The sequence below is a fragment of the Grampus griseus genome (assembly GCF_964374135.1).
Source record: "Grampus griseus genome assembly, chromosome: 5".
Taxonomy (NCBI): domain Eukaryota; kingdom Metazoa; phylum Chordata; class Mammalia; order Artiodactyla; family Delphinidae; genus Grampus; species Grampus griseus.
The window spans coordinates 60,509,214-60,632,384 of record NC_138998.1 but is presented as its reverse complement, the minus strand read 5'-3'; the positions used below and the strand labels follow the sequence as shown (position 1 = coordinate 60,632,384).

The 123,171-nt window shown below is 40.4% G+C and overlaps 2 protein-coding genes and 1 pseudogene across 5 annotated transcripts; 1 reads left to right on the top strand and 2 right to left on the bottom strand.

Annotated features, from left to right (window-relative positions):
- Positions 1 to 3,133: 3,133 nt before the first annotated feature.
- Positions 3,134 to 9,685, top strand: MAP6D1 (MAP6 domain containing 1; the record flags this gene model as incomplete). The annotated part of the gene is made up of 3 exons (XM_082654559.1): positions 3,134 to 3,513; positions 8,498 to 8,615; positions 9,195 to 9,685. The coding sequence occupies 3 exons, from the start codon at positions 3,134 to 3,136 to the stop codon at positions 9,273 to 9,275; spliced, it is 579 nt and encodes a 192-aa protein (XP_082510685.1). The 3' UTR covers positions 9,276 to 9,685.
- A 3,140-nt stretch (positions 9,686 to 12,825) lies between these two features.
- Positions 12,826 to 122,511, bottom strand: YEATS2 (YEATS domain containing 2). Of its 3 annotated transcripts, none has more exons than XM_082654228.1 (32): positions 122,358 to 122,511; positions 103,204 to 103,277; positions 95,705 to 95,822; positions 91,640 to 91,737; positions 91,029 to 91,121; positions 87,074 to 87,319; positions 85,391 to 85,506; positions 72,698 to 72,859; positions 63,744 to 63,855; positions 60,039 to 60,083; positions 57,610 to 57,790; positions 56,388 to 56,630; positions 54,708 to 54,866; positions 53,074 to 53,177; positions 51,622 to 51,729; positions 50,969 to 51,151; positions 43,140 to 43,398; positions 40,830 to 40,991; positions 38,737 to 38,882; positions 37,804 to 37,962; positions 34,801 to 34,977; positions 33,548 to 33,734; positions 28,211 to 28,339; positions 27,621 to 27,719; positions 23,100 to 23,202; positions 21,868 to 21,941; positions 20,724 to 20,803; positions 19,581 to 19,782; positions 17,712 to 17,938; positions 16,753 to 16,827; positions 15,989 to 16,062; positions 12,826 to 14,608 (listed from the first exon to the last, which is right to left on the bottom strand). In XM_082654228.1, the coding sequence occupies exons 3-32, from the start codon at positions 95,802 to 95,804 to the stop codon at positions 14,500 to 14,502; spliced, it is 4,212 nt and encodes a 1,403-aa protein (XP_082510354.1). In that variant the 5' UTR covers positions 95,805 to 95,822; positions 103,204 to 103,277; positions 122,358 to 122,511; the 3' UTR covers positions 12,826 to 14,499. The 3 variants fall into 3 exon arrangements, 2 of the variants coding, with proteins under 2 accessions (XP_082510354.1, XP_082510355.1); XM_082654229.1 differs by having other exon boundaries at positions 56,388 to 56,627; XR_014296737.1 differs by lacking the exons at positions 12,826 to 14,608; positions 15,989 to 16,062; positions 16,753 to 16,827; positions 20,724 to 20,803 and having other exon boundaries at positions 17,805 to 17,938.
- LOC309822827 (large ribosomal subunit protein eL29-like) lies at positions 100,222 to 100,693 on the bottom strand (annotated as a pseudogene). Its single transcript has one exon. The product of its transcript is annotated as a large ribosomal subunit protein eL29-like (transcript).
- Positions 122,512 to 123,171: the final 660 nt, after the last annotated feature.

Genomic DNA, 123,171 nt, shown 5'->3' with positions numbered 1-123,171 from the left:
AGAATTAGAAGGAAGTATCTTGGATAAATTCGGACTTGAATCTGAGCCTAATAGCATCTTATGTTGGAAAATGTACATTCTTTGAAGTGGAGCATCATACTGACATAGCAGACAGTGGTCGTCGTCATAGCTTCACTGTAGTGGAACTCGTCCTCGTGATTGAGAATTATTTCTAGGAAATGCGATTTGAGAATTTAAAAGTTTTTCTTGAAAGGATTTATAGGAGAGTTTTTGAGTCTTTTGGTTGATCTCAAAGAGTTACACCAAATTTTGCACCTTGTGCTGGAGAGGGCCGGGCTTGCGTGGTGGCGGGCACAGAGCGCCTGGCTTCATGACAAGGAAGGGAGTCGTGCTCACCTCACATGGTGTTGAGAGCTGAATGGCAGCATGTGCCCAGCAGATAGGAATTATCCAGTTATGGTGGTTCTTCATCTTTTTCCCACCAAGCTGGACTCTTCTCTGCTGCAAAGTACCGGTCATTCTTGCCCGGCAGGGGACTCTGTTCTAGTTTAGAATAGTCTAAACTAATGTCACTTTAAGGAGAGAGAATTTTTTTTAACCCAGCCCTCATTTTGCCAGTAAGGAACCAGGGCGGTCGTGTGTGGGAACTGCCCAAGGTCACACTGCTGTGCTTTGACATTTCTGAATATGTAGTTATGCTAAGAACCCTGTGACTTACAGATGAGACAAGAAGTGTTTTTCAGAGATGGGATGGGAGGCTGAGATCACATGGACATTCCATATGGAGTCCAAAATGAAATTCATGTTGTCCGTGGGCAGATCTGGAAAACAGGCAACAAAGACACGTCTGCTCTCTCTGCTTTGTGATGTTTAGAGAAGGAACGTTTGGAAGGTCAAGTTACCTACCTGTGAGAGGCCTTGGGAGGTCAGCACCCAGCTCCAGAAGCATAAGCCTAACTGTCCATAGCTTTGGCAACTTTCCCTACTCTCCTGTTTGCCCACTGGGGTATCTTGCTTTCTCATCTTGGCTTCTCTGCTGGCATGTGAGCACCCCAAGGCTGTGCTCTGCCTGGCTAGCGTGCCTCTCAGCCTGTGCCACCTCCACTGTCCTCTGAAGTGTGGGGTCCCAGGAGTGCACTCTTAGCTGTCTCGTCTCTCTCCATTTCTGTGGCTTCAGTTATCTCTGTGAGGCTGTCTTCTGAGCTCTGGACCCACTGAATATCTCTAAGCTGTCACTCAGTACATATGTCTACTTTGTAGACAGTATGGAACTATGTCCCAGGCATAGTTACAGATCCTCAGACCCCACTACAGAGGCACATCAAATATGACTCCTGGCTTAAGCCAGAAACCTGGGGCCATTCTAGATTTCCCTCTCTCACCTCTCATTTCTAGAATCCAGCCCCTTCTCTCCACTCCCAGTGCCTTAAGTTCAGTCCCTTGTCTCTAACCTGGACTGTTGTTAAGATTGTTCTCTAGCTGCTCTCTAAAATGTCCTGTACTTCTCCACAAGGCCACAGAGTGCTAAAAACACTTTAGTCATTTCCTGTTGTCGCCTATGAAAACTCCCTAGTGTGGCTACCAAGGCATTCCGTGGCCCAGCCTCTGCTGCCTGTGGCTGAACCCTTGGCCCCTGGACCCTGCATTCCCACCCGACCCCACTACCCTCCCTCACTATGGGCAGCGAGTCCAGGTCCCTGGCCCTCTCTCCGCTGTTGGAAAGCTCTATTACACTGCTTTCCACATCTGTCACCCACTGCACTGTAAACGTCCTGAAGGCACCCAGCATTATTCCAGGCACATTGTAAGTCCTCTTTGACTGTTGTTTAGTGAATGAAGAAATCAAAACAAGAAGGGCTGCTCTTTTTTTTCTGCAGAACGGAGTGTTTTAGTCACCAGTCTCCCAGGTGGCTGACCCAGGGCCTGGCATACATAAGTCACACAAAGCCAGCGTACCCTGAGCAGGTGTGTAACCTCCCAGTGTCTTCACGGTACACAGGCTCCTCTGCTGCTGCCTCTTGGGCCATGGCCTGGCCAAGGCAGCTGAACTGCTGCCACTTGGGGCAGTCGTTGTGTCACTTTACTGTGCCTTCAAGCTAAGATAGGCAGTGGTTTGGGAGAGGAATCTGTATTCTGATGGCCAGGGCTGTACTGCAGTCCTCCCTCTGAGGTACAGGCTGGATGCTGTCCAAGTATATGCTTGAGATGGAGCACTGGGTAATCAGTGCTGTTTCAACAGTGTTACTAGTAATTGGTCTGCAGTGCATACTGAGGGCTAGTGTCAAATATTCAGGAAGCCGTTGCGTGTGGCCAGGGAGCTGTTTGATACCCTGTCCTGCATTAAACAGACTGATCTATGACCTGGAGGATTACCTTTATTTAGCTCTGCACAGGAGGGAGAGAAACTTTTATAGCATAGTGGCCAAAGATTTGTGGCAGCTTTATAAGCAAGCCTTTATGGCCATGCTTTAAAATTAGGGATTTTAGGCCTCAGGAAGTATCAGTTGAGGGCTAATGCCAATTCTCAGTGGAAGCTGAATTGGATGTCCCAAATTTGGCATCATAACGGCTGATTCAAACCCGCGTTCTATGGGAAGCGCGGCCCCAAGTCTTCCCTGTGATCCCCTCATCGCGCGTCTCCCCCTGCGTGCCCACGAGCCCCGCGCTGCAGCCTCGCGCAAATCTGGCAGCCACGGCTTGTCCCCTGTCGGCGGGGTCCAACAGACCCTCCGGGAGGCGAGCTGCAGCCTGGGGGCTGGCGGAGGGCGATCGGCTAGGAATTGTCGCCATTCGGCCCTCGGCCTCTGCGAAGCCAGGTCTAAATTATAAGATAGCATTTAGGGAACTCTGGATTAAATTATGAGACATTCTTCAAGTTGGACACTTGTGCCTCCGGGCGGTTTCAGTTCCTCCAACCCCAGCCCCGTTTCTGCACCCCGCCAGCCTTACCCTCTTCCTTCACCGGCGTCCAGCTCCAGCCCTGCACAGGCGGCCCTGGCCTCGCGGGGCTGTCGCCCAGCCCTCCCTCCGCTCCCTGGGTGGCCACCCCGAGGCCGGGGGGCGGGGCTGCGGCAGCGCCGGCAGGGCCGCGAGGGCGGGGCCGCGGGCGGGGGCGGTGCTGCCCGGAGCGCAGGGAGTCGAGCGAGCGCGAGCGCCAGGCGCCGGGGCCAGCATGGCGTGGCCCTGCATCAGCCGCCTCTGTTGCCTGGCGCGGCGCTGGAACCAGCTGGACCGCTCCGACGTGGCTGTGCCACTGACCCTGCACAGCTACTCCGAACTCGAGAGCGAGGAGCCGGGCCTGGGCGGTGCCACCTCACGCAGGGGCTCGTCCCCCGCAGGCTCGCGGGACCCCGGCCGGGACGTGCCGCTTACTCAGTACCAGCGGGACTTCGGCGTGTGGACGGCGCCCGCGAGGCCCAGAGATGCAACACTGGGGCGCGGGTCGGGAGCGGGCGGCCGCAGGATCAAGCCCCCCGCGCCCTACAGCCGGGGGGTCTACGTGCTCCCCGTCGGCGACGCAGATGCGGCTGCAGCGGCGACCACATCGTACAGGTATGAGGCTGGGGGCAGGGGAGCGCATTGTACGCAAACCACGTGGTCCCAGGAGACTGAGCTGGGGAGCCTGGAGGATCAGGGTGGGCGGGAGGGAGGAGGCGCCTGGAGCCCCCATCCCACACGACTTAGAGAGCCGTGGGTGGCCTCCGAGGTCATCCCCTTTGGTTCCTGGCACTGCCAGTGTCTCCTTCGATGCTCCCCGACCAGACTCGGAGTGAGTGAGCGAGCGAGCACCTCCGTGGCGGCGAGCTCACTACCTCACTCGCTGCCCTCTCGGGCAGTCCTGGCAGAAAGCCTGCCTTCGACCGAGTTAAAATCCTCTTCCCCTTAACTTCCACCAGGTGGGCCTAGCCATAGGAGGGGTGCTCGCAGGCCAACTGCCTGAGGATCGCCTTCTGTGGGGGCGTTGGTGGTGAGGACCAAATGCAGAGCTCCCAAGTGGGTGGTCCCCTAGAGATGCCACTGAGTGACTGAGGGCAGCTGACTTGGCTTTCACTGAGGACAGGCCTGTGTTCTGCCCCTGGACAGCTGAGGGCTTTCTGTCTTCTTATAACAAGTGATCAGAAAAATTGGAAATTACGGAAATTACAACATAGAAAATGAGTATGCTCTTAATCCTACCCCAAACTCGTAGTTCTTTCTAATCCTTAACATGCATTTGAGTGCGTATCTGTTTATAATTCTTGCATAGATTTGTAACTGTACACGTTTTTTTTTTCTTTCACGTATCGTGGATGTCATTCCGTGTTACTAGATGCTCTCCTACAACATGAATTTTAATGGATGTGCAGTATTTTATCTTATGGATATACATTATCCATATATTGATATATATGTCCACATATTAACCTACTCTCATGTCGTTAAATATTTAGGGTGTTTCTAATTTGGGGCTATTAAAAACACTGTTCCTTTGATCTAGTTACTTCACTTGTAGAAATTTTCCCTACAGGTAACCTTGAACATGGGGTGGGAGCTAAGGAGTATAAGGTACGTGTCAACAACAGTACAGCAGAAAATGGAAACAGTTCCATTGTCTTACTGATGTAGGGGACTGGTTAATTATAGCTCTGCCATAGGATGGGCTACTGGGAAGCCCAGAATGTACTGATAATAGAAGATGTCAAAAAAGATGCAGAACGATACATCTGCTACTATTTGTGTTTTTAAAGGGGTTATTGATACATACATATCTGCTGAAATAAGCGTAGGATGTCTCTGCATGGATGTGTGAGAAAATGGTAACCTTTAGGGAGAGGAAGAAGGGGAAGGAATTGTGGATGCTGCCAGGGGTGGAAGGAGACTGAGGGACTTTTCACTCTGCCCTTTTGAATCACTGCTTTGTTTTTTTCTTTTGGCTGTGCCACATGGTTTGCAGGATCTTAGTTCCCCGACTAGGGATGGAACCCATGCCCCCTGCAATAGAAGCACGGAATCCTAACCACTGGACCACCAGGGAATTCCCTGAACCACTGCTCTTAAAAAAAAAAAAAGTACATGTATTACCTTTAACAAAAAATTTTAGAGAAAAAAATATCTCTTTTGATCAGCATTCTTGTAGCTAAATCTTTGCTTATACAATAATTTCTTTAGTATGAATTCCTACCTGTGGAATTAAGGGCCAAAAGGTATGAACTTTCTCCTTCAATTTTATTACTTTTAAAATCAACTGTATTGAGGTATAATTTCCATATAGTAAAATTCATCCATTATAAGTGTACAGCTGGATGACTTTTGTATACACCTGGGCATCACCACCATAATTCAGACACGTGGAACATTTTGTCTCCCCAGAGGTTCCTTCACGGGCATGCAGGTTTTAAGGAACTCGATGGGGAGTGGCTGTTTCAGGATGGGTCTTGTGTTCAGGGACGTGTGCTCAAGCTGAGCTGCAGAAATGCAGCCAGGGGTGTCAGGGCAGGGCAGACACTGAGCCGCAGCACTGGGGCCCCAGCCACGCAGTGGACGGTGCCGACTGCTGCACGACGGGGCCCTGAACCAGCTGGAGGGGCCTTGAATGACAGGTCTGGAAGGCCAGAGGTCCTGGGTGTGCAGCACCTTCAAATGGCTGATGTTCCAGGCACAGATGCGGGCGGAACTTGCAGGGAGATAGCTTCAGCTCAGGGAAGGAAGCACTTTCTAATAATTAGAACTGACTGGGATGGGTAAGGTCACGTGGTGCTGATCTCCTATTCACTGGAAGTGTCCAAGCAAAGGCTGGACTTTTAGAAGCCATCCCTCACCGTTGCTGAGCAGATGGCAGGTTTGAATGTCCTGCTGGGTCCTTCCAGCTCCAGTGATACTAAAGGTACTAGTTATTACTCTCTGCTTGGCACGTACCAGGCACCAGGCTTAGGACTTCCCACAGATTATCTCCCCAAGACTTCACAATAACGCCCTGGAATAAGTTCAGTTCTTGCTGTTCCCATTCTATAGATGAGGAACTTGAGTGGCTGGCACGAGGTCACGCAGAGCAGAGCAGAACCCAAGTGTGTCTTGCCTCAGAGACCAAATCTGTGCCCCTAATAGGTTATCATCTCCTAAGATGCTGCCTCCTCTGAATCAGGTAGTTGCTTGACCTGTGTCCGGCAGTGGTGGAAAAGTACCGAGTTGGGCAAGAGTTGGGACTCACTAGAGCTCTCCTTCCTGGTATATAAACTCCGTGGGTCACTTGGCCCCTCTGACCCTTTCCTCATCTGTGAAGCAGAAATAGCAAGAGCTTAGTTGCCTGGGTCACCTGGCAGAGACATAGGACCACTGCTGAACTTGGCTCCCCAGCACCGTGCGAGCCGACCTCGGGGACCCTCCATCTCCCAGCTCTACTACTGGAATGAGCAATTCCATCCCACCTGCCTTCTTGAAAGATGCACGTTACCTAAGCGAACTAGTTAAAGAAATTTACAAAGCAAAGGAAATGAACAGATCCAGAGAGCCCAGGGATACGAGTACTCGTGGCTACTCCTCTCCACCCCAGCAGGTCCTGCCTCACCTGGCCCTTGGTCTCCAGGTGAGAACTGACCTGCCTCTCACTCGGCCAGAAGGGCAGCGGGTCCTGCCCACTGCCAGCCTGGGTCCTTCCTCCTGACCAGCTCCTCCCAGAGCCTTCCCTCCAGAGTTCGGTGTGTCAGCACCCCTGGCCCAGTCGTCTCCCTCTTTCCTTCCTGGGTGAGTCAGTTAAAGGGCCAACAGTCAAAGTGCCAGACTTGACTCCCACTTTTCCAAGTGCCCATCGGGAAGGCTTAGGGAAGTTCAGGGATTTGTTTGAAGCCATGTTGGCCTGAGAACCCAGGCCTCAGGACCCTCAGTCTGGCGCTCTGCAATGCCCTGGGTGGCTCCCTGCCCCTCAGCAGGAGGGACTGCGGCCCTCAAGGTCCAGCTGAGGCTCACATGAGGTGGACAGTGGTGGAAACTTCTTGGTGAGGGGAGGCACAGTTGACTCAGCTAGTCCTGTATTATCTCCTTGGCAGGCCATTAGCCTGCCCTCCTCATCTCCTGGGCAGTCACCAGGCCCTGCCGAGTCTGTCTTCAACGTCCCTTCTCCATCCCCACTGCAGGCCTCCTTCTCACCTGGGCTCCAGCACCAGGCCTGTCCCACAAGGAACCACAGGCACTGCTCTAGCCCCTGGCTCTGGTCACCTCCTGCTCTGGGACCCCTGCAGCCACCCTGGGGCAGCAGGCTTGGGCTGCCAGACCCAAGGCTCAGTTCAGTGTGGGAACAGAAGGGCACACCAAGGGGAGGACCTGCTTCCCCAGGAGAAACAGAGTAGCAGATGGCTCGGGCAGCTGGTCTTTGAAACCTTGCAGCTTTGGAAGCAAAAGTTATCCAGTAGGGCCTTGGCCCAATTCGCCTCCTGGTACCCAAGTGCTGGCCACAGACAGACACAGCTGCTCCCTGCACACGTGTCATGCCCAGTGGTGCCCAGCTGTGCTGCTAAGGAGAAAAGGCTGCTTTGTTGATCTCAGGGCCTGAAACCTGGCCAGGGCTGTGGATGGGGTGAGATAGGCTGGGCTGGACCCAGCCCAAATATGGATGCTGCCTCTGGCCATCTGGACCCTTTTCCTCAGAACATCACCTTGGCCAGCGGCTCCTGTGGGCACAGGAGGTCTCTGCCATTTAGTAGGGGAGTTGATAGAATTAAAATAGGTGTTTTTTTTTGTTTTTTTTTTTTAAGAGGAACTGAGGAATTGAGTCTTTGTCAAAAGAATGCTACTCTGAGCACTTGGAGCTAGGCCGTGCCAGCCTTGTCACTTCCCTCCAGGTAGCCAACACCTACCCCCTGTGCAGACCACCGTCCCTCCCTGCTCCTGCACATCAGTGCCCGCGGGCACAGCGCCATACAAAAGCCACAGCGCCAGGCTGTCTTTAGTTTCTTGAGATGGTCACTACGACTTATACTCTTTTGTAGGAGTTAATAAGACAAGTTATTAAAAACTAAACACAACACTGAGCCTCATTTTCTTCCTCAGTTGTAACCAGGTATGGAGGACCGTGCAGTATGCTGTCCAGTCCGTCACCTCCTCTGGACATAAGGGCCACCAGCGACGTGGGCTGCAGGCGAGCGCCTTTCGCTGGTTCTGGGCCTCTAGGGCCCCTTGAAGTGGCCCGGAGGCAAGATAGGGAGCCCTGGAGGGCAGGGCTGGAACGTGCTGTCTCTGAGGGCCAGCACACGCTGGGAGCTTGCAGTTCGGGATGAGTAGGATCCAGTTGTTGACTGAGCTCTCTGCTTACTCCCCGTGCAGCCTGTGCCACTGCTCCCCAGCAGCGTGAGAGAAAATTCCCGCTGGAGCTGTCTGGGGTACACTTCGTCTGCTAGTTCTGCCTTTGTAAGGGGAGAAAGGAACATCTGCAGCCAAAGCAGCATCTCAGCAGTGGACATTGGTCAGGAATATTCCAGAAGCACAGGGCAAGGGCCGAGGCCTCTGAGGGGTCAGGGGAAGGGACGGAAGACCCTGTGCAAGGTTGTGATGTGTTCTGTTCCAGACAGGAATTCCAGGCTTGGACTGGAGTGAAGCCATCGAGATCCACAAAGGTGAAACCCGCCACAGTCATCACAACCCACAGCTCTGGATGGGACAGCAGCCCCGGGGCTGGCTTCCAGGTCAGTCAGAAGCTGGTGCTGCAGGGCGAGGGGCTGGGTGCCTGGCTGCAGGGGGTGTGAGGACAGAGGCTTTTCTTCCAGGTTAGGGACTAGGAGTCAGGTTTGGGTGGTGTAGGATGGCATTATGCCAGGGACAGTGGTGTCTCAACACCCAGTTGTCACTCGCGAACAGAAAGCCAAGGTGCTGCTTTGTCGTTAGCCACATGTGTGTCCCCCTAGTGCTGACTTCTCTGGGGAGAAGGGTGTCCCCTCCCTTCTAAATCCCAATCTTACCCTTGGCCACTGAGCCCTAGTGACAAGCTGTCTAGGCCCCGGTGTTCATGTAAGGAGGAGCTGGAAGGGAGGTGGGGCCGTTGAGCTTCCTGACTCAACCCAAAAGAGGCTTCAGGGAGAAACGAAGGTCCACGTGCTCCATCTGGCCAATGTCCACTAACGCAGGAACCCTGCGTTAACTGCAGACCCTTCAGGTTAGCAGTCCCAACTCTCAAGGACAAAGAGGGGATTTTTTTCCTGGAGCTGTGGGGAGGGGGAAAGTCGAGGGAAAGGCCCGCTGATCTGTGGCCACATTTCATTTTCCAGGTCCCTGAGGTGAGGAAGAAGTTCGCCCCTAACCCCTCAGCCATCTTTCAGGCCTCAGCTCCCCGGATCCTCAACGTGTGATTGCCCACGGAGAGGAGCGAGCAGCCACAGAGGATCAGAACCCACTGCCCAGGGACTGGGTGAGGTCTCAGGACCAGATGGCCCCTGCTGTCAGAGGGGGAGGGTCCTCCGTTCTCACCGTGGGGCACTACTTCCTCTCCAAGCTGCACGAGGCTGCGGGCAGAACAGAGGCACAGAGGGACACAGCACCACCCAGCTCAGCTCTGGGCCTCAGAGATGTGTGCGGAAGGCTTCAGATCTTTTTTAATTGCCTCTTTTGGCCACCCTTCATTTTTTAAATCTGAAGAACTTGATCAGTTCTACTGTGAACTGAATTGGTCGTTGGGGGCTGAGGAATATGGACATAACAGGTCCTTGAAAGATCCAGTAATGTCCACGTTGTTGTTTTCGCAGGCTGCATGACAATTTTATAACCGATGGTAACCCAACGTGGTGTCCTTGGATAGTCCCACCAACGGCCCCACATGTTCAGGCTGTAGAAGAAATCTTAGGTTATCACCTGCATGTGACTCATGATGATGCTAAGTAACCAGGAAGAAGTTTCCCAAAGAAGCAGAATATCAATCATAGGGTTTCAGTTTTAAAGACAATTTCTTTATGGCCAAGACGACCCTGGTTTTAACAAAACATTTCTTGGGATGAGTGAAGTACTGAGTGAATGACATTTACCTTAGTATTACTGACTCCAGTTTTGTTCCCTTAATGTATTGATGACTAGATGGGAACTACTATACTAAGAACTGGGAGCTTCTTTGGGAGAAGGGTGGCATTAGCTTCATTCCCTGAAAGACCTGAAAACGTCATCTCATTACAGGGAGCTCACTAGCTGTTGAGGCAGCTCATTCTGTTTTTGGAAGGCCCTCTCCTTTCTTGACAAATTCCAGCCAGTGCAGCCACCTGGAACTAGCCTGGTCCCCTCTTTGCACAGCAGCCCTCGAAACATTTGAAAGAGTTTGTGTTCCTTTTAGAGATCAGAGGCACAAGCTAAGGACAGTTTCGGTAAGGAAGCTCAAGGATTTCCCTTTGGATCTTTACCTCTTTCCAGCCCTCAGGTGGCTTAGCCAGGTGAGCACTTACTTTCACCACAGGAGGTGGCATTCAGGTTTTAGAAGCAGCTCAGAGCGGAGGCGGAGCCCTGTTTCCAGCTCAGGCTGCGAGGGGCCATCAGTCCCCTCAGAGGTGCTAGCTCCCAGCTCTGGCACATTTCCAGCAAAGGAAATGTTGAGAGAATCATTTTAAAGGGAAAAGCAAAACCATATGCTTACACAAAGGGTCCTATTATTTCAGACTTCATTGGTTTGCATGTTAGATGCTTCTAAGGGAAAAGAGACTGCGTGCTGGGCATTCTGTGAGAAGCAAACAGATTAATGGTACAATCCCAGATTTTACTAAAACGCAAACATATTGTTTCAATTTAACATTTCTTTAAATTAATTATAAACACGAACGCCTTCTCATGTCTTCCTTTATCTCCTCTTAGTAAGAGGACTTCAATGTGCCATGGCTACTGCTGCTCTCCCTTGGAGGCTTGTAGATTCTGAGAACGCTGACCCTGGGCTGCAGTCGCACTGCTGTCGTATGTAGTAATATTTAACAGAACCCACGAACTTCCTCTTTTACACTTACCCATTTCCCCCCAACCCCGCTAGGAGCCTAGGGTAAAAGGACTGTCTTTGAAGCTAGTCTTGGGCTCAAATCTTGGCTTTTCCATTCACTAGCTGGGAGCAGTTTAAGCTTCTGTTTCCTTATCTGCAAAGTATGGGTAATGCCACTCCCCTCCCCACCCCCCCTAGAGAATGTGTTTATGTGCAGCGTGCTTAGTACAGTAAATGGCCAACAAAGCACAGCTGCTGTACTTATTCTCTCCTGCCCAAGCACCCCTTCCCGGGAGCCTGCTTTACTCCCATCTGCAGCTTTGGTCCATCTGATGCCACTGACAGGCCCTCTCAGTAGCCCCTGCCTGTGTCACACCACATAGCCAGCCATGCCCATCCCTCCCCCAGAGCCTGTCCCAAGAGCCCATTCACTGAGCTGGGGGTAAAGCAGGCTGCCCCATGCTGGCAGTGTTGGCACTGCAGCAGCGGTGGGCACACCACTGCCTGAGAGAGGCCTGACCTCTGGAAGGCATCCTGCACACCCAGGAACAAACAGCTTTTCAAAAACACCCCAACGCAACAGCCTTCCTTACTAGACTTCATTAATTATTAGATCTGGATTCTGAAACAGCAGCTTCCTCCCACTAGGTCTTCATAAGGCCTTAACACTGAGATAATAGCAGCCTCAGCCACGTGGTCCCAACTCATCTAGGTCATATGTATGATACAAACAGACGAAGACCGAAAGGAACGCACTGGAACACTGATGGTGGCTATCTTTGAGAAGGGGAACTATGGATAATTAAAAATTTTTTACACCTTACAGTATTTGCTAAAAGTTTCTATATAATTAGCATTTTTATATTAAATTAAAAAGCAGTTTAATCTGCTTGTTAGGTAATTTTAGCCAAAGGAAAGAGTTCAAATTAATTATTCCATGACCAAAGTTAGTTAGCGCTGCAGTAGCAGCCTTGACCAGCCGTGAGGAGGCCCAACCACAGGGAGGCCCCTGGGTCCTGTCACCCACAGTCATTTAGACCAAGACTGACGGCTCCGTAGTGAGTCGAATTCAGAAAAACCCATTACAAACACTGATACTTTCATCCTTGTAATAACTCCAGGATTTTCGGCCAAACTCCAAAAAGCAGCTTTTGAGAGAACCTTGGCCATGCAGCCCACCCTGGGCCAACGGGGGACCCTTTGAGCAGGATCAGCTCCGCTGGCCTCACTCACACAGGCGCCTTCAGTCAGTTAAGAGGGAGTCCCCGATTAAGGTACGGCAAAACCGTGGCTGACAAAAATAACATTCAAGAAGGGGGTCTAGTCAATGCCCCTATTCTCCTTCCTCCAGACCATCAACTTCGTAAAGGGTGACACTAAGTGAAGCCTGGTCCCAGGAAAGCTACATACTTGGATTGTATTACGGGGCCTCCTCCCCAAAGAACTTCTTACCTTTGAAGAACCAAAGCTTTCAAAGCTTTTAGTTCTTATTAAGGGTGGATATAAATAATAGTCATTTCTGAAATATTTCTGTACTTGCTGTAATTTTTTAGCCACTGTGATAGCAGATGGTCCCAGCAGGACTGGGTCACAGGAGTAACTTCTTTCTGGCTTCAGCACAGACCCATTCTTGCCAGACGAACCAGTGTGCTTCTTGATTGGACAACAGGAGCTGTTTTAATCTTTGCTTTGGCTTTGAGGTAGTTTTCCTTTGCTCCAAGCTGTCAGAAACCACTATGGCCAGGACCAACATGCATTTTTCCAAAACTTTTTCAGATTTTTATATAACTGTAATCCTTATTTTAAGTAGCTGCAAATTCTTTTTGGAAAGAAGTGGAAGAATTAATTCAAGTACACAAACACCTATACCTTTGCCTCATCCCAGCTCTTTTTGACCTAATGTAAGAAAAACCCTACCAAAGTGTAGTGCTCCAAACTCAAAAAAACCCATCACAAATACTGAAAGATTTATTGTAGATATTTTTGTTACACAATTATGTTACATATTATGATACAAATACATTTCATTGCAACATTAACATATATGGGGACTGTTAAATCGCTTACTATTTCTTTTGCAAAAAGATAATTTCTTGAGGCTTTCACACCTGTAATAACTGACTCTGTTCTCATTTGGAGCAAATCTTCATTCTTTAGATCTGAGTCACAGTCCACTGCTGAATGAGTCTACACTTGCCCATTAACCTTGCTTGGAGTATTTTATGTATGGAATATCTGAGCCTTTACTACTGAACTGTTTTATTACTAAGCCAGGACGTGCCCTATGCCTTACTGAGTAATTTCCCTCTGCAGCTGCTGTCCTCAGATGCTGAATAAAGGGCAGATTTCTTGTAGTTGCCTCCCTGCCTTCTCCTGACTCGAACATCTAGAGGATTCATGAAAACGTGAATTATGTTGCTTGGATAAGTTTCTTTGGCTCTGACTCACAGCTTTCACTTTTTCTTGGAGCAGATTCCTAACTGCTGAGAATAAATTCTTTACTTCTACAGACTGTCAGGAGGATTGGGGTAAAGTGTCTATAATGAAACTGGACATCATGCAGGGCGCGGCTAACTTTCCTTTTTCCGACCACTTCTGCCTCCCACTGAGATGGCCTCTGCCTATGACACAATCTGTTCTCACTGCTTCTGAGCACTGACATCCCTGTGTCTTGCCTTTGACAGTCCTTTCTCTACCTTTAAGGCACTCACAAGTGTTTAAAACACTTTTCTTCTTGGGAAAAACTCCTTGACAGAGAAGAACAAGACACCAAATCCACTGGATAGGTTGAACTGTCCAAGGGGCTGCTTCCCACTGGCCACTCAACGTGGATTCAGCAGCAGAAGCTCCAGCAGACCACGCCAATGGTGAGGAACCAGCTCTCTGCCCGGCACACACTCAAAGCTGGCCTGAGTCTGCCAAGTGCCCGGGCTTTGTGGGTACTGTCTATGGCTAAGAGCTTCTCAGTTGTAGTCAAACCTTTTCCTGACCTATGCTGGGATCTGTCCATCCCTTGACAATGCTCTGAGACTGGTTGTAGTAATGCTCCTGTGTCCCATGAAAGAAGCATTCTCAGTCTGCAGCCTCCCAGGCTTGTGTGTCTTCCACACAGCATCACTGCTTCCTGAGCCGATGCTTGGGGTCTGAGTGCCGAAGCCCAGCCCTCCTCCAGATGTTATCAGGGTAACTAGAGGGTGGTGGTGGTGGTGCCTGTAACCCCAGCCCACAGAATGGGTGAAATCTCTAGCTTGCCAGACTCATTTTCTGCCTCCTGGAGGGAGACTCAGGCCCAAGGTGCCCACTGGAAAACACGCAGAGGACAGAAGGGCCTGATACATGGGGCCTGACCCTGCTCTGATGGAGACCCTGATGGAGCCTGCACGGAGAGGGAACAGATTCAAGCTGACAGAGCATGCATCCACTCATGGCTTCACTCTAGAATCGGGAAACAAACTTCTCTCCTAAAAGGATTTGACCTGGGACTGAACACTGGTGTTACTAAGTGGAGGCAATGGTTTAGTAGCCATCATACTCCGAGGCACACAGAAAACGACCTTCTGTCCCAAATAGAAGAATCATCACAGTTCAAGACTTCGAATCCTGCTTTCCTAGGGGCATCTTCATTCTGTTCACTGATCTTCATTCAATATCCCCATGTGTTTGTTTGTGAGGAAGTCCAGAAAAGGAGTGTTGCAAATGGCCTGGTGAATATTACTCACTGTAATTTCTTTGGGAATCCTGGTCCAAAAAACAAAGATGTTAGTGATTCTCTCAAATATCTAAATAATTTAACCAATTAAGTTACTGAAAGGACCATCCCATGCACAGGCTCCAGTAGGTGGGGATGATGAGTGATAGGCACGGTTTAGGGCCACTCTGGGGATGGGGAGTGGGCAGGTGCCTTCTCTCTCCCCCTCTTCTTTCCCACTAATTCCTTTGACTCTGGTGGAGATGTGGCCTACCCTCTTCCCGGTCAGCCCTATTTAGTGCTCAAATATGACTTCCTACCAGAGGCATGAGATGGATTTCAATAAGGTGGTTGAATGATTAAGAAGAAGAAAAAAAAAGACTGGGGATTGAGAAAAGAAAAAGGAAGTAAAGCAGAACAGAACGTTATTGCTGTAATTCAGTCTCAGCTGAATGAAAGCTGAGTCAATGCACCACAGAGCCCATCTCTTGGAAAGATGGGAGATGGAGTCATGGCAGGCCAAGTGTGACGTTCAATGTTCTTATCAAAAGCACTCAGGTCACTCTATGTCTTCACATTTGGGACCAGAGAGGTGAGCAGGGGCTGCAGAGGCACTCCGCCCACTCCTGGATCTCCAGCAGGACAAGAAGCAGCATTACTAGAACTCCTTTGTTCCTCACTTTTTGTAAAGACCTCTCTACACTGCCTGATGTGTTACATTCCTGTTAAGTCTGACCTAATCATATTCCTCTGATTTAGGTCTCTTCATGTCCTCAGGTATTCTGTTAAAGTTATATAAATTTATGACAACCTTTAAGCACAACAGAATAAAATAAATGTTTCCTTTGAAAGGAATGCCTGTCTATCATTCTTTCAGGGCCCAGGAAAAGAGCAAAATTCAGCGTCGCAATCAATGACAATTAGAGAGGCTGCAAAGAGCACTGGTGAGCCTGTGGGTATAGAGCCAGTGAGATCTAAGTTTAAATCTAGGTTCTATCATGTATTTGCTGGGAAAGCCAGGCAAGATTACCTTTCAGAGCCCAGTTTCCTGATTTCTAAAAAGGGAGCATGAGTTCTGAAATGAACAACAAATTAGGTAATATATGCAGTGCCTGGCCCTAAACCTGACACGAAAGAAACACTGCTTTTATCTTCAATGGCAACGAATTGGTATTTGTTCAACCCTGTAACATATGAGAGTCCTACTGAACAGGGTCTATGCAATAGAGATGGGGAAGATACAGACCTCTCACAACCACGAGACTGTCTCAAAACAACCAAGTAGACCCCAAGTCTGTCTGGCTCTGAGAATGTCCCAAGCACTGACACCTCCTACTGAACTGACTTAGGTCTAAAACATCATGATGGGCAACTAAACTGTGAGGAAATATCTGTCAGCCTGATACCACCAACCAAAGAGATAACGGTACCTGTTGTGAGATGCTGCCTGGTATCCAACCGCCAAAGCCTGTCTCAGGATGTCACTGACCAGCTGCTCTGTAGCCTACAACAGAAGATGCTGTTACTCTCAAAAGGGCCACCTGCTTGCTGGCAAGAAGGGATGCAGCTGACCCCATCCCATACCCTAAACTTGGAAACAGCTATATCTAAGGATCAAAAGTCCTTAAGGAAAAATTCAAGGTTCGAATAATAGACCACAAATAATAGTCCACAATTACAGAGGCTGTGATTCTGAGAAATTATGAAGGGGGTAATTTTCATTAGTCAGACATTATTTTTAAGGAGAACAGGTGAGGGCTATTTGTGAGGTATCCCTGCTCCTGGAGGAGATCTACCAGGAAAGGAACTGCTGAGCTAGGATCTGGCTGGGTAAGGAACCTGGTTTTGTCATCCTCTCACCGAGGGATGGGACAGTTGTGGCTACTGTTGTGACATGTGAGTCACCTCTTTAAGCACTGAGACCTATGACTCTCACCTCAGGCTTCTTAAAAAGCACTTGAAATGGCACTGAAAGATATCATTAGAGTGACATCAGCACAGAAACTCTTGTAGCACTACAATTTAATTCATTTAAAAATCAGAAGGAAAAAAAAGAGAAAACTTTAAGCCCGAATAAGCTGAGAAATCGTAAAGCCTGTCATCTCTGTACCATTTCTGTCCTGCCTGGCTGGCCCCTCAGCGCTTCAGCCCCTGACGGCAGCTCACGGCCCCTCTGCTGCCCACAGGCACCCACCTTCAAAATCATATCTTCCACCACCGACGCATACACATTCCTATGCAGCGCCACAGGCTGCAGGGTGATCCCAATCTGGAAGAGCAGAAGAAAGCCATTTGTTCGTATGTCTTCATGAAAAACAAGCACGCTTCTGATACCCAAGATGATGTCCGGGTGGAAGAATAACTCCACAAACGTTCTGGACAAAACTCATTAAGAAGTAACACAGAATATAACCACCCGAAAATCTGTTATCCTACCACTCCATGTTTCTAAGGGATTGTTAAAAATGCTACTATAATCCTGCTCTTACCCCCAAATCTCCTTCATGAGAGAACGTAGGATTTGCCATGAATTCTGACAGTGGGAGCAACATATTGGAAAGCCTGGAATCAGACTCTCAGGCCCTATTTGCAATAGGTGATAAAGATATACTTGGAAACGGCCCCACTTGTCATCTCCTTCTGTAGGTGAAAAAAAACTAGTCTTTCATCACTTGGGTCCCAGGCAGCCGTGCAGCGGGCAGATGCTGAAGTGAGGCTGCGTTCCACTGGAGGTAGGTAGATAATTCTCTCCTGTACCATAAGGGCACTGAGTGCCACGTCCACACCCTGGCAGGGCACTTGGGAGCTATTAGTGTCAGGGAGAGCTCATTATGACATGCCTCATGAGGGAAGGGTGCTTCTACTGAGGCAAATGAGAAAAGAGCAGATGAAAAGTAAAAAACTGCCTACGTCTAGCTGCCTTTCCTTCAATTTCATGTTCAACGAGCAGCCTCTCTACATATGTAATTCATTTTCCTGCCCAAAGGCCCCGATGTAGGAAGGCAGGTGCCCAGAGAGCAGAGCCCAGGTTTACCAGGCAGAAGGAAATCATACACCTGCTTCACCAGAAAGTCTGGTGTCAGTTTCTAAGGCTGAACACCTTGCACCTTGCACCTGGTTAGGGATCCAGCAGCACAGGCCTTAGTCCCCTACCTTCTGTGTGATGTCACCAATAAATTCAGAGCCTGGTGTTGGTGGCAGGTAGAATTTCATTTCTTCCTGTTTCTCGTCCTGTTCTTTTTTGATGTTTATCTTTAACGGCTCTGAGAGGTTGAGGATGTCCACCTCCTCCTCATTCTCCGGCTCTCTTTTCTGAAACTGCTGCAGGTCCTCCAGTTTCCGGCAGAGGTTGTCAGCAGAGGAGAATGATGACGGGCACTCTAAATGAGAGGTAATCAGTCTTATGACAGCTGTGGTGACAAAAGAAAGGGACTGTCCATCTCCAAGGGACCAATAGCCTGAGACCCAGAGAAGAAGGGTAAGTATCAAGGGAGCTGACCTTCTTTCTGGTTCTAAAATTCTATGAATCTATAATTATGAGAACTAGTAATTCATAAGGGAGACAAGCACCAAGACAGGCATCTTGCGTTAAAACATATGTGCTGTTAAGGACAATCTAAGTCAAAACAGCACATAATTCATACTTATGCCACCAAAAACGAGGCCATCCTCCCACTCCACTAATTTGTTTTCAGATTTTAAATCTGGAGAATTTAGAAATGCACAATAAAGAAATTAAAACTCATCCATGCTCTGCTTAGAGATAAGTACTACTAACATTTTAGTGTATATCGTGCATCCAGTCTTTAATAAGTTGATTTATACAAAACCCAACAAAGAGTATTAGAAGTTTAAAGCCAGCAGGGGCTCTGGGAATCTTCTAGTGCATCCCTTTCACTTTATAGATAAATAAGTGAGGTCCAGACTGGGACAAGATGGAGTTAAGGGCAGCCAGCAGGATGGAGGTAGAGCATCCAGCTCCTGGCTTTCTCTGTTTTATTGGCAGGATGCTCACAGATCAGTCAGTCATATTAACAGAAAGCCTAGTACAGGTAAAGTATTGTGCTTTACATACACTACCGGTGAAGCACAGAAGTAATCGACATGGTCTCTGCTCTCCAAAGACCTTAGATATAAATCTGACAAACCCTCAAGGTTCTGATATTAAATACCACTGGAGATCAGAGAAAGGACCTGTGTTAGGGCTCTGGGGAAAGCTTCATGGAGAAAGTGGGACTTGTGCTAAGTCTTAAAGGAACCCCCCCAGACCCTCCCTGTGCTCCAGGTTCCCTCAGACTGGGAGGTGGAGCATCTGTTTTTCTACAGAAATGGGGCTGAGAGGAGAAAACACTCCTTATTCATTAAGGTGAAACTCAAAATATTTTCCCCATATGTCTTTTATACCCAGCTCCCCTGCACCCCTGCCCACATATAGCTCAGTTATTTGTGTCTTTATCATAAAACAATTCGTTTTATCTGCAACATTATTAGTTGTTTAAACCTGTGCCTCCAGCACTGGGCAGTGCACTTCCAGGCTAGGTTTTGGAGATAAAGTAACAGATAAGACATCGTCCCCATCTTCAGGGAGAAGACTCGTCTGTGTGAGGGTGGCTATAAGGTCACAAAGGAAGAAGTCACTTCTACCACAAGGAAAGGAGTTAGATCAAGAAGGTCTTCAAAGGAGAAATGATGCTGAGGAAGGGGGCTCCTGAATGAACAGTGTGTTCCTGTTGCGTGTCACGGGCCAGAACATTCCTGGCTGGGGCACAACACTTGGGACACTTGGGCACAAATAGTTCTGTAGGGACCATCCTAGGGGGTGGGCGGGACACCCAGGGTGGGCTCCTGTTCTTTAAGGCAGCTCTTGGAGTCCTCAGGTCCCTTCACCTCAGCTGAAGGAAAGAGCATGGAAAACTGCTGGGGCTGACGTGGCCCGAAAACCATGGAGGCTGACAGGTGACCACGTGCTCCAAGGAAACACCTCTCGGCTGCTGATGGTGCCAGAGTCCCACCAGTGCTTACCTGGCTCGCTGTCAATCTGGGTCAGCACATCCTCGATCGAGTCCCCGTCACTCCTCAGGCTTTCGGGGTCAGGTGGGGTGTAGCCATGGCAGCGACACCAGTGAGCAATGTGCTTGGTTTTAAGCGGGGTCAGGTGATGAAATCTTGCATTCTTTTCCAGTATTTCTTGTAAGACTTTTCGCATTGTCATCGCTCTTTGCCACTTAAAAAAATTGAGGGGGGAGGGAGAGAATTCTTCAACTTAGCGTGTTCAAATAAATCACCCAACTCTAAACTACCATGCTAACTTGTTAGAATCATTTTTTTCTAAGGAAAAAAAATCTGATGGTGTTACTCCTCAGTTTTTAAAAAAAGTAAAAACTCTTACTTAATGCTTATAAAATAAAACTGAAATTCCTAGGTTTGGCCTACAAGGTGTTTCACCTGGTCTTAACCTGTGATCTCCCACTTCCCCAGCCTTCCCAGCCTTCCCCAAACTCATCACACAGCCTTTCTCAAAGCTTCCTAAGCATGCCTCTGTACCTGCTACTTCCCTCTTATAACCTTACTGTCTGGCACAGTTGCTACCACACTGAGTAATAAATACTTGACTTAATTTTAATATAATTCTTTAAAATTTTTTAGAAACTTTTACCAATGCAGGAAAAAGTAGATCTTTCAAAGGCTAGCTACATGTCTTTGGAGAATGAGATTTTTAACTAAGGAAAAAGTTCTACCATCAAATATTTAACGAGGGACTTCCCTGGTGGTCCAGTGGTAAAGCAATCTGCCTTCCAATGCAGGTTTGATCCCTGGTAGGGGAGCTAAGATCCCACATGCCACAGGGCAACTAAGCCCTCACGCCGCAACTACTGAGCTCGAGCACCACAAACTACAGAGCCTGCGCGCCACAACTAGAGAGAGAAAACCCACATGCCACAACTAGAGAGAAGCCTGGCGCTGCAACGAAGAGCCAGTGTGCGGCAATGAAGACCCGGCACGGACAAAAAATAAAGTTAAAAAAAAAAAATTTAACGAAACATGCTGCAAAATATATCATTGCTCCATGTGACGAGGTTTATGGAAGCAGCCAGAATGCATATGTGTTTTGGTTATTTTCTCTAATAGGCTCTCAGTGGTGGCCTGCAGCAAACATGGGATTACCTCAGCAGCTCTCCTTTTCCCAATGTTCCAGCCATAATACTGCTCCACAGATTTTGCAGAAAAACAGCTGGCATCTTCACCTAGAATGCACATATCCAGCAAACTCTGAATAAAGTTATGATTTAAATAAAATCTTATTTGCTGGAAGCATGTCCAAAAGTTTCTTTAGACCTCTTTATTGGCTATGTTCCTTAACAGGCAAGTTCAGATGCAACATAACACACTCATTCGTGTGTTCTCAAAACAACAGCCCTTCCTGGGAAATCAGCTTCTCTGGTAGAGAAAGTATCATGGCAGTAGACTACCTATTAAAATAAGTGGAAATGGCACTCCACTGGGAACAGGAGACCTGAGATATAGCCTTGGCCTTGCCATTCACTAAGCTGCCTTGGGCAACCTATATCATCTCTCTGGGCTTCAGTTTTCTTAACTGTAAAATGAGACCACTGGGAAAGACAGTTCCAGAACTGCCTTTCAGCTCTAATATTCTGTATTTGTATCTGAATTTTTTAAAAAATATTTTTCTTGCTGGGCTAGAAAAATCACTGAGTTTACTTTGAGCTACCTCGAAATGACCCCTTTGAGGGGAAAAAAAATAGTTTCTTTGCTATTACAGCTGGAAAAAATAAACAAGGTAGTCTGTACTTGGCCTATTGTTTCCATATTCCCATGAATGTGAAATGATAATCTGCTTCATCCCTTCCCTCTAAATGTTCGCGGGTGATCTTGCCCGAGAGCCGAAGCTTAAGTATCCACAGGCTGTCGGTCATGCCCTTGGTGAGGGCTGTTGATTCTGTCAGAGCAATTGGGGCTGAGAAGCAAACTGTTCAGTCTTGCTGACAATGGGCAGGGATAGAGGAGACATCACTGCAGGAGGTCTTGACAGTTGTTTATTTCTACAGAGTGAGTGTTAGATGAAAGATAAAAAAATTCCTTCTGCAGATCAAACCGTGCAAATAGTAAGACTAACTGACCAAGATATTAATTCTAAAACCCTGCAAATGAGCTACAGCTGTAGCTAAAACCTCTGTGATAACTACCATGTCAGTATTAATTACAACACCAGGTGATTCAAGTTGACTTAATATCCCAAGTACTTCACAGCTTTAAAAAAAATGCATCCATATATTCAGTATTGTCTTACTTTTTGCAGTGATTAAAGGGATCTTCTTTACTACTGCTGTTAAGAGTTGCTGGATAGTCTCTAAATGGTCTATCCTGAGAAGGACAAAGAAAAGAAAATTAAGGTAGGGAATACACAGAGCAGTTTCTAACTGTGTGTGTGTGTGTGCGCACATAACACATATGAATTTATGTATATATTTCTCCTTTCCAAGGGAATTATAATTTAAACCAACTATATTGGTATGTCCTTCCTTCTATGCATAGCCTTCTTTATAAATGAAGAGCATTCAATGCTTAAAAAGTCAACACTAAGATGAAACCCCAAGAATGACAAATTATGCAAACCTGACATTTCATTTTATCTATATTTTAAAATTAAATAGCCACGTAATCTTTTTGCAATGTGATTATCACTAGAGTAGGGGATTCTATCATACAATGCCTATCTTAGGGTTATTACAGTTCATGCTGTCACCTGTTATATGAAAGTGGCTAAGCTTCTACCATTCCCAGCAGTTTGAAATACTTCAAAATATGCAGTCAGAGGTGGGTTCCCAATTCGGAAATTAGAAAATCTCTAGGAGTATTTTTAGAAGAAGCACTGATGGGCTTCCCTGGTGGTGCAGTGGTTGCGAGTCCGCCTGCCGATGCAGGGGACACGGGTTCGTGCCCCGGTCCGGGAAGATCCCACATGCCGCGGAGCGGCTAGGCCCGTGAGCCACGGCCGCTGAGCCTGCGTGTCCGGAGCCTGTGCTCCGCAACGGGAGAGGCCACAGCAGTGAGAGGCCCGCGTACCGCAAAAAAAAACCAAAAACGAAGCACTGAGTCTGTATGGGCCATGAAAAGGCAGCTGTTTAAGATTAGGCAGGTGTGTGGATACTCCGACACAAAATGTATACACACCTGAGTAATTACATCATGAAAAATTTCATACCCAAAGAAAGATTCAGCAAAGAAACTTCGTGTTGGTAAGCTCAAATGGAGGGAGATCTGTAATTGCAGCGGAGGCTTTTGAGGCAACAAATCAAGTGCTGCTCAGAGGTCACGTCAAGGGGTTAAATGAAGACTCCTGAGCTGTGCAGCAAACGGTAATACTTGTTCACCACACACAGACAGAAGGTTTCCACCCATCAAAGGGCTTAACTCATACACACAACTCTACACATATGCAGCTGTCTCGGGGATGGTTTTTTAAAAGTACCATAAACACACCGAAAGCACAACTCCCTTAGAGAGGACTGAAATAATTACTTAATGACATAGTTTCCCAGCTCAGAACTTTCTTCTGTTTTCACTGCTGTGTGACCATCCTGAGAGGGGCAGCTTGGCACAGGTGTTTCTGGTTCAGTCTTCACTACAAGGGAAGAGCAACAATGAGAGAACTGTTAGGGTTCAATGATGGAAGGACACGTGTGGGCAGAAACAAAAGCTCTTCCATGGAAACTCAGTGAGGACACTGCCACAGCAGCTGCTGCAGAGACATGGCCAGGGCGCTGAGACGGCGCCTATCATCACAGGATCAGCAGACAAGGGGAGAACTGTTAGCCTGGGTCTCATGACAAGGTGGGGCAATAAAGTGGCTTTTTAGATATTTCTTAGAGGGCCAACCACAGTGCTATGTGAGATCTCTCTCTCTCTCACACACACACACACTTGAACAATGCCACATTAAAATACAATGCTGGCCTGTTCTAAGTTCTAATATCCTTTTGCTTATCATCTCTCCAGCTAAGTTTATCAACTTTTAGCATTATCTTAGTGTTCTAAGACACAGGGCAAAAAGCAAAAATCAGATATGTTGTGCTTGGAAAAATCCAAGCTAATCACATGCAGCCTTTTAATATCACCAGATCTACTGATGGAAGAGAGCAATGTCTCAGGAGCATTGTCTTCCTTTACTTTCACAGCCTTCTTTGATCAAAATACTGTGAATACACACTCGCTGCTTCTGTATCAGCATCCCTGCCTTCAGTCTCTTCCCTAACAACCCATTTTGTACATGAGCACCAGAAAAATTTCCTAAAGGACCGTGTTAGTGTCATTTTCCTACTCAACATCCTTCAATAGTTTCATAAAAGCAAGGGTCTACAAATGAGATCTACTAGTGCATCTTTCCTTTTTTTTGATGTATAACATAACTTGCATAAAATGCACAAATACTAAGGGTACAGTTTGATAAATTTTACCTACGTATTCATCCATGTACCCATCACTCCAATCAAAATAGAGTATTTCCAGTCCTCAACCTGGCTCCCTTACGCTTTTGGCATTCTTTCCTGCCAAAGATAACCACCTTTTGTCCACTTTAAATTTCATATAACTGGAATCATACTGTGCTACCCTTTTGTGTCAGCATCTTTTTAGCTATTAAAAATAACAATGTAATGGACCTTTGGGTGGACATACACATGCGTTTCCTAGCAGTGTATCTGCTGATAGGGCAGATATATGTTTAACTTTATTAGAAACTGCCAAACTGATTTCCAAAGTAATTATATCCATTTGTAGTCCCATGAGCAGTGTATGTGAGTTCCAGTTGCTTCACATCTTTGCCAACACTTAGTAATGTCAGTTCTTTTCATTTTGGTGATAGAATAGTATCTCACTACGGTTTTAACTTGCATTCCCTTGATGACTGATGAGGTTGAACAACTTTTCATTTCCTTAAGAGATATTTCAATATCCTCTTCTGTGAAGTACCTGTTTACATTTCTTGCTCTTTAAAAAAAATCGGTGTCAGTCTTTTTCATATTGATTTTTAGGTCTGTGTATATTCTGAACAGAACTCCTTTGTCAAATATATCAATTGCAAATTATCTTCCAGGATGTGGCTTGACTTTCACGCTTAATTTTGTCCCTCTAATAAAATGAGGTTCCTAGTGTTAATAAAGTCTAATTTATCAATCTTCTTTTATGGCTAGCTTTCTTGTGTGCTCTTTGCCCAAGGTCATGAAGATATTCTCATATTCTTTTAGAAGCTTTATTGTTTTACCTTCACATTTAGTCTATGATCCAATTCAAATTAATTTCTGTTTATGGTGTAAGGCAGGGGCCAAGTTTTGTTTCCCCAAATGGATATATCCAATTAACTCAGCTCTATTTATTGAAAAGAACATCCTTTCCCTACTGAGTCTGCTGACTATATATGCGTGAGTCTATTTCTGGGCTCTTTTTTCTGTTCAATTATTCTTTTTGTTTCTTTTAAAAAATTTTTTATTTTTAAACAATTTTAAAGGTTATTTTCCATTTGCAGTTATTACAAAATATTGGCTATATTCCCTGTGTTGTACAATACATCCTTTGAGCTTATCTTACAACCAATAGTTTGTACCTCCCACTACCCCACCCCTATATTCTGTCTATTCTTGAACCAATACTACACTATCTCAATTACTGTAGCTTTACAGTATGTATATATCTGGTGGCCCAAGTCCCCTGGCTTTTTGTTCTTCAAGACTGTCTTAGCTACTCTAGGCCTTGCATTCCCATATACATTTTAGATTTAGCTTGTCAATTTCTGCACAAGCACAAAAACAACAATGTAGGGATTCTGACTGGGACTGTATTGAATCTGTGTCATTTGGGGGGAGGATTAATAACATATCAGGTCTTTCAGTAATATAATTAAATAATATATTTATAATTTATTATATTTATAATGGTATATCCTTCCATTTATTTAGATCTTCTAAATTTCAGAAATGTTTAGTGGGTTGTTAGCAGTTAATTTCTATATAGAAATCAAAATGGCTTTTGTATGTATACAGACTTGTATTGAGTGACCTCGCTAATTTCACTGTTAGCAATACATCTTCCCCCAACCCCTAGTGATTCCAAGACTTCAAAAAACAAAAGGAAGGCCTCAGAAAAAGTTCAGATACTCCAGTTCTATAGGTGCAAGTATAGTCACTGTATTTACTTATTGTTTGGCCACACTGCATGGCTTGCAGGTTCCTAGTTTCCCAACCAGGGATTAAACCCAGGCCATGGCAGTGAAAGCGCCTAGCCCTAACCACTGGACCTCCAGGGAATTCCCACAAGTATACTCACTTTAATCTGGCACGCAAACAATTACAAAATTATATAATCAGCATATTCAGGCTGGGATAGCTATTCTACTGGAGAAATGAAAACATATGCTGAGACTTACATATAATAGCCCCAAACTGAAAATAACCCTAATCTCCACTAACAGGAGAAAGGATAAACAAATTATGGTATATCCATCCATCCCTACAATGTGGAATACTACTCACCAACAACATGGTTGAATCTCAAAAACACTGCAGTGAGTGAATGAAATTGGACACGAAAGAACGTATGTTCTTCCATTCACATAAAGTTTAAAAATAGACACAAGTAATCTATCATAATAGAAATCAGAACAGTGGTTGCCTATACGGGATGGGAATTGACTGGAAGGGGGCACAAGGTGATGGAAATTTCTATAGCTTGAATGCAATATTGGTTACTTGGGTTTATGCATTTGTCAAAACTCATCAAATGGTATGCTTAGTATCTTTGCACTTTACACAAAATTTTCCTCAATTAAAATCAAAACAGAGATGCTCTGGCCCCAGTCCAAAATTAATTGAATCAGAATCTGTATGAGGAAGGCCTATGATATATACCTACTGCTGAGAAGAAACGCTGGTCTAGATTAGTATCAATTCTTCCATCAGGACTAGCTAACTTTTCCTATAAGGAACTAATCAGTAAATATTTTAGGTTTTGTGGGTCATATGATCTCAGCTAGAACTACTCAACTCTTGAGGTTGCAGTGCACCTATGGACAATATGTAAATGAATGGGCATGGCCATGTGCTCATTAAAAAACGAGCAGCAGACTGCAGTCAGCCAATCCTTGCTTTGGATGGTCATGCTCTAAGTTCCAAATCCATCTCTTCATAAGACTATTATGAGACATCCTGGCATGCCTGGAAAGTATTTCAAATTCTGACTGTACTGCTTTCTAGTTTTCTAGACTTGGGAAGTATGGACTTAGTATCTCCAAACTTCAGTTTCCTCATTTGCAAAATGGGCGTAATAGCTGTCCTAAAGTACTGTGATAATTAATGATATATATATAAAGCAGCTAGCACAGTGCCTAGTACACTTTAGGCTCTTACACATGGTAGCTATCATTATTGTAGATGTTACAAATGTCAAAATGTGTTAACCCACTGCACTATCTCCATCTACTCAACAGTCAGAAATGTCCCCACTGCCAGCTGCCAAGGTCTGGCCCTACCTACAGCTCCTTTATCGCAACTACATACCCCAGATGAGTCCCTTTAATTGGTCTACTCCCCCAAACAAACCCTCTGAGTCTTTGTCTCTACTGTTCCCTTAATCTGGCATGCCCCTTGACCCCTCCACAGCTAAAAATGCTTCACTCTAAAGTCCAGGTTATAATCCATGTCCCATACAAAGTGCTACACAAAAGTGCTACCCACCTGAACACCCCCAGCTTCCCTGACCAGACATCCTAGATTGAAATACTTCAGCATTCATTTTCCAGATCACTTACCCTGCATGTATCAATCACTGCTTGCTGTCTACTGCAACTCTCTTCAACCTGATTATAAGTTCTTGGAGGGCAGAAATGATGCTTTATACATCTCTGTATTTCCCTTAATGTCAAGTCTATATATAAACACTCTACATATTTTTGAAGTGACCGATTCATGGATGCTGAAATTCAAGGGAGTCATATTACAGTAATGTCTTGCACAAAACTTCTGGGCAAATATACTGTGGGAAACTACATACCTTTTGTAACAGGTGCTGGAGCAGAGCTGGGGACAACTGGAGTTGGGGCAGCTACAGGCAGAATGGCAGGTGATTTGTTGGTAGGAAATGACTGAACCACTAACAGGCAAAAAAGGAGGGGAGGATATAAGAAATATAGAAATTATTTTAATGAAAATGATCTAACTCCCAGGTGGTAGCCCCTCCTTAGGCTACTAGCACAAAAACAATTTCAGTACAACAGATATGGTCCTTTTTTAATACAGTGATTGACAAGGTGGCTGTTTCCTATTAGTACCAGGGTAAATGAGCTGGTATCTTCAACTGTGGAAATGGGAGCTTGTCACTAAACTCAGAAAATAAAAATCCAATTAACCTGCACTCATAAATGCTTAAAATGTAACCCCCCTACTCAACTTAAGAAATGGGCAGTTATTTAGAAGTCAGTGGATCATTTGGGTTTTACTTTCAGTCCTAGAGGTGGTGCCAGGGAGTATGGTGACAGCTCAAGGGCAGGCTAAAAAAGGGAGGAGCGGCCACCACGTGACGGAATACAGACTCTCCCACCAGACAGACCCAGAGACAACCACACCCACAGGTGAAGAACTCACCTTTATTCACAGGCATCAGTATAGTCTGCACACCTCCAGATGTGTTTACACTGAGTGGTTTGAGCTGGCTGGGGATTGTCAGAACAGCCTGCTGGGGATTGGACTGACTGGAATGAATCTTTAACAATCCTAAAATAAGTTGGAAGATAAAGCCAAGCTGAAGATCAGATGCTTCCTTGAAGTTCATGCCCTCTTCAGCATTCATATTTTCTCACAGGAGGACATTCTTAGGACATTTACCCTTTCAATAAAGAAAGAGCTGGAAGCATACGCCAACGGATGCAGCTGATTTCTCAATGAAGCAATGAGGCAACAATAATGATTTATTTTTACCCTGCTATCATAAAGTAATACAAAAACTTTTGGAAAAGTGGGAATAATAGAAAAGAGAAAAGTCACCCAGAGTCCTACTGCAGAGACAACCAGTATCATCATTTTGAGATAGTTCTTTTCCATGTTTGTTTTATATGACAATTTATTTGTTTTGTATATAGCTGTGATACGTACAAACTGGATGTAAAATTTTGTATTTTGATTTGGGTAACTGTCATTTTCCTACTTAAAAACCTTCTCTGGCTCTGGACTGCCTAGAGAATGTTTCCAAAATTAGTCAAAGCATTCAGAGTCCTTTTTTTTTTTTTTTTTGTGGTACGTGGGCCTCTCACTGTTGTGGCCTCTCCCGTTGCGGAGCACAGGCTCCAGACGCGCAGGCTCAGCGGCCATGGCTCACGGACCCAGCTGCTCCGCAGCATGTGGGATCTTCCCGGACCGGGGCATGAACCCGTGTCCCCTGCATCGGCAGGTGGACTCTCAACCACTGCGCCACCAGGGAAGCCCCCAGAGTCCATTTTAATCTGGTCCTAATTTATCTGCCTCTTCTTTACAACAACCTTTACATATCTAATACTTCAGTCTGTCTATTCACCATATCTTATAATTTCCTATCTCTGTGCAGCCTTTATTTTTCAAACCAGATATTCTCCACTTATTTTAGAAGGGGTCATCCTCTCCCACTTTGCTTTAAAAGAATTTCCATACTCCCATTTCCATTATAAAACTATTCTAGACATTCAGAGGGCCAGTAAAAAAAGTGACAAAAAGGAGTACACAAGATACAACACAAACACATATTATAACAACTACTTAAAAACAGTGACAGACAGGACTTCCCTGGTGCCGCAGTGGCTGAGATTCCAAGCTCCCAATGCAGGGGGTCCGGGTTCGATCCCTGGTTGGGGAGCTAGATTCCACATGTATGCTGCAGCTAGGATTTCGCATTATGCAACCAAGGAGCCTGCCTGCTGCAACTAAGACCTGATGCAGCCAAATAAATAAATTAATTAATTAATTAAATATTTTTTTTAAAAAACAGCGACAGAGGCTAAAGATACTTTAAGGCACTGGAATGCAGTTAGCTTGAGTTAAGAAAAGGAATAGTCTTGGGCTTCCCTGGTGGCGCAGTGGTTGAGAGTCCGCCTGCCGATGCAGGGGACACGGGGGCAGGGAAGATCCCACATGCCGCGGAGCGGCTGGGCCCGTGAGCCATGGCCGCTGAGCCTGCGCATCCAGAGCCTGTGCTCTGCAACGGGAGAGGCCACAGCAGAGAGAGGCCCGCATACCGCAAAAAAAAAAAAAAGAACAGGAATAGTCTTAAATACTTTCAAGAACAAAGCCTTAAATAAACAAGAAAATCGTTCTTTGGAATAGATGAGTGTTAGATCAGTCAAGTAGTAATTACTTAACTGAGATGTGCCCTCCAAGAGTACAACAATGACCTGGTTTCTTCGTATTTTTAAAATTCTTATTTCTATCAAAACATTACATGCTCATCAGTTGAAAAGTTAAAAAGTGCTAAAAGGCATATAACTAAAAATAGCCATCCTTTGCTCCAACTCCCTGTCTTCATCTGGTTCCCCAGTAGTATACACTTTTAACCTTTTGGTGTTTTAATATTTATCTCAGCATTTTTTAAAAGAATGTGTATATTGTAGGCCTTGATTCATTTTGATGTTACACACTGACTTACTATTAAGGTAGATAAGCACTGTAAGGCATTTTTACCCGCTCTTCCCTCTCCTCCAATATTGGTCTCTATCGATCCAAAGAATATCATGATGCTATGACTCGATCTCATTTTCTGGAGTTAATAATTTCCTTCTTTTTCATTTGCTTATTTAGTTCTCCTTCAACATCTTACTAAAGTCTTCCCATGTCCTTCAAAAATGCTATAAATCACCCTTTATACAGCTCTCCACATGGTCAAACCTCCTAAATAATTTACAGTTCCATTTTTAAAATAAGAGCTATCCTTCCTGGGACTCTCTGATATGCTCTAATTTGGACTGTTGCTTTCTAGGCCTGCTGCAAAGCCTTCATTCGGGGAGCGCCCTTTCACAGTTACCCTGGGAATTCCCTTTGCCTTCCTCTCTATTTTTGTCCTCTTTCTTGGTCTACACCTCTTCACTCTGGTGAAACATGTATTTTAGTTATGTTTTGAGACAAGGTCATAGAAAATACATTTGAAACGTTGTCTGTCAGAAAATATTTCTACCCTCATACTCAGTAAAGATCTGGCCAATTACAGAATTCTAGACTACAAGAATTCCCCCCTAGAACTTTGAAAAGCAATATTCTAGCTTCCAGCACTGCTACTGAGAAGCCCAATGATAATGTAATTTCTGAACTTTTCTGTTTATTTTTCTGACAGCTTTTCAGATCTTCTCCTTGTCACTGGTGTTCTGATTTCATGAACAAACTGTCCCTTCTTGTGAGCCACCTTTCACTCATTGTGCTGGACACTGTGCCTCTTGAACCTGGAAGTTCATGCCCTTCAATTTGGGGATAAACTGTTTCATTTCTTAGATCATTTCTTTCCCATTATTTTCTGTTTTCTTTCTGGAATTCCGTTTAGTTTCATGTTGCCAGGGCTCCCTAATACATCATCGAAGTTTCTTTCTTAGTGTCTACTTCTTGGTCTATTCCCTGTTTCCACCTTGTGCCCCATAGTTTAGTCTAAATGCTGTAGCCAGTGACCTGTTAAAAGGAAAAGGCAGCTCGTGTTACTCCTGAGCTGAAGACCCCGCAATGGGTTCTCTTGAAGTAAAAATCAATGTTCTTACAGTGACCTACAAAGGCCCTATGTGATTTGGCCCCCACCACTCTGACTTTATCTCCTGGTTCTCTTTCCCTTGCTTACTCTGCTCTAGTCACAATGGCAATCTTGTTCAAAACAGTTTGTAATGCACACAAAAAATTTAATTGAAAAATTAAAGGTTATACCTCAATTAAAAAAAAAAAGGATACACACACACACACACACACAAAATGGTCAGTAGAAAACAGTTTGATTCTCTTATGAAAATAATATAAACTTTCATCAGCAGTATCTCAGGAAACTAGAACTTAAAGCAAGAGACTTCATTTAAAAATCAGAAAAAAGTAGGGCATTCATTTCTTAAACTAGTAATTCCTTCTATTTCTACAATTTCTACTCCAGTGCTAACCCAGTACCTCTAAACATTCAGTTAGCAGAGAACAAGCACTCCCCACATAAAAACTTGGTCGATTTTAACTGGGAGGTAGAAATCATGGGAAAAATAAACCAGCCTTAATCTTTTGGTCTCTACCCAAAAAGCAAACAAAACATAGGGGCTTGATTTAGACTCATGTATGGAATCTAGTGATAATAAGAAGAACAACAAGAATATCCACAATCTTTTTTTTTTAATACCCAAGAGTCGTTAAGATGATTTATTTATAGACCAAAAAGCTCACAAGCCTATGCTTTTATTTTAGCAAACTACATGCAGTAACAGTGAAGAATACCCACAATCTTTATGCAGAGATAGTAAGGTATGTATGTGTATGTATTTATGTTTGTGTGTGTATATACATGTGTGTATGAATATATATCATATATATATTAGCAATACTAAGTTATTTTTCTGTATACCAGTGCCAGTTAGTAAACTATTATTAATCTGCAACAAGGCAATACAGATACTGAGTGTTCAAAAGTTTTGTAACAGTTTGACTTTGTTGTGATATTTTTATTGTATTTTACAGAAGTATCTGTCTGTACTAGATTACAGTAAAACAAAGTTGACCTTTCAAGTTTGAGAAGTAATGCTGTATATTATATCAGCCCCTGGCATCTGGGACAGTACAATGTAATCAAACACATTAATATTTGTGGCAAAAGATGAATATTCATATTAAGTAGTATAAATAGCCTGTCAATGGAGGTCAGATTTTGCCCTAAAATTCATTATGGGGAAAAACAACAATAAACAAACCTTTGGTTTTCACAGCTTTTTGGATTTCAGAATTGCAGATAAGGGAATGTGGACTAACAACAATGATGACACTAAAAATGATAACAGCAGCAATTATTTATATAATGGCAACTACATGTCAGACGGTATCCTAAGCATTTTTATATTAACTCATTTAATCGTCTCAACTTTATGAGGTAGGTATTAGGCAATCTGGCTCTAGGATTTGTGCTCTATGTTACCCAAAGAAGTAAAAGGCACACTCTTCCGGGGCCATTCAGGGTGGGCACAGAGAAACGATACATCTTACCAAAGCTCAAGCATGTCATTCTAACACTACCCAATATAATAACTACTGTTAAAAATCATATCTTGGGGCTTCCCTGGTGGCACAGTGGTTGAGAATCCGCCAATGCAGGGGACACGGGTTCGAGCCCTGGTCCAGGAATATCCCACATGCCACGCAGCAACTAAGCCCGTGCACCACAACTACTGAGCCTGCGTGCCACAACTACTGAAGCACTCGCATCTAGAGCTCGTGCTCCGCAACAAGAGAAGCCACCGCAATGAGAAGCCTGAACACCACAACGAAGAGTAGCCCCCACTCGCCGCAACTAGAGAAAGCCCGTGCACAGCAACGAAGACCCAACACAGCCAAAAATAAATAAATAAAATTAATTTATTAAAAAAAAATCATGTCTTGGAGTCAACAATGCTAATTTAATTTTATATACTTTGTTTATGAAAGCAAAAAGAGATGTATGATGTTTTACCATGAGTTCCATGCAAAACTGCTGATAAATACCCAGAAGAGTTCCAGATGGCTAATGTTTTATTATATCAGTTAAGAATTGTTATTCAATCCATAAAAACATTTCAGACTTGAAAATTTATACCTAGATTTTAAATAAGAATAATTCATCTGAAAGGCAGCTATATGGAAAATGATGCCGAATTAATGATTTTTAACAATTTATTATTAAAAACTGTTATTATGTAAGACCTTCCACAAATACTCTAGCCCAAAGAAGGGAGCGAGAAATAATATTATGGTACAACTGACCTGATACTGTGGCCTTTCCAGAGATGGGGTTTGGTGTGGACACCAGGGACGTAGCACTGATGACAGAGGAGGTAGCAGCCTTGCAGGGTCCCATGGTGGCTGGGCTCACACACACTTGTTGCTGCCCAGAAGTTTTCATTACAGAAGTCATAGTAGATGATGAACTGGGAGCTGTTCCTTCCGACTGCTAACCCACAGGACCAGAAATAATAGATATTAAGAAGAAAGTACTATAACTTAGAACAGTGACTGCCATGTAGCATACCCAATAAATATTAGCTATTAGTGGGCTTCCCTGGTGGCGCAGTGGTTGAGAGTCCTCCTGCCGATGCAGGGGACGCGGGTTCGCGCCCCGGTCTAGGAAGATCCTACATGCCGCGGAGCGGCTGGGCCCGTGAGCCATGGCCGCTGAGCCTGCGCGTCCGGAGCCTGTGCTCCGCAACGGGAGAGGCCACAACAGTGAGAGGGCCGCGTACCGCAAAAAAAAAAAAAAAAAAAAAATTAGCTACCTGTTCAATGTCATGCCATTTAAAAAGACTGCTTCTCTAGTTTGGTGGTTCCTACACTTTCAGATTTCACGGACCAGGAAATTTTTTAAATTTTAAAGCAAGGAGGTATCATAGGATTACCACATTAAAAAAATTCACCACTTATTATATCACTTTATAAAAGAATATTTCAACACCCCCCCCATAAGAGGACATAATCTCAGAATGTAAAAGTGGAACAATATGAGCTTTATTAAAAACTCACTACAGGGCTTCCCTGGTGGCGCAGTGGTTAAGAATCCGCCTGCCAATACAGGGGACATGGGTTCAAGCCCTGGTTCGGGAAGATCCCACATGCCGTGGAGCAACTAAGCCCGTGCGCCACAACTACTGAGCCTGTGCTCTAGAGCCCATGGAGCCACAACTACTGGCCCGCATGCTGCAATTACTGAAGCCCAGTTGCCTAGAGCCCGTGCTCTGCAACAAGAGAAGCCACTGCAATGAGAAGCCCGTGCACCGCAACGAAGAGTAGCCCCCGCTCGCCGCAACTAGAGAAAGCCCAAGAGCAGCAACAAAGACACAATGCAGCCAAAAATAAATAAATAAAATAAATAAATTAAAATAAAATGGTGAATTTTATGGTATGTGAATTATATTTGAATTTTTAAAAAAGTAATATGGCCCAATAGTGTGCCTGATGAATATCTTACATTTTTACTGCTTTTATGCTTCATTATGGTTTTCCACTATCATGCTACTCCTCACCTGTTGCGCAGGACCATTTGCTGAGAGGGCTACAGCTGGGGAACTGGCAGTTGTAATAACTCCTCCTGCTACCCTCAGCATTGTGGTTCCAGGCTTTGAGAGTTGTGAGGTGGCTGGCACAGACTTCAATGTGCTATCAGATATTTTCATTAGAGATGCCTGTGCCCCCGGGGCCGCCTGCAGAAATAAAATGGATTGGAGTAATAAGTTACCCTGATTAATAGGCACAATTTAATCCTTACCTACATACACCCCCCCAAATACTGCATCCCCAAGAAAGTCTTGCTAATTAAAACTATATGAAGGGGACTTCCCCAGTGGAACAGTGGTTAAGAATCTGCCTGCTAATGCAGGGGACACGGGTTTGAGCCCTGGTCCGGGAAGATCCCACATGCGGCGGAGCAACTAAGCCCGTGCACCACAACTACCAAGCCTACATGCCACAACTACTGAAACCCGCACACCTAGAGCCTGTGCTCTGCAACGAGAAGCCACTGCAATGAGAAGCCCGTGCACCGGAAAAAAGAGTAGCCCCCGCCTGCTGCAACTAGAGAAAGCCCGCACACAGCAACAAAGACCCAACACAGCCAAAAATAAAGAAAAATAACAAAAATCAAGAATAATCAATACACACATGGGTAAATCTCAGAAACATTCTGTTCAACAATAGAAGCTAACATAAAAGACTATATACTATATAATTTTGTTGATATGAAGTTCAAGAACAGGCAAAAGCTAATCTATGGGGCTTCCCTGGTGGCGCAGTGGTTGAGAATCCGCCTGCCAATGCAGGGGACACGGGTTCGATCCCTGGTCTGGAAAGATCCCACATACTGCGGAGCAACTAAGCCCGTGCGCCACAACTACTGAGGCTGTGTGCCACAACTACTGAAGCCTGTGCACCTAGAGCCCGTGCTCCACAACAAGAGAAGCCACCGCAATAAGAAGCCTGTGCACCACGACGAAGAGTAGCCCCTGCTCACCACAACTAGAGAAAGCCCGCGTGCAGCCACGAAGACCCAACTCAGCCAAAAATAAATAAATAAAATAAATAGTTTTTTAAAACATCTAATCTATGATGACAGAAAAATGGTGATAGAAAAAAACTGGAAAGAGAAATGAGGGTATGTTTTAGAGTAATGGAAATGCTCTATATCATGACTGGGATAGTGCTTGCAAGAGCATACCCATTTGTCCAAATTCCCTGAGCAGTATATTTGTGATCTGTGCATTATTCTATGTAAATTATACCTTAATAAAAGGCAACAGCAAACATCTTAGCTGTGGCAGAACAAAAAGAAAGTCACTGCACTGGCTGCAACATGGGCGGATTAGAAGAAATTAGCTAAGATTTTAAAGAATTCTGGGGCCTCATACCTGTTTAAAACAGCAAAGAGCATCTGACCAAAGGGAATTTAGTACTCAAGGAAACCAAATGCTGGTAATTTGAAAAGATCAACAAAACTGATAAACCTTCTAGCTAGACTGATCAAGAAAAAAAGAGAAGATACATAATTATCAAAGTCAAGAATGAAAAAGGGGACATTACCAAAGATTCTACAGACATTAAAGGATATGGGAAAATTATGAACAAGTTTGTTCCAAGAAATTCCACTACTTAGATGTAATAAAAAAAAATTCCTTTAAAGATATAAACTACCAAACCTCCTTAAGACAAAATAATGTGAATAGTCAGTCTTATCAATATATCTATTAAATAAATTGAAATTGTAGTTAAAAACCTTCCCAATTAGGAAAACTGCAAGCCATTATGGCTTCATTGGTGTATTCTGAACGGTTAAGGAAGAAATAATACCAAGTTGACATAAACTCTTCCCCAAAAAGTGAAGAGGAGGGAGAAGTTTCCAACTCATTTTATGAGGCCACATTACTCTGATACCAAATCCAGAGGGCTTCCCTGGTGGTGCAGTGGTTGAGAGTCCGCCTGCCGATGCAGGGGAAACGGGTTCGTGTCCCGGTCTGGGAAGATCCCACATGCCGCGGAGCGGCTGGGCCCATGAGCCATGGCCGCTGAGCCTGCGCTCCGCAATGGGAGAGGCCACAACAGTGAGAAGCTCACGTACCACACACACACAAAAAAACCCAAACCAGACAGAAATTACAATGAAAACTACTGACCAATATCCCTTGCAAAAATTCAAATTCAATTCAACAATACATTAAAAGAGGATAACATATCACAACCAAGTAGGGTTTATTCTAGGAACGCAGGGTTGGTTTAACATTTGAACAATCAATGTAACTCACCTTATTAACAAACTAAAAAAGAAAAACCATAGGATCCTCTCAATAGACACAGTAAAAGCATTTGACAAAAATCCAATATCATTTCATGCTTTGAGAACTGCTGATCTACATTCAGTCATAAAAAGTGCATTATTTGTTGATATCCACACTGTCTATATCCTTCTACACTTTGTTTCATTTGGTAAGTTTTTGAGATTTAGCTATAGATGATTATGATATCCCTCGCCCAGTTAAAATTCCCTGTCATTATTCTTCCACCTATGCTAAAGACGCTGTAGAAACATACACCAAACTCCCTATAGCATTTACTTACGATATAGATATCGTGGCTGAAATCACCTATAACGCTATTCAGAATCTCCTATATGAAGTCCCTCCAGAGAAATTTTAGAATGAAGTGTCTAGAAAATCTTTGTTTCTTCTAAGAAAATATTGTGTGGTTATTTTTTTTCCTCTCACAAATAGTGTGAATTTTATAACTTATCATTGTTCTCATTTTGCTTCGGCAAATTTTATTAAATATACAGGACATTACTGTTTGCATATCTAAACAACTCTCTGGTCTTATCTTCTCATTCTACTTATATTTTCCCAAATCTTATGATTTTATTCTTATTTTTCTATACTATTTTATTGCTTATTTTCTTAGGTAATGATAATTTCTTTGTGGAAAGAGACAAGCTGTAAATATTTGTGTGTGTGTGTGTGTGTGTGTGTGTGTGTGTGTGTATTTACCTGGGTAAACAAAGTGGTTTTTTGTCCAGAGATGACTTTTAACGTTTGCTGTCCTTGTGCAGAGGATGTGCTGACTCCCAGTGTTCCTTGCACCACTGACCCCGTAGTCAGCTGTTTTCCAGATGTCTGGGGTGATGGCTGGCCAACTAAAAACGTGCCCTAAATTACAAACAAATAAAGACCTGATCAGTAATTTGTTAAGTTCAAATGACTTGCTCTGATTCTTTAAATCACAAGGTCCCATATTATAAGCGACAATACTACCCTTCAATTCTACAACTCATCAAAATGATTAAAAAGAATAGCTCTGCTCTCAGTGTCACTACTAACAGTTACCCCACTTCTCAAACTTTGCACTGGAGTTACAGAGCAGGCTGTTGGAAGCTCAAGTTTTACAATCTAGTCCCCTCATAGCTGGATTTAATCCTTCAGACTGATAACTATCTACTCTCACTAAGAACATCTAGAACCAAAATTCCATTCCCTTCCTTAGAGAGGAGCCAAGACCAGCGACAAGGGGAAAGAAAGGAGGCAGAAGCCTGTTCCTAATCTTGAATCCAATGGAACTCCAAACCATAACTTGATACTATCTCTCTGGTTACGTCTAGGAGAAAATTTTCAACTGCACATTAATACTATTCCAAATCCACGAGAGGCAACAGCATAGCAAAAATCTTTCAGAAAGATCTGGGTTTAAATCCAAACCCTACCACTAGGCTTAGCGGAGAGATCTTGGATAAGTTACGTAGGTCCTTCTGAATCTCCACTCGCTTTTCTCTCAAAACAAAGCAAACCCAAAATAATACAGATTTATAACATGACTAAAATGTTAGTATTGACGCCTGATTCCAGAGCCGTAAAGGTAAATCCACTACAATTAAAGGCAGTCATTAAATAACTGATTTAAAAGATACCAGTCACAAATGAGCAGACCTGAGGGGTTTGCTTGAGGATGTAAGATGTGTAAGTCAGGTGCTGGGATATCCCTCCAGGGCCGGCAGGGCTCTGGGCTCCTCCAGTTCCTCCTCCACTGCCACTGCCACCACCACCGCTACTGGCAGCTGAGCCAGACTGGAGGTCTGAAAACACAACCAATGACAAAGTATTAAGAGAAGGCTTAAGAGAAAAAACAGATGAGCCCAGAGAGATGTTTCCCTTAGGGCTCCACTCCTTCCCTTTCCTCCTTTCCTCCTTTTTTTTTGTAATATACAAGTTTGTGACAAGAGTGAGAACTTTCTAACGCTGAAGACTGAAATATATTTACGTTTGACTAAATGATGGTCGACTAGTTCAGCTCTGAGTACTGTACTACAATGAAGAACTTATCTTTGCAAGTGTTTTAGCTTAGTTGTGAGAGATCGAGAGTCAGATACATTTTCTAACCAAGTGTTTTTAACCAACACTTAAATGTGCTCAGAGAAGTGCTCCCAAACTTTCTGGCATCTGATTCAATTTCAGTGAAACTGCTGGAATTTAGTGTAATTTTGCAATACTCTCTCTTTTCCATCTCCCCCCCTGCTCTGGAAAAAACCAAGACTTTCTTCATATTTATAACGACGCCAGGTCTTTTTTGCTTTTCAAATTCCACTTTAAAGCCTTTGTACCCTTTTTACTTCCCTTTTGGTGACATTACATATGTAAACTACACTCTAAGTAGCTCTCTGGATGAATTTTGGAAGACTTACATTGTCTTTCTCTTACATATCTAAATTTTTGATACACCACTACTTAGGTATGAGGAAAAAACACCAGGGTAAGAGTGGAAATCGCCCATTACAGTCAGTAAACAAAATGGCTGACTAGCTTTTGAAACTGAGTCCCCCTAAAACCAAATTCCCCTGCTGAGTTTATGATTAATCTCTCTATCCAAAACTTTATTCCCTTTCTTGTCCCCTCTGACCTCAATTCTGTGCTAACTGAACATTAATCAACCAGAGTCAGATGACTAAACCTGCCGTTGTTAACAACATCATTAATGTACTAAAAGTGCTGTTGTAGATAACGTCGCTAAGGTAAAAACTCAGATTGTTTCCCTAGGGCAAGATGAGCTAATAGACCCCCAAGCCATGGACCACCTGGCCAGAGAAATGTAAACCAGAGACATCCTGACACCCAAAACTACGATTAAGAAACATCACAAGATGATGATTAACCCCCGCTTCTTTGTTCCTCCCCTTTAAATACCCTGAACTCAAAGACCAAGTTGGAGTGGATCTGAGACTTGTTTCCCACTCCCTTGCTTGGTGCCCTGCAATTAACACTAACTTTGCTGCAAACTCCCACTGTCAGAAATGGTTTTCTGTACCACGGGCACACGAGCTCTTGCTTGATTACAATTACAACACTGCACTTTGGCAAGTGACTAATTTCAAATGAACCTAACTGCTGTACCAACTATACTTCTGACTCAGATGGAAATAATTCCTCTTACCCTTTCCTTTTCAACACTACCCAAATTGTTTTTCTCTATATGTCAAAGCAAAAGTTTATATAAGCCTAGATAAACCACCTAATTTCCTTGGGGCTTTACATCTTACACACTAAGGCTGAGCCTGTATTTCTCTTGCCATCTCCAAACCTAGCAAACTTAAGTCGCACATCTAAATAATGGCAAGCAGAGACACTTGATTCCAATCCTATTCCCATCCCCTTCAAAATAAAAACAGGCGTCCAGCAATCTTCTCAGGTGTCACCAGTTTTCAGATACCACTGACAGGAAGAAGTCTTCTTTATTTCCAGCTCACATATACAGCTTTCTCCCAACACAGGCTCAGTAGCCATACCTCTTCACTGTAATTTGTTCCCAAACCCAGACTCTGAGCAGATAAATCCAAGACAACAGTGTCACCTCCTAAGACTATGATTATTTAAACTCACTTCTAGTTAAAATGTGTGCATGTTTTAAATCCATTTGAGCAAACAGAGCTATGAAAATGCTTCCTGAAACAGGTAAGAACTGCCCCTCAGGTGGATGAGATGAACGTACCCAGAGACCCAAGAACCAAATGATTTAATGATGGACTAACTAGAATTGTTGGTAGCCCGCAGGATGGCTCCTTGAGGGATCAGCAGCAGTTTTCCTTTTCCTGAAGGGTTCTTGCTGTTCGTTGTAAGGTAGAGCTTAGTGCCAGGAGGCAAATTTGCCAAGTTGGCCAAATTAGTGGCTGGCAGCTGCAATGTCGCCATTACTAAAATGGTGAAGGGAATAGAGGGAAAAAAAGAAAGAGGAAAAACATTAAGATAAATTGGAACTGAGGGCAATGCTATCTCTAAAATTAAAACATACACAGAGTAATAAAATACTTATTCAAAAACACTAACAAACAATAAACTCTACAGTTTGCTTCCTAGATGCACAGTGCTTTAAAGGCTGACATTTTTCATTATGTTGCTAATTAAAATATTTACATACTAGAAGAGCTTTCTACAAACTATAAAGAAATTTATATCTGTATATAGAGTGACCATATGTCATGGTTTGCCCAAAGCCGTTACAATTTATACCTACGTCCCACTATAATTAATAGTGACTCTTAACTCTCAAAAGTACTGTTGTTTAGACAGTCAATAAAATAATCACCCTCTCTATGGATGAATACACATTTGCTTCTCATTTGTTTAAAGCCCCTTTATAGTCAATTTCTAGTAACGATGAATCTACTGATTTGAAACAAGACTTCTAGTCTCCCTCACTTTCTAAGAACTAAAAAATGCTACAGTCAACAACTGGCACATATACTATGAAACTATAATTCATCTTTTAAAAGTCTCACCTATGTCAAACAGCTTTCACTAACCCCTTAGAATTTACTTCTCGATGCACATTGCTGTGATACCTCTAAACATGAAAACTTTCTGCAGTTACTTTGTATTTGAATCTCCAGGAACTGAAGCCTACAGGACCATGTGAGTCCCACAGGGAAAGGACTCTCAGCCTCCTGCCACCTGCTAGAGTAGTCCCTCTCAGGACCACTTCACTGTGCAAAGCTTTGGGAGGCAGGAACCCTGGAAGCTGCACCCAATATCAGGGACTGATATTAAACTGAGGGCCATCCCTCTTCATTATGACCAGAACTAATCTCATCTTACACCACTGTGCATCGCAGCCACGCCAGGACTGCAGACCTCTCTGCCACCCGCACCCGGAGTCCCATCTCCACACGGCTCACGGTCCCTGATCTGAACCATCTCCTCATGCTTTCTTCCTTCCCTGACTCTTTCACCAGGCACCCCACTCCAGGAATTCCTGCTGTGATCACTACACCCTCTAGAACATCAACCTCCTTGAACATTATCTCTTTTTGTGGTAATTAAACTCATCAGTCCTCTGAAGATAAGACTTCCCCAGAAATCCGCTAGCTACGGGCTGTTTTCTGTCTTACCTCAATATCAGAGGGCTAGGACCAGGAAAGGAACATTTTTGCTCTCCAGTTAGACTTTCAGACCATTATCACGGCTCATGCCAGAGGGGGAGAAAAAAAAGCCCTGCCTCTTGTGAGGCTCCTACTTAGCTATTCCATCTCCCTCTCTTTTCTGCTCTAATTTACTGAACTCCCAAGTCACTTCCCCTCATTAGCTGAAGGCGGACTCCAGACTCAAAGTACTGTGCTCTGCGCTAAAGGCTCATTCTCAGTGACAACACTATAGATGACTTATTTAATTCTCTGCCTTCTCAGTGCTATATCTTCCAAACTCCAAAGGTCACTTCTTCTGGCCCATCTCAAACACTCATTTTTAATGCCACAAAAGAACTTTGTCATCAGCAGCAATTCTTCACCTCTGAAATCTTTATTTTGGACCTCCACTACCCTCCCAACTCACTGCTACCATTCTTTAGCCTCATCAAGACCTTTAAAAATTAGTAAATATCAAATACCTGAGATATATTTCTTCATGCACTCACAGAAACAAACACTAAGGACTAAAACACATTCAAAGTATTTAAACTTTTGTTTAGTAGAGAATGCCTTAGTCAAGTATCTCAAAATGCTGCTGGCAAATGACCATACCAAGACTGTACGTCTGAAATAGAACGCAACGTGGAAATAAGGACAAATGAGAATTATTCTTCAGACTTGAGAGCAGTATCAAGAAACACCCTCTATTTTTACCATTCTTGCTCATACCCACACATGCGCACACACAACTTAGAGCAAAAGCCTTACAGGCCTCTATGTAAAATGTTACATGAAAAAGATTAACATGTTTTTATATACTCCTTAAAACATCAACAACCTAGGTTTTTCTAGAGAGAACCAAATAGCAAATAAAATCACTAGCACAGAGCGTTTTGGAAGGGGCTGCTGCTGAAAGGGCCCCCGATTAGTATCAGTTACCTGAACCCTGGGATCCACTCTTCTGAGGGCCAGCAGCAGTGACCTGAGCCTTGGTTAAGGCTTGCATCGGCTGAGCGACAATGGTTCCTCCACCTCCACTCACAATTGCCTTGGCAACTCCTTGGGTCACAACTTGCTTTGGACCAACTGCTTTGGCGACAGACGAGCTGGCCTTGGCTACGAGGATCTGGCCACCACTGATTGCCACTGCCTGCTTCACTGCCGAAGGTAGGGTAGACCCAACTGGAACCCCAACAACCTGTTCAAAACAGAGGAGAACCCAGCAGTGCTTCTTCTCATAGTCCCATGAGGGGTCTTAAAGCAGCACAGTCACTTCCAGCAAAGAACAAAAGCAAACCCCTAGATAACAACACATGGAGTCTAATTCAATCATCTAGGAATTCTACCTATGATGTGAACAGCAGTATTTCTCAGTCTGGATTTTATTACAATAAAATGTTACAGCTTTTGTCTTAACCCCAGCTACTATCTATAACTTATTTTAATTATAAAAAGTAATGTGTGTTTTTTTTTTTTTAAAAAACACAGGAAATACAGAGATATAAAGAAAAAAACTCTACTCATCAGAAATAATCTCTTAATTTTTTTTTTGCGGTACGCAGGCCTCTCACTGTTGTGGCCTGTCCCGTTGCAGAGCACAGGCTCCAGACGCGCAGGCGAAGCGGCCATGGCTCACGGGCCCAGCCGCTCTGCGGCATGTGGGATCTTCCCGGACCGGGGCACGAACCCGTGTCCCCTGCATCGACAGGCAGACTCTCAACCACTGCGCCACCAGGGAAGCCCTCTTAATATTTTTAATGTAGTATTTACTTCTGATTCTTTTAAATGTACATTTTGAAACGAAGATTAGGATACATATAGTTTTATAATTTTTAAATTTAACATCATGTTACAACCATTTCCACTGTTATTTTCCAAAAACGTTTGAGATGACCAAAAAATAATGTATTAGAATAGATATACCATAATCTAAGTATTTCACTACTGTGTGACTATTTAGATAATTTTAAATTTCGCATTATGAAAAAACTGCAATAAACATTCTCATATATGAACTATAAACTCCACTACATACTTTTAAATATCACCTTTTCAGTAACCCCTTCTGTGTTATCCCCATCTGAAGCAATATTTCTCCATCACTAGAACATCTAACAATTCATGTCATTTATTATATGGTATAACATGTGACACCTCTTCCAACTTATTTTTTTAAAAAAGTTATCTTTTTCGGGCTTCCCTGGTGGCGCACTGGTTGAGAGTCCGCCTGCCGATGCAGGGGACACGGGTTCGTGCCCCGGTCTGGGAAGATCCCACATGCCGTGGAGCAGCTGGGCCCGTGAGCCATGGCCACTGGACCTGCGCATCCAGAGCCTGTGCTCCGCAACGGGAGAGGCCACAACAGTGAGAGGCCCATGTACTGCCAAAAAAAAAAAAAAAAAAGTTATCTTTTTCTATACTTTCTAATCTTTCCTTTTCTTAAAGGTAGACATTTCATTAAAAAAGAAAAAGTATAAGCTAGAAAAACATTTAATTCAATTAAAAAAAAAAATCCCAGCACCCAAAGAATGAAAGTTAGAAGTACCTAGTTCTAAAAATACCGTAAATTTTTTCAAGCAAAAGAATACTTCAGAGCTCTTTTAAAACAAGGTCAATAGTACAATGTTCAATTAGAAGAAACAACTTAATTAATGGAAAATTGGGGCAGTGTTTCACACTCCCTAATTCTTTATTTCATAAAAAGAACTTCTCACCAGAAACTAGATAAAAAGACTTTTACATTCTTTTTTAAGAATGGAAAAGATCTGTCTTCTAAAGGCAAAAAAGATAAAGAAGAAAGTACTTTTCAACCATCAGATTGGAGGGGAAAATTTTAAAGCCTGATAATACCAAGAATTGGCTAGAGGATATGGGGAAACAGGAACTTTTGTTCACTGCTGGTAGAAAGGTAAATTTGTACAGCCACTCCAGAGAAGTACTAGGATATCTACTAAAATTGAAAATTCACCCTCTACTGGTAGGGATATATCCCAGAGAAATCTTAGACATGTGCTCAAGGGAACATACACAGAAAGTCCAAGGTAGCATTATTTGTAATTACAAAAAATTGTAAGTAATCTTAACGTCTACAAAATGAAATATGCTTCATGTCTATAGATAGAGGAATGGATAAAATGTGGTATAAGACAGACTGACGGAATAGCATTCGTTAGTTACAATGAATGAACTGGAACTATATATATATCAACATCAACAGACTTTGCAAGTACAAATATTGAGTGAAAGGGGAGTTGCAGAAAAATATGAGTATAAATATCTTTTATGTAAATCTTCAAAATTCACAACACTACATGTTACTTACGGCTATTATGTATGTAATAAAAAGTATGGACTGTCAAGCTACACATCCAAATTCATGACTGTTGTTTTGGGGAAGAACGAAGTGGACTGCAACTTTATCAGTCATATTTTATTTGGAGAAAAAAATGTTGAATTAAATATGAACATGTTAATTCACAGTGGAGGATATGTGGATATTGATTATATTATTCTCTGTATTTACTGAAATTTTAGAATCTTCCCAAATTAAAAAATAATAGCATTACCTAAGGTAGAACAAAATGTCAAACCATATAACAACTGATGAATGGGATTTTTAAGTTAAATAATCACTAAATCATACATGGTTCCTTTTCAAAGAATGTGAATATAGTAAAATACACTTGTCATGTGCTTGGACAATATGGCTGATGTAAAGAAAATGGTCCCCTAATCAATTGTTATAAACCAGTGTATCACAGAGGAAAGAGTATAGGTTTTTATAAGCAGTCAGACCTGCTTTCCCAGTTTTGTTCCATCAGTTAGTAGCTGCACAGTTATTTAACCTCTTTGAGTTTTAGCTTTAGATATCTCATCTATAAAATACCTCATAAGATCATGAGGCATAAATGAAAATAAGTTTATAAAGTGCCTAGCCAGCATGATGTACACAGTAAACGACAGCTGCAGCCAGCACAACACTTGTTACTATGAACTGAAGACTGGTAATCTATGAGACTACGTAGAGACTCAGGACAGAAAGCCAAAGGATAAACACCTGTCACTATCTTCAGCATTTGGCCAGGGCAGAGGACCTTGATCTTAAGGTTCAGTTAATCAAACAGAAATCAAAATATATAGATAACAGCTCGTATCTGCTTTAATATTCTAGGAGAAGATCAGCAAAATGCTGGTAACTGCTGAAATGGAATAATGGACATGTAGGATTCATTAAAATAGCCTCTGCACTTTTATGTACGTTTAAGGAAGGAGGGAAAGAAAGGAAGAAACAAAACAATCAAAGAGGGCTTCCCTGGTGGCGCAGTGGTTGGGAGTCCGCCTGCCGATGCAGGGGACGCGGGTTCGTGCCCCGGTCTGGGAGGATCCCACATGCCACGGAGCGGCTGGGCCCATGAGCCATGGCTGCTGAGCCTGCGCGTCCGGAGCCTGTGCTCCGCAATGGGAGAGGCCACGGCAGTGAGAGGCCCGCGTACCGCAAAAAAAAAAAAAAAAAAAATCAAAGAACCAATGGGTTGGGGGGAGAAATAAGTTCATCTAGAATGGAGAAGAGAAAACTCCCAGCTATTCTGGCTTGGTTAAAACAATCCCTGATGATTATCCAAATCTCTTCATTCTGACTGTATGAGCCTCATTATATAGGCAACATGGAGTGTTACTGTAGCTACAGAGCTGGGCACACTCATTCCCCCTAGAGATGTGGAGATATACAAACTCTTCTTACTAATCAAGAACTTTTCTCTGCATTGATAAAAAAAAAAAAGCTTCTTAATCCAGAAAATTATTTTTAAGGTATGGCAGAAACTGCCAGCTGAACCCCAATATGTATTCTTTGCTTCTCTCTCATAGTAACAGAACCCCCGATTTTCAGCTAGGGACATGGCCACACAGAATACCTACTATATTTCCCAACTCCTTCACACCTAGGTCTGACATCTCATTTCTGGCTAAAGGGACGTGAACAGAAGTGATGAGTGCAAATTTTTGGTTCGCTCTCCCCAAACCCTCTTCCCTTCCCTTTTCCTGCTGGCCAGAAATGTGAACACGGTGGCATGAGAGGAAGTGGCTATCATAGCCCACAAGCTGAAAACCAAATTTTGAAAATGACAGAGCAATGAGATGGAGTCTAGATTCTTGATGATTGTGGATCCAACACAGCAGGGCCGCTTACCAGACTTTCATGTGTGAGAGAAGTAAACTCATTTAAGCTCCTGGTTTGGGAATTTGTTATAGTAGTTGAACTTTTTTCTAAGACGTCTGTCTTTACATTTCCTAAATATATCATACTTAATAATCCCTTGTATAAGCTAAATTACACATAATCTATTTTCATGTTCCTAAATTAACAAAGAAAGCAAAGATCTTAAAGGAAAATAATATATACATGTGATATCACTTATATGTGGAATCTAAAAAAAATACAACAAACTAGTGAATATAACAGAAAAGAAGCAGACTCACAGATATAGAGAACAAACTAGTGGTTACCAGTGGGGAACAGAAAAGGGAGGAGGGGCAATATAGGGGTAGGGGATTAAGAGGTACAAACTATTAGGTATAAAATAAGCTACAAGGGTATACTGTACAACACAGGGAATACAGTCAATATTTTATAAGTAGAAATGGAATTTAACCTTTAAAAATTGTGAATCACTATACAGTACACTGGTAACATATAATATTATATACAAACTATACTTCAATTTAAAAAAAGGAAAATAATACATACATGTACCTATTTTAATTTCTTTCCTCCAATCCCATGCATCTGACTTGCTTTTCCCTCCTTGTGCCAACCTCTATCCTCACACTCAACTGCTTCAAAATGTCCAGAATATGACACACCTAATCCCTCCGAGAGCCAAATAAAACATAACCATGCTGGCCACAGGAGGGCAGTTTTTACTAGCAGAGCTTGTCCACCAACAGCAAACTGCTCACAAGATAAACAACCCCCCTTTATTCTAAAACACTGAGGAGAATGAGGAAGTCTGGCATTCTACTGGGGAAAACCCTATGCACAGCTGTCTATGACACCACAAGCAAGTCTCTTGAGTAGGACACTGTAACCCCAAATTAGTTTTTTTTTTTTTAATACAACATTTTGGCCTAGAACCTGAAATCACCTACCAACTGTTTTCCTCTTCCCCTCCCACAGCACTGCTCTCCGAATTTCCTTAGTTTCACCTTTGTTCTGTACAGTTTTAAATACTTAATTTTGATTCATGCTTTGATTTGGTGTTTCTATTCCTGCCCTCCCTGTGCCCTGTACGGACCTTTGCAAGTCAGAATCTACTTTAGCAACCTGAAGGTGAGGATTCTCTATATGTGATTTTTCCCTGGATGCTGAAAAATACAGCCACTTACGATTTAGTTCTCAATGACAGTAACTATTACATGGTACTCACACATATATACATAGGACTCATCCTCACATAACTTTAGCTGCTATCACTTATTTAGCACCTGCTCTGTGCTAGGTCCTCTATATACAATGATCTCTAATTCTCCTACAGCACTGAAAGGCAAAGGGTATTATTTCCTTTTACTAGATGAAAAAACAAGGCTGAGAGAGATAAATTTGCCCAGCTCACACAAGTAATGAGTGGCTGAGATCTGAGATGTGTAACAAGCTCATGCTCTTTTAATTACACCACACTGCTTCCTTCCCATATGAACCACCAATTCCTCAACTGTCTCTTTTCATGTCAAAAGCAGCACCGCTTTCTACTTTTATGAAAATGATAAACTGTGTTTCTATTGTGCCAAAGTTGTGTGGAAAGTGAAACAGTACCATTCTGTTCATCCTCCTGTTTTCTGGCATATTTTCTGACTACACCTCAGCAATAACCAGGGACACCCTGTACTTGCAGACAGCTCTTTATCTCAAGTCTAAAGCATGTACTAAATTTCTGGGATAGATGTCTTGTTTCATGTTCTGCTTCTCTGTAGTTTTTTCACACTCTTCTGTGGCTTTTCTTATCAGGTACCTTTACACTTAAGGCATTCTAGCACAAACCCAGCCATTTTCTCTTGGTCCTACCTTGCCATTAGGTAGGTGGGAATGTGACAAAAAAGCCAATACAGTTGTTCAGTATTACTGGGTGAGCAGATTTGCAAAATGCAAAAGTGGCAAAAAGCAGAAACTTTTCAGAGCTTCTGAGCATAAATAGCAATGCTATCATGATTCAAAAGCCTAAATCAGTAATACCATGTATTTCTAGGTGAAGCAAAATAGATTTTAAACAACACACAGGATGTGTCTGAGTACGAAGACTAGATGACAATAACCGATTCACGAAAGGACTTGAACAAAATGCTTATCCCTGAAGCCAAAACAACAGAGGGAGCATCAGGAAGTGGTTGGGGGTTGCCTGTTTTAGTGATTCTGGCTATGGAATCCCCAAAGTCAAATTTTTTTTTTTTTGCAGTACACGGGCCTCTCACTGTTGTGGCCTCTCCCGTTGCGGAGCACAGGCTCTGGACGCGCAGGCTCAGCGGCCATGGCTCATGGGCCCAGCCGCTCCGCGGCATGTGGGATCTTCCTGGACCGGGGCACGAACCCGTGTCCCCTGCATCGGCAGGCGGACTCTCAACCATCTGGGCCACCAGGGAAGCCCCCCCAAAGTCAAATTTGATGCTGTAATTCCATGGTTTCTAAATTTACCTAATCATATGAGTCAGTAGGAGAGTTTGTTAAAAATCCAGATTCCCGGGGTCACCAAGAAGTTCTGATATTTTTAATCATCAGTTGAGTCTTATGAGCAGAAAAGTTTGGGAAAGTGGTTAATGAACTCTTACAGATTTTAGAACCACCTATAAGACTATGAATTTTTAACTCAATCTATATGCAGCCATCTAGACTAACCAAAATATCTAAAACCTATTTTAAAGTTGAAAAGCAAGCGCTTCACATAGTACTCTTAATAGCTTTAGGATATATCTGCCCTAAAAGTAAGATTATTTAACTCTGGATGTTCTAAAAGCATGCTTAGGTTACACACAATGGCTCACAAATTTTAACAGTTCTGGAATGGGGAATTTTGGAGTCAACTAGACCTGGGTTCAAATTCTCTGTCACTTATTAGCTGTATGCTCTCAAGGATGTTGCTTAACCTCTCAGAGCCACAATTTCCTCATCTGTAAAATAGCAGTGAAAATATCCATCTTGCAAGGTTGTATGAGGTTTACAGATAATATGCAAATAAGAGCATGATATACTTTGGCACTCCTAAGTACAACGGATGCAGGGAAACATGTTTCTCTGTTTTAGAGTTCTCCCAATATGTAAATTCCCCAAACCTCCAAATTATAAAGAAAATGAACTCTCTAAAGAGCCAAGAATCATTTAACAGATCACACAGTCAAGACATCAGAGGTGCAAACTATAGCAGTCTCCTATCAGAAATAAACAGGTAAAACAGTGGACCTCGATCCTGTCAGTTAGACTTGAATCAAGTGTAAAGTTGTGTCCATGACGTCAATCATCTTCACTGTCGGAGAGATAACACGGCATCCCTTCACCTCTTGAACTGTCCCTGGGCCCTCTATAAACCATGTCCCTGCTCTTGTTAATAACTATGAAAAGAACAGGTGGGTTAAACACCAACTTATCTGCTTTTCCTACAGGGCTTTCATCCACAGGTTTTCCCGGGACCATCAACACCGTCACCCTTTTCAGCACTTGTCCATTACTTAGGCAAACAACGTTCACTGACATGTTGACTTCCCCATCCTTACCCAATACAAACCTTAGAGGGCTGAATCTTTGGTGACTGGGCAGTCCCTTCTCCAGCAGTTAGGACTTGTTTTTGAGGGGACACAGCTATCATGTGACCCCCTTTCACAGTCACATACTGAGGGAGTGGTGACTGGCTGGCAGCTCCTGTTGTTGGTACGTGAGAGGCTTCTCCAGGTTCCTGTTTGATGATTACCTTGCAACAAACATGATAATGACAATGAATAAGCAGCCCATTAAAAATGCTACTAATATTTGAATTTATTCTGTATGCAGGAATTAATGAAGCCCTATATGTAAACAATGACTCCACTAGAAGGGTAAAAATACTGCTTAAGTATAGCCCATAATAGCTATTAAAGGGACCAAAAGTAGGATGTGGACTAGATCCAGTGTATCTGCAAACCAATCTCGTCATTTATTTTAGACATTGGTGGCAAAACGGCACCAGGAAGTTCCCATCTTGCTAGACTCCAAGGGCTGCCCTGTGAACACCACTAAACAAATGGAAGCATGTCTCAGAAGTAGGATCCAGTCTTAGAAATGAGACATACTAAAAAGTTCCATGATGTGGGGTAGTAGCATCAATCAACTCCAACAAGCCACAAAAAGATTCTGTAACAAGAGCTTATCCACCTGTGGGATAATCCTCTCATGAATACTTACTTTTGTGAAAGCTCCAAGTCCTCCAGTTATAGGTTTGGGGCTTTGAACCTTAGGGTGACTCCCAATTGGGCAAAGAGGTGGCATAGATGCGAACAAAGAATCCTCCTGCTGTGTTTGTAAAAATACGTATTGTACAATTAGGATAAAGTGAGTGAATTCACTCTAGTCACATACTTACTACAAACCTGTGACATTCCCTAGCAACAAAAACAAACAAAAAGCCCAAAACTCTTTGGGGGCTTCTGAGTCCCTACACCTGCATTTTAATATTGCTTGAAAAGACAATTCAAAGTAAGGCTATAAATTGGCAAGAACCTACTCATCTGTGCCCACTGTAAACTGGAAAGACTCCTATCATACTACCTGTAATATTTGGCTGACTCATTGGTTTCATGTCCAGTCCCCTGCCAGATGCTACTAAAGGATAGGTACTGTATTCTATTTCTTTTCTATCCCTAAGGTCTACGCACTAAATAAACGAATGTAACAGGCAGTGACAGTGTTTCAGTATACCACACTGTTGTAACAGTACTTGCAACTTGATCTGTTACTCTGGAATAAATACCCAGGACGCAGGGGGAAATTTTTCACTAAAAATTTTAAAAACAATACAACAAAAAGAACTTGAATAATTAGCAAATACAAAGACAGCAAAGGTCAAAATTCAAAATTACTGTCATTTGTCTCTAATTCTCAAATACAAAAGGCAAGTCTCAGAGGCAATTTTCCATAAATAAATGTTGGGGGCAAGAAACAAAGTTAAGAACACTGTTTAACTATGTAATGCAAATATCATCAACAAACATGCAAAAATACACTGGTAGAAAATTAAGACCTTCAAGGAATTCTTACAATTCGGGCATTCATAGAACACAGTGCTCAAAGATTACACTGCATTAGAGAAAAACCTCGCCTTGGATCAGGAAACTATTCAATATCATCACAATTAAGTGCCTAGATATAAGAAATGCTGTGTTAGCACCAGTCATGTAAGAGATGATCTTGAATTCTCAGGAATTCTCAAACAGGAGTTTATACCTCAGAGGCTCTAGCCTTAAGGTAGCCAAGACAATAACAAATAAGCTGAATAACTAAGTCAACAGCAGTGACTGTCTCTGCGGAACAGTGAGCAGATATCTAGCACTATGATCTGAACAAGTCAGATCATATTTGGAATTCTAAATTTCAAAGGACTTCTTATCCTGAAGAAGGTGGGGGAAGGGGAAAATACACTGTGGAAAGATACGAATTATTACTTTGTAAAGAAAAATGTATAACAAAGCTGTCAAAAAAAAATCATAGGTAAGGTAGGGGAGTCTGAAGTACTTGATCTTTATGATACTTCTTAGCTTGAAGATTCTACTTTATGAAATCTGCATTATCACTTGCAAATTCTGGCTCAACTTGAATGTACCACGTTTAGAAACTAGCAAAGTGCAATAAGAGTGTTACCTTGACAGCAGATGTTACAAAACTACTCCCATGAATTTTAGGAATCGGGGAACCTGTTCCTTGGGAGGCCTGAGAGGCAGTAGAGAGCTTGCTGGTAGGACTTCCTGATAAGCAAGGTAGATTTAAAAATAAAGTATAAACAAAGTAAAATTTACAAAATGGAATTTTAAAGCCATTTTCCACCACCCTCGTCTTCTCCCCACTATGTATTGTTCATTTTGAAGGGCTGAAAACTCACAACCATGATACTATTATAGAAAAAAAACACTTAAGGATTCATCCTGTGAAGCTGACCGCTTCATCAACCTAAAAAGGGACAAGAAGCTAGTAAGGAAGTGTAGAAGAATAAGTAAAGTAAGTAGACATTATATATTCTGCACTCACGTAGAAAGAGATACTGTAACGTAATGGTGTTGGCTATTTCACAATGTGCCAAAATGTATGCATTCAACTGAATGCTAGTTCCTTCAAAGTAGTTTCACTAGAAGGTTATACCTACTCCAAAATGCTGACATTAAACACTTTATACTCCATCAGTACAACTGGCTTTAGGGACTGATCAAAATAAGTCATATTATCTACAGTCAACAGTAAGTCAAGACTAAAAATGGTACTTGGCCACCTCCTCCATTTACCAAACTTGCCTGCAGAGACTTTGGCTGATTCCTAAAACTAAACATCCTCAAAAGACACCTACTTGGCATCCTTAGGTGTACTCAAAAGGGAATCTCTGAAAGTAGCATTTTGTAAAGGAGTCCCACAATTATAATCATTGTTAAAGAACATAACTTTCTAAAAAAATAGTTGGAAAGGCCCAACACACATTAATCTGTGTTAAAATCAAACATGTTAGAAAAAAATCAGTCTCATTATTTTATAGCTATTGCTCTTATTTCTCTTTTCGATATTTCTATGAGAAGTGAAAGCTACAGGAAAGTTTACACAGAGGTGCACGTGTTTAAACAGTTTAATTGAAGGGAATAAATAAAATGTTAGTGAAAGTACCTCAAAGAAACCTGAAAAGCTCTCTGTATTTATATGAGGTTATGATGATAAACACGGGGAATCCAAAGACTTCTTATGCTTCCTATTAGAGTTGTTTTTTGTTTTAAATAACTACAGGGTTCAGCTTCCCTCCCACATGCAAGTTTTATCTTATTCACTGAAAAGTAAAGATCACTTTTTTATTTCACTGGGGAAAAATATGTATGGCTCACAAAGCTATTCTTGCTCTAAAGCTTAATTTTGAAAAGTTAATCACACATTGCCTAAAAAGAATGTCTTCTAAATGAGAATAAAATCCACTCTTTTTTTTTCCTTTTTTAGAAAATTAATTATGGTTCACTATGAATCTTAAGAAATTAAAAAATAAAACTTAAGTAAATTCCTAAAAATATAACTTTTACAAGAAGTAAATCTTCCCTCAAATAGCACTGGAAAACAAAAAAGAATATATATATATAAATATAGATATATATATATATATATATACACTCTTATGTATTCCCTCCTCTTGTTCATGGTTGAAGATTTCATTCTCCTATTATATGGCTACTAAGTCACATTAGGATTCCACCTCTAAAAAAGATCAAATCTTGGGGATTGCATGAATATTGTTCCATTCAAACACACACCTGCAGTAGGAGTGGTGGCTCCAATAACCTGCCCTGGCTTGTCCACGATAACATAAGGATTATTAATAACAGAACTGGCAGTGCCTTGCTTCACATGGACTGGAGTGGAAGTTGGGGTTCGAGGCAATGGCGATGGACTTGGGGTTGATATAGGGGAACCTTTATTAATAAAAAGAGAAACAAAATAAACTAAACAAAATAGATATATTCAGCCCATCTAAGAGGATGCTAAAGAAAACGGAAGAGGGGCAGGGCCACCAGTACAAAGGCGACAAGTTGGGAAAAGAGAATGGGACTGTAAGTTTCAGGTACTGAGAGCAGCCGCAGCAGCTGAGGCCAGGGGTTAGTGCATTTTACTCTCTACATCCTTATCCATGTAGCAGCAGCAGCAGTCAGCCTGTTAGAAACAGATACTGAGGTCCTACCCCAGATCTACCAAATATATCAATAAACATTTAAACATAAAATAACATAAAATAAAAATAAGTATTTTAACAAGAGACTCCAGCAGGCATATTAAAGTTCAAAACACAGTGCTTTTACACAAGTGTGGAACTGCTGCATCCCCAGGTAACAACAACTTGGGCAGGTTGTTATAATACTGGTTATACTTGAAGAAACTGAAGTTAGGGAGGCAAGTGAACAGCTAGACTTAGGAACCAAGTCTTGATTTGCAATGAATTTCCAATAGGAAAATATGAAATTCATCCACCAAAACAAAAGTCTCTCTCAATACCATATCACAGCCACAAGCCAGAGATTCGTGTTCCCATAGCTCTCAGAAGTTACCGACAGATACATCATTAAACATCCTCAACAGTTATTGATCAAATCTGTTATCCATGAATTTCTCTAAACTTCAAAACAATTTATATGTTCAGCCTATTCCACCTCTGAAGCAGCAAGCTCCAAAACGCTTCTAACTGGTGGGTAAAATTATACATTCTTTACCTTTTATCAATTTCAAGGACTTGGATCATATTTCTGCTTAGCTATTTTTAGCACTGAACACTCCCCCCACCCCCTTCATTTAAGAATTATATAGAAGTCTCCCACTGCCTACGTATTTCTATTGACTCACTTTCATGTCTTTTCTGAGGTGGCACAGTCGAAACTATAAAGCATATTTCTACTAGAAGTTTACCTAACATAAACTGTTGTGCGGCAATGGACAACTCAACCTCAGTGAAAATGAAACCTCAGAACGACCTATCACAGGAATGAGTAAATTTCTAGTGTGGTTATAGAGTATAAAAGATATCTCAATCCCAAACCAACCCTTGAAGCTTAACTACAAACCAAAAGGCATCTAATTTTTTTCTATTACTAGTCACTCTGGTTTCCATATATAATTCCCACACTTAATTCCTACCTTAGTTTCCTCCATACATCCTAGCAAACAATTTACCTGTGCTGATTCTAGATGAAAATTTGGGTGCTTTGAATTTTATTTCTTTCCTCATTCAAAAATTGTTTCCATATGAATGACTTTTGTTTTTGTTTTGTGACACTTTTGCTTTGCTAATCAACAGTGATGAGCTTGCATGTTAACTAAACAAAAACCCTGCTTAGAAAAGCTAACAAAAAAAAACTAAAAAAAAAAAAGAAAAAAAAAAAGCCATAGTACTTTATCATTCTAACAATTTTTACACACACCAAATTCATATATACCACGTATACCTGAGACAATCTTGCAGCTCATGGTGATAGGCTGGAAGGATTTTCCAGGTGACTCCGGATTAGGAACCTGGCTTTGTGGCACAATTTTGCAACTTGATGCTATTGGCTGAAAAGCTGAATTGCCATGAGAACAAAAGGTGACTTTCTGGGATGTTGTCATTTTGGTGGGTGTTCGTTCCAATGAAGATGGCAAAGAATAAAATGTAGTGTGTCTCTCAGCTTCAGTGTTGGCTGGGAATCCTTCTTGAAATGAAACACGCAAATAAGTCATCAACCACTTTGAAATCCCTCACCATTTCAAGAACCATTTAAGCCATTTACCAGTAGTAAAATAAATACAGTTGACTGGTATTTAACACTGCTTTATGTATTTTCTGGTGAAATGTAAATATCATGCCTAGAATCATGTTTCATTAAAATGCTTCTTTCAAAAAATTAGAAAACATATTAGCTAACACTATATAATAAAATTTATAAGTTCATTATGTTCTCCCATTCTTTATATATGAATTGATAAACTGTTTAGAGAAGAAAAACTCAAAAGAAAGCATTAGCTTAATCTAATGATGTCCTGTTTTATTAAATGCCCATAAAAAGGATGCAACTGAAACTTAAGAGAAATAAAGTTGAGATTTTTATAAAAGAACTAAAATATTAACATCACATTAAACGTAGACTTACAGATCATACTAACACCATTTAGAATCAATTTTATATCGTACTTGTATATGTTATATAAGTGAACACTTAAATACTTAACTATATACTTATATATTTACTAAATAAAAAGATGCCATAGTCAAAATACATTTGTTGATGATAAGTCTTATATTGTATTTTAAATAAGATTAGATACTAATATTTGAACTTCTTGTTCACACAATTATGGACCAAACAAGAAAGTCTTCCTGTAACATATTAGAGGAAACCATTATATTCATCAAAGAATAAAAATGTAATGCTTTTCAGTGAGTTTTGTGTTCTATAAAATGTCAATAAAACTGCATTAAAAATTTTTTCTGAGAAGAGTAAGGGCTTGGCTATTTTCATAATAGGTCTGTGTAGAAGAGCAGCATGCCTACTTATGCAAAATTTATTTTCCATACACTCATAAGGCACTGAAAACAGCAGTTCAACATCAAGTGATGGAAAGGAACACGCCATAATGACTGCTCTATACAAGGTAAAAATGCATTTCCATACAAGGAAAAATATATACTACCTTTCTCCACAGAGGTATCAGGTACTGGCTCATGTGACTGCTTTACTGGTGAGGACGCTTTCACAGGGGCTGGAATGGTCAAAGGCAAGGATGGTGGGGCATCTGAGATGTCTGACTCGGAGGACTGAGGATAAACGGTGTCTTCTCCAAGAGAATGCCGATGGAGCTCAACATCCACTACCTACACGATCGGGCAACAACTGGGCTCATGAATCCATCATCAATGTCACAGAAAGCCCCAAACCTGTCTCAAAACATGGTGCTCTAACAGACGTTGCAAATGATTTCTATTCATACTTCAAAGGCAATTTCAATCTCAATAACTAAAGGATTTATCCCAGAATGTAATCTAATCTGGCTTAATAGATCACTCAATGAAACCAATCATAAAATTGGGGAACTTCCATTTAGTGTTTCTGCACCTTAGAACACTCTTTCCCCCAATCTCAGCATGACTGCCTCTTTCTCACCATTAGGTCTCAATCAAATGTCACCTTCTCAGAGAGGCCTTACCTAACCAACCTAGCTAAAGCACCCAACTTGTCCTCCGGCTACTCTCTTCTTTATAGCACTTATTTGTAAGTGAAATTATCTTATTTGCTTTTATATTTACCATATACCTTCTCCCTACTCTCAATACAACCAAGAATAAAACTCCTTGAGAGTAGTAGCTACTCTCATTTGTTCATTTTTGTATCCTCAGTACCTGAACCAGTGCTTAGCATATAGTATGTGCTCAATAAATAACTTCTGGCATAACACAGCACATTTCCCTGAAGAGAGTAAGGTTTAACTTAGCTAATTCTAATCATAATGGCTACTGCTGATATATCATGAATACCAAAAAAGGAGGGGGAGGATGGGGTGGGAAAACAAAGTTGAAGGTCTAATACTTCCTGATTTCAAAATTTATTATTACAAAACTATAGTAATCAAAACAGTGTGGTACTAGCATAAAGACAGACAAATAGACCATCAGAATAGAATACACTCTCACATACATGGTCAAATTATTTTTGACAAGGGTGCCAAGACCACTGATTGGGAAAAGGACAATCTTTTCAACAAATAGTGCTGGGAAAACTGGAGATCCACATGCATTAGAATGAAAGTGGAAGTTTACTTTACACCATATACAAAAATTAACTCAAAATGGATCAAAGACCTAAACATAACACCTAAAACAATAAAACTTAGAAGAAAATATAGGGGCAAAGTGTCATAACACTGAATTTGGAAATGATTTCTTGGATATGATACAAAACGTACAGATAGAAGAAAAAACAGATAAATTAGACTACATCAACATTTAAAACTTCTGTGCATCAAAGGACACGATAATAGAGTGAAAAGGCAACCCACAGAATGGGAGAAAATATCTGCAAATCATATATCTGATAAGAGATTATCTCAAGAATATAGAGACACCTCCTAAAAATCAGCTACAAAAAAACAAACAACCCAATTCAAAAATGGACAAAGGATTTGAATTCACATTTCTCCAAAAAAGATATATAAATGGCTGATAAACACATGAAAAAATGCTCAACATCAATAATTATTACAGAAATGCATACCAAAACCACAAAGAAATACCACCTCACACTCCCTGGATAGTATCAAAAAAACAGAAAACAACAAGCACTGGCAAAGATGTGGAGAAATCGAAACCCTTACACACTGTTGGTGGGAATGTAAAATGATGCAGTTGCTATGGTAAACAGTGTGGTGGTTTCTCAAAAAATTAAAAGTAGAATTACTGTATGATCCAGCAATTCCACTTCTGGGTAAACACCCAAAAGTACTGAACACAGGGACACGAACAGAGAGACCCACATTCTTAGCAGCATTATTCACAATAGCCAAAAGATGGAAGCAACGCAAGTGCTCATTGACAGACAAGTGGTTGAACAAAATATGATGTATACATACAACAGAATGTTACTCAGCCTTTAAAAAGGAAGGAAATTTTTATTCATGCTATAACATGGATGAATCTTGAGAACATTATGCTAAGTGAAATATGGCAGTCACACAAAAAAAAGAATACTGTATGATTCCACTTATGTGTTACCTAGAGTAGTCAAATTCATAGAGACAGAAAATAGAAGAGTGGTTTAGGGGTTACGGGAAGAGCGTGCGTTATTATAAATGGGTAGTTTCAGTTTTCCAAGATGAAGAGTTCTCTGGAGATGAATGGTAGTGACAGCTGCGTGAAAATGTGAATATATTTAACACCACCTAACACTTTAAAATGATTAAAATGGTAAATTTTATGTGTATTTTATCACAATTTAAAAATAAATAAGTAAATAAGGGGGGAGAGAAACTTTTTATAAAATTAAGCGTTCATTTTTTTTCCTAATTAAAAATGAAGATCAATTTTTATTCTACTTGTTTCCAAATAATACTGTAGGAAAATAACCTACCGTCTCTGCTCCAAGAGTCTGCAAGCCAGTATAAGTTCTGTCCAGCTATTGAAAGACAGAAGAGTATTAAGTTTCACTATGCTTACTTATAAAGCTTAGGATACAGTCTTATCTAAAACCCCTTTCACTGCAAGTCTTCATATCATAGGCTCTACTTTTTCATAACATATAAATTCATCATGTCAATAAAAACCCTCAATTTTCTGAGAGAAAAACTGAGTAAAATAAATAAAAACAACCTCAGACATATAGGTAGTTATTATAAAAACAGGCTATAAAAATATACATGCAGTGTGATGACACAATTATATACTTAGGGTATATTTACTAAGCACTTGTGCAAAAAATGAATGAAAATTTAGGCAATATAGGCAATACTAATAACTACCAGTATATTAACTTCATGGATGATTTATTTTAGAGGAGAGAAAGGAGTATAAATTGAGGGAATGTCAAAAATATAAATAAAAAAGTTTACAATTACATACAAAGAGGTTAGGTTCTTATACTTTAATTTATATTTAAAATTAAAATTTTAAAAAAGGATTTGTGGCAGCTTACCATATAAATCTTATACAGGAAGATCAATAGGTAAAAATGGTTAAGTTGGGTAGAAAGGAAAGAAAAGGAAAGGAGAGATGGGGGAAAAAATGAAGCCAGGGATAGGTTAGTAAATAGAAAATTCTAAAGGCTTGCAAGAAGTAGATTTCAGTCTGGCTGAGTTCCTTAGCAGGGAACACAGAGAAGACAACTCAGTCATGAGACCTAGTGTTCATAATAGAAAAGGCAATAGAGGGTAGATTTATAGTAGCACCATGGAACACATCTGGAGTTTTAAACCTTCGCCAACAGGTTGACTGTTAAAAAGATACGAGCAATTTTAAGGCTACATCCATTCTGCATATTCTCCAGAGCACAGATATAACAGTCTCTGTAATCTGCACTGGCCGATGTTTTATTCTTGGGACCACATTTTGAGAGAGACACTGATGAAACAGAACTATTATCAAAATGACAAGAGAAACTGGAAAGAAAGCACAGCGTACAAGAAACGTTACAAGAACAGGTTTTGGCTGAGGAAGAAATGATTTAAGGAGAGACACAAACGTTATCATTAAACATTTTTAGAGTTCTTACAAAAGAAAACAAAGTCCTGTTCTGTACTATTCCAGAAATCAAACTAGGATAAATGAGATCAAGGTTAGAAGGGGGGGCGGGGGAGAAACGGGTAACAGTTTTAGGTAAATTTATGAAAGAAGCTTCTAAAAGTTTATTTACTAAATGGATAAATGGATTGTTTTGGGAATTACTGTGCTCCAGTGATGGTTGAGGAGAGGTTAGGTGACTACCTGTCAGGGATGCAGATATGTGAATTTCATCCCAGAAACTTTAAATTTTATTGAACTCTTAACACTTAGAGTATTTAGTATATAATGTAATTATTACAGTATCAAATATAGATTGTTATGTACTACAGAATTTCAGAATACAGAGGGATTGCTATGGACTTTAATAGCCAGGAAAAGCTACATAGGAACGTGAAGAATGGAAAGAATACACACAGGCATTCGAGGAGGGAAGAGCATAAAAGACTTAAGAGCTGGCCTAAGGCATTTCTGGGACATGAACAGACTGACCTGGCGGGAGTAGGAAGTTCATGCAGGGGATTAGTGTGAGATAATTTAGGGCAAAGTATGTCAAGTCAAAATGTGAAGAGCCTGGAATAGTAGGCAGGGGAGTCTGAACCTGAATAACAGGAATTCAATCAAAGCTTGTCAGAGAGGAACAACATAATGGTTCTCCTGTTTTAGGAAGACTAATCTGATGGCGGTGTACAGAATGGACTGAGGGAAAAAAGACAGATTGGCATTAAAGAAGCTAATCAGGAGACAGAGTATAAGAATAGCCTAGTAAGAGTGGAAAGGGCGAAGGGTAGTCTAAAAGAAAAATTAATGGTCTGCAAGTGAACAAATGTTTAGAACACAGAGGGAAAAATCAAAGATGGTTCTGAGAGTTACCAAAGAAATTGCAGGAAAAATGATACTCCAGAATAAATAAAGATCAGTGGTCACAACAGAGGTGCTTAAGTTCTCAAGGCCAATCAACATGTAATATATAGTAAAATTAAGGAAAATCTGGTAAGAAATACTTTAAAAACTGTCTCAATCATTCACCAGGAACTCTAAGGACAATAAAATATGTATAAAAACTATGTAAACAATTCCCTTTATTTTAGGGATTAGGGTTGGGCCCAGTGCAATATAAGATGGTATGTACAGTGCTTAAAATAAGTTAAGAGGAAAGCAAAACTATTTCAGACCTTCCTCTAAGTAAGTGGGAACATATCCTGCCCCTCCGAACCAAGTGGCTATATGTTCTTTATTTGGTTTCAGTTCTTCTCTGAGGTTATAAGGCAATCTTGTTTTACAGTAATCTCTAGAAAATAACTTAAACATGAAGTTAAGTAGTGCTGTTTACCAACAATGGAGGACAAATCTCAGGCGGCCTTAAGGTTGAAACGGGTACATTTGTGGAACAAAGGGAACAAAACAGGAATTATGAAAATGTACTCAGATTCACTTGGGGGCAATTAATGAGAATAATGTGGTAAATCACAAAGTAAGGGCATTTGGGGAGAAGTTCAATATTAGGATTATATTTTATGGAGAGAAAATGTACATGAGGTTACAACAGAGAGGGATGTGGGGCACTTTAAAAAAATGGTCTGTCTTCCAACTATGAAAGTTAAATGTTTATTATATAAAACTGGAAAAGAAAAACACACACATGCACACACAGAAAAAAGGGGCAGGAGAAACCTCCCACAATGTCATTACTTCAATTACTCCAACTTTTTAGGGTATTTCTTTTGTGTTTTTCCCACCTATTTAAAATCTTGGTTGACCTCATACTATATACATAGTTTTATACTCTATGCTTTTCATTTACTAAAATGGTAGTTTTTCCCATGTATAAAAAACACTTTTTAAAATAAAATTTTTAATGGTTACATAATAAACCATGTGGATATATCAGTTAAGGATTTCAAAAGTATTACAACCTTCCACAGTACTTAATATTTCCTAAAATATGTTCACTTCTATCTTTATCCTTAAAAGATAAATAGACAAGGCTTATTATTTGTGCCTCTTTTTACAGAAAATTAAAATGTGAAGAGTAAAATACAGATTAAAAAGAAAAAGATTTCATTTACTTGTTAGCCCCAGGTAGCACAGTACAAGTGAGCTCTGATCAGAGATTCAAGTCTTCTGATTATCTGACCAGTTCATCTTTTTAAAGAATATACATTCTGCTGTAAAGTGACCCCTTCCCCAACCTTCAGAAGGCAAGTGTTGTAGCAGTAAGCAAAACACACTCAAAAAGATTTATCCTGCTCCCACTATCCGTGGCCACTTCTCTCAGAGGGCTAACCCACCACTTTAAGTGGAGGTGAACAAAGATACTTCAGGGCTTCCCTGGTGGCACAGTGGTTGAGAGTCCACCTGCCGATGCAGGAGACACGGGTTCGTGCCCTGGTCCAGGAATCCCACGTGCCGCGGAGCGGCTAGGCCCGTGAGCCATGGCTGCTGAACCTGTGTGTCCGGAGCCTGTGCTCCGCAACGGGAGGCCACAACGGTGAGAGGCCCGTGTACCACACAAAAAAAAGATACTTCATTTCTGGGGAGCAATGTTTTGTTACAATACCTTCAGATTATGTATGATATCTATCCGCTTGTTCTGGCTGTCCTTAAAGTGTACTTGAACTCTGACAGGAAACTCACCCCAGCCTCTTCTGGTCAAGTGAAAAGGAGGCTCTCTAGGGAAAAGCAGATATTAATGTATTAGTCCATGTTCACTCTCTCATTCTAGAAAGAATAGTTTTCCCATAATGGCTAAGTTAGAACTTCACATGTTTCTAATAATTATTTAGATTTCCTCACTTGATGCTAAATCAATACGCTGAATTTTGCTAAAATGCTAAATCATAAAAAATTCAACTCAAACCTACATTAAGCTTTCAACTACCGAATACTTAGAGCTAAGACACTTATACCATACAATCCAATGTCATTATTTTCCCAGACAGGGAACTAAGGTGATTTGATGGATGTCGCAGTATTAAAGCCAGAATCCTTGATTGCTACTTGATAGACATAGGCTGGGAGGTATGTTCCCTACCCCAAGACAATCATTTATTCCTCCACTCTGGCAAAAACAAAATAAATCATGAATGCCCAATCTGAAAGTGACAATTTATTTGAAACTATCTACTAAGAAGACTTAAATTATATATGACTTTATATAATTTTAGTGAATAGAGAGGAATGTGTGTGAATGCTAATTGGACTAGAGAATTTTCAGCAGTCAAAATGTAATTTGTGAAGAGAATAAAAAGGAAGATTGATGAGAAAAAGACTGGCATGCTGTTGATAATTGGTGTTGGGTACGTGAGGATTCAATATACTCTACTTTGTACTGGGTGGGCCAAAAGGTACGTTCATTTTTTTCAGTAAGATGGCTCCTAGTAGCACTTAGTTGTCTTTAACTTCATTTGAAACAATTTTGTTAGACTGTATGATGACAGCTGTCATATCAGCGTGCGTTTAAAAAAGAACTTATCAAAATGGGTGAATTTTTGTGTAGCCATTTTAATATTGAAGATGGAAGAAAAAAGCAACATTTTTAGCATATTATGCTTTACTATTTCAAGAAAGATAAAAATGCAACTGAAATGCAAAAAAAGATTTGTGCAGTGTATGGAGAAGGTGCTATGACTGATCAAAATGTGTCAAAAGTGGTTTGCAAAAGTTTTACGCTGGAGATTTCTCGCTAGACGATGCTCCACGGTTGCGTAGACCAGTTGAAGTTGACAGGAATCAAATCGAGACATTAATTGAGAACAACCAATGTTATACCACGTGGGAGACAGCCAACATACTCAAAATATCCAAATCAAGCATTGAAAATCATTTGCACCAGCTAGGTTATGTTAATCGCTTTGATGTTTGGGTTCCACATAAGCAAAAAAACCTCTTGACCATATATTTCCCCATGCGATTCTCTACTGAAACATAATGAAAACAGTCTGTTTTTAAAACAAATTGTGACGGGCGATGAAAAGTGGATACTGTACAGTAATGTGGAATGGAAGCTTTGCCTGTGGGGCAAGTGAAATGAACCACCACCAACCACACCAAAGGCCGGTCTTCATCCAAAGAAGGTGATGTTGTGCACATGGCTGGACTAGAAGGGAGTCCTCTATTATGAGCACCTTCTGGAAAACAAAACGATTATTTCCAACAAGTACTGCTCACAATTAGACCAACTGAAAGCAGCACTCGACCAAAAGCGTCCGGAATTAGTCAAAAGAAAATGCATAACCTTCTTCCATCAGGATACCACAGGACCGCATGTTTCTTTGATGACCAGGCAAAAACTGTTACAGCTTGCCTGGGAAGTTCTGATTCATCTGCTGTATTCACGAGACATTGCACCTTTGGATTTCCATTTACTTCAGTCTTTACAGAATTCTCTTAAATGGAAAAAATTTCAATTCCCTGTAAGACTGTAAAAGGCACCTAGAACAGTTCTTTGCTCAAAAACATAAAAAGTTTTGGAAAGATGGAATTATGAAGTTGCCTGAAAACTGGCAGAAGGTAGTGGAACAAAACGGTGAATCCACTGTTCAATAATGTTCTTGGTGAAAATGAAAAATGTGTCTTTTATTTTTACTTAAAAACCAAAGGACCTTTTTAGCCAACCCAATATATGTCTGGAATTTTCCAGAATAAAAAGTTTAAAAATTTAATTGAGACCTTCATGTACTCAAGAATAATATGGTTTAAGTTAATGGAGGAAAGAGAGAATGCTTTAAAATTAAAGTGTTCATTATGAATCAATGGCTTGGAATTCCTATAATGAGAGAGAATGCCAAGATTGCAGGGAGAAAGGAACTTTCAGTGGGATGTGCTTTTGGAAAACTAAGGAGGGACATGAATTCAGTAAGGGCAGAGTCCAAGAACACAACCTGAGAGGAGTCTAGGAACAGATATGAATCATCAGGCACAAAACCAGAGGCTACCAGGAGAGCCCAAAGCAGGAAAAATCCCTGAGTGTGAGAGAAGCCTGGAAAGTAGAGGAAGCAACAGCTGTATTATAAACTAGAGAAAAGAAAGCAAAGAAACACAGTGCCCTGGATGGAAGGAACCAGCTGAGTTAGTAAGAGAAGTAGCCATGATGTCAGCATAGGTTCAGACAGCAATAAAGACAGGCTTGGGGTCAAATGAGAATGCTGACTTGAGACAGCAGCTTGAAAAGGAATCCAAAGCCAGAGATACAGTGGGGCCTACAGACATGGTGGACTTAAGAAGAATAATTAAGGGAAATTCTATTGATGTCAAGTTTAGTCATTTAAATTCCAGTAAAGCTAAGTGGAAGGCCCAAATTCACTTTGCAATATTCGTCAATCTCATGGTTTGTATGCTGAATTTCTCTTACAAAGGATATAGTAAATCAGCTGTGCTCCTCAGTTTGTGTACATAGGCTAAGCTCTAGTGAATGGACAGGAAGGACTGCTGCCAGGGAAGACAGAAGACAGACAAATCAGGAAAAAGGAACAATGCTTTTTAACAGGAAATTCCTCCCTAACCGTATTTTTGGAAACAAAAAAGAAATCCAAGACCTACCAACAGATAAGACAGCTACAGAAATGTTATACTTCAAAAGACATATGTATTTCACACAAAAAGGGGACTGCTTCCCCTAAATAGACTTCTATATTTCTAGATTCCTCATAGAGGGTGAAATGTATCAATAACCAAGAAGACAACCCACAGAATACTAGGCTTTAAAAAACTAGGCTTTAAAATGTCCTAAAAATACAGAATGAAGCACAATTCCTCGCCCAAACAATTCAAATGGGCAACCAGTCTTTTAGGATCACTTCTAGTGACCCAGAATTCATTACTTTAGTAACACTCTGTATCACATTTCTAAAGAGTTCTGTTATAAAAATATTTCATCTTCCTCCTGCATGTTACTTCTAGTATGCCTTCTACAATCACAAATTCCTCCTCCACATGACCTTCAAAAAACTAAAACATTCCACTAAGTTCTCTTCTTTTCAGGGTAAACACATTCTGTTCCTTATAACAGCCGCAGAAGCAAACACTTATATTGTTTACTATGATCCTACCACTGTTCTAAGCCCTTTATATCTATTAACTTATCTAATTTTTAAATCACAATATGAGATATCCCCTCTGAGACACAGTGAGGCTAAATAACTAGCCCAAGGTCATGCAGCAAATAAGTAGTGGATCTGAGATTTAAACTCCAGGGCCCATGCTTATTTTTTTTAATGATACAAATGTTTTGAAGAGGCTCACTAGGACATTCCCTTGGGGGCTGAGCACACTCTAGTCTCTCATGCACCAAGGGCAGGAATATTCTACTGACACAGTACAGTAACCAAGTGTTCTTCATCTCTGCTAACCCTGTATCAAGTCCTGAGCCTGGCATACACTTAGTGACTATCTTGTGCCTAAAAGCAAAGTTTACAGTCACAGCTTTTAAGAAGTTGGCTAAGGAATAACTGAACCAAATGGAAAACAGATGGTCTACAGGAACAGAATCTACTTATGCTCTTCATCAGGTAATGTGCTCTGACGAGCAGATTCAGAGTGCACGATGAAAATACATGTGCTTTGGTCCAGAGATAAAGATTATCCCCAAGTTTCAAGGCAGCTGAAAAGATCTCGCCTACTCATCACGTTCCTTTAGATACCTGACACAAGAACCACCTTAAAAGCCTTGTAAAGAACACAGATTTACAATTAAATCTACGACACATGCTAATGTTCTGTCCTACCTGAAATTTAAAGTTCAGCTCTAAGAAGAATATTTTAAGAATACAGACAGGGCTTCCCTGGTGGCGCAGTGGTTGAGAGTCCGCCTGCTGATGCAGGGGACACGGGTTCGTGCCCCGGTCCGGGAGGATCCCACATGCCGCGGAGCGGCTGGGCCCGTGAGCTATGGCCGCTGAGCCTGCGCGTCCGGAGCCTGTGCTCCGCAACGGGAGAGGCCACAGCAGTGAGAGGCCCGCGTACCGCCAAAATAAAAAGAATACAGACAAACCAGAGTGTGTCAGAGAATATAACCTGGATGGCAGAGGAACAAAAAACAAAGTCACACGAATGACAACTGAAATGTGGATATTTGGCTTGGAGGAGAATAGAAGAGACCTACCAGTTGCTTTCAAAATATTTGAACAGCTACATGGAAAAGGGACTACACTGATTCTGTGTGGTGTTACAAAACTAACGGACGGAAAGTGTACTGTTTAGAAGTTAAAGGAAGTTAGGTCTCTGCTCAATATAATTAAAAACTTCCAAACAAACACAGCCACCTACAAATGGAATAGCTCACATCATGAATTCAATAATTCACTCAACAAGAAATGACATTTACTACATGCTGGACACTGTGCTAGATAGATCACAGGGAGAGAAAGAATTAAGAAAAGGTCCCAAACATCGAGAAGTTCTAAATCTACTAAGGGAGACATACATGTAAATTAATAAGTGTAATAATAAACTTATATACATTACTTGCTATAAAAACACAGAGATGTGGTTGATCATTAACAAATTATTTCTCAGGAGTTTTAAACACCAGAAGCACACAAGCAAGGATCTCTTTTAAAATACTATTTAAAAATCATAACCCAGTAGTTAATAAAGTATGGGAAAGTATGCTCTTGGGAAAGGTATGTAGTAATGGTGCAATTCACAAGCTGTGAAAAACTAACTGGTCAGATATACCACCACAGCCAGTTATGCAATACTGTCAGAGTGGCATGGACTAGACAGAAAATAATTGTCAGAGGCTATTTCCATGATGTGAAGCCTCATAAATTTCAGAAAACAAAGTTCATTTACTATTAACAGAAGATACTACAGATGTATAAGATGAGAAAGAAATTTGAAGAGGAGCTATATGTATGATCTTTTCCTTGGATTTCCTCAGACCGTTACAATACAACCTGATAAGTGTGATTTGCCACCTTTACTGGCAGATTAGTAAAGATTTCTTAATAAATACAACTTCATATATTACTGCATGATATATTCTAAAACTTAAAGGAACTCAGTGTGTTTCACAAATTCCAATTCCTGGGATGAGAACTGAGAAATAAAATATGCATTGATTTGCATCATTAAGTATTTAGGGTTTTATGTAATGAGTTTTTAATCCCATTTTTGATAAATCAGATGTTTATCATCAATACAAAATATGATTAATACATTTTAACTGATTCACATGCTTTATATCAAATAAAATGTTTTCCTAAAACAGTATTTTTGTTGCTGTTTTTACTATATAAAGGAATTTCTTGCTGGTCTGGACATTAAAACATATATATATATGTGTGTATATATATATATATATATATATATTTTTTTTTTTTTGGTACGCGGGCCTCTCACTGTTGTGGCCTCTCTCATTGCAGAGCATAGGCTCCAGACGCGCAGGCTCAGCGGCCATGGCTCACGGGCCCAACCGCTCTACGGCAATGTGGGATCTTCCCAGACTGGGGCACAAACCCGTGTCCCCTACATCGGCAGGCAGACTCTCAACAACTGCATCACCAGGGAAGCCCCCATATATTCTTTTTATTATTTATATTTTTATAGACAAAGTACTTTTTAAACTCATCTACTATTTCTTACCAAACTCACTAAAATATGTGTATTAAAATACCGGACTTATCTGGAGTCAGTATATCTAAACTCAGAAAATACTGTTACTCTGTAAGCTATCTTAAACTATAAAATATTGTTACTATCCCAAGAATTCAAGTAAACAATCATTTACTGTATTTTAACCCCTGTAAGAAAGTAGAGCAAAGAAGGATTCACTGAGAAAGTAACCTGAGTTATGTCTTGAAGCATAAACAGCAGACCTTAAGAAAGACAGTGTGTGCATGTACATATGCATATGTGCATGTGTGTGTAAGTGAAGAAGACAGACAATAGGAAGATGGTATTCCTAGCAAAGAAAACAAGTCTAGGTCACCAGTGGAATTCCAGGTGAGGCTAGATGAGCTGTATCGGGTATTTCTGAAAGATTTCATGAATCAGGTATAGACTGAAACAAAATCACAGACAAGGCCTTCTCAATACTAATGTTTGAGAGCCTAAGAATGTAACTGCTCCTCTATCAAACTCTACCATTAGAAAATAACAGACTATCAACACTTTTCTGAGGTTCTATCCAGTGAAATATGTCAAGAAAATACAGGGAGTTTTATAAACATTAAAAGAAAAAAATCTTGTTTACACTCATTGATTCCCCAGGATAGACAAGACAAAAAGATTCAATATCATAAAAAGTGTGAAAATTAATCACTAATTCAATGCAATTTCAATCCATAACTTGACAGAGATTCTAAACTAATCTGGAACAACATATATACTCAAGAATGACCAAGACAAAAACTGTAGAATAATAATAATCAGGGGAACATACTCTACCGGACATCAGAATATACTATACAGCAAAACAATTAAAATAGTATAGGGACATCCCTGGTGGCACAGTGGTTAAGAACCGCCTGCCAATGCAGGGGACACAGGTTTCAGCCCTGGTCCGGGAAGATCCCACATGCCGCAGAGCAACTAAGCCCATGCGTCACAACTACTAGCCTGCGCTCTAGAGCCCACGAGCCACCACTACTGAGCCCCCACGCCTAGAGCCCGTGCTCCGCGACAAGAGAAGCCACCGCAATGAGAAGCCCACACACCGTACCACAATGAAGAGTGGTCCCAGCTCACCACAACTAGAGAAAGCCCGCACACGGCAACAAAGACCCAACACAGCCAAAAATAAATTAATTAATTAATTTAAAAAAATAGTATAATACTAGTACAGGAATCAAAATCACTAATGGAATCTAGCATCAGATCCATGTTTATGCCAGAATTTAGTGTGTATTAAAGGACAGATCAGCTGGTAACTGATAAATGCATAACTAGCCATATGAAGAAGATAAATGTTCTGTATTAGCTACAAAAAAATCTCATTTCCAGGTATTTGACTTTCTGACCAACAACTCCTATCTTCTGACTCCATTCCTTTGACCCCCACAGAGATTTCCATTTCTTGCCCACACCAGTTTGCACTACCCATCACTGCTCTTATGTAATCTCCTTCTCTCCTTACTCAGCTTAGATTCTATGGTATATCACTACCATAACCTTATTATTAAAGTGAGGTTATCAATGAACTGGGAGACCAGGGTTTTGGACGAATTGTCTATCTGCATGTCAAAGCTCTTAAGAATGAGGGCAAGAGTACTGCTAGAGGGACTTCCCTGGTGGCGCAGTGCTTAAGAATCCGTCTGTCAATGCAGGGGACACAGGATCAAGCCCTGGTCCAGGAAGATCCCACATGCTGCGGAGCAGCTAAGCCCGTGCGCCACAACTACTGAGCCTGCACTCTACAGCCCGCGAGCCACAACTACTGAAGACCATGCGTCTAGAGCCTGTGCTCCACAAGAGAAGCCACCGCAATGAGAAGCCTGCGCACTGCAATGAAGAGTAGCCCCACTCACCGCAACTAGAGAAAGCCCGTGAGCAGCAACAAAGACCCAACGCAGCCAAAAATAAATAAAATAAATATTTAAAAAAAAAAAAGAGCACTGCTAGACAGAAAATCAGTACACCAGGTGCTAAAACTGTTTTTGAAAGAGAGGATTGACTGGGAAATCAGTAGATGCCTGCGACAAGGAGGAGCAGCAGACCTTACAAAGCTTCTAAGGAGCTGAGGTTTTTAGAGAGAAAAAGGGAAAAGGTGGTCTAGAAGCCACAAATATGAGCAAGAAAGACATGCAGCCCATTTTTAGACCCAACGGTACATGCTGTATGAGAGAAAAAAACAGCTGCCACTTGAAAGTTTTCTTGGGAGAAGTGGTGTTCTCAGGAGATAGCCATGTTTTTACTTAAGAGTCAGGAGTGGAGGGAATGTTCTGAAGAAAGCTGAGGATACAGGAGATTTCACTGATAAAGACCCACAACCACTTCCACAATACAGTCATATAATGAATATATATGTGATATGTAACATCACATAAAGATGTAAAGAATACACCTAAATGAAACAAATTTCAGAACAATATATATATTATCATTCCATCTTTGTGAAATAATGACAACAAAGAACCTCAACAACTATACTAGGTTTATATATACAGGAAAAATATCATTAAGGGTTACTTCTGAGAAGGTGAGATCATGGAGAACTTTCAACATTAAATATTTCTGTAATTTCAGAAACTTTATTTAATTCTATTATATTCTGATAATCATAAAAAACAGTAACGTTGTATCTATATAAACAAGTTAAGCTATTTCCAGGAGAGGAGAATCAGCTAATATAATTCATATGGTAACAACCTGACAGAAGGGGATGGTACCTGTTCAGAGAGACAGAAATCTGCAAGACAGAACCACAGCTAAAACTATACTGTGACTAAAAGCCGAAGCTGAGTAAATTATTAATGACACAAGAATTTCAAGGGAGTGTTCTCAAGTTAAATCACTTTCCTTCCACTTCAGTGTATCTGTACTTCTCAGGTTTAATAACTCAAGTGTGCTCACCTAACTTCCACAAGGTCATTTGGTTTATAGCTGGGATGAAGAAAGAACCAAACTTTCTTGACAAAATGATTAATGCTGGGTTCTCTACGAGACCCTCGGACATATACCATCCACTTGTGGGTTGATTGGTCGTTTTCTTCTCTCTTATCAGGAGGTATGTACCTAGAGTAGAGAAAAAAAAAAAACTACTCGAATTCTTTTTTCCTAACAAACCAATTAACTACTACTTAAAACAAGATTAAAAATCAATTACAAGACGAAAATAGGAAAATTTACATATATGTGAAGATTAAGCAACATGCTACTTACCAACAAATAGGTGAAAAAAAAATCAAAAGAGAAATCAAAAAACATCTTGAGACAACTGAAAATGGAAATAAAGCACACCAAAACCTAAGTGATGCAGCAAAAACAGTTCTAAGAAAGAAGTTTACAGTGATAAATGCCTACATTAAGAAAAAAGAAAGACTTCATATACACAATCTAACTTTACACTGTAAGGAACTAGAAAGAAAAAAACAGACTAAGCCCAAAGTTAGTAGAAGGAAGGAAATAACCAAGGTCAGAGTGGAAATAAATTGAGACCAAAAACACAGTAGAAAAGATCAAAGAAACTAAGAGCTGGTTTTTTGAAAAGATAAACAAAATAGACAAAAACCTTTACCCAGACTTACCAAGAAAAGGGGGGGGGGTAATAAATAAATAAAATTATAAATGAAAGTGGAGATGTTACAACTCATACTACACAAATACAAAGGATCATAAGAGACGGAGAACAATTAAACACCAACGAACCAGACAACTTAGAAGTAGTGAATAAATCCTAAAAATACACAGCTCACCCAGACTGAATAGTGAAGAAATAGAAAATCTGAACAGAACAATTACTAATAAGGAGACTGAATTCATAAAAACCTCCCAAAAAAGTACATTCCAGGACCAGATGGCTTTAAAGGGTGAATTCTACCAAACATTTAAAGAATTGGTACCAATCCGATTGAATTAGTAAAAACCTCCCAAAAAAGTACATTCCAGGACCAGATGGCTTTAAAGGGTAAATTCTACCAAACATTTAAAGAATTGGTACCAATCCTCAATCTCTTCCAAAAAACAGAAGGGGAGGGAACACTCAACAAACTTTTTTTTTTTTTTTTTTGTGGTAGGCGGGCCTCTCACTGTTGGGGCCTCTCCCGTTGCGGAGCACAGGCTCCGGACGCGCAGGCTCAGTGGCCGTGGCTCACGGGCCTAGCCGCTCCGCAGCATGTGGGATCTTCCCAGACCGGGGCACGAACCTGTGTCCCCTGCATCGGCAGGCGGACTCTCAACTGCTGCGCCACCAGGGAAGCCCAACAAACTCATTTAACAAAGCCAAAATTACCCTGATATCAAAGCCAAATAAGGATACTACATGGAAATTACAAGCCAGTATCCCTGATAAAAGTAGATGCAAAATTCTTCAACAAAACATTAGTAAACAGAATTCAACAGTACACTGACACATTACTGACCTGAGAGGTAATAATGCGTCTTTTGTTACCCGAGCGTTATTGATTGGAGACGTATCAATAGAGTGTGATACAATTAACATCACAGTGTGAAGTTGTTACAGCTTAAAATTGATCAAGGGTTCATTATACAACTTATGACTGTCATTATCACTCACATTTTGCTCTGTTAGGTTTTTGTCCCAATCTTGTGTATATTATAAATGCAAGTTTATTACCATAAAATTTTCAAAAATGACGCATCACAAATTTTGAGTGAAGAAGAATTTTTCGGTGAATTTTATACAGATACTTTCTCTGACTGTCCCAGCAACATATACACTAGTGCCTCAGAAGATGACAGTTCTTCAGAATATAGTTCTGATTCAGATGATGTGAATTATTAGACCAAAAAAAGACAAAAAACCTTAGTGATTGATTCTGATACGGAAAGTGAAAATGAAACTCACGGTGCTGGAGAATGCTCCTTTGCTTCTACGGAAGAGTGGATTGAAGACAACACTTCACGAAAATTAGAAGACTTTACAGGTGTATCAGGTGTAACTACTGAATGTAATAACCCGCAAAGTGTTAGTGAAATAACAGAATTAATTTTTGGTAACGACTTTTTCAAGTTGGTCGGTTCTCAAACAAACCTGTATTACCAACAGAATGAAAAATCATATAAAAAGTATGATAAGGGGCTTCCCTGGTGGCGCAGTGGTTGAGAGTCCACCTGCTGATGCAGGGGACATGGGTTCGTGTCCCGGTCCGGGAGGATCCCACATGCCGTGGAGCGGCTGGGCCCGTGAGCCATGGCCGCTGAGCCTGCGCATCCAGAGCCTGTGCTCCGCAACAGGAGAGGCCACAACAGTGAGGGGCCCACGTACACAAAATAAATAAATAAAAAGTATGATAAGGCTTTAAAATGGACTGATGTAACCAATAGTGACATGAAGAAGTTTCTTGGATTAATAATTTTGATGGGGGCTTCCCTGGTGGCACAGTGGTTGAGAGTCCACCTGCCAATGCAGGGGACACAGGTTCATGCCCCGGTCCGCGAAGATCCCACATGCCACGGAGCGGCTGGGCCTGTGAGTCATGGCCGCTAAGCCTGTGTGTCCGTAGCCTGTGCTCCGTAACGGGAGAGGCCCCAACAGTGAGAGGCTCGCGTGCCGCAAAAAAAAAAAAAATAAAATAAAAATAATTTTGATGGGACAATTAAGAAAGTCACACTGGAAAGAATACTGGTTGACTGATCCCGAAACACCAATCTTTCCAAAGATTATGACGAGAAGGTTTGAACCAATAATGGTATTTATTCACTTTACCGATAACTCAGAAACTCCATTTGCTACAGACAGAATTTCAAAAACCTCTTTTGGATTATTTTCTACCAAAATTTCAATCGATCTATATACCCAAACAAGAGCTATCACTTGAGGAGGCAATGATAAAGTGGAGGGGACAACTCAGATTCAAAACCTATAATCCAAAAAAAAAGAAAACAAAACCTATAATCCCAGAGAACTTACAAAATATGGAATTTTGGTCAGGATGGTGAGTGAAAGTGAAACCGGATATATAGGCAACTTTGAGATTTACACGGGTGAAGGAAAGAAACTGCAAGAAACAATATTATTGGTCCTACAACCTTATCTCGGTTCATGGCACCATATTTACCAAGACAATTATTACAACAGTGTGTCCACATCTGAAATATTGTTGAAGAATAAAACCAGAGTTTGTGGGACTATAAGAGAGAATCGTGGTCTACCAAACCAATTAAAGGAGAAATCTAAAAATCTACAGAGGGGAGAAATGACATTCTTATGGAAAGGAGAAGTGACTCTTCTTCTATGGAAAGACAAGAGGCTAGTCCTCATGGTGACAACTATTCATGACACCTCCACAGCAACTACAGGAAAAGAAGATGGAGGACTGGCCATCAGATAACTAAGCCCACCTGTATATTAGAGTATAATAAATACATGAAGGGAGTTGATCGATCCAATCAATATCTGGCAAACTTCAATATCCTCCGGAGAACTCGAAAATGGTATAAGAAAGTAGGTTTATATTTGAGTAATTGCAGTTTTATTCAATGTGTTTAAAATTTATTGCAGCCTTAATGCACAGAATAAAGTGACTTACAAGCAATTTTTGTTAGCAGTAGCTAGAGAATGGGGAATTGACCATTCTGGTAATACAGCGGTAGTCCCACACCTGGTCCTCTTGTGGCGTTTCTAGAACAGTGCGCCGCAAAGATCCACCTTGTCAACTATCAGGTAAAATAAAAGAATATATTCTAGAGGAAATAATACCCACAGGACCAAAAAAAAAATGCCACCAGAAAGTGTAGAGTCTGCTATTCCAGGGGAAAGTGCATTGAAACATGGTATATTTGTAATAGATGTTCTGTTCCCCTGCACAGAGGTGCCTGCTATACTGCCTATCACACTCTAACGAAATATCAGAATGCTTTAGTAAGACATGTACAAAGTTTCAAATAAATACATTAAGTGCAAAAAACGTTGCTGATATTTACTCAAACGCAGGCGTTTCAATATTCACTTACATAACAAACCATCAGCCACAGGTGTTAGTTTCTGCAAAAATCCCCTGGTCAATAATGTGTTAAAAGTATCAACAACATGATCAAGTGGGATTTATTCCAGGCATGCAATGATGGTTTGACATCCACAAATCAACCAATGCAACACACCACATTAATAAAATGAAGGCTAAAAATCATATGATCATCTCAATAGATGCAGAAAAAGCATTTAACAAAATTCAATACCCATTCATGATAAAAACTCTCAACAAACTGGGTATAGAGGAAGCATAATTCAGCATAATAAAGGTCACATATGACAAGCCTACAGCTAACATCATATTCAATGGTGAACGCTGGAAGCTTTTCCTCTAAGATCAGGAACAAGACAAGGATGTCCACTCTTGCCACGTCTTTCTACACAGTACTGTAAGTCCCAGCCAGAGCAATTAGACAAGAAAAAGAAATAAAAGGCAACCAAACTGGAAAGGAAGAAGTAAAATGGTCTCTATTTGCACACAACATAATATCATATAGAAAAACCTAAAGATTCCACCACAAAACTGTTAAAACTAATAAATGAATTCAGTAAAGTTACAGGATATAAAATCAACATAAAAAATCAGTTGTGTTTCTATACACTAACAACAAACTATCAGAAAGAGAAATTAAGACAATAATTTCATTTACAAGAGCATCAAATACAACAACATACTTAGCAATAAATTTAACCAAAGAGGTAAAAGACCTGTACACTGAAAACTATAAGACAATGATGAAAGAAACTGAACAAGGCACAAATAAATATATATTCTGTGCTCATGTATTGGAAGAATTAATAGTTAAGATGTTCATACTATCCAAAGCAATTTAGATTCAATACAATCCCTATAAAATTCCAATGGCATTTTTCACAGAAATAGAAAAACAATCCTAAAATCTGTATGGAACCAGAGAAGATTCTGAATACCCAGAGCAGTCTTGAGAAAGAAGAACAAAGCTGCAGGCATCATCACACTTCCTGATTTCAAAGTATATTACAAAGCTGCAGTAATCAAAAGTGTTGTTTTGGCATAAAAACACATAAATCAATGAAACAGAATAGAGAGGCCAGAAATAAACCCACACTTACTGGTCAATTAGTTTCTGACAAAGGAGATAAGATATACAATGGGGGAAGGATAGTTTCTTCAATAAATGGTATTGGGAAAACTGTAAAGCCATGTGCAAAAGAATGAAACTGAACCTCTATCCACACCACACACAAAAATAAACTCAAAACGGATTAACAAGTTAAATTTAAGACCTGAAACCATAAAACTCATAAAAGAAAGTATAAGGGGGTAAGCTTTTTGATATTGGTCTGGGCAATGATTTTTTGGATTTGACACCAAAAACAGAGGCAACAAAAGCAAGAATAAACAAGTGGAACTACAACAAACTAAAAAGCTTTTGCACAGGATAGGAAACCACCAACAAAATGAAAAGGCAACGTATGGAATGGGAAAAAATATTTGCAAATCATAAACCTGATAAAGGGTTAATATTCAAAACATATGAGGAACTCACATAATAGCAAAAAAAACAAAACAAAAACCTGACTTGGAAATAGGCAGAGGAAGTAAATATTTTTCCAAGGAAGACATACAAATGGTCAAAAGGCACATGAAAAGGTGATCAACATCACTAATCATCAGGCAAATGCAAATCAAAACCACAATGAGTTATCATCTCACATCTGTTAGAATGGCTATCATCAAAAATATAAGAGATAACAAGTGTTGGTGAGAATATGGAGAAAAGGGAACCCTTATACACTGTTGGTGGGAATGTAAATGCAGCCACTATGGAAAACAGTATGGAGGGTCCACAAAAAATTAAAAACTACCCCATTTCTGTGTATATAGGCAAAGACAATAAAAAAGGATATCAAAGAGATATCTGTACTCCCATGTTCACTGCAGCATTATTTACAATAGCTAAGACAAGGAAACAAGTGTCTGTCAAGAGATGAATGGATATACACTATAAAGCTACAGTTATCAAAACAGTATGGTACTGACATAAAAACAGACACACAGATTAACGGAACAGAACAGAGAGCCCAGAAACAAACCCACACTTATTGGTCCATTAACCTACAACAAAGGAGGCAAGAATATACAATGGGTAAAAAATAGCATCTTCAATAAATGGTGTTGGGAAAACCAGACAGTAACATGCAAAAGAATCAAACTGGACTACTTTCTCAAACCATATACAAAAATAAACTCAAAATGGATTAAAGACTTAAATGTAAGACCTGAAACCATAAAAATCCTAGAAGAAAACATAGGCAGTATGCTCTTTGACATTAGTCTTAGCAATATCTTTTTGAATATGTCTTCTCAGGCAAGAGCAACAAAAGCCAAAATAAACAAATGGGACCACATTAAACTAAAAAGCTTTTACACATTGATGGGAACTATGAACAAAACAAATAAGCAGCCTAATAAATGGGAGAAGATATTTGCAAATGACATATCTGTGATAAGGGGTTAATATCCAAAATATACCAAGAACTCACAGAACTCAACATCAAAAAAACAAACAACCCGATTAAAAAATGGGCAGAGAGGCCTTCCCTGGTGTCACAGTGGTTGAGAGTCCGCCTGCCAATGCAGAGGATACAGGTTCGTGCCCTGGTCCAGGAAGATCCCACATGCCGCAGAGCGGCTAGGCCCATGAGCCATGGCCGCTGAGCCTGTGTGTCTGGAGCCTGTGCTCTGCAACGGGAGAGGCCACAACAGTGAAAGGCCCGCGTACCGCAAAAAAAAAAAAGAAAAAAAAATGGGCAGAGGACCTGAATAGACATTTTTCCAAAGAAGACATAGAGATGGTCAACAGACACATGAAATGATGCTCAACATCACTAATCATCAGGGAAATTCAAATCAAAACCACAATAAGATATCACCTCACAACTGTCAGAATGGCTATCATGATCCAGCAGTTCCACTTCTGGAAATTCCAACCATATTCAAAACACTAATTCAAAAAGATAAATATACCCTTATGTTCACTGCAGCATTATTTACAATAGCCAAGATATGAAAGCAACCTAAGCATACATCAACAGATGAATGGAATCAAGATGCGGTATATATATATACAATAGAATATTATTCAGCCATAAAAAAGAATGAAATCTCGCCATTTGTGAGAATATGGATGGACCTAGAGGGTATTTTGCTAAGTGAAATAAGTCAGAGAAAAACAAACACTATGGGCTTCCCTGGTGGCGCAGTGGTTGAGAATCTGCCTGCCAATGCAGCAGACACGGGTTTGAGCCCTGGTCTGGGAAGATCCCACATGCCGCGGAGCAACTAGGCCTGTGAGCCACAACCACTGAGCCTGCGCATCTGGAGCTTGTGCTCCGCAACAAGAGAGGCCGCGACAGTGAGAGGCCCGCACACCGCGATGAAGAGTGGCCCCCTCTCGCCGTAACTAGAGAAAGCCCATGCACAGAAACGAAGACCCAACACAGCCAAAAATAAGTAAATAAATAAATAAAATTTTAAAAAAACCCACTATGATTTCACTTTTATGTGGAATCTAAACAAAACTAACATAACAAAACAGAAACAGATTGATAGATACAGAGAATAAACTGCTGTTTGCCAGAGGGGAGGGGGTTGGTGGATGAAGGAAATAGATGAGGGAGATAAAGAGACATAAACTTCCAGTTATAAAATAAATAAGTCATGTAATATACAGATAATGTATAGCTATGGTGACAGATGGTAACTAGACTTATCGTGGTGATCATTTTGCAATGTATAAAAATATCAAATCACTATGTTGCATACCTAAAACTAATATAATGTTGTTAGGTCAATTATACTTCAGTTTAAAAAAATGTTTTAAAAGGGATGGATAAAGATATGACCACATACACACACCATACACACTACACACACACACACACACACACACACACACACACACACACACACACACACACGGGAATATTCAGTTCTGAGATAAAAGGTAAATCCTGCCATTTGTGACAAAATGGATGGAATTTGAAGGCATTATGCTAAGTGACATAAGTCAGACAAAGACAAATACTGCTTGGTATCACTTTGATGTGGAATCTAAAAAAAAGTCGAACTCATAGAAGCAGAGTAGAAAAATGGTTGCCAGGGGATAAGGGTGGGAGAAACTTTTCAATTTAAAAAACCCCTGAAATTCATTCAATATTTAACAGCTATATCAGCTAACCAAAGTGAATCTTTGCAGTTAACCCTTTTCTTTTAAACTTTTTTTTTGGCCTAAGGGGCATTCCCTTAAAGTTTGTTTTGTTTTCTGATTATCACCATGCAATTAAAAAAAATCAATCTTGCTTTTCCTGCTAAGTGGGTACATTAGGTAGAAATAAACTGGCATACTTTATTCCTGGGTTAGGAAACCTCTAGCCTTTGGGTTGATTTCATTCAGGTTTCAAAGTGCTAGAACTTTGAACTCTTCTGTTTCCTACCCATTGCTGCCAAGAAGGATGCAACTGGTCTCTTGCCTTTTAAAAGCCAAAACAAGCCATTCCCTGAAGTCCTGACCATGGTAAAACCAGAATCCTTAGCCCTCCCTTTTGAAGCTCTGTCTTTATTTCACAAGGCCCTCTTATTACATTTTGTTGTAAAATATGGTCATGGACTTCTATACTTTCATCTATGTCTATGGTTATCCTTAGCAACTCAGTGGGCCAAGTTGCCTAACCTAGTTTTTCTTTAGGAGTATTCATGTCCCACCTTGACCCTTTGGTTTTTCACAAATAAAAGCCAGCCTGTGAATTTCCTGAATGCTACTGGGATTTTAATCAGAATATTTACATATCAACTTAGGGGGAAGTGGTATCTTTTACAATATTGAGCCTTCCTATCCTGAACATGGTATAGTGATCTATTTATTTATTTATTGATCACACCCTGTGGCATGTGGGACCCTAGTTCCCTGACCAGGAATTGAACCTGTGCCCCCTGCATTGAGAACATGGAGTCTTAACCACTGGACCACTAGAGAAGTTCCTAATTACTTAGTTCTTTCATGTGTTTTAATAAAATTTTATTCATTTTCATGAAAGGCTAGCATATCTTTTGTTTGATTTATTATGTTGTATTTTTTATTGCTATAGTAAATGCATCTTTTCTCCTGTTGTGGAGCACAGGCTCCGGACGTGCAGGATCAGCGGCCATGGCTTACGGGCCCAGCCACTCCGCAGCATGTGGGATCTTCCCGGACCGGGGCACGAACCCGTGTCCCCTGCATCAGCAGGCGGACTCTCAACCACTGCGCCACCAGGGAAACCCATAAATGCATCTTTTTAGAACTGTTTTCTGAGTCTGTCATACAGAAACACAATCAACTTCTGTGTATTGATACTGTAATTCAACAGTCTTGCCAAGCTCTCTTAGTAACTCTAAAACTATCAAAAATTGTTTTAGATTTTTCTGTGTAGACAATTATATCATCTATTAATAATGACACTTTGTTTCTTCTTTTCTAATCCTCATATTTACTAATGTATTATGACTCTATTAGTATCTCCAAGTGCAGTGGTGAACAGGAGTAGTAATACTGAGCATCTCTTGTTTTGTTCTGAACCTAAAGGGGAAGGTGTTTAATTGTTTACCATTGAGTATATTTGTTGAAGGTGTTTTGAGATATTCTTTATCTGATTAACTGAATTCCAAGTCTGCCATGAGGATTCACCACAAATAGACCTGAATTTTGTCAAATGTTTCTGCATCTTTTGAGGTGGTCATGTTTTATGTCCTTTATCATATTTATTAATTTCTAATGTTAATCCAAACTTGCATTTCCTGGTCATGAAGTACTATCATTTCTATAGTTACTGACTTCAGTTTGCTAACGATTTTGTTCAGCCCTTTCACCTCTATATTTATGAGTGTCAATGTCCTATAATTTTCCTTTTCTTATGAACTCCCTGTTTGGCTCTGTTAACAAACTTATGCTATCTTCATAATGTAAACTGACAAATGTTCTCTTTTTCCCCATAAGATTTTCTACACAATTGGAATTAGCTGTTCACTCAGCCTTTAAAGCAATCTAAGCCTCATGGTTTAATTTGGTTTTATGAAGAAAACGTTTTAAAAATCAATAATTAAACTTACTTAGTAGTTCTAAAACTATTCAAGGTTTTTCCTTTTTTGAGTCATTTTAAGTTGTGTTTTTCTAGGAATTCTCTATTTCATCTAAATTTTCAAATGCATTAGCATAAAGATGTTATTTCATCTCAGTATAACTATTTCTTTTCATTAGATAATTAAATCCATATGCATTTTTTATGATTGTTGATACATTTAGATTTACTGCTACTAAATTATTTTATACTATTTGTCTTTTTCTTTTTTTCTTCTTTTCCACATCCCTTCTCCTGCTCCTGCTTGCCTTCCTTTGGAATCAGGGGGGTTTTCCCCTTTTCTTCATTCAATTCTCCTCACACCTTACTACATTTTTCTTTTTGGCTACGTTGGGTCTTCATTGCTGCATGCGGGCTTTCTCTAGCTGCAGCAAGCAGGAGCTACTCTTCGTTGCGGTGCGCAGGCTTCTCATTGTGGTGGCTTCTCCTGTTGCGGAGCACGCACTCTAGGCGCGCGGGGTTCAGTAGTTGTGGCTTGTGGGCAGCTCACGGACTCTAGAGCACAGGCTCTGTAGTTGTGGCGCACAGTATGTGGGATCTTCCCGGACCAGGGCTCGAACCCCTGTCCCCTGATTTGGCAGGCAGATTCTATTTTTTTTTTTTTTTTCAGTACGCGGGCCTCTCACTGTTGTGGCCTCTCCCATTGCGGAGCACAGGCTCTGGACACGCAGGCTCAGTGGCCATGGCTCACGGGCCCAGCCGCTCTATGGCATATTGGATCCTCCCAGACCGGGGCACGAACCCATGTCCCCTGCATCAGCAGGCAGATTCTTAACCACTGCACCACCAGGGAAGTCCAACCCCTTACGACCTTTAAAGTTTAAATCTCTATGTCTGTTCTTTTCACTGTTATCTTAGATATGCTAACGAGCATTCTTAACAAAGTCCAAAGTAAATCGATATTTTTATCCTCTTCCAGAACAAACAAGGACTTTATAATTCTCATGCCAATCATTCCTCTCTACTTAAAATCCATGGTTAACCAGTATTTTAAGTTCCAGCTGGTCTTAAACCCCAAAACCTACAAATCAGACATAATTGTTTGAAAATGTCAGTAACTGTTTCTCCCCAATCTTCTGGTGGCCTGGTGAGTCTTCATGAATTTCTAGTTTTGGCCTTTTCTGGGCTGACCTGTCTTGTACTATAGTTGAGACCTCAACACTTCATATTAGTCCCCTTAGCTGAATGCATGCTAATTCTAAAATAATCCATGAGGGGCTTCCCTGGTGGTGCAGTGGTTGAGAGTCCGCCTGCCGATGCAGGGGACACGGGTTCGTGCCCCAGTCCGGGAAGATCCCACATGCCACGGAGCGGCTGGGCCCATGAGCCATGGCTGCTGAGCCTGTGCGTTCGGAGCCTGTGCTCCGCAACGGGAGAGGCCACAACAGTGAGAGGCCCATGTACCGCAAAACAAATAAAAATAAAATAAAATAATCCATGAAACAGAAACCTAATTGCCTTAGTCATATTTCATGCTTCTGTTTAAATACTACGACACAGACCATTGAGAATCTTTGTTTTTATTATCCTGAGATTTTTAATGTACTTCTTATTTGTTATCAGTGGTCCATCAACTGGGACTTGGAAGACTCCCCCGAGATCTGATTCCCCCTCCCCAGATATTTACTGTAATTCTGAATCCTTTATTTTCAGTAATTGAATCTAATTACAATTTTCATAAATATACTGATTCATTCATCAGTCAAATATTTACTGAACACCAACTACTGCAAGATACAAAAACAAACAAGATATACTGCCTACCCAAAAAAGATTCAGCCTGATTTGAAAAAATATATGAAAATAGGAAATAACTATATAATATGATAAAAATGACAAGAGAGCATAGAGGAAATAAATATGCCTAGTGAGGAGAAGGGCAAATAAGGGTTTGTGAGGAAATAACATTCTTATGCTGTTTGAAGATTTATGATGTCTTTATCCATTCCCAGATACTCGGCAAAAATGATGATGTTACCACTAGACAGCATGAAATCATACTGTTAAAGAGATAGCCCTTTAGCTTGAAGGAATTCTGTCTTCAAGACCTGTGCTACAACCTTTTGTTATATATTTAAAACATTTCAATTTGGGCAACCAAATAAACATTTTTAGGAATAGGTAAGACCCCTAAGGATAGAACTAGGTCAGAAGAAGTCAAAAGTTCCTCCAAAGTTATCCACAGTTACATGCTTAATAAAACACACCATTTGCATAAAAGTTCACATCTAAAAAATTTTTACCAAGCACAATTTTATCCTACATCAAAGATTAGCAGACACACTGGAGCAGTCTCAAGTCTCTGGACTTTCATTCACTTTTAAAACAACTAAGAGTTTGGGAAAAAGAATCCTTGAGGCCTATACTTATTGTAATACTATGATAATAAGAGTATGCCAGAGTATTACCAAAAATGGATGACTGAAAATGAGACAATTCAACTGAATACTCACTTGGACACATTGCCCACTACTATTGTTTTCTTTACAAAAAGTCGTGAAGTCTCATCTCCTGTAAGATCAGTATTCCGCTGCTCTGTTTTATGGGAGCCAGTAATACCAGAAGTGTCCTAGAAAAAAATCATAATCAAGTTTCATTTCCAATTTAGACAATTTTCAATAGGCAGAAACCACAAAATCATAAAAGGTATGGATGGACTAACTCAATTTTTTTTTAATTACAAAATTCTCTGGCTTTGTGGCTGCTCTCAGAGCATGAAAGAATAATTTTACTATAATTTTTGCATTAGTTTATAGAAAAAGTTTGTACACTGTAATTCCACATATGTGTGTGTGTTTTTAATAGTCATAAACAGCTGCTTTGTATATGCAAATAGGATGTGGAAGGATACACAAGAAACTACTACAACAGTTACCTCTGGGATATGGAAATGGGGGAAGGGGTCAATGGAATTTACTTTCTTTTCAATCTTCTGTACTATTACAAATTTTTCAATAAGACGTAACATAAACATAATGATTAATTTAAAGTTTGACTATGGAGATAGACAGCCAGTGTTTAAGCCTTGGCCCTTACATTTACTAGATGTGTCAGCTTGGGTAATTACTTAACTTTTCTGTCTCTATTTCCTCATCTATAATATAAGGATGATAATAGTATCTATCTCAGATGATGGTTCTGTACAGTTTTTAGAAAAATGCTTGGTACACAGTAAACACTAAATATCTGTTACATAAACATGAGCATGCATATTACATAAAAGATAGTAGGTTTCTAAATCCTATGACTAGTGTGAACAAATTCATTTTAATTAAAAAAAGAAAAACATATGCAGTATTTCCCCAGAAAGTACACGAGAAGGAGACAACTAAATCCAAACACTAAGAGTTCTGATTTTGGGTGATGGCATTATGAATGACTTTTCTACTCTCTCTTATTTTTCTGTAGTTTAATTTTCAAAAATGAACATATATGAATTTATAATCAGAAACATTTTTAATTTTATCAAAATAATCAAATCCTTGATGTCTGAGTATGTGGAAAGCAGCCTGGGAATTTCCTCTATCACAGAACATCTGGCCGAGAAAAACCACTGGTCTCATCCAGTAAGGATTCTATAGCCAAGTATTACACCAAGAAGATCAGAGCAGCTTGAGATGGGAATTCAGATTACAAACTGACAGGATCAAAGAGCGATAAACAGTTTTCAATTCTACTTATTGTTTTTCAAATTTCCTCCAGTTATTAAAGCATCTTAGAACATAAAATTTCAAAGAGGAAACTGAAGAAGAGCCACCGCTCTTGAGAGAATAAACGTGATAGAGTGGACACAGTACTGCCAACTCCTCTAAGTTTCTTTCATATCTACATGAATGGCATCTAGGAGTTGGGTGGTACACAGGAGCCTTGAACTGTAAAATCAAAAAGACACAGGTTTGATTCTCAGTTCTGATACTGTGGACAAATATAAAAAGACAAAAGTTTAATTCTCAGTTCTGATACCTGTGAACAAATATAACTTAAACCTCATAGAGACTCAGTTTCTCCATCTCTAAAAGGGCTATAATTAACTTATATCCTATGGTTCCTATGAAGGTTAAATGAAATAATATGTGCATTCTTAATAAATACTGGTTCCCTTCTCTTCTGGCTCCCTCCCATCCATCCAACTATACCCTTCCAGTATTTCGGCTTGGTCTCTGCTCTGTGTTGCTTGAGAGTCTTTCCTCTATGTCCACATTGCTGTTAGTGTCTTTGTCAGATAAGAAGTCATTGTGTTGAGATAAAGAATCACTTTCTGAATGATTGGCTGATGGTGTTTCTGATCTCTGATTGGCAGGAGATGATGACCTAGATGGTGATTCCAAAAATTTCTTGACAGCAGGATGATTAAAAATCATTGTATCACATGTCTTTGATCCCTGCAAAAATGAGAGTAAGCAAAACAAACTTTTAATCATATCCACCAAAAGTAGGCAAAAGTTTGATCTTCCCAAAAACCCTTATCTATTTCCAGTCTTGCTTAAAATCCTTCAAGATCACCCCACTCCCATAAAATGAAGTCCAAACTCCTTAATGTGGCCCAAATCAACAAAACAAAAACTAGAGAATGATAAATAATTATGCAAAGGTCCTAACACTAAAAGCTAAAGATGCAAGTCCTCAGAAGGTAAATGAAAAGTAAAGATAAATATATAGGGACTTCCCTGGTGCCACAGTGGTTAAGAATCTGCCTGCCAATGCAGGGGACATGGGTTCGAGCCCTGGTCCAGGAAGATCCCACATGCCACGGAGCAACTAAGCCCATGTGCCACAACTACTGAGCCTGCGCTCTAGAGCCCGTGAGCCACAACTACTGAGCCCATGTGCCACAACTACTGAAGCCCACATGCCTAGAGCCCATGCTCCGCAACAAGAGAAGCCACTGAGATAAGAAGCCCACACACCACAACGAAGAGTAGCCTCCACTCGCTGCAACTAGAGAAAGCCCATGGGAGCAACGAAGACCCAACACAGCCAAAAATAAATAAATTTAAAAATTAAAAATATATATATATATAGTAACACATGGAAAGTCAGATTTGACTTAAAAAAAATAAACCTCACATTGCTTGATACAAATACATCAACTGCTCTAAATAAAACATTCCTGTAAGAAATATAAAGATTTTTAAAAATGTGTATGTAAAATAGCTCCCACGTAGAAATAAAATGTAGCATAGAATGGTTTAAAATGAGTAATAATGATATATAGTTTGCCCTCAGTCCAGTACTGAAGCCTGCCTAGGGTATTCTTCTGTGTTTTGTTACTTGCATATAAAATAGTGTGTTGTTATAATGTAGTTACTTCCTAGGAAGCCCAGCTTTAGAAATTGCTTAATTGAAATTAAAAATAATTGTTTTAGCAAGTAAAAGGGAGCCAGAGACTAGTGTTTCAGAGTCAAAGCAACAGAGCTGTTGTATTTCAATAATAAAGGTTTATTTTAGAGCTATAAATGTATTTTGTTAGAGCAAACTAAAAATAATTAATTGGCAGATCCTAGAAGATAAAAATATACCTAAATATCCTTAAATAAATCCCAATCAGAATATACAAGATAAAAATCAGTACATTTCTAGACTATCAAATAGCACAGTTCAGTACTGCTAATGGTTTAAAAAAAAAAGGCATCAAAACATTAAATGAATAACCAGCTCTTCAGAGTAGCTACAGTCCTATGTCAGGCAGCTGCTAGCTCACAATGTCCATCTTGTTGAGTCTAATATCAAGCCATATGACAGATGACTTTAGAATCTGCCCTGGGTTAACACTGTCTCCCAAAAAGTCATGTCCACCTAGACCTATGAATGTGGCTACTTGAAAATACAGTCTTTTCAGATGTAATCAAGTTAAGATGATGTCATACTGGATTTGGGTAGGCCTTACTTCAATGACTAGTATTCTTAAAAGAGGTAAAGTTGCATACAGAAAGAAACAGAGAAGACACACAAAGGGAAAAGTCCATGTGAAGTTAAAGGCAGAAACTGGAGCGATACAGCTACAAGCCAAGGAATGCCAAGTACTGCTAGCAACCACCAGAAGCTAGGAGAAGACAAGGAAGAATTCTTCCCTAGAGTCTTCAGAGGGAGCATGGCCTAGCCACCAACATACTTGGTTCTGGACTGCTAGCCTCTAGAATCATGAAATAATAAATTCCTGTTTTGTTTTGTTTTGTTTTTAAAATCTGGTTCCTTTATTTATTTTTAAAATTTATTTGGTTGCGCAGGGTCTTAGTTGCAGCAGGTGGGCTCCTTAGTTGAGGCTCTCCAGCTCCTTAGTTGCAGAACACGGGCTCCTTAGTTGTGGCACATGGGCTCCTTAATTGTGGCTCATGGGCTCCTTAGTTGTGGCATGCGCAAACTCTTAGTTGCATCATGCATGTGGGATATAGTTCCCTGACCAGGGATCAAACCTAGGCCCCCTGCATTGGGAGCGCAGAGTCTTATCCACTGCGCCACCAAGAAGTCCCAAATTCCTGTTGTTTTAAGCCACCAAGCTTGTGGTAATTTGTTATGGTAGCTCGAGCAAAGTAATTCAGACTCTAAAATGTAATATGGAAACTCCTGCAGTAGAAGAAACAACTATCTACCATCTAAGATTAAACTCAAATAATGCTTCAGATTTCTCTAAGATAACATCAGGAGTGTCACCAATACCTAATACCTTAAAGCTCCACAGGATAACACAAAAGCCTATACATGGCAGGTACCTCTTATCTGTAAAAACCACAGGGAATGACGCAAAGCAGCATGCTACTATGCTCCCTGCAGCCCTCCCACTATTCTCATCGAGCCAGTACTGTCCAAGAGGAGAATTATCTAATTCTAACTGGAAGAAACGTAAGAAAAAACAAAACTTATGCAGAAATTATCAAAACGTCAAACAAGAAGAAATACTTCTGTATCAGTTCAATCCTATCCCCATCCTTTATAACTGGAGCAATCTAGTGGTAATCACATTAACCATGACTAAACTTAGTATCACTAACAGTAGCACAACCTGATACTATGTCTCCTAATGTGATACAATATGAAGTATACAGCATTACCTATGAAGTACTATCTCCAAAAAGACTCAACCTTAATCTAATCAAATCTTTAGACTTGACTCTTATTTTACAGAAAAATAGAAGGAATGAAGGAACAACCCAAGGGGAAAAAAGTCCAAAATGTGGGACATTCTACAACATAAATGGCCTGGTCTCTTCACATAAGTCAATATCACAGGGGAAAAAAAGGTGGGAGAACTGTTCTAGATAAAATGAGACAAGAGAAACAAAACAGCCAAATGTAACCCATGAACCCTGATTGGATCCTGTCCAAAAAAAAAACAAAAAAACCCCCCAACTTTAAAGATATTTTGGGGACAACTGGGAAAATCTGAATATGGACTAGTTATCAAATAATATTAGGAACTCATTCTCTTAGGTATCGTGACTACACAGAAGATGAACATTAAGTATTTAGGGATGAAGCGTCACGATGCTTGGAACTTAACTTTTTAATGTTTTAGACAAAAATAAGATAGATAAAGCAAACATGGAAAATGTTAAAACTGTTGAAGCAAAGTGATACATAAACAAGTGCTTATTTCACCTTCTCTATATATTTGAAAATTTTCACAAAAAGTAGGGGGAAATATCAGGGCTTCTTTAATAGAATAAATCTACTGAAACTAACAATTGCCATTCATTAGCAGTAAAAGGTCAGAGAAAAATCAATCGATCTATAATTTATTCCAAAGCCATCCATAATCAAATGAAGAGCAATAAGGCAAGTTAGAACAGGGTCACACTCATCTTTGTATCTGCAAAGCCTAGCAACAGTGATAACAATTAGTTACAGAACAATTAAGCAAAAAGAAAAAAATGTTACTTAACGATTAATGACAATGTAGAGAGGTATAATTAAAGGATATGGTTGAACACAATGATAAATTTATGTATATTCCCAGGAAGGCAGGCTAGGCTTCTTGAATTCGAAAGGTCAATATAAGAAATGTTTTGAAGGCAGGGATTTCACATCAAGACTAATTTCTCTTCACACAACAATATGGGTGGCCAGAAATGACTGCATATGAGGAAAACTTACCTCAGAAACTTTCAGAAGTCCTGCAGAAGCATAGTAGTTTGCGACAATGCAGGCACGAAGTTTATCCATCATCCTTCTTGCCTCAATTAGTCGCTAAAATAAATATTACTTAATTACTTAAAAAAATGGAAATGACAGAAGAGATATACAATTTATAAGAAATGTAAATGAACCCAAAGGTTCAACTTGTCTAATAATCAAAGAAATACAAATAGAAATGACCATTTTCCACCTATCAGATTGGCAAAATATTTAAAAAAATGACAAAATACAATGTTTGCAAGAGTATATAGACATATAAATATGTATTTGTATGTATATATGCGTATTCATTGAGAATGTCCACAAAGATATTGAGCACAAAAGCAAAGAGGAATTATCTTTTGGGATGGAATTTCAAGTGATTTTTTTCTTTATCTTTTTCTGCAATGTCATTTAAAGAAAAAAAAAGGTGCAGGTCTTTTTTTCCAAAAACGAGAAAGCTACTTTTAAAAGAACAGCAAAGGGGGAAAATATACCATAATTCCATCTCAACAGATTTTTAAAAATTCATCATATATAGTTTTTTTCAATAGTTCTGTTCCTTTATTTTTAATTTAACATCATTATACCTGGTCAATGACCTCAATTTCATGTTCCTTATTCTTCATTTCAAGTGCAAATTGTTCCTTGATAATAGTCTCAATCTTCTGCACAGCAGCATCTCGAGCTGCACAAAGAACATACAATAATCCAACGTCTAATTAATCAGTTGCTGCCTTGATTCAAGTCAGCAAGCAACAAAAGAAACCCAGGAACAGTAACTCTGAAGTGGAGAAACCTAATGGTCATCACCTTAATCAATACTGAAAAGTTAACATCACCAAATATTCAAGCAAACTGACCTCGCATGTTTTCTGATATGATGTACTGATAAGACTCCACCACTCTGTGGCATTCCTGCTAAAAATGCTGAATCTAATCACAGCGAACATCAGACAAACCTAAATTGAAGGACACTGTACAAAATAACTGGCCTATACATTCAAATACTAAAATCAAGAAAGACAAAGAAAAGTTAAGGACATTAAAAGAGACTAAAGAGATATAACAACTAAATGCATTGTGTGATCCTGGAGAGGGGGAATAGTTATAAAATACTGGGACAACTGGTAAAACTAGAATATGGACAGCAGATTAGATAATGTAATGTAACATGTTAAAATTTCCTGCTTCTGATAATTGTACTGTGGTTACGTAAGAAATTTGTCCTTAGGAAATACACATGTGTTTACAAGTGTCTAATGTATCTTCTGATGATTCTGAAAAAATGATGTGCATATATACCTGCATGCATACATGCATTTGTGTAGTATGTGTGTGTATGGATTGGGGATGGGGGAAAAGAATGATAAACCAAATGAGGCAAAATGTAAACAATCGGTGAATTAATCTGGACAAAAGACAAACAAATTCTCCTTGAAATTTTTCTGTTTGAAATCACATCAAAATAAAATTACCAAAAAAGAAAAAGAAATCCATGAAGATTCCGAGAGAAATACGTGGTGACTTCTGAAAAACCATAACCCCAAGGAAAAAGAAAGTAAAGAATTAGCTAGAGGAAGAGGTAGTCTGTGACACAAGAGCAGTTCATAAGAAGGCAGGAAGTTAGGATCTAGCATGCAATTCAGCAGTTTCTGATTACAACTACCTGAAGGAACCAGCAAAGAAAGAATTCAAAAGGACAGAAAACGTCTCTGAAGGCAATTCAATTCAGATGACTACTCAAAGTAATATGCAATTCAAAGAGTTAAAAACATCAGATATGAAATGTAGTTTGATTACAAGAGAATAAAAAAAGAAGAGAAGAAAAAAAAAAAAGAAGAGTCGAATGACTGCTTGAAAAACCTGGGATTTTGCATAATGATCCTGTGTTTGTAATATGAAAAAATCACCACCCATGCTTTGGGGTGTAAAAAAAATTGCAGACAAAATTTGGACCCTTAATCACCCATGTCATTTTCTCCCCGTAAAATATGCCACTAGACTGCCAATTTAAAACTAGTGCTGACATATGGTCACCTTATTTTTGATAATGGAGGCAAGAATATACAATGGAGAAAAAACAGCCTCTTCAATAAATGGTGCTGGGAAAACTGGACAGCTACACGTAAAAGAATAAAATTAGAACACTCCCTAACACCATACACAAAAATAAACTCAAAATGGATTAAAGACCTAAATGTGAGGCCAGACACTATAAAACTCTTAGAGGAAAACATAGGCAGAACACTCTATGACATAAATCGCAGCAACATCCTTTTTGACCCACCTCCTAGAGAAATGGAAATAAAAACAAAAATAAACAAATGGGACCTAATGAAACTTAAAAGCTTTTGCACAGCAAAGGAAAACATAAACAAGACAAAAAGACAACCCTCAGAATGGGAGAAAATATTTGCAAATGAAGCAATTTACAAAGGGTTAATCTCCAAAGTTTACAAGCAGCTCATGCAGCTCAATATCAAAAAAACAAACAACCCAGTCCAAGAGTGGGCAGAAGACCTAAACAGACATTTCTCCAAAGAAGATATACAGGTTGCCAACAAACACATGAAACGATGCTCAACGTCACTAATCATTAGAGAAATGCAAATCAAAACCACAATGAGGTATCACCTCACACCACCAGAATGGCCATCATCAAAAAATCTACAAACAATAAATGCTGGAGAGGGTGTGGAAAAAAGGGAACCCTCTTACACTGTTGGTGGGAATGTAATTAATACAGCCACTATGGAGAACAGTATAGTGGTTCCTTAAAAACCTAAAAAGAGAACTACCATATGACCCAGCAATACCAATACTGGATATATACTCTGAGAAAACCATAATTCAAAAAGAGACATGTACCACAATGTTCACTGCAGCTCTATATACAACAGTCAGGACATGGAAGCAACCTAAGTGTCCATCGACAGATGAATGGATAAAGAAGATGTGGCACATATATACAATGGAATATTACTCAGCCATAGAAAGAAACAAAACTGAGTTATTTGCAGTGAGGTGGATGGACAAATAAATTTACATTTAAAAAAAAAGGGAAGCATCCTACCAAACCTACTTTGAGAAAAATTCTGAAGAATAAAAATAAAATCTTTATTAGGAATTAGGTTGAGAATGGACACCAAGAAGAAGAACAGCAAATTGGCACTTAGTAACAAAAAACTGTCCCTGCTTAGGCTACGTATTTGTGAACTTACATTAGATTTAAATTGAAATTATGATGCTTCCTAAAACAGTAAGTTTTCCCTTTTCTTATTTTTATTACAAAAAAGATATGCCATGTGATGCATTTGAATAATGAATTTAAGTTTCATGATACTTTCATATTTATCTGGCTTGTTATTGAAAGCAAATGACGTATCCTTGTAAATAAAATTACAACTGAATGGAGAGAAAAGTTGCAGTGAAATGTTTATATTGTTTGGAACTGGATTTAATCACTTCCGGTACACAGAGACTTTTGTGGGGTACATATGACTTGACTGCACTGACACAGACAGGAATTTCCTTCACCACTTAACCTTGGAGGCCTGATCTCTGTGGAGCTGCAGCACCTTATCTATGACTTTGAGACCTTCTTCATCTAGCTGTAATAACTTACATAGATTTATTTTTTAAATAAACAGTAATGAATTTTAGCAGTATTTTGATTTAGAAACTCAAATATAGCCACTTTTTTTGAGACAGCTTAAAACATTCTGGGTAACTACAGATGATCTGGTCTTCAACTAATTAAATGATCTTGGGCAAGTAATTTAATGCCTCTGAGCCTTAACTAAGCCACCACCAGCTAAGTGCAGAGATCGGTGTTTCCCAAATTTCCATCATTCATATACCACCTTCAAGTTACCTACCACATCTGAGAACCATGTGAAACATCTAATTAACGCCATTAAATAGTATTTTTAAAAAGTGTTAGCCCTTGGGGGGAGGGATAAATAAGGAGCTTGGGATGAAGATACACACACTTGGGATGAAGATACACACACTACTATACATAAGATAGATAACCAACAAGGACATATATGTATAGCACAGGGAACTCTACTCGACATTCTGTGATAACCTATATGAGAAAAGAAACTAAAAAAGAATGAATATATGTATGTGTATAACTGAATCACTTTGCTGTACATCTGAAACTAAAACAACATTGTAAATCAACTATACTCCAATAGAATTAAAATTAAAAAAAAAAAAAGTTAGCCTTATCCTAAGCAGTAGCCATGAAACTGCAAGTCTGATAAGACCATTCTTTTCTATAGACATTAACATTAACGATTAAAATAAAAAACCTTAATTCATGTACCACCTATAATCATCTCACATGATACCACATTGTAGTACACACATTGCTAAGACTTTATGATTACACCTAACACACAATGATAGCTAAAACTTAGAGCCTGTCTCATTACTGACGCTTTCACAGTCTACCTGATTATGTTTCAGCCTTTTATGCCACACATGGTATATTACTATTAAACAGAGCACTTAGCTAATCCCTCTCACAAACCTCTTCAAAATATACACAATAGTGGACATGCATTTCATTTTAGTTCCTATAAATCTTATAGGGAGGCATATGTCAACAAAGAAATAATTTCCTAAGGCAAGTGAATTTCTACCTGAATTCTCAATTGCTTTATGCCGCTTATTTGGAAGGGCCACAGATACATCTTCATAATCAGGGTCAGTTTCTTTGACTGTTCGCTTGATTCCAGACATGATGACATTCGTTCTTCACTGTGAAGCAATAATACATTAATTAATAACACTGCTTGATATCAATACATATATGTGTACACACATACAAAAGGAATATTACATAATACTGATATTTATAAGTCTGTGTAAATACACATACACATCCCCTTTAAAGCTAAAAACATAACTAACTTCAAAAGTTCACTGAAAAAAAAATCATCATCTGTTACAAAGCATGCGTTTCCCTTTCAAAAGAAAATCCTTTAACAAGGCAGCACATTGTTCAGACCTTCCAAAAGGAGCCAGGCTTTCACAGAAGGGACCTCATATAGAAAGAAAAGAAACCAGATTTTCATGAAAACATGGTAAGCCCACAATATCCTGGAAACCACAATGCATCAAATATATTACAGAATATAGCTCAGTAAATAATTTATTATAGAAATCCTCAGTAAATAATTTATTATACAAATCCTCTCTCTGGTACTTACATAGTACATGCTATATAACAAGTACTTAATAAATATTATTGTTACTGATCATTTATTATTATTCATAATAAACAGAAACTGTATAGACTTATATTAAACTAACAAGCTTGCAATATGGTAAACACGTCCTAGGTATACAAGTCTTTAAATAAAACTGTCCCATAAATCTTTAGATCTGCATTGTCCCAATACATTAGCCACTAGCCATATGTGGCTCCTTAAAGTTAATTAAAATTAAATAATATTTAAAATTCAGTTCCTTTTCCTACATTTCAGAACACTAGCCATATTTCAAGTGCTCAATAGCCATCAGGGCCAGTAGCTACTAAATTGGACAACAGAGATGCAGACCATTTTATCACTGCAGAAAGTTCCACTGGACACCGCTCCTCTTCCAAACTGTGTTTCACTGAGCACTTATTATTTCATGAGTCAGTTTAGGAAATGCTGTACAGATCAGCACTATCCAGAAGAAACATAATGTGAGCCACAAACGGAAATAAACATTTTCTAGTGCCCACATTTAAAAAAGGAAAAAGAAATGGGTGAAATTAATTTTAATAATATATTTTATTTAACCAATGTACCCAAAATACTATCATTCCAATGATATAATCAATATAAACGTATTAACAATAAGATATTCTACATTCTTACCTTTGTACTAAGTCTTTTACACCTAGAGTACACCTTAATTTGGACTAGCCACATTACAAAGGTTCAATAACAACCTGTGGCTGGTGGGTCCCTTACTGGGCAGCGAGGGTCTACTGACAGGTAAGAAAACAGGTCCAGGGAGGTTAGATGAGTTGCCCCTTAGAAGACTGATCTATGACAGAAAAGACAAGAAGAGCTCCCTAATTTCCAAACCTCTCCTCTACCACTGATGGAGGTTATTTACCTAACCAAAGGCAAAAATACACAAGATGTATTTATTGAGGTAATAAACAGTTTTAAAATAAAATTAATGAAAATAAAATATAACCCAAAAATAATTATTTTTTTATTCACTCAAAGTTAAGACAGAAATAACAATTTAAAAGCCTCTCAGCTCTTAGTCCAGTTCTTTCACCAATCTCTGAGGTAGACTCACTTGATTCAGCTGGGAGAGACTCATCATGTAATGATATGTATGTAAATCCTGGATCTAGAACATTTTTCCTATAATTGTTATTTTGTATAATGGCCCTAAACTTTAAAATGTCCTACCTGCCCACCCCACCCCCAAGCATTTATAAACATCCTAAATCAAGTCATTTAATGTTTGTTCACAATCATTACCTACCTGCTCTAATTTAGAATATAAATGAATATTTTTGGAGAAGTCCTGAATCCAACTATTATTTTCTGTTTTTAAAGCTTATAAAAAGTGAGAGTAGGGTATTGTTCTTTTAGCCTTCTCCATTTGGTCAGCAACTAGTTATAGACAACCTGAAAAGATCTTGGGCAATTACATAAATAATACTTTCTTAAAAATCAATAAACCTCACTCCTTTTTCCCTAATGCAGACAGAAAAAGAACAACAACAAAACCTCCTACTATCAAGATAAACCTGGTATCAGAAGTAGATACATCATAGCAGATCTCCAATCTGTTTTGCACCATACCATTTCCTCAATGACTACCTGTCTTCTACAGTTTACCAAGAGTCTTACTGGATTATCTGTAAAAATGAGTGAGTCCAGCATCATCTTCACTCATCCATTCAGCGGACTTCATAATCTCCATATTCTCCTCCCACACCCCCTCTCTCCCCACGTACTCTCAGGAGTAATGGTGGCTCCTCCCCCAAAACGTTGGGGATTCTTGAAGAAAACAGTATTTTGTTTTACCCTCACTTAAGGGATAAAGCAAAATTCTCTTTTGACTTCTGCTCTAAAACTGAGAGAATAGAAGGGAAAAAAGAGAAGATTTTGGAGGTGCAAGGGGGTGGGGTGGGTAAGGAAGAAACCACCAATGAATTAACTTATGCTGCCAAGGTAATTCACATTTTCATGCAGCCCCTGTAATAAAGCCTTTCCTGTCATCTTTGGGCACAGGTTTGAGCTCCCCCCGATAAACACGTTGAGGAAGATTTAGGTCTGTACTGAGCATTTTTAGTAATTGAGGTCTGCTTCTGTTCTACCAAGAACAATACTAAAGAACATACATGCCACATTCAAGTATATGCTACCTAAGGCTAGGCACATCTGCCAAGGCATGCTCTCACCATGATGTAATAAGTAAGTATGTGGAATGTGTAACAAATGATCCATGTAATAGTAAGTTTTGGATTCTTCTTGTCTTTGAGATTTATGAAAAGGAAATACGAACAGTTGTTAGATATTGTCAGGTTCAACTTTGAAACAAAATGTCCTACTAATCCTCTTAAGGGTTTGAATCAAATGAAATTGAAAAGAATACTGATGTGGTAAACTGTTAAAAAAGAAAATCAGTTACTGTTCATAATTTGTCTGTGAGAAAGGATTTTCTCCATACCATGGGACCAAATCCAAATACAGAAATGTATGTAATGCTGATTCCTCTAATTTAAAATTTTTTTTTTTTTTTTTTTTTTTTGCGTTACGCGGGCCTCTCACTGCTGGGGCCTCTCCTGTTGCGGAGCACAGGCTCCGGACATGCAGCCTCAGCGGCCACGGCTCACGGGCCCAGCCGCTCCACGGCATGTGGGATCTTCCCGGACCGGGGCACGAACCCGCGTCCCCTGCATTGGCAGGCGGACTCTCAACCACTGCGCCACCAGGGAAGCCCCTAATTTAAAATTTTTCTCTCATTGAAATAACTTCTTTATAAAAAGTAAACACTGGCAATTTGAACTTTAAAAAGACACATTCTCCTCCCCCCATGTACTGCAATACAATGTAAGAAAGCAAAACCACCCTGTATCACACCCATTCAAATAACATAAACAAGTCTAAGTTTCTGAGAAAGGTTAAATACCAAAAACAAAACAAAACTTTTTAATGCTCTATACTTTGAAAAGAAAAATAATTTTTAAAGGAAAATTGTACAATTTAAACCAAAAATTATGTAATATAGAGTCACTAGAAATTATTAGTAAAAGGTCTTAGTTCTCATGTTAGAGAAGACCTAAAATCTCTAGAATCTAGTCCTGGAACCCTGTCTTGCAAACACCACATCATACAAGATATGGCCAACTCTTGGGTAAAGGAATAAAATCTGATAAATAATGTTCCTGGAAACTTTACTAAGTGAGGTACCTTCTCAATATATAAAATTCTGTGATCCTCATGGCATTTGAATCTCACCAGAACCACTGTATTTCGTGCTTTCACTCAAGATGACTTTTCCTATCTGATTTAAGAAGGGGGATGGGGAGCAACAGTACAATCATTTTCCATCTGCTTCCATACAGACAGATGCTCCTAACATGTTAATAATGATTTTATAATTCTTTAGCCCTGTCCTTTCTGTAATTTTCATTTCAAACAAAGTATTTTCCCCTCTGTAAATAAGACAACTAGTGCTCCTTTATTAAACATGTGAAAGAGAGAATGCATTCTCCTCTATTAGCCAGATAGACATTTCAAAAATGTCTACAAAAAACAAAACAGGAGAATGGGTAAACAAATTGTAGTATAACCAATGAACTCCCGATCCAACCAACAACAGGAATAAATCTTCATTATGGTAAGTAAAAGAAGCCAGACACATAATAGGAGCACATACTGAATGATCCTATTTACATGAAGTTCAAGAACACACAAATTAATCTATGATGAAAGAAAACAGAATAGTAGTTGGGGTGCTGGTAGTGGAGACGGACTGAGAAGAGGAATAAAGACTCTTTCTGGGGTGAACTATTTTATATCTTTTTTCCCCCTATTTATTTGTACAAATAGCACAGGAGGACACCAGTCCCATGCAGACAGCAGCCCAGGGGTCACACCAGTCCTTCTGTCCTCACATTGGTAGATAAAGGCCTCTACTCTGGAGCCTTTGTGGGGGCCTAGGCAGCTTTGGGAGCCTGAGCTGGACTAGAGTTGGAGCTGCAGCTGTACCTGCAACTGCGGCCTTGGCCTTGGCCTTTGGCCAGCAGAGCCTTAAAGCTTTAGACCCTTAGCGATACGGGCATGAGCCTGTTTCCCAAACTCGGGGTGAGCGATGTAGGCAAGCTGACTGAGGTTGTGGCTGCTGCCCTTTGGGATCTTGGGCTTGAACTCCTTGGGCTTTACGAGGGCCTTGATAGCCTCAGCATGTGCACTCATGACCTTGGTGGTGTTGGCGTGCATCTTCTTTAGGCCCTTCTTGTGCTTCTTGGCAAAACACATATTTCTCAGGAGCTTGGGGTCCACCCCCTTAAGAGATTCATATCATTGTGATTGGGGTTTCTTGATGCCATTTCTGTGCCATTTTCGGGACTGGTTGTGCATGGTGTGGTTCTCAGACTTGGCCATGTCTGCACTGGGGCCCACCAAATTTTTTTTTTTTTTTTTTGGCTGTGTTGGGTCTTCGTTGCTGTGCGCGGGCTTTCTCTAGTTGCGGTGAGCGGGGGCTACTCTTTGTTGCAGTGTGCGGGCTTCTCATTGTCGTGGCTTCTCTTGTTGCAGAGCACGGGCTCTAGGCGTGCAGGCTTCAGTAGTTGTGGCATGCAGGCTCAGTAGTTGTGGCTTGCGGGCTCTAGAGCTCAGGCTCAGCAGTTGTGGCACAGGGGCTTAGTTGCTCCACGGCATGTGGGATCTTCCCGGGCCAGGGCCTGAACCCATGTCCCCTGCACTGGCAGGCGGATTCTTAACCACTGAGCCACCAGGGAAGCCCCGAAATATTTATCTTAAAGGTGTGGGTTACACGGGTTCATGCAATCGTTAAAAACTCATTCCAACTGTACACTTAAAATCTGTGTATTTCACTGTATGTAAACTGTAGCTCAGCTCAGAAAAGGACTATACAAACGTATCTGAACATGCCCTCTCCTGCTTGAAATCTTCCAGTGGTTTCCCATAACTCTTAGAATAAAATCATACTCCCTAACATGACCTACAAAATGTTACATGAATTGGGCCCTGCCTGCTTCTCCACCCTTAATCATTAAGATCCAGACACACTGATTTTCTTTCTTTTTTTTTAAATGTTTTTTATTTTTGTTCTTTTTAAAATTTATTTATTTCATTTATTTATTTTTGGCTGCATTGGGTCTTTGTTGCTGTGTGTGGGCTTTCTCTAGCTGCTGTGAGCGGGGGCTACTCTTCGTTGCGGTGCACGGGCTTCTCATTACAGTGGCTTCTCTTGTTGCAGAGCACGGGCTCTAGGCGTGCTGGCTTCAGTAGCTGTGGCACGTGGGCTCAGTAGTTGTGGCTCGCGGGCTCTAGAGTACAGGCTCAGTAACTATGGCGCACGCGCCTCGATGCTCTGCAGCATAGGGGATCTTCCCAGACCAGGGCTCGAAACCGTGTCCCCTGCATTGGCAGGCAGATTCTTAACTACTGCACCACCAAGTAAGCCTTGGTTTTCCTTCTATTCCTCAAAAACACCTCAATCATTCCCTAGGGTTTTTGGACTTATGGTTCCTTCTGCCTGGAATGCTCTTCCCCCAGGTTAGCTTTACCAGATGCTAGCTCAAATGCCTGCCTTATCAGAGAAGGCCTTCCCTGATCATACTACCGAACACAGCTCTCCCCATATTCCCTCTCCAAAGTTCCTGGAAGGTCTCAATAAATTATTTACTGAATAAATAAGTGAAGGGATAACTAAAATACATGCCAAAATATAAATACCCACAGGGAACAAACTACTAGCTTTCATCATTCTTCCTATAATACTTACAAATCTATTTGTTGATACTGCTATACCTTCAAAGGTATTATAGCTAAATGTTTAAGATAAAGGGATATGCAAAGAAATTACACACAGACACATGCAAACAAAAAGCACACATGGCAAGATTACTGGCAGAGAAAATAATTTAAGGCAAAAACCATTTAATACAAAAAAGATTGTTACTATTAAAAGACATAATCATAAAGATATGTCATAAACTATAAATCAAACAGCATCATGTCAAGACATACAAAACACAAAACCAGAACTACAAGAATTTAAGAAAATCATAAGAGAAGAATTTGAACATATGTCTCTCAGAAATTTAAAAGATCAAGAAGACAACAGATGAAAATACAGATGATATAGATAATACAATTTACAAGCCAGATTTAATATATACATACAACTCTGAACCCAACAAAAAATATTTTAAATAGCTAGAAAAATTCATTAAATTAAATTATGTAAGTTATATGAAGAAAGTCTCAATTACTGCAAAATTAGGAAATGTTACAGCTTTATTCTCTGATTTTGATAAAATTAAATATGAAATTATTAACAAAAACTCACTATGATATGAAAGAAGGAAATTTCAATAAGACTATTTAAAAATTATCAGCAGGGCTTCCCTGGTGGTACAGTGGTTGAGAGTCCGCCTGCCTATGCAGGTGACACGGGTTCGTGCCCCGGTCCAGGAAGATCCCACATGCCACAGAGCGGCTAGGCCCGTGAGCCATGGCCGCTGAGCCTGCGCGTCCAGAGCCTGTGCTCCGCAACAGGAGAGGCCACAACAGTGAGAGGCTCGCGTACCGCAAAAAAAAAAAAAAAAAAAAAAAAATCAGCAAAAAGGAAACAATACATCTAAACCTATGGAGATGTGGTCAAAAGGCATCCTCAGAGGAAAACGAGAGACCAGTTTTCATTTGTGAATATAAGCAGATACAAATCCAGTCCAGCAGGGTATTAAAAGAACTGTGCATCGTGACTAGAAGGTTTTATTACCAGCAATAAATAAAGCATTGGGGAGCTCCAGAAGCAAGGTGATTTGAACTGCATAGGTCTAACATTGGACCTTTAGAAATACATAAATGCAACTGACTTTCAGTAATCCAAATACATATGATCCATTTCATGAATTATACCTTACCTTGCAAACTAAAAATAGCAGCAGCTTTTACTCCAACACCATCCAGGCTTCTCAAAGACTGCCCAATGTGCATGCTGAGAAAGAATAACCATTTTAATATCGTACTGACAAAAATCATTACGCATGAAGAAGTCCTTTCAAAAAAATCAAAATATATATTTCAGTGTCAATTTAAATTTTTCCTCTATTTGAAGATTACCCATAGAGCTGTCATCTCCCATTGATACTGATAACTGAAAATCTTCTTCCCAAAATTATGCTTATTTTTCACAATACAAGCAATCTGAAGTAGCCTATTTATAGGAAAGACTCAGATCAAGGGAAATCTAAAAGGGAGAAGAGAAGATTTTGTTCTGATTTTCATTTAAGTTGGTAGCAACAAAAACTCTATCCTAAATGAAACTGAGTTATTTGTAGTGAGGTGGATGGACCTAGACTGTCATACAGAGTGAAGTAAGTCAGAAAGAGAAAAACAAATACCGTATGCTAACACATATATAAGGAATCTAATAAAAAAAAAAAAAGTGGTCCTGAAGAACCTAGGGGCAGGCAGGAATAAAGACACAGACGTAGAGAATGGACTTGAAGACATGGGGAGGGGAAAGGGTAAGCTGGGACTAAGTGAGAGAGTGGCATGAACATATATACACTACCAAATGTAAAATAGAAAGCTAGTGGGAAGCAGCCGCATAGCACAGGGAGATCAGCTCGGTGCTTTGTGACCGCCTAGAGGGGTGGGATAGGGGGGGTGGGAGGGAGGGAGACGCAGGAGGGAAGAGATATGGGGATATATGTATAGCTGATTCACTTTGTTATGAAGCAGAAACTAACACACCATTGTAAAGCAATTATACTCCAATAAAGATGTTAAAAAAAAAAAAAACTCCATCCTAGTTATTCTAAGCCAGGTCTTATACACAAAACCCTGTCTACCATAGACTCCCCATTATCTGTGGGGGATACGTTCCAAGACCCCAGTGGATGCCTGAAACAAAGAACAGTAATGAACCCTGTCTTCTGTTCAACTCTTTCACCACAAATTTAATGCCTTTTCCATCTTAACTAGGTACTCTTCACACCCTGTAGCCATAAATTTTGCAATATGAGGTGTGAAAAAAAAAAAAACTAGCACGAATTTGTTTTTCCTTCTTGACAATTTCACAGATGGAATATTCGTTTGTAAGGCAGATCTTAGCAACCTCAGCATACAACTTTTTTCTTTCCTTATTAACTTTCACCTTTTCACCTAAAGGAAGCACTTTACGGCTTCTCTTTGGCATATCTGAATTGCCAGCATAACCACTCTTTCACTGTGGTGCCATTATTAAGTAAAATAAGGATGACTTGAACATGAGCACTGATACCTCAACAGTTGATATGATACCAAGATGGCTACTTAGTGACTAAAGGGCAGAATACACAGGACAAAGGGATGATTCACATCCCAGGTGGGACAGAACTGGGATGGCACGAGATTTCATCATGTTAACTCAGAATGGTGAGAAATTTAAAACTTCTGTCTGGATAAACAACAAGGTCCTACTGTATAGCACAGCGAACTATATTCAATATCCTGTGATAAACCATAACAGAAAAGAATATGAAAAAGAAGAATGTATACATACGTATAACTGAATCAATTTGCTGTACAGCAGAAATTAACACAACTTGCAAATCAACTAAACTTCAATAAAATAAATTTTAAAAAAGAGATCAGGAGAGGTGGAGTCAAGATGGCGTACTAGGAGGACGCAGAATGCCTGCCTCCTCACAACTAGGGCACCTACCAGGCACCAGTGGGGGACCACAGACACCGAAGGGGACAGGAAGAACCCCCAGCAACGAGGTAGGACATGCGGCATGGGAGGGAGTGAAGGGGGAGGAGAAATGGAGGCAGGAGGGGACTGGCTCCCCAGAGGGGAGGCTAGGGGAGGGGAAGGGATCCCATGCCAGAAGGGGGAAATTGGGGAAGTACTGGGAGGGCAGAGGATCAAAAGGGAGTGTGGCCAGGTTTCCCCTGTCCACTTGGACCCCCAGGAACCTGTTGAGATCCTGGGCCTGATCCTCTGCCCACCTAGGCCCCCTCCAGCCGTGCGGGTCCTGAGGGAGTGGGAGGGATGGAAAGGGGAGCAAAGGTAAGGCCGGACCTCAGGGACCAGCATCCCTGAGAGGCGGCTGGGATAGGGGAGGAGTTCCTACACCCAGCGGGACCCACCCACGGTTAGGGGGCCAGCGGTGACGGGGGAGGCCCTGGGGGAGAGAGTTGGGGAGGGGCACGGAGTAACAGAAGGGAACGGGGCCAGTGCTCTCCCTGTCCACTTAGGCACCAGGAAGCCTGTTGGGCTCCTGGGCCTAATCCTCTGTCCTCAGAGCCTCCTTCCTGCTGTGCAGAACCCAAGCCTCACCCCACACCCCCACCCTGGGCCCCACCTCTACACTCGGAGTCCCCCTCCAACACTCGGGGCCTAAACCCCACCCACACACCCTCACTCAGTGCCCTACCTCCAAACTCCAGGGAACTCCACATTCCAGAGGCCCTCCTTTCCACGTGCTGCCTCTCCCCTTCTGCACAGGTCCTGAGCAGAGAACCGGACCCAGGCTTGAACGGTGCCTCGCCTAGGCCCCGCCCCACGCTCAAATGTCACCGCCCCACTGGCCTAGGTCCCGCCCCACCCTAAACCCCACCCCTGCCTAAGTTCCACCCCCACCTAAATTCCGCCCCCAAAGCCAAGGCTTTTTTTCTTTTTTTTTTGGTTTTCTTTTCTGTTTTCCTCTTTTAGACTGGGTTTCTGTTTTACCTTGTTGATTCATTGTTCTTGATTCTTTTATATTTTTATTTTTCCTAATAAATCTTTTATTTCTCTAACTTTATTTTATTCTTTATATTTTGTTAGTGATCCCTCCTTTTGACTTGTTCCCCCCCTTTTCTTTTCTTTTTTCTGTTGTGGCTTTCTTTTACCTTGTTGCAGTTGTCTCAATTATAGTTTTATTTCTACTAATACATTTTTTATCTTTCGAATTTTATTTTGTTTTTTATTCTTGATATTGTACTGCTCCTCTTCTTCTTTCTTTCTTCCCTTTTTTTTTTTTAACCATGCCACGAAGCTTGTGGGATCTTGGTTCCCAGTCTGGAGGTCGGGCCCGAGCTCCTGTGGTGGGAGTTCTGAGTCCAAACCGCTGGACTAACACAGAACCTCAGACCCCAGGGAATATCAATCGGAGTGAGCCCTCCCAGAGGTCCTCACCTCAGCACCAAGACCCAGCTCTATCCAGCTGCCTGCAAACTCCAGGGCTGGACACCTCAGGCCAAATGACCAGTAGACAGGAATACAGCACCACCCAACAAAAAAAAAAAAAACATGAAAAAAAAAATACATTACAGACGAAGAAGATAAAAACCTACAAGACCAAATAAATGAAGACAAAATAGGCAACACACCCGAAAAAGAATTCAAAGTAATGACAGTAAAGATGATTCAAAATCTCGGAAACAGAACAGAGAAAATGCAAGAAACATTTAACAAGGATCTAGAAGAACTAAAGAGCAAACAGTGATGAACAACACAATTACCGAAATTAAAAATACTCTAGAAAGAATAACAGAATAACTGAGGCAGAAGAACAGATAAGTGAGCTGGAAGATAAAATGGTGGAAATAACTGCCAGGGAGCAGAATAAAGAAAAACGAATGAAAAGAATTGAGGACAGTCTCAGAGACCTCTGGGACAACATTAAATGCACCAACATTCGAATTATAGGGGTCCCAGAAGAAGAGAAAAAGAAGGGGTCTGAGAAAATATTTGAAGAGATTACAGTTGAAAACTTCCCTAACATGGGAAAGGAAACAGTCAAGACCAGAAAACACAGAGAGTCCCATAAGGATAAACTCAAAGAGAAACACACCAAGACACATATTAATCAAGCTATCAAAAATTAAATACAAAGAAAAAATATTAAAAGCAGCAAAGGAAAAGCAACAAATAACATGTAAGGGACTATCCATAAGGTTCACAGCTGATTTTTCAGCAGAAACTCTGCAAGCCAGAATGGAGTGGCAGGACATATTTAAAGTGCTGAATGGGAAAAACCTACAATCAAGATTACTCTACCCAGCAAGGATCTCATTCAGATCTGATGGAGAAATTAAAACCTTTACAGATAAGCAAAACTTAAGAGAATTCAGCACCACCAAACCAGCTTTACAGCAAATGCTAAAGGAACTTCTCTAGGTAGGAAACACATGAGAAGGAAAAGACCTACAAAAACAAACCAAAAACAATTAGAAAACAGTAATAGGAACACACATATCAATAATTTCCTTAAATGTAAATGGATTAAATGCTCCAACCAAAAGACGTAGCCTGGCTGAATAGATACAAAAACAAGACCCATACACATGCTGTCTACAAGAGACCCACTTCAGACCTAGCTAGGGACACATACAGATTGAAAGTGAGGGGATGGAAAAAGATATTCCATGCAAACAGAAATCAAAAGAAAGCTGGAGTAGCAATTCTAATATCAGACAAAATAGACTTTAAAATAAAGACTATTATAAGAGACAAAGAAGGACACTATGTAATGATCAAGCAATCAATACACGAAGGAGATAAAACAATTGTAAATATTTATGCACCCAACATAGGAGCACCTCAATACATAAGGCAAATGCTAACAGCCATAAAAGGGGACATCGACAGTAACACAATAATAGTAGGTAACTTTAACACCCCACTTTCACTAAAGGACAGATCATCCAAAATGAATATAAATAAGGAAACACAAGCTTTAAATGACACACTAAACAAGATGGACTTAATTGATATTTATAGGACATTCCATCCAAAAACAACAGAATACACTTTCTTCTCAAGTGCTCATGGAACATTTTCCAGGACAGACCATATCTTGGGTCACAAATCAAGGCTTGATACATTTAAGAAAACTGAAATCATATCAAGTATCATTTCCGACCAAAACGCTGTGAGACAAGATATCAATTACAGGAAAAAAAACAGTAAAGAATACAAATACATGAAGGCTAGATAATACGCTACTAAATAACTAAGAGATCACTGAAGAAATCAAAGAGGAAAGCAAAAAATACCTAGAAACAAATGACAAGGAAAACACAATGACCCAAAACCTATGGGATGCAGCAAAAGCAGTTCTAAGAGGGAAGTTTATAGCAATACAATCCTACCTCAAGAAACAAGAAACATCTCAAATAAACAACCTAACCTTACACCTAAAGCAATTAGAGAAAGAACAAAAAAAACCCCAAAGTTAGCAGAAGGAAAGAAATCATAAAGATAGATCAGAAATAAATGAAAAAGAAATGAAAGAAACAATAGCAGAGATCAATAAAACTAAAAGCTGGTTCTTTGAGAAGATAAACAAAATTGATAAACCATTAGCCAGAGTCATCAAGAGAAAAAGGGAGAAGACGTAAATCAACAGAATTAAAAATGAAAAAGAAGTAAACTGACACTGCAAAAATACAAAGGATCATGAGAGATTACTACAAGCAACTCTATGCCAATAAAATGGACAACCTGGAAGAAATGGACAAATTCTTAGAAAAGCACAACCTTCCAAGACTGAACCAGGAAAAAATAGAAAATATAAACAGACCAATCACAAGCACTGAAATTGAAACTGTGATTAAAAATCTTCCAACAAACAAAAGCCCAGGACCAGATGGCTTCACAGGCGAATTCTATCAAACATTCAGAGAAGAGCTAACACCCATCCTTCTCAAACTCTTCCAAAATACAGCAGAGGGAGGAATACTCCCAAACTCATTCTATGAGGCCACCATCATCCTGATACCAAAACCAAACAAAGATGTCACAAAAAAACTACAGGCCAATATCTCTGATGAATATAGATGCAAAAATCCTCAACAAAATACTAGCAAACAGAATCCAACAGCACATTAAAAGGATCATACACCACGATGAAGTGGAATTTTCCCAGGAATGCAAGATTCTTCAATATATGCAAATCAATCAATGTGATACACCATATTAACAAATTGAAGGAGAAAAACCATATGATAATCTCAATAGATGCAGAAAAAGCTTTTGACAAAATTCAATACCTATTTATGATAAAATCTCTCCAGAAAGTAGGCATAGAGGGAAACTACCTCAACATAATAAAGGCCATATATGACAAACCCACAGCTAACATCATTCTCAATGGTGAAAACATGAAACCATTTCTTCTAAGATCAAGAACAAGACAAGGTTGCCCACTCTCACCGCTATTATTCAGCATAGTTTTGGAAGTTTTAGCCACAGCAATCAGAGAAGAAAAAGAAATAAGAAGAATCCAAATAGGAAAAGAAGTAAAACTGTCACTGTTTGCAGATGACATGATACTATACATAGAGAATCCTAAAGATGCTACCAGAAAACTGCTAGAGCTAATCAATGAATTTGGCAGAGTAGCAGGATACAAAATTAATGCACAGAAATCTCTTGCATTCCTATACACTAATGATGACAAATCTGAAAGAGAAATTAAGGAAACACTCCCATTTACCACTGCAGCAAAAAGAATAAAATATCTAGGAATAAACCTACTTTAGGAGACAAAAGACCTGTATGCGGAAAACTATAGGTCACTGATGAAAAAAATTAAAGATGATACAAACTGATGGAGAGAGATACTATGTTCTTGGATTGAAAAAATCAACATTGTGAAAATGACTCTACTACCCAAAGCAATCTACAAATTCAATGTAACCCCCAACAAACTACCAATGGCATTTTTCACAGAACTAGAACAAAAAATTTCACAATTTGTATGGAAACACAAAAGACCCCAAATAGCCAAAACAACCTTGAGAAAGAAAAACAGAGCTGGAGGAATCAGGCTCTCGGACTTCAGACTATACTACAAACCTACAGTAATCAAGACAGTATGGTACTGGCACAAAAACAGAAATATAGATCAACGGAACAGGATGGAAAGCCCAAAGATAAACCCACCCACATATGGTCACCTTATCTTTAATAAAGGAGGCAAGAATATACAATGGTGAAAAGACAGCCTCTTCAATAAGTGGGGCTGGGAAAACTGGACAGCTACATGTAAAAGAATGAAATTAGAACACTCCCTAACACCACACACAAAAATAAACTCAAAATGGATTAAAGACCAGACACTGTAAGTGTAAGGCCAGACACTATCAAACTCTTAGAGGAAAACATAGGTAGAACACTCTATGACATAAATCACAGCAAGATCCTTTTTGACCCACCTCCTAGAGACATGGAAATAAAAACAAACAAATGAGACCTAATGAAACTTAAAAGCTTTTGCACAGCAAAGGAAACCATAAACAAGACGAAAAGACAACCCTCAGAATGGGAGACAATATTTGCCAACTAAGCAACTGACAAAGGATTAATCTCCAAAATTTACAAGCAGCTCATGCAGCTCAATACCAGAAAAACAACCCAATCCAAAAATGGGCAGAAGACCTAAACATTTCTCCAAAGAAGATACACAGATTGCCAACAAACACATGAAAAGATGCTCAATGTCACTAATCATTAGAGAAATGCAAATCGAAACTACAATGAGGTATCACCTCTCACTGGTCAGAAAATGGCCATCATCAAAAAATTTACAAACAATAAATGCTGGAGAGGGTGTGGAGAAAAGGGAACCCTCTTGCACTGTTGGTGGGAATGTAAACTGATACAGCCATTACGGAGAACAGTATGGAGGTTCCTTAAAAAACTACAAATAGAACTACCATATGACCCAGCAATCCCACTACTGGGCATATACCCTGAGAAAACCATAATTCAAAAAGAGACATGTACAATGTTCACTGCAGCACTATTTACAATAACCAGGACATGGAAGCAACCTAAGTGTCCATCGACAGATGAATGGATAAAGAAGATGTGGCACATATATACAAGGGAGTATTACTCAGCCATAAAAAGAAACGAAGTTGAGTTATTTGTAGTGAGGTGCATAGAGCTAGAGTCTGTCATACAGAGTGAAGTAAGTCAGAAAGAGAAAAACAAATACTGTATGCTGGGACTTCCCTGGCGGCGCAGTGGCTAAGAATCTGCCTGCCAATGCAGGGGACACAGGTTTGAGCCCTGTGTCGGCCAACACAATCACTGTTTCTTCAACCCACCTGGTATGGGAAAAAATAGGTCTTTTAAATAAAAATAGCCACAATTTTACACTGGACCAGAATGGTGGGAAGCTGATAGACGTTGGTCATTTGCATCAAACTGATGTGATCCACTCGGTTGATGTAGCCGTCCCCAGTGTGACATGTAAAGAGGTGAGCAAAATGGGACAGTTAGACAGCTGAGCTCAAAAAACCTGTTTCATTATTTAAGTATTATATATTTCCAGGTCAAAAACACCTACTTTCCTATTATAAATAAAACTGCTTAAGACTACAAAAGTTGCTATATAAGGTCTGTCCCAGGATCCATTCAGGACAGTATTCTGTCTCCAGTCTTACAAAGTAACAAGAAGAAGAGTTTAGGATCAAACAGCTATACTAAATTATGAACGCCCTGCTTCTATCCATTAGTGCAACAACTGGAGAGCTGGCTTTAGGTAGGTTTACCCTTCCTTTACCCGACCTCTTAAACATACTCTTTGTAGACAGACTGAGCTATCTGGGAAGTTTACAGGTTTTGATATATTTACGGTAAATTCTTCTTAAGTTGACAGAAGGTAGGCCATATAACATTCCAGTTACTTCCTTAGAGCCACTTTCAGACAAAAATCACTGGAATTACCTAAAGTGATAATTCTGACTCATATGACAATCTTGTTGTTTCAGTTGTGAAGCCATAAAAGTTTTCTTTCCAAGAGAAGCAAAAAGAGGGAAAAAAAAAGACTTGTCTACAAATAAGGGCTGAAAAGGAAAGAAAGGAACTGGACCAGATCAAGACTGTGTCAAACTCTTGGCCACAGTCACTGAGAATATATAAATTAAGCCAAATTTTGCACACTTCACTAAATAGGGATTTTTTCACTGGAGCTTTCAAACTGACAGTCAATCCTATGGGGATAAGTCTCATGCCTTTCCATCAAGAGCTGAGATTCTAGAAAGAAAACAAGTACCTTAAAACATAAGACATTTTTCAGAAATTTGGTTTTTCTTTAGCAACACTGCCTAATCTAGAAAATCTACCTATTTACAAAAATCTACCTATTGATGTAATTTTTCTGGAATTAGATACAGTGATGGTTGTGCAACTTTGTAAATATACTAAAAACAACAAACCAAAAAAACCCCCAAGTATTACACTTTAAAGGAGTGAATTGGTTTTTTACATTGTTTACTCTATTTATTTATTTTTTAACATCTTTATTGGAATATAATTGCTTTACAATGGTGTGTTAGTTTCTGCTGTATAACAAAGTGAATCAGCTATACATATACATATATCCCCATTTCTCCTCCCTCTTGCATCTCCCTTCCACCCTCCCTATTCCACCCCTCTAGGTGGTCACAAAGCACTGAGCTGACCTCCATGTGCTATGCAGCTGCTTCCCACTAGCTATCTATTTAACATTTGGTAGTGCATATATGTCCACGCCACTCTCTCACTTCGTCCCACCTTACCCTTGCCCCTCAAGTCCATTCTCTACATCTGTGTCTTTATTCCTGTCCTGCCCCTAGGTTCTGCAGAACCTTTTTTTTTTTTTAGATTCCGTATATATGTGTTAGCATACGGTATTTGTTTTTCTCTTTCTGACTTACTTCACTCTGTATGACAGACTCTAGCTCCATGCACCGCACTACAAATAAATCAATTTTCTTTCTATGGCTGAGTAATATTCCATTGTATATACGTGCCACACCTTCTTTATCCATTCATCTGTTGATGGACACTTCGGTTGCTTCCATCTCCTGGCTATTGTAAATAAAGCTGCAATGAACATTGTGGTACATGACTCTTTTTGAATTATGGTTTTCTCAGGGTATATGCCCAGTAGTGGGATTGCTGGGTCGTATGGTAGTTCTATTTTTAGTTTTTTAAGGAACCTTCATCTGTTCTCCATATTGGCTGCATCAACTTACATTCCCACCAACAGTGCAAGAGGGTTCCCTTTTCTCCACACCCTCTCCAGCATTTGTTGTTTGTAGAGTTTTTGATGATGGCCATTCTGACTGGTGTGCGGTGATACCTCATTGTAGTTTTGATTTGCATTTCTCTAGTAATTATTGATGTTGAGCATCTTTTCACATGCCTCTTGGCCATATGTATATCTTCTTTGGAGAAATGTCTATTTAGGTCTTCTGCCCATGTTTGGATTGGGTTGTTTGTTTTTTTGATATTGAGCTGCATGAGCTTAAAGGAGTGAATTTTATGGTATGTGAATTAGAAATCAATAAAGGCATTATAAATAATAACAATGACAAACCCACTATACATTAACCTTAAACAGAAATCTATTTACAGATTATCCTTCCCCAAGTATGCGTGTACATGCTATGTGTACACTTGCAGGAGGGCAAGGCAGTCACCTGGGGAATCAACCTTAGGAAGACCAGTTCCTAATCAACATTTGGAAGACCAGAGGCACGGACTGTTAACACTTTCAAATTTAGTTTTTTAATCAAATGTTTCAGATATTCAAAAAAGGTATAAAATGATCAGCGACAGGAACACAAGGAGGTTCAAAAGTATTAGTGATTTCCTATGTTTTTTTATTCATTCATTCATTCATTTATTTATTTATGGCTGTGTTGTGTTGCTGCGCACAGGCTTTCTCTAGTTGTGGAGAGCGGGGTCTACACTTCATTGTGACGCACGGGCTTAGTTGCTCGGCAACATGTGGGATATTCCCGGACCAGGGCTCGAACCATGTCCCCTGTGTCGGCAGGCGGATTCTTAACCACTGTGCCACCAGCGAAGTCCGGCTGATCTATTTCTTAAGCTGGGTGATAGCTAAGTAGGTATTTGTTACTTTATTATTATTCTTTAAAACATACCTCCTTATTACATGTGCTCTTTAATATACATATGATGTATTTCATAATTTTTAAAAACAAAACTTAAAAGAAATTATGTACATTCATACTATGGAATAAATCAGTTCCACTGTAATGTGACATATGCATTTCTAAAAATCACCACGCTGTATAACATTGCATAACGAAAACCACAAGGCTTACAGGAAAAATGGGTTTGGGCCCAACACTCAAAAATTTTATCAGTGACATTAAGAAAAAAAGGGAATCAAATAAAAAAAGGAATCTAATATTGTAAAAATGGCAGCACAGTTCTACACATTAAATGGTTAAGAAATACCTACGTGTGACAATAAACTTGGAAGTTTGCCTTGAAAAAGACCTCAAGTTTGCTTGTGGAAGTGGGCATTGAAAAGTTACAGCTTGCTGAGTTACCTTGAAGTGGTAATAAGGCTAATCTGAAATCAACAGAAAAGTGTAACACCAGATGTGGATGGGTGTGGCTCATAACACAGCAAACTGAGGTTGCTGGAGGATGTCTGAGGTGTGTGCCTGCGTGTGGCTTGTGTATTTTTGCCATGGCTCAATTCAGCAGGTGCCGTTTTCTGCATTCACCTAGCATTTCTTGCAGATGAAATCACGCATGAGCGAATGTGAAATTCACGGTATACTCAAAATAGTTCCCTATTATATCAATTGCACTGGAACATATTCATGTTTTCATATAGCAAAAATGTTCTGCAATGTAGCCATTAAAAAGAATGTGTTGATATGGAAATACCTCTAAAATAAATTGTAAAGTGAACAAAAGCCAAGGTGCAGATGGTGTGTATACTTTGATTCTTTCTGTGTAAACTAGGGGAAAGAGCAGAGAAACCCAAAAATATGCGGGTAGATGCCTGTGTAGGTTTTTCTGGAAGAAAGGATAAAAAATGATTTAACATCAGTTGCCTCTGGGTAGTGGTTTTGCATTTCATTTTATTCCTGACTACAATGTTCGAATTTTCTAACCATGTACATGCATTATTTGGGGGAGGAAAATGCCAAAAGGGTTTATGTCTCTTTCTGTTTTCTTCTTACTTCTCTATATGTTTAAAAGACACAACTACAGAGAATGTGAAACAACTGGAACTTTTGTGCATTGGTGGTGGGAATGCAAAATGGTAAATCACTTTGGAAAACAGCTTGGGAGTTTCTTAAAAAAAATTAAAAATTCCCTACCATATGACCCAGCCATTCCACTCCTAGGTATTTCCCAAGAGAAATAAAAGCCTATGTCCATACAAAAACACAAATGTTCACAGCAATGTTATTTGTAATAGTCAAAAACTAAAAACAACCCGAATGTCCATTAGTAGGCAAATGGGTAAACAAATTGCGATATATCCATACAATAGAACATACTCTTCAATAAAAAAGAATTAACCAGGGACTTCCCTGGTGGCACAGTGGTTAAGAATCTGCCTGCCAATGCAGGGGAGACGGGTTCAAGCCCTGGTGCGGGAAGATCCCACATGTCACGGAGTAACAAAACCCGTGAGCCACAACTACTGAGCCTGCGCTCTAGAGCCTGTGAGCCGCAACTACTGAAGCCTGTGTGCCACAACTACTGAGCCCACATGCCACAACTACTGAAGCCCGTGCTCCACAACAAGAGAAGCCACCGCATTAAGAAGCCCACGCACCGCAGCAAAGAGTAGCCCCCGCTCAACGCAATTAGAGAAAGCCCGCGCGTAGCAACAAAGACCCAAGGCAGCCGTAAATAAATAAATAAACTTATAAAATAAAAAAGAATTAGCCAATACATGCAGCAACATGAATTAATTTCAAAATGATGCTGAGTGAAAGAAGCCAGCTTAAGAGAAAAGTATATACTACAATGGTAACATTTATACAAAATGCAAACTAGTCTATAGTGACAGAAACCTGATCAGTGGTTGTTGTGGTATGGGGCAATGATGGGGAAGGGAGAGAGAAGGATCACAAAGGGGCATTAGAAAAATTGGGGGGATAATGCATATGTTTACTATCTTGATTGTGGTGATGTTTTCACAGATGCATAAATATGTCAAAACTTATCAAATTATACACTTTATATATGTGCAGATTGTGGTATGCCAATTGTACCTCAATGAAGCAATCTAAACACACACACAGCTATTAAATATAAACTGTCAAAAAACGTATAAAGAATACACAATGGTGGGCTTCCCTGGTGGCGCTGTGATTAAGAATCCGCCTGCCAATGCAGGGCACACGGGTTTGAGCCCTCATCTGGGAAGCTCCCACATGCCACGGAGCAACTAAGCCAGTGCGCCACAACTACTGAGCCTGTGCTCTAGAGACCGCGAGCCACAACTACGGAGCCTGTAGGCCTAGAGCCCTTGCTCCGCAACAAGAGAAGCCGCCACGATGAGAAGCCAAGGTACCACAATGAAGAGTAGCCCCCGATCGTCCCAACTAGAGAAAGCCCGCATGCAGCAACGAAGACCCAATGCAGCCAAAAATATATAAATAAAATAAATTTTAAAATATAAAAAGAATACACAATGGGAGCCCTCATACATTGTTGGTGGAAATGTAAAATGGTGCAACTGTTGTGGAAAACAGTTTGGCAGTTCCTCAAAAAGTTAAACACAGAATTACTATGTGACCTAGCAATTCCACACCCAGGTATACATTCAAAAGAACTAAAAACATATGTCCACAAAAAAACTTGTATGTATGTGAATGTTCATAACAACATTATTCACAATAGTGAAAAAAATGGAAGCAACTCAAATGTCAATTGATGATTGGATAAACAAAATGTGATATAATCATACAATGTATTATTAAGCAATAAAAAAGAATAAAGTACCAACACATGCTACAACACCAATCAACTTTGAATATATCATGCTAATTAAGTGAAAGAAGCCAGACACAAAAGGCCACATGTTACATGATTATATTTCTATGAGATGTCCAGAAACAGGCAAATCCATAGACACAGAAAGTGGCTGCCAGGGGATGAGGGGAGGAGGGAACTGGGACTGACTGCAAATATGTATGGGGTTTCTTTCCGGAATCATGAAAATGTTACGGAATTAGATGGTAGTAATGGTTGTACAACCTTGTGAATATACTAAAAAAACCACTGAATTATACACTTTAAAATGGTGAATTCTATCTTATGTGAATTATGTCTCAACGAATAAGTATACACTCAAATAAACTAAATTAGTTTAAAAAAACAAAATAAATAACAATCACCAACATATCCACAACTCTGTAAGTAAAAACATTATGAATAAAGTTGAAGCTCCTGCTCCTTGGCATTCTGGTCACCGCCAGCCTTCATTACCACCACATAACAGGTCTCTCCCCACACTTACCCCAAGCTCACTCTTCAGATAAACAGAATAAACAATCCTTGGTTAGGAGAACTAGTTCTTCTACCTCTCCCTGCCTACAGTCATCAAAGTTCACATGCTTGAACTTCTCCTAATTACCTTCCAACGGGTTCACATTTCATCCATAACTTCTCTCTGCTTACTGAAATGCTATTCATCCTTCAAGAATCAAAATAAATTCCAATTCATCCATGAAGTGCACCCCAGCCTTCAAAAAATTTTTTTCTAACTCCCACAGAACAGATGCTATAGAAACAATCTGCTTCATAAGTCTTGTTTTCTATGAGGGAAAAGTGCACCAATGCTGACCCTCACCCTCCATTCAGTGGCAGTGTAGAAAACAGACTGAAAGGGGGGCAGGTTTAGTTAAAAGCAAGGAGGTGGGGGCCACTTTAAGGAGATGGCAATGAAGAATTCTATTCTGCATGAGCAAATGAGAAGAGAGGAGGATCAAGTATTTCTTGGAATCTATACTAAGGAAATACTCTCAAGACTGGTGATATACATCATACATGGGCTGTACTTAACAGATCTACAACTTAAATATTAGTTCTCCACTTTCTATATATTTAGAATATAATAAAAAACTTCATAATAAAAAACTGGAAATAGTCCATAGCAAATTACAGTGTATCCATTGAATGACTATAAAGGAATTTTAATATGGGAAGATATGTAGAAAACCCTAAAGATTCCACCAAAAAACTGGTAGAATAAATTAATTCAGCAAAGTAGCAGGATACCAAGTCATCACATAAAAATCAGTTACATTTCTATACACAAACAATGAACAATCTGAAAAGGAAATTACAAAAATATTTCCATTTATAATAGCATCAAAAAGAATAAAATACTTAGAAACGAACCAAGAAGGTAAAAGATATATACAATGAAAACTACAAAATATTGCTGAAAGAAATTAAAGAAGACAAATAAATGGTAACACATCCCATTTTCATGGACTGGAAGACCTAATACTGTTAAAAAGTCAATAGTACCCAAAGCCATCTACAAAGTCAATGCAATACCTACTGAAATCTCAATGACATTTTTTGCAGAAATAGAAAAACCCATCCCAAAATTCATATGGAATCTCAAGGGACCCTGAATAACCAAAACAATCTTGAAAAAGAACAAAACTGGAGGACTCACACTTCCTGATTTCAAAACTTACTAGAAGCTACAGTAATCAAAACAGCGTGCTACTGGCATAACACAGATATATAGACCAATGGAATAAAATAGCCCCAAAATTAACTCTTGCATATATGCTCAAATGATCTTTGGCAAGGGTGCCAAGACCATTTAATGGGGAAAAATCAATCTTTTCAACAAATAGTGCTAGGAAAACTGGATATCTATGTGCAAAAAAATGAATTTGGACCCTTAACTAATGCCAGGTACAAAAATTAACTCAAAATGGATCAAAGACCTAAACACAAAACATAGAACTCGATTCAAAATGGGCAAAGGATTTGAATTGATATTTCTCCAAAGATATACAAATGGTCAATAAGCACATGAAAAGATATTAAACATCACTAATATTAGGGAAGTACAAATCAAAAACACAATGAAATATCATCTCACAGCCATTAGCATGGCTACTTTAGAAAAACAAAACAAAAAGCAGAAAAGTGTTAGCAAGGACGTGAAGAAACTGGAACCCTCGTGCATTGGTGGTGGGACTATAAAATGGTGCAGCCACTATGGAAAACAGTGTGGCGCTTCCTCAAAAAATTAAAAATAGAATTACTGTATGATCCAGCAATTCCACTTCTGTGTAAATACCCCCAAAGAACTGAAAGCAGGGACTCAAACCGGTATCTGGGCACCCACATTCCTAGGAGCATTATTCACATGAGCCAAAAGATGGAAACAACTCAATTGCTCATCAACAGATGAATGAAAAGATAAAATGTGATATACATATACACTGGAATATTATGCAGCCTTTAAAAAGGAAGGAAACTGAGACATATGCTACAACATGGATGAACCTTCAGTACATTATGCTAAGTAAAATAAGCCAGTCACAAAAAGACAACCGCTGACTGAATCCACTTATATGAGGTACTCAAACTAGTCAAAATCATAGAGACAGAAAGCAGAATGGTGATTGCCAATAGCTGTGGGTAAGAGAAAATGAGAAGTTTATTGTTTCTGTTTTACAAGATGAAAAGAGTTGTGGAGACGGATCGTGGTGATGGCTGCACGATGATATAAATGTATTTAATACCACTGAACTGTACACTTAAAAATGGTTACAGTGGTAAATTTTACGTTATGTGTATTTTACTACACCTGAAAAAAAGTATACGTAGGAGTTAAATGGTAAGTATGCTTTTTCCATTATTAACCATGCCCTTCCTGATGGAGCACAGGTAATAAACTCAATTTATTCCCAGGGGGTGGGAATGGTGACACACATTAGGGGGGAAATTCTGTAAGCTCTGTATCAGGCTACATATTTTTAGTATCTAGATAATTCTTGACAATTAGAAAGTCAATCAGGAAAAGACAAACACAAATAAAAAGACGCACAAAGGGCAGGAACAGAAATTCACAAATGGCCAATAAATGTGAAAAAATGTTCAAACATACTAGTAATCAAGGAATGAAACATTAAAGACACAATTTTTCATCTATTAAATTTAGTTTGGGGGAGGTGAAAATAAGGTGTCTTGAACAAGGGGCACTTGTTTCTAATTCACACTCATTGTCTTCACTTCCCCACTCCCATTCAATTACTCCCATCTGTTTCTACCTCCTACTTCTAGTACTCTGGATAATAATACCAATGACCAAACTAATAACCTCTGCGTTGCCAAATCCAAGTAAGCAACTCATTAAACATCTCAGAAGCACTGACGGACCAAGCCTCCATCATCCAGAAACTTCTCTCTGTGGTTTCCAGGACACCAGTCTCCTGCTTTTTTCTCTTACCTCGCTGGCTGTTTCTTCTGTCCTGTGCCCATCGTTTTCCTCTATAAGATTTCCAAGCATTATAGTGCCTGAGGCTCACTCAATTTTCACTTCTCTACACTCTTTCCCTAAGTGATCACAGGTAGTCCTATAACTTTGAATATCATCTATATACTGAGTACTCCCAAATTTTTATCTCCAGCTCTAGGTTCTCTTCTGGAAGCTCCAAACCTGTACATCCAACTGCTTCCTCAACATACCAACTTCATATCTAATATACATTTCAAATTTAATACACCCAAAACAGAACTCATGATTTCTCCCACCTCAAATTTTTCTCTTCCATTCTTCTCAGCGAATGCTGCCATCTACTCAAAGTTGCTCAAAACAAGTATCAAAAAGCAAAGAGTTCTCCCTTTCACCAATCTATTTCCAAGTCTTGTTCATTCTACCTCCAAAATATTTGTTAATCTTTCTACTTACTCTTCTCCATCCCCACAATCATGGACCTAGTCCAAGGTACTGTAAACTAACCGATCTTCTAGCTTCCGCTCTTGCCCTCTCCCTCCGCCCAGCAGATTATGCTACTTTCCTTCTTACAGCCTTCAAAAGAGTTCTCATAAAAACTAAATTCCGGGCTTCCCTGGTGGCGCAGTGGTTGAGAGTCCGCCTGCCGATGCAGGGGACACGGGTTCATGCCCCGGCCCGGGAAGATCCCACATGCCGCGGAGCGGCTGGGCCCGTGAGCCATGGCCACTGAGCCTGCGCATCCCGAGCCTGTGCCCCGCAACGGGAGAGGCCACAACAGTGAGAGGCCCGCGTACCGCAAAAAAAAAAAAAAAACTAAATTCCTCAGAATGGCTTCACCTGCTCCTATCTTTGAAAGAACATACAAAACCAAAAATATACACTCCATGATATCTCTGGACAGTAAAACTATGGGTACTTTTCCTCATTTTTCTTGTATTTTTAAATTTTTCTATGATGAATACCTACTACTTGCTTATTAAGAAAGAGTAAATTATATTGCTGAATACTACATGATATTATATTCTTACATGTTAAGGAGAAAAGGGAATGGAAAATTGTAGTTACAACTCCGTAACTGTTACAAGCTTAAAAGAAAACAGTAGCAAACAAATATCAAAATTCTAAGAATGAGGTGTCAGGGCTGTAGAATTACTGGTGATATTTTCCCTCAACATAATTACATTCACAATAGAAAAAAAAAAAAGTTATGAGATAAACCTCATTGTCTTCTGCAATCTGGCCGCAACCCACCAAAGCAGCCTTTCACTCCCACCCCGCACTGTCTCACACCTCTGGTGCTTTAACTCGGGCACCATCTCTAGAGTATCCTCCAACCTTTCTAAATCCTACTCATCCTTCACGGTTGAAGGAGACGGTAGGGAAGCCGACAGGTTGGAGAAAGGTTCCAGGATTCTTGCTGATAAATCCACAACTTGCCGGTGCTGGGGCCAAATCTCGTCTCCAATCCCATCGCAGGCCACCAGGATTAACGTGCTAAAAGCTCCCGCCAGTGGGGCCCAGGGGACCCCCATCCCCTCAGAGAGCGCGGTGTCCCTTAAAAAATGACACCCCTCACACACCCAAATTCCGGGTTCCCGCTGCGGAGATTCCCCCGGCACACACACTCACCCCGGACCCAGCCTCCTCCTTCGGATCCTCTCCTCTCGTCAGTCACCCGCCCCCTCCCTTCCTCCCCTCAGCCAGGGTGCCAGCGCGTCCGGCGGGGTGGGGGAAGGGCGCGCACGTGCCCGCGCCGCCCCCGCCCAGACAATGCCCGGGAGAACGGAGCGCGCGCCCGGCGGTCCCATCCCGCTCCCGCCAACACTCACCCTTTTTCCGGGTCTCCGGCTGAAGCGCAGGCCCCGCCGGGCGCCGCAAGAGGGTACGGGGGAGGGGAGGCAGCGGGCCAAGCCCCGCGGAGCCGCCCCGCCACGAGGCCCCAGCGACCCCGGAGCCCGCGGAAGCACACTGCTCAGCAGAGTCCGCCCGACCCGTCTGGCCCGGACGTCACCAGCAAGGGCGGTGGCGACGCGCGCGGTTCCGGGGGCGGAGTTCGCAAGGTTGTGGGCGGGGCCGGGGCGGGGTTGAGGCTGTCCTAGACTCTCACCCCGGGCCGGGACGCGCTGGCCCACACTGCCCAGCCCTGACCCGCTACCTGGGGAGCATGGGCGCCGGTTCTGGTAAAGGCACCATCATATATTATTTTCCTCCTTAGAGAAAGATGGCGAGTTCCAGCCCAAAGACAGAATATTCATTCTGCCGGCATTTATGAAGCTTCTACAGCAAGGACCACAGTAGCTATGATTTTTGTATGTGTCATCTTGTACCAAGCTTTGTGCTCTGTGCTAGGGATACAAATAACTATAGTTATTACTAACCTATTTTACAGATGCAGAAACTGAGGCTCGGAAAGGTTATCTAGGTCATACAACTAGTGAGTAACAATCCATCAAGTACTGTTTTCCACCTAAATATCTCTTGAGCCCAACCTTCCCTTTCCTTCTCCCTGTACCACCCTAGAGTAGACCCCATCATCTCTCTGCCCAAGGCCACTGTAGCCTCCCATGTGGTCTCCAGGTATCTATTTCTGTCCCCCTCCAATCTGTTTTCCTCACTACGTAAAGATTTACCATTGGAATTACC

What these genes read in the sequence shown, in the direction of transcription:
- YEATS2 (XM_082654228.1), bottom strand. Translation starts at nt 95,804, where the DNA reads ATGTCTGGAATCAAGCGAACAGTCAAAGAAACTGACCCTGATTATGAA. An exon ending in CAAGCCGAAATACTGGAAGG is followed by an intron (nt 85,507 to 87,073) that starts GTATAGTTGGAT and finishes ATTTTTTTCTAG; the next exon opens with GACACTTCTGGTATTACTGG. An exon ending in AAACCACTTTGTTTACCCAG is followed by an intron (nt 34,978 to 37,803) that starts GTAAATACACAC and finishes TTATTTCTGCAG; the next exon opens with GCGGCCCCGGGGGCACAGGC.